Below are 143,254 nucleotides of genomic sequence, written 5' to 3' on the forward strand. Positions count from 1 at the left end.
ATCTGTGTTTGATTGTGTTAGTCTGTTCACTGATCAATGTTCACTGTGCTTAATTTCTTAAGCCTGTGGGTGGAGCTTAAGAGTTAAGGAACTGAAACCTTACAAGAAAATTCTGGTATAAATCGACATGAGCTCTGTTGAGACAATGTGTAGAAATCTTGTATGTGCTGAGATATTTTAAAGTACTGTATATAAACCTAAGTTGTTGACTTAGAACAAGTGTCATCTCTGCATTGCTCTGAGATATATCAGATATATAAAATATCCAGCAAACTGGTGAATACATACTACAATGTTTCTTACATTACAATAGTGGCTACATCTCAGAAAGTATTTAATTTGGAGCATCCTGAGGTCCTAAAAGAATTGATACAAATGTAGGTTTTTTCCCCATTGTTTAGAGCTTTAAGCTTCTTTGTTCTTCATTCAGACTTAAAGGGAAACACATCTCACATCACCTGTGAAATACTCCATTTGGTGAAGTGTTGGAAATGTCAGAGGGCGATCTGTTGAATACAGAGGCTGGGGGTGGTGGAAGGTGCAGACAAGGGGAAGCTTAGCGTGGTTTGAGAGGGAGGGGAAGGGGGAAGAGCAGAAGTGCGTGAAACGGATCAGACATGGTTGAGGACCCTGTCAACCACAAGCAGAGAGTTTTTACTCCCCTTGCCCAGTCTCTTCCATGACTCTTACGATGCCCTCCGTCACTTCAACAGTTTCCAATTTCCCTTCCCTCACCGTCTCCTATTTAGCATGGAAGTCCAATCCCTCTGCACCTCCATCCCCCACCAGGATGGTATGAGAGCTCTCCACTTCTTCCTAGAACTGAGGCCCAATGTCATCATCCACCACCACCCTCCTCCGCCTGGCTGAACGTGTTCGCACATTGAACAACTTCTTCTTCAACGCCACTCACTTCCTCCAAATAAAAGGTGTCACTATGGGTACCCACATGGGTCCTAGCTATGTCTGCCTTTTTGTAGGATATGTGGAATATTCCATGTTTGCTGTCCTACTCAGGTCCCCTCCCTCACCTCTTCCAATACATGGATGACTGCTGCCTCCTGCTCTCGCCTCAAACTGGAAAATTTCATCAACTTTGCTTCCAATTTCCACCCTTCTCTCACCTTTACATGGTTCGTCTCTAACTATTCCCTTCCCTTCCTTGACTTCTCTGTTTCCATTTCTGGGGCGAGGCTATCAAGCAATAACACTTTAAGCCCATGGACTCCCACAGCTACCTGGACTACACTTCCTCACACCCCACTTCTTGCATGAACCTGATTCCATTCTCCCAGTTTCTCCATCTCCGTCGCATCTGTTCAGACGATGCAACCTTCCATGTTAACGCTTCTAGTATTGTCTTTCTTTTTCCTCAGCCGAGGATTCCTCCCCCACCATGGTTGGCAGGGCCCTCAACCGTGTCCGATCTATTTCACGCACTTCTGCTCTCCCCCCTTCGCCTCCGTCCTAGAACCATGATAAGGTTCCCCTTGTCCTCACCTTCCACTCCATCAGCCTTCATATTCAATGGGATCATCCTCTGCCATATCTGCCACCTCTAGTGTGATACCACCACCAAACACATCGTCCCCTCCCCTTTCAGCATCCCAAAGGGACCATTCCCTCCTCGACATCTTGGTTCACTCTTCAGTTACCCCAAACACCTCCCACCTTTCCTAGGGCACCTTTCCATGCAAGCGCAGGAGATGCAACACCCGCCCTTTTACCTCCCCCCCCTTCCCCAAACACTCCTTCCAAGTGAAACAGTGAGTTATTTGTACTTCTTTCAAGATAGTGTACTGTGTTCACTACTCACAATGTGGTCTCCTCTGTATTCAACATTTTGGGGAAACTAAAAACAGACTGGGTGACCACTTTGTGAAACACCTCCATTCAGCCACAAGCGTGACCCCAAGCTTCCTGTCACTTTAATTCTCCACCTTGCTTCATTCTGACCTTTCTCTCCTTGGCCTGCTGCAGTGTTCCAATGAGGCTCAACACAAGCTCGAGAATCAGCACCTCATCTATTGACTGGACACTTTGCAGCCTTCCGGATTCAACATTGAGTTCAATAATTTTAGTCATAACCTCTGCTCTCATTTTCTTTTCCTTTTCTCGTGTGTTTTTTTTTTTGCTGTTTATCCCCCCCTCCCCATCCCCAACCTTGTTTCTTTCTTAATCCCTTTACTTTGTATCTGGACAGCTGCCATCTACACCTCATCCGGACACATCTTTTGCTTCTTTACTTCGCTTTGTACCATGAAACCTCTTTCATTTAATCTCTCCTGCTCTCCACCCTATCACAGATCTTCCCTTTTGTCCTTCTTCCCTCCTCCCATTTTTCATTTTCTCAAAACCGATGGCATTTCCAACTTTTCCCAGTTCTGATGAAAGGTCACAGACCTGAAACGTTAACTCTGTTTCTCTCTCCACAGATGCTGCCAGACCTGCTGAGTATTTCCAGCACCTTCTGTTTTTGTATCACTTAATGCTAGGCTGCACCTCTTAAAGGGAAGGCACATTCTGGATGAAGCAGATACTGGAAGTGACTGGGGAAGACTTTCTGGGCAGTGGGAAGGGTGATTAATGCCGTAAAAGGGCGGAGAGCATATGCAGCATTAGAAGCCTTAGCGCAGGTGGTGGAGTGAAGGAGAGCTTTCCTCTACCACAGGGGGCCAAGAGGCCCTCCAACCAAACTGTGAGAAGGCAACGGGAGCAGATAGCCTTGGCAGTCAATGCCAGCAGTGTAGCCCTGAGGACCTGGACGCAGTGCCGCAAGAAGTTCAATGACCTCACACAATTGATGAAGGTCAGTGAATTCATCTTCAAATGCTGCATCCTTAGACCTGAATCACTGGCCTCAGACACTGCTCTATTCACCACCCCATCATCACTCACCTACCAACAAGCTCTATCAGTCATGACTCATACCTCACATTGATAGCTTCACCCCACCCTCGCACACTTAGCACTGCTGCAAGCCTCAAACTCACATCTCACAGCTTGCACACACCGCCAACTATTCAACCATGACAGCCACATCAGTCAAACACATTGCACCACATTCACCGACACACTTCCCTCCCTCTTGCACGACAAGGTGGCCCCGACCAGAGGCAGCCGCGCCTAGCCAGAAGTGGGGGGGGTGCGGGCGGACACAGTTCCATATCCTCAGCCCCATGGAGGAGACACTTCTGGCCATGACTGAAGCTGTGGCCAGTGGCAGAGTTGAAACCATCGAAGGTGATGGTGTGCTCATACCTAATCCTCCATCTGACATTCCACTTCCCACTCTTCCCACAATCTCTTCTGATTGACAATCTGCAGATGGCTTCAGGATGCACTTCTTACTCCCCCTCTCACCTCATCACAACTCTACCCTTGTGCCTATCTCCTTTCAGTTACCCAAAAATCTGCAGGAGTCTGGAGTGGTAGAGATGAAGAGGCTGATGATGAAGAAACGCCGTCACTCGCTGTCCCAGCTGCCACCTCCAGCTCTGATACTGACACTGCGTGAACTTTAGAGGCGGGATCTGCACGTGGTGAGGCACTGGGCCCGAGTAGCCTGCAGCCATGGCCAGGGAAAAGGGTAGCGCAGGTGCCAGCTCACCAGAGGGTGAGGTCACACACACAAGTTCTGTTGCAGAGAGCTGAGATGAGGACTTTGATGGGGCGGCCACGGAAAAAGGCTGATGAGTGTGCACACAGAAATGTTTGGTGCATTGGCAGGCCTGCCAGAAGGCCTGCAGTCACTGTCGGGGAGCGTGGAGGAGTCCGGCACTAACCTCGCGCAGGGCTTTGCAAAGAGCTTGAATCCCATTCTTTCCGGCATGTAAGTTGTGGCCAACTCCACGGAAGCACTTGTGGACCCGACTATAATGCAATGGTCTGATGGCCAATGTCTCAGCTTCCATTGTCGCACAAGCAGAAGCCAAGCAACGTCTGCGTGCTGCCAGGCAGGCTCAGACTGCTGCCAACATGGCTGTGGATACCAGTGCTCAAAGGGACATTGCAGGCTCTTACAGCAGTCCGGCAGTCTGTACTCAGCAGCTTTACTAGAACTACTGGGCACAGTTATAGTGACCTGAAGAAGGATGGAAAACTTCTAATCTACTATAGATTTGCTCTGTAAATTGCACAATCTTTATGCTTCACTGTGGAGGTGTTGTCTTTCAGATGAGACGTTAAACTGAGGCCCCATCTGCCATCTCAGATGGATGTAAATGATCCCATGAGACTATTTTGAAGAACAGGGGAGTTCTCCCCTGGATAATATTGGATAATATTGATCCCTCAACCAACATCACTAAAACAGATAATCTGGTCATTATCACATTGCTGTTTGTGGGAGCTTGCTGTGTGCAAATTGGCTGCCGTGTTTCGTTCATTACAGCAGTCGCTACACTTCAAAAATATTCCATTGGCTGTAAAACGCTTTGGAATGATGTGAGGTTGTGCAAAGCGCTATATGATTGCAACTTCCTACCTTGGGCATCAACGTTCCGTGACATGCACAACCGCCTTTTGCACCACACTTTTACCACAAGGTGGAGCTTCAAGCGTGCGAGAGGCTGCAGATTCCCACACAAAGACCAAAGTTCCTTTTGATCTGACTTTCCGTGGGCCAATAAGAATTAAAAAGTAAACAGGCTCATTCTAACAGAGACTGTAAATGTAAACCCCCCTTCCCCCCCCACTATCTGGGTTCAGACTGGCCAAACGATTTTCTTGCCGAGAGAAGCTGAGCAGCATATTCCATTCCTAATTCACAAAACGGTTTCTCCTTCCATCTTTGATCCTTCCCTGTGTCTCCTCTGCCTTTCTGCCTCCTTTCCTAGGCGATCGTTCCAAGCTCTTTATCGCATCTTAATTTCCTTAAATCTAATAGTATGGTCAAGGGTAAGCTTCTCTAATATGATAATGGCAGTCCATGCCTGCATGCAACAAGACCTGGACAACATTCACGTTTGGGCTTATAAGTGGCTAGTAACATTAACGGCAAACAAGTACCAGGCAATGACCATCTCCAATGGAATCACAGTTGCCCTTGTTCACCATCCATAATATCTTGAGGGTCACCAATGACCTGAAACTCAAAAGGATATACTACATAAATACCATGACTATTAGAGCAGGTCAGGGGTTGGCTATTCTGTGGCAAACTCCTGAATCCCAAGCCTCTCAATCACCCACAAGGCACAGGTCAGGAATGTGATGGAATACTCTCCACTTGCCTGGATGAGTGCGGCTCCAACAACACTCAAGAAGCTCGACGCCATCCAGGACAAAGCAGCCCGCTTGATTGGCACTTCATCCACCACCTTTCAACAGGGCGGCACAGTGGCGCAGTGGTTAGCACCGCAGCCTCACAGCTCCAGGGACCTGGGTTCGATTCTGGGTACTGCCTGTGCGGAGTTTGCAAGTTCTCCCTGTGTCTGCGTGGGTTTCCTCCGGGTGCTCCGGTTTCCTCCCACATGCCAAAGACTTGCAGGTTGATAGGTTAATTGGCCATTATAAATTGCCCCTAGTATAGGTAGGTGGTAGGGAAATATATAGGGACAGGTGGGGATGTGATAGGAATATGGGATTAGTGTAGGATTAGTATAAATGGGTGGTTGATGGTCGGCACAGACTCAGTGGGCCGAAGGGCCTGTTTCAGTGCTGTATCTCTAAACTAAAAACTAAACTAAACATTCACTCCCTCTACCACCGGCGCACAGTGGCAGCAGTGTGTACCATCTACAAGATGCACTGCAGCAACGCGCCAAGCCTCCTTTGACAGCACCTTCCAAAACCCGCAACCTCTACCACCTGGAAGGACAAGAGCAGCAGATGCAAAGGAACACCACCACCTGCAAGATGAGCCATTAAACTGAGACCTATGCTGGATTTTATAGGCCCCACTAAGGCGGGGTTGGGGGCGGGAGGGCCCATAGAATCACAACGGGTCGGGGGGGGGGGGGAGGTGGGGGCACGGAGGGCCCTTTGCCGCCCCATCGCCAAGTGATTTTTCTGGGGACAGGCTAGGCTGACAATGGCCCTCCCACCCAGAGGTCAATTGAGGCTCTTAAGTGGACTATTAACAACCAATTTAGGGCCTCTTTCCGCCGCTCAGATTTTACTAGCGGTGGAGGGGCCTCCACTACGTAGGTAGGACGCCTTTTGAAACAAGGCGCCCTTCCTGTGGGCTTGTGGGGAGAATCCGTCCTTTGTGGGCAATCTATGGCCCACGGAGGTCCCCTGCCGGAAACCACTTTACCCCCTCACCCCCCCGGGATCCCCCCTGCCTCCCCCTTACCGGGGCCTTCCAGTTTCACCCTAGTGACCCTACCTCATGTACTTAAGGTCTGAGGTTCCAGCGCTGGGCCTGGGTCCGAGCCTCTGTAATACCGGCAGTGGCCACTGCTCCCAGTGGTGCTGTTGATACTGATGAGCTGCCCGCTGTCTGATTGGTTGGCAGCGCTTGGAGGCGGGATCCCCATCTTTAAAGGGACGAGGATCCCGGCTTGTATAACTTAGAGGTTAAAAGACCAGAGGATCACTCGGGGGTGGGGGGAGGGGTAAAAAAAGGCCAAGGAGGGACTCACCCTGCCTTTTTGGCTCAGCACTGGGAGCTCCGCCTCCTCCACAAAATTCAGCCCCTAGTCTGCCTTCTCAGGTAGACATAAAACATCCCTTGACATTATTTCAAAGAAGAGGAGGGGAATTCTCCCTGGTGTCCTGGCCAATATTTATCCCTCAACGAACAGTTAAAATATAGATTATCTGGTCATTATCACATTACTGTTTGTGGGAGCTTGCTTTGCAGAAATTGGCTTCTGTTTCCTATTATGTAGTTACAACAGTGACTACATAAACCCCTTACCTTCCTTGTTTCATCGCATACATAGAAACATAGAAAAATAGGAGCAGGAGTAGGCCTTTCGGCCCTTCGAGCCTGAACCGCCATTCAATACGATCATGGCTGATCATCCAAACTCAGTACCCTGTTCCCGCTTTCTCCCCATAATCCCTTGATCCCTTTAGCCCTAAGAACTATATCTAACTCTTCCTTGAATATATTTACTGATTTGGCCTCAACTGCTTTCTGTGGTAGAGAATTCCACAGGTTAACCACTGTCTGGGTGAAGAAATCTCTCCTCATCTCAATCCCTTATCCTTAGACTGTGACCCCCTGGTCCTGGACCCCCCCGCCATCAGGAACATCCTTCCTGCATCTAGTCTGTCCAGTCCTGTTAGAATTTTGTAGGTTTCTATGAGATCCCCTCTCATTCTTCTAAACTCTAGCGAATACAAGCCCAATCTCTCTTCATACATCAGTCCTGCCATCCCAGGAATCAGTCTGGTGAACCTTCGCTGCACTCCCTCCATAGCAAGAACATCCTTCCTCAGATAAGGAGACGGAGTATAACTGACTGTGGAACAGAGGTGAATATACACTTCTTTATTTTGTAGCAGCCAAAGGTTACAAACTTTATTCAAATTCTAATCTGATCACAATTTTACGCCTTAATTCTTAAGAACATGAGAATAGACTTTGATTATTTAGTTAGCTGAAGTACATTGGCAGCTTGTATAAAAAAAAATCAACTCATATTGCATAAGAGATAAAAGCTATTCTATACATTTTTAGTTTTAAGTTCAAGTTATATACAATGAATAGAGCAAAGCAAAAATGTTAATCATATACTTTCTACTTCAGCAAGGCTTTACTTAGAAATTCAGCAGTAACTGTTAGTCTTTTACAAGGCAATCATTATTACCTACAAAATCAATTTGTAATGCTAAATTCTGGATGCCTTTAGTTGTATTGCTGAACGTTTGTTGGTTTCCTCTCCCCACACCCGCTGCAGTCAATAGATTGTTCCGATGATGATGTCATGTGCCTTTCTGTACAATTTATAACATTCAATAGGAATATTCTGCCTAAAAGAAGGAGTTTGGTGCCTTATTTGATCCCAACATTAAAGTTTGGTTTCAAGAGATCCATTGATTGGAATTTGGAATTTACATTGCTTAACGTTTGAGGTTTTATTTGTTGAATTACACCAAAATGGTGGAAGATAGTAGGACACCATGTTTCTCACCCTATCATAAGACTCTACTGGGCAAACCCCGGGTAGCTTTGCTTCTCAACCTGAGGAGAACTGTGTGTTGAAAGGTCACACTCGCAATTGAAGAGTGAGGGAGTGAGAGGGAGAAAGAGCGAATGGTTACAAGTGGAGATTCCATGCCAAGCAGCAGATTTTGCCTTAGGAATAAGAATGGTGGTGTGGCTATAGAGCCATAGCAGCTGTGAGTCAATCTGAACCTTACCTTGAGCAGCCTCTTCTCCAACACCTCCCATAAAGCAATCTTATCACATGTGGCTTGGGACGAGGAAGGATAACACTTGTAACCTCTGGCACTTGATAAAAGGATTTCGCTTTAGGATAGGCAAAGCTGGTTATATCGCAATGATTAGAGAGAAATTCTGCTGTGGACCTGGCACGCACTTTCTTCTGGATGTCGGGGCTCAATAGGTGGGACAAGATAAGCCATATGAATTTAACGGGAACTATGACCATGACTGGAAGATGAGCACAATTCAAAAAAGCCTCAAATACAACTAACAATGATCAGAAATATCTGTCCCTATGTTGGAGTAAGTGCGATGTGGACTACGTCACCAGCAAAATGAATACATTCTACATCTTATAAAAAGGAGCTGGATTAATATCTATTTGTGACAGGGACTGAAGGTTAAGAGGAAAAGGGTAGGTTAATATGTTGATATAGTGTCACCTGTGGCTCAGTAAGTAGCATGCTTCTCTCCGGGTTGGAAGGCTGTGGGAGCACAAAACGGATGAGATGTTAAACCGAGACCCTGTCTGCCTTCCCAAGTAGATGTAAAATATCCCGTGGCACTATTTCAAACAAGAGCAAAGGAGTTCTCCCAGGTGTCCCGGTTAATGTTTATCCCTCAATCAACAGCACTAAAACAGATTATCTGGTCATTACCTCACTGAAATTTTTAGGAGCTTGTTGTGAGAAAAGTGGTCGTCACATTTCCTACATTACAACTGTGATCATATTTCATTGGCTGGGGACATACTGAGGTCACGATAGGCGCTGTATCAATGACATTTCTCATTCTTTTCATGATCTAGGGAGCAGCATAGTTCTGGTCCCACTGGGACCATGGAAATTGCATCTTCAACCAGCAATGGTTGAGTAACCTCTGGTCTAATGTTAGAATGAACACTAGAATTATTGCATAACTGACTTCAGGGCTCAAGGAGAGCTTCCACACAATTATCTCTTGGTCATTGCACTAATGGATCCCTCAGGAAGTTAAACAACTGACAGAGACACGAAGGCAGTTCAAACCGTACGCAATGGAAGGAATGGGATTGTACAGGCCAAATGACTAATCCATACGCTCATGTTTAATTTAGAAAAAACAAAACAATTCACAGCAGGGGATATGAGGATAGTGTGGGGGAAAAGGCATTGAAGTGGATGATCAGCCATATTGAATGGCGGGCCAGGCTCGATGGGCTGAATGGCCCACTCCTACTCCTATGTTCTATTTATGAACCTGGAAGCTGACATAACACACAAGACCATGCAAGCCATCAACTGGATTCCGTTAACTATGCAGTGACTATGCTGCAAAATTACTTAATTGGCTGTAAAACGCTTTGGGATGTCCTGAAATCATGAAAGACACTTTATAAACACATGCCTTTCCTTTACACGGTAAATTCAGACACCATCGCGCAATCTAAAACAACATACACTAGATTCCAGTTTACAACAAAAATCACAGTAAAATAAAATAAGTTTTGGTGTTGCTCCATTTGCTTTGTGGAAAACGAGTACAAATTTAAAAAATAAAACAGGCCCTTGAGGGAGCCCTTCAATCTTACATATTGTTTACAACTCCTTCAGTAGTAGAGAAAATATATAAAACATACAATAGGATCATCACAAAAATAGCTAGTTTGTTGTAAGATCATGAGAACATAAGAAACAGGAGCAGAGAGGGGGTAAACCATACAGTCCCTCAATCCTGCTCCACCATTCAGTCCAATTATTGCTGATCCGTTGCCTCAAATCCACCTTCCCGCCTGCTCCCCATAACCCTTGATTCTCTGAGAGACCAAAATCTGTCTGTCTCAGCCTTAAATATACTCGACGATGGGGCAGTTTAAAAGGCAATTTGTGGCGAGGGTCCTGTGGCCACCCAGGAGGAATCCAAGCCGATAATACAGTCTAGGTGCTTTAGCTTAACACACTAAAGTAGTGAACAATTTACTCAGTTTGACCATGGCAACTGTTTCGATTGACGTTGTTCCACATGGGATATTAAATGGCTGTCAGGGCGACCACAGAACCATAGAAAAGTTACGGCACAGAAGGAGGCCATTCAGCCCATCGTGCCTGCGCCGGCATCTTTTATGCCCATTCAGGAGAGAAATAACCAGTACAGGAGAATGGAATATCTGCTTTTGGATCCCAGAGTGGATGTTGAGCACTCCATGTCACCTCAAATGAAGAGTCAAGCTTCTCTCTACTTGGTCCTTGCAATGTTCTTTAACTCTTGACACAGACAAATTGCCCCTTGTTGCAATCTGTGTGGAACTAGAGCCAGTTTGCTGCTGCACTGTCGACCTGCACCTCTTCGATGCTGGCTGAGATTGGAGGAAAGAATCCTTTGCTGTCTATGTTGAGCAATATTCAAAATTTGTGAGTAAAGAACACATGTGAGATTTTGCTACAAGTGACAGAGGAACCTTTCCTCTTAATTCCAGTCTTACAGTTAGACTGGATTGTACATGAAGTGAAGGGCTAGCATTTTTACCAAGACTGACATCATGTCCCCCAAGATGATATTTTAAAACATTTTTTGAATGTTGAAAGATATGATGTATACAAATTTCAGCTCTGATATGTCTGACACACAACATATATCTACTAACAAAGAAACTAATTAAAAAAAAACACCTAAGGCTACATATCACAAATTCTTGTTTATAAGTAAAAGCAGTCCCATTATTTGATGCGGGATTCCCTCCCATTTCTATTCTCTCCCAAGATTTTGGTCGTTGAGTTTCCTTACAAGTCAGTTTGGTTCTTAAGATTCCTCACAATTCAGTTTGGGTCGCAAGTTTCCTGATGATTCAGTTTGGTTCTCAATTGTACCTGCGCCCTGGCCAATATTTATCCCTCAAACATTATCGGCTGTTTGTGGGATTTTGCTGTGTGTAAATTGGCATTTCCTAAATTCCAACTGCGATTCTAGCTGAAAAGTACTTCATTGGCTGTAAAGTGCTTTGGGACAGTTTGAGGTCATGAAAGGCACTAAGACAGGGGTGGGACGGGGTGACGGGTGTGCCAGAAAATGCCTCCTGTAGAGGCCCACCACGGGCCTCGATGCCGAGAAGACCTGGTCCGATATTTATTTATTTTTATTTATTTATTTAGAGATACAGCACTGAAACAGGCCCTTTGGCCCACCGAGTCTGTGCCGACCAAGAACTACCCATTTATACTAACCCTACAGTAATCCCATATTCCCTACCACCTACCTACACTAGGGGCAACTTACAATGGCCAATTTACCTATCAACCTGCAAGTCTTTGGCGGTGGGAGGAAACCGGAGCACCCGGTGAAAACCCACGCGGTCACAGGGAGAACTTGCAAACTCCGCACAGGGCAGTACCCAGAATCGAACCCGGGTCCCTGGAGCTGCGAGGCTGCAGTGCTACCCACTGCGCCACTGTGCCGCCCGACGGTGGTGAGGCCACGTGGCTGCTCCCCGCTACTCGGCAACGGGAGCCATATCTGAATATGTTAATTCATTTAAATTAATGAATAAATGACCTACCCGCTCTGGCCGTGCATTCGGAGCGATGTTGCTGCTGGTGGCCAACACTCTCGCGCCGTCCCTGTCTGGGGATCCGACACAGAACACTGATGGGGAGGGGGGAGCAGATATGTTTTTCAGTTTGGATGGTGGGGGTGGGAGGGGGGGGGCGGGGGGGGTGTGGTTTGGAGCGTTGTTAAAGTGATTTCATTGGTCTAGAGGTTGGTGGGAAAGGGTAAAGTTTAAAGTTTATGAACTTTGGGGTGGGGAATGTCAGGAGCACAAGCTAAGTGCTTTGCAAGGGGAGAGGGCAAGTAATGAATTCTATGGTTATTTGGTGGGTGGGTGGGTGGGAGAGGATCGAGATCACTTTGTTTAATTTTTTAAAGTCAGTATGTTTTAAAATATTTAAATTGAAATGTAGGTCTCTTTAAAAATGGCGTCAGTGCCTGCATAAAGGCTGCTGACGCCATTGCCAGGGATGGACCGCCCGCCCGCCTGCCCGGCCCCTCCACAACATCGGGAGGGGAGGGTGGTCCTCCCTGGCCATTTAAATGAGCCGCCGCATTTAATATTGCGGAGGCTTGTTGACATGCTGTTCGCGTGGGCAGACCACCATTATGTCTGGCGCAGAAAGGGATTAATCCAGCGTGATCCCACAGAATACATAAATTTGTTCCTGCAGTTTATGCAGCTCTCCATGGGATCACCAGATGGGTGAAACCAGACAGCAATGGAATCAATGGACCTCAAAATCTTCACCATAGTTCACTAGTGCAGATACTTGAGCTTCCACTACAGAATCCTTATCGAAACCAACCCTATATTGACTGGTTACTGTATTTACTTTGAACTTCCTTAAGAGAGAGATATGCATCACTAGACATCCCCAGATTTAGTGATGTGGTCTTAATAATACTGGTACTTTCCTGCCTAAACCCATCTTGAGGGCATTGCGTACTCAATACAGTTTCGGTGCTGCTAGGCAGAGGTCCCATTTGACCGTCCCCAAACATTAAGCTATCAGAGCCACATCTACTGACGCCTTCATCTTTCTTTTTAAATGTTATGTCCTCCAAGGAAACAAAGGGGTATCGAGAAGCTTCAAAGATAGGAATTTCGGAAATAGAATTGAGACACCCATGGCCACCTGTGGATGGACAGTCATTTCTTAGCATCTGCCCAATGTTTCCCAACTCGCTTGAGAATTTCAGAGGTTTTACATTACTTGGGTCCTCAGGTTCTCTTGGTGGACTGTCCATTTCTTCGTTAATCCAAGTATTTCTACTGGCATTAGTTTGAGCCGAGAAGCACTCATGATCTAGATCTTTCACAAAGACACTACAGGGAGAATACTGTTGACTGCTTTCATATAGAGATTCATTGGATGAGGAGAGACATCTATATGATCCACTTTTCTCACTTCCTGATCCAAGACCACTGCGGTCATAGCTGAAGTAGACTTTGCAAGAATCCACTTCGTAAGAACTGGGATAGCTGAACCAGAAGTAGCCTTGGTTGGCAAAACTGGACAGGGACGAGTTTCCAATACTCTTGAAGCCACTGCTGTCAGAAACGTAATCCTGCTTGATGAAAGATTCTGAATCTTTTATTTCTGAAATCTCAACCGAAGAGATTTCCGTTCCCAGGTCCTCAATGCTGTTGAACGAAGCTGGGAATGTTGTCCCAAGCCATTTCTGGGGAGGCAAAAGCGAAAACAAATTTTAAGCATAAGGGAGTTGAAGATGCATGCAATTAATATACTAAAGGAATGGCTTGCACCTATAGGGGAAGTGGAGGTATAATGGTAATGACAGTGAGCTGGTAATCCAGTGGCCCAGGCTAATGACTGCGGGCACAAGTTCAAATCCACATGGCAGCTGGTGGAATTTTAATTTCTGTAAATTAAAAGACTGGAATTAAAAGCGAGTCTCAGTAATGGTGCCATGAAACTACCATTGAGTATTGTAAAAAGCCATCTCCTTCACTAATCTCCATGAGGGAAGGAAATCTGCCATGCTTAACTGGCCTACATGTGACTCCAGAACCACAGCGATGTGGTTGACTCTTAACTGCCCTCTGAAATGGCCTAGCAAGTCACTCAGTTTTCAAGGGCCATTTCAGATGGGCAACAAATGCTGGTCTTGCCACATCCCAAGACAGAATTTAAAAAAAGCATCTTTCACGACTCTGTACTATTGTTTGGAAAAGGTGCGAGGGATAGACCAAATAATTAAAGGTGGGTCAGTCTGACCTCTGTGATAGGCAAATTATTAGAATCAATTCTGAGAGATAGGATAAAATATCACTTAGAAAGTCATGGATTAATCAGGGATAGTCAGCATGGATTTGTTAAGGGAGGGTCATGTCTTACTAACTTAATTGAAATTTTTTGACAAGGCGTTTGACAAGGTCCCACATGGCAGACTGGTCAGAAAAGTTAAAGCCCATGGGATACAGGGGAATGTGGCGAGTTGGATCCAAAATTCTCTCAGTGAGAGGAAACAAAGGGTAATGGTTGACGGATGTTTTTGTGAATGGAAGGCGGTTTCCAGTGGCGTTCCACAGGGCTCAGTGTTGGGTCCCTTACTGTTTGTGGCATATATTAATGATTTGGATTTAAATGTGGGAGGCATGATTGGGAAATTTGCAGATGACACAACAATTGGCCGTGTAGTTGATAGTGAAGAGGATAGCTGTAGACTCCAGAATGATATCAATGGTTTGGTTGAGTGGGCGGAAAAATGGCAAATGGAATTCAATCCAGAGAATTGTGAGGTAATGCATTTGGGGAGGGCAAATAAAGCGAGGGAATGCTAAATAAACGGGAGGATATTGAGAGGAGTAGAGGAAGTGAGAGACCTTGGAGTGCATGTCCACATGTCCCTGAAAGTGACAGGACAGGTCGATAGAGTGGTGAAGAAGGCACATGGAATGCTTTCCTTTATTGGCCCAAGTATAGCATACAAAAGCAGGGATGTAATGCTGGAACTGTATAAAATGCTGGTTAGGCCACAGCTGGAGTATTGCGTACAGATCTGGTCACCACATTCCAGGAAGGACATAATTGCTCTGGAGAGAGTACAGTGGAGATTTACAAGAATGTTGCCAGGGCTGGAAAATTGCAGCTATGAGGAAAGATAGGATAGGCCAAGGTTGTTTTCCTTAGAACAGAGGAGGCTGAGGGGTGACTTAATAGAGATGTAAAAAATTACGAGGGGTTTAGAGAGAGTAGACTGTTTCCCCTAACGGAGAGGTCAATTACCAGGGGGCACAGATTTAAGGTGATTGGTAGAAGGATTAGAGGGGACATGTGGAGAAACTTTTTCACCCAGAGAGTGGTGTGTGTCTGGAATTCACTGCCTGGATCGGCAGTGGAAGCAGAAACCCTCAACTCATTTAAAAGGCACCTGGACATGCACCTGAAGTGCTGTAAACTGCAAGGCTACGGACCGGGTGCTGGAAGGTGGGACTAGAATGGGTGGCTAGTTTTTTTCAGCCAGTGCAGACACGATGGGCTGAATGGCCACTTTCTGTGCCGTAACGTTTCTATGCTTCTGTGGGTTCTATGGCCTTAGGACAGCCCAAAGTGCTTTACAGCCAATGAATTGCTTTTTGAACTGTAGTTATTGTTGTACTGTAGAAAGTACGGCAACCAATTTGCACACAGCAAGATCTCACAAACAGAAATGTGATAATGACTAGATATTAGAACAGAACTTCTGCTCTTTTTTCCGATGGTTCTATTTCAGGTCAGTTGACCTGAAACGTTAACTTGGGGCCCGATTTTAACTCACTCAAAACCCATTCACTTACACAGAATTAAAACTGGGACCAATGTTAACTCTGTTTCTTTCTCCAATGATGCTCTCTGACAAGCTGAGTGCTTTCCAGCATTTTCTGCCTTAACAAAGTAACTTTTCATCTTGTGGAAATGTTAAAAAAAAAAAGCTTAATCCTGTACTAGGTTGTATGTCACTGTCTTTTCATTGGAATTAGCCAATCGATGTCCCGCCTATTTTTCAAGGGTGAATCTAGACATTAAAGGGTGAGTTCATGATAACTCTGTGCTCCCATTTCTGTGCTGAGATCAGAACAGGCCTCCTCTAGCTCGACATGGCTCAGCACAATACCAGGCCGCACATTCTCCCACTGAACCACTACTGACCACCTCTGTGCAGCCTGGGCTTGGGAGCACTTCACCTGGTGGAGAGTATGAGGTGAAATACCTTTCAGATGGGATGGAGGAGGTAAGACAAAATATAAAGACAGGACGAAAAGTCCCGGATGCTGAGATCGGAAGAAACAACTTCAAGTGAGCCCTCCGCCCAGCAACATTGGGTAACATTGCTTCTGTTGCATTAATCATTCTACTCACTGAAGTACTGTCATATGCAAGAATGATGCCTTGTTGGTTTAGTCAGCTTGTACAACTCTGTGACTGATGTGCATTCCTTTAAATCTGGTACTTTTAAATATTCTCGCTGCACAATGAATCCGTATGGGGCCGAGGGAGAGGATGGGGGTTGGGGGCGTGGGGGTGGGAGGCGAAGGGCAATTGGTGGGGGGGGGGGGGGGGAGAAAATTGGAAAGCTTGCCCAGAATGTATGAATATATAACAGGGGTTCTCACTTGGGGGTCTGCAGAAACCTTAGGGTTTTGCAAGAAGGTTTCAAGGGGTTTGCCAAAAATAAATGGAGAATGTGTGAAGTGTAGTTCTTGTGCAATCTGCCTATGCTCCTCCTTGTCTCTCTACTGAATTTTTAAACCCACACTTGATTCAGCCAGTGGGTAGTAACTGACCTCCGGCACTCACACAGGCGAAAGCCTGCCACGCATCATTGTACCCCTCGCCCGATCCTCGATCTCATGCCCAGCAGCGAGTTTCACATTAAGTAGGTTCAGCAAAAAATAGTAATAAATATATATGTTTTATTGTATAACTAATTTTTGAACAGAAAAATACTTGTGTTACAGGTGTATTTTTTTATAACATGTGAGGGGGAGCCTCAGAAGCAAAAAAACCTGAGAACCACTGCTCTACACCATCTTTGGTGAGGAACCGAAAGAACTGGACAAGTAGAATGACCTTTGCTTACTCATATCCTCTGTGCTTATGAAACACACAGTTTCATAAAAGGATTGCACTTTGGTTGAAAGCTAGAGGTAGCTAAACGCTCCAAAAGTAGTTGTGGTTTTACTATCTTTCAGCTTACAGAAAGAAAACAGCTTTGAGAGATGATCCTGGGGCTCGGAGGGACAACACCAGAGCGTCAAGTGCCACTGAAGGCAATGGTGAGAAGCACAAAAGGCTAGGCCACAAAAAGAAAGGAAAGCCTGTGTGTTATTTTTGCTCTCCATTCTGTAAAGCGACTGAACAATGGATGTCACAACCGCTGGCTAACTAACAAGACAACCCCTCTGTGGAAGGAGGCAATGCTTATCTAATTTCATAGCGAGGTCTGTCATTTTTTCTATTTTAAAAATGAGCCCCACACCTCACACATGCACGTGACTATGCATAGATTTGAAATAGAGCCACAAAGAAGAAAAAAAAAACACATTAATATTTTGAAGATAGTCCTCATCTACAAGCCCATCAAACTGATATTTCCTTTCTGAAACAAATGTGGTTTTAATCTACTAACGTCTTGTAGTATAACAATGACTCAATATGTTGCTCCATCAGCAGTCTAATTTCAAAGGTTAAAGTAGGATTTCAGTTACATCCTTATTCAGCCTTCATATATAGGCTGTTAATTGATTATCAATTGTGTTTCATTATATGCAGGTGTAGGGTGTTACTTGGGGTCTTACTTGAGCACAGAAAAGGAGCCACTCACTGAGACTGGTGGATGGTTTGAGTCAGGAGCTATATGTTTGTAATCTATTAGGAAAGGCGACAAAAAGCTTGGTCAAAGAGGTACATTTTAGGGAGTGTCTTAATAGTCATAGATTCATAATGGCACAGAAGAGGCGGAAGTGTTGCAAGAGGAAATTTTAGCACTTAGAGCTAATCAGTTGAAGGCAGAGCCACCAATAGTAGAGCAAAGAACATTGGGATGTGCAAGGGATAATTGACAGTAGGGGCAGAAATGATAAAGTTAGCTTTGGAACATGATGATTCGTGAGCTGCAGCAGCCGTGAGACTAGCCTACCATGTCCAGGGAAGGGATAATATGAGACAGAAAGTTAGAAGTTTAGGAGTTTTACGCTTTAGGGAGGGGAAAGAGAACCTTTGCAAAATGTTCCTCAGGGGAATAAGGGTCAGATTTTCCTCTTTTGTGCTTAGCTATTAAATTAGACAGCATCTCATACCTGGGCTCTGGTGAGATGGTGAAATTTGCAAGCATTTTACCGAATTTATCATTTTACAAGTGTTTATAATTCTCTATGTGAGACCATGTGCAATCGCCCTGAAGATAAAGGCCAAGAACCCAACCAAGTATCACAACTGTGTGTCCAACGACCTACTAACATTGGCAATGCCGCAGAAAATACACTAGTATTAAATAACATTGCTGTCTGCTCCTAATATCATGGCCAAAAGAATTACTATAAGTCCGATGCCCAGGAAATATTTAAAGAAAAAAATTCTCCCCTTCAGAAAGTCTGGAGTCATATTTTGAGTGGAGAGGATATGTCAAAGGAGGAATTTCAAGACTTGATCAAAACTATTCTACTGTAGGAAACAATGCAGCCAATTTGCATACAGCAAACTCCCACAATCAGCAATGTGATAACGGTCAGATAATCTGTTTTTGTAATGCTGATTGAGGGATAAGTATTGGCCAGGATACTGGCGATAACTCCCCCACTCTTCACTAATAGAAATAGTACCATGGGACCTTGTAACATGTGGTGACCACAGCAAGTTTGAATGAAGAAGATCCATTGGTCTATTTGATCTCATCCTCCCAGGATACAAATCCTTGTATATTCCCGTTACAGCTTTCGTGTCCGCCTGAACAGGCAGACAGGATCTCAGTCTAACATCAAAGGCAAAAGTGCACATACTGGAATGCTGAACCAAATCTACAAAATGGTTAGAAATACTCAAGACCTTCCTGATCTAGTGCAACCAGCTGGGTCAAGCTGATACGCCAAGGTATTCCAACGATGGAAGATGCACCATCACCTCTGTGCTCGCTGACCTACATTGAGTCCAGGTCTGGCAATGCCTTGATTTTAGAGAATTTTTATCCTTGTTTTCAAATACCTCCATGGCCTCATCCCTCCCTATCCCTGGAATCTCCTCCAACCCCACAACCCTCTAAGATCTCTACACTCCTCCAGTTCTGGCCTCTTGCTCATCCGCAGTTTTTATTGGCCCACCTTTGGCAGTTGTGCCTTCAGCTCCCTAGGCCCGAAGCTCTGGAAATCCCTCCCTAAACTTCTCCGCCTCTCTCTCCTCCTTTAAGACGCTCCTTAAAAACTAACTGACCAAAATTTCGGTCGCTTGACCTAACCTCTCTTTATGTGGCTTGCTGTCAAATTTTGTTTGATCTTGCTCTTATGAAGCACCTTCGGAGGCTTCACTTCATGAAAGGCGCTATAAAAATACAAGTTTCCGTTGTTGCACACTCAAAGGATAATTTATGCTGCATTTCTTTTATCCATAGATTGGGAACTTTAACTGATGTGCCAGTTCATGAGGCAGGGGCTTCTGCTGAAAGGAGATGTGCTGGTCACTATGTGCGAGTGATGGCTTCTACATGGCAAGAACGAACCCGAACGCACATGAATATTATGACACTTCAATTATCTTATCATGAGGCTGAAAGCAGTTGATGTAGTTGACTGATCATTGGACTGTAGGGTGAGAAATCCTAGAATTATTAAAAGATTCCCTTCAAGATCAGAAGAAATATACAGTGAAATAGTTCACCTGGACTAAGTAAGAAATGGGCTAGGAGCTGGATTATAGAGCAATCAGGACAGGATACACAAGGTGGAGTACGAGTGGAGTTAATGTTTCAGGTCAGTGACCTTTCATCAGAGCTACGTGGATTTGTCTCAGTTGCAGGCACCCAAATGTTGAGAGAGAAGCTTGGGGCCATGGAGTTAAAGTAATTGGAAGAAGGATTAGAGGGGAGTTGAGGAGTAATTTTTTCACCCAGAGGGGTGGTGGGGGTCTGGAACTCACTGCCTGAAAGGCTGGTAGAGACAGAAACAGTCATCACACTTACAAAAACGCTTGGATATGCACTTGAGGTGCTGTAATCTCCAGAACTACAGACCAAAAACTGTTGAGTGGGATTAGGCCGGATAGGTCTTTTCCAGACATGATGGGCTGAATGGCCTCCTGCGGTGTGATAAATTTTCAACAATTCTGTGAAGAAAATGAATGGTTGCAGCCTGATGGTATTAGGCTAAAAGTTCTGACTTACCTGAAAATTACCACCATAAGTTGAGTTCAGCTCGTAAAAAAATTTGCCAGGATCTGGTATGGAGAGCCAATGCAATTTCTTCACTCTGGACCTAAGGGACAAAGAAGCCTCTTAGTTAGAACAGTGGTTAGAGGAGTAGTAGTTGAAGTCAGTGATTCTCAAAGTGGGGTCCATGGAGACTTTTCAGGGAGTCTGTGAAATAATGCGAATGGGACCCATCGCTGCAATGGCGCGGGTCAGGCGTGCGCTGTTATATTTTTTATTTTATTTATTCAGAGATACAGCACTGAAACAGGCCCTTCGGCCCACCGAGTCTGTGCCGACCAACAACCACCCATTTTATACTAATCCTACATTAACCCCATATTCTCAACCACATCCCCACCATTCTCCTACCACCTACCTACACTAGGGTCAATTTATAATGGCCAATTTACCTATCAACCTGCAAGTCTTTGGCTGTGGGAGGAACCTGGAGCACCCGGCGAAAACCCACGCAGACACAGGGAGAACTTGCAAACTCCACACAGGCAGTACCCAGAATTGAACCCGGGTCGCTGGAGCTGTGAGGCTGCGGTGCTAACCACTGCGCCACTGTTGGCCGTCCCAGTTACTGCCAGTGTCCCGTTGGCAGAAATGCCACAATCCAGACAGCAGATCAGTGATATTCCAGCCCAAACAGACAGATAAACAGCAGAGGGGGAAGAAAAATCCCTGGAGCACTGAGCAGCTGTGTAGTGAGTAGGTGGGTGGGGGAGGCTCCCTCTGCCAGTTCATGTGTGCACAGTAGCCTCAAATGAACAATATGTACAATGCACAAGGAGAGAAAGAAAAAGACAAAAAGGAGACAGAGTTGTTTTCTAAAAGAAAAAAGATGGAAGTATAAAAATATAGAAGCACATATATTTGGTTATGGCAGGTCTGTGAGATTAGTCTTTGAGTCTGATCCTTATCAAAAAGTAAGCGATTACTCTTGGGTTAGAATGAGAGTTTGAGAGACTTTTTTTACATCCATTTGTTTCTACACTGTCAGGATACTGATCACCAATAATCCACTGCCCGTCTCCACAGTCAGAGCTATAGGAGGCAACGTTAATCTAACCCATGTGGCAAGGAACTGACTGGATGAGATCAGCCTTCCATTTGACACCTCGCCCAGGTCAATGGGAAGTAAAACCGGGCTGTTCAACGAGAAGGGGCCGAGCCAGTCCCTTTGGCCTTTCGTAGAGTTCTGTTCATGTTCAACCAACACCATAACTAACAGGCAGGAGAAATAATTCATGTGGCCGGGTGTCTTCCTTCTGCTATCCATCACCTCGTGTTGAACGGTTTCCTGTTCTGTTGCTCCACGAAGACTAACTGAAAACAGGTGAAACCTACTCAACTAACGTACATAAATTTAAGTGAGGCAACATGGGGTTCAAACCTGTGATGGTATTTATTTCCCTCCAACAAATCTAGATCAAGGGTCAAGGCCCATAGGCTTGGCATCAAAGTTAACTCAAGAAGCTCAACACCATCCAGGATAAAGCCGCTCGCTTGATCAGCTCCCCACCCACCACCTTCAACATTCATTCCCTCCACCACTGACACACACTGGCAGCAGTGTGTGACATCTACAAGATGCACTGCAGCAACTCGCCAAGGCTCCTTCAACAGCACCTTCCAACTTCTTTCACCTAGAAGGACAAGGGCAGCAGACGCATGGGAACACCACCACCTGCAGGTTCCCCTCCAAGTCACACGTTCCTTCACTGTCTTTGGGTCAAAATCCTGGAATTCCCTCCCTAACAGCACTGTGGGTGTACCTACACCAGATGGACTGCAGCGGTTCAAGATGGAAGCTCACCAACACCTTCTCAAGGGAAATTAGGGATGGGTAATAAATGCTGGCGTTGCCAGCAATTCCCATATCCCATAAAGGAATGAAAAAAAGTTATCAAGGAGATGAGGTAAGTCAAGAGGAAGGGATTAGTTGATGCAATTCTAAAGGCTGTATATTATGTGAGAAAGGAAAAACTAATTAATAATTCTCTGCAGTCGGGATTGTCAGACCCTGTATAATATTCTGTGACCACGGCCAACCCACATGACTCAATGAGTCAAGGTTTATCTCATTGGATCTCTTATGGCTTGACAATTGCTGCATAGGCTTCTGACAATGAGATGCTAAGAGGTGTGTAGGTTTGGGATGAAGGGATAATTTAGCGACTGGTCAGGTGAGTTGGACCACCAATCTGTGAGGAGGATTTCCTCCGCTCACTGTTTGTAACAAGACAGAAAATGTGTGAAGAAAGGAAGTGTTTACAATCTTGTTTCAAATGCTAAACAGGAAATCTGCTTCCTGGTATCAAAATAGCTTCAACCGACTTCACTGAGATAACCATTAACATTCCAGAACATTCTTACCTTTTTATGGACAAATGTCTAATGGCCAAAATGGTAGCCACAACCAGGATTCCAGTGAATACCAGAGTAGGAATCAGGATAATTCGAAAGGCACCTGTAAAATATTGAGAAAGGAGATGGATTAATGTTTGATAGTTTATGGTGGGCCGTATGCTGGTGACATCGGGAAAAGAGAGAACTTGCATTTATTTAGCATGTTCTCATGTCCTTAAGACATTGCAAAAACACACTTCCAATCAACATCCAATTTATAGACAGCATAGTCCCAGAAATGGAAAATGAAGTGGATGCTTAGTTAATATGTTTTTTTTAAACAGTTAGGACACCAGCTTAATTCCCTCTTCTTTAAAAAGCGGGATTTCCTTTCGATAACCCCGTCGCCTCCCCCCGCCCCCAACAAACGAGATCACAGTTTGATGCCTCCTGCGACAGTCACAGAAACAGTCAGCCTGGAGCATGTGCTCAAATCTGAGAGCTGAATCTGAGCCTAACACTTTCTGATTCAAAGATGAAAGAGTTACCAACTGACTGAAGCCAACAAGCCGGGAGGAAACACATGAAACTAACTAACAAAATGTGCAAAGTGAGTGACACACATATACAGGTCCATATGGGAATGTTTTACACCATGTTCTTAAGGTTAGTTAATCACTAAAATAATTGATCTCTTAGATTTTATTCCTCAGGTTCTGCTATTCCTCACTGTGTCAGTTATTAAATTCCTCTCTACATTCGATTCCCCATCCTGATTCCCCCGCTCTGTCTCCCCACCTTGATTCCCCCCTCTGCCTCCCCCTCTCTATCTCCCCCTCTCTGTCTCCCCCAACTCTGTCTCCTCCCTCTGTCTACCCCCTTCTGTCTTCCCCCTCTGCCTCCCCCCCACCTCCCCTCTCTGCCTCCCCCCTCTGTTTCCCCCACTTTGTTTGCCCCCCACTCTGTCTGCCCCCCCATTCTGTCTCTCCCCCATTCTGTCTTTCCCCCGAGTCTCCCCACTGTCTCCTCCCTTTGTCTCCCGCCGCATTCTGTCTCCCGCCCCATTCTGTCTCCCCCCACATTCTGTCATCCTCCCCATTCTCCTCCACCCATTCTGTCTCCCCCCCATTCTGTCTTCCCCCCCCATTCTGTCTTCCCCCCCCATTCTGTCTCCCCCCCCATTCTCTCTCCCCCCCCATTCTGTCTCTCTCCCCCCATTCTGTACCCCCCCATTTTGTCTCCCCCCCATTCTGTCTCCCCCCCAATAATTCTGTCTCCCCCCATTCTGTCTCTCCCCCCCATTCTGTCTCTCCCGCCCCCATTCTGTCTCTCTCCCCCCCATTCTGTCTCTCCCCCCCATTCTCTCACCCCAATTCTGTCTCCCCCCCACCCCATATTCTGTCTCCCCCCCATTCTGTCTCCCCCCCCATTCTGTCTCTCTCCCCCCCATTCTGTCTCTCCCCCCATTCTGTCCCCCCCCATTCTGTCTCCCCCCATTCTGTCTCCCCCCCATCATTCTCTCCCCCCATTCTGTCTCTCCCCCCCATTCTGTCTCCCACCCACCCCATATTCTGTCTCCCCCCTATTCTGTCTCCCCCCCCCATTCTGTCTCCCCCCCCATCATTCAGTCTCCCCCCCATTCTGTCCCCCCTCCCCCATTCTGTCTCCCCCCCATCATTCTGTCTCCCCCCCATTCTGTCTCCCCTCCCCCCATTCTGTCTCCCCCCCAACATTCTGTCTCCCCCCCATTCTGTTTCTCCCCCCCCATTCTGTCTCCCCCCACCCCATATTCTGTCTCCCCTCCATTCTGTCTCCCCCCCATTCTGTCTCCCCCCCCCATCATTCTGTCTCCCCCCCATTCTGTCTCCCCCCCCATCATTCTGTCTCCCCCCCCATTCTGTCTCTCCCCCCCCATTCTGTCTCCCCCCACCCCATATTCTGTCTCCCCCCCATTCTGTCTCCCCCCCCATTCTGTCTCCCCTCCCCCCATTCTGTCTCCCCCCCCATCATTCTGTCTCCCCTCGCATTCTGTCTCCCCCCCATTCTGTCTCTCCCCCCCATTCCGTCTCCCCCCCATTCTGTCCCCCCCATTCTGTCTCCCCTCCCCCCCCATTCTGACTCCCCCCCATCATTCTGTCTCTCCCCCCCATTCTGTCTCCCCCTACCCCATATTCTGTCTCCCCCCCATTCTGTACCCCCCCATTCTGTCTCCCCCCCATTCTGTCTCTCCCCCCCCATTCTGTCTCCCCCCCACCCCATATTCTGTCTCCCCCCCATTCCGTACCCCCCCATTCTGTCTCCCCCCCATTCTGTCTCTCCCCCCCATTCCATCTCCCCCCCACCCCATATTCTGTCTCCCCCCATTCTGTTACCCCCCATTCTGTTTCCCCCCCACCCCATATTCTGTCTCCCTCCCATTCTGTTACCCCCATTCTGTCTCCCCATTCTGTCCCCCCCATTCTGTCTCCCCCCCCCATCATTCTGTCCCCTCCCCCCATTCTGTCTCCCCCCCCATCATTCTGTCTCCCCTCCCATTCTGTCTCCCCCCCCCATTCTGTCCCCCCCATTCTGTCTCCCCTCCCCCCCATTCTGACCCCCCCCATCATTCTGTCTCTCCCCCCCATTCTGTCTCCCCCCCACCCCATATTCTGTCTCCCCCCCCATTCTGTACCCCCCATTCTGTCTCCCCCCCATTCTGTCTCTCCCCCCCATTCTGTCTCCCCCCCACCCCATATTCTGTCTCCCCCCCATTCTGTACCCCCCATTCTGTCTCCCCCCCATTCTGTCTCTCCCCCCCCATTCTGTCTCCCCCCCCATTCTGTTACCCCCCATTCTGTCTCCCCCCCATTCTGTCTCCCCCCACCCCATATTCTGTCTCCCCCCCATTCTGTTACCCCCCATTCTGTCCCCCCCCCATTCTGTCTCTCCCCCCCCCATTCTGTCCCCCCCTCCCCCATTCTGTCTCCCCCCTCTCTGTTTCCCCACTCTGTCTCCCCCCCACCCCCCGACTTCCTGCTCTGTTTTAAATCCTGTCTCGGGTCTTATTATTGGTGGGCTGAAGGCAGGCGGGTCTAAAATATAGGCCAGGAATGGATTGTTGGAACTTCACAATAAGAAAGTAAGACTGACCACTTTTAACACATTCCATTCCATTAGCACCCATTCATGGTCTCAAAACCTTTAATTTCTCCCAAACTAGATGTGTAACATCAAGCAAGGTACGACATATCCCATTACTTTAAAAATATGTGGTTTTGATAAATTTGTTGAAACGGAGCTTTCAAAATACAACTACATTTAATAATGTAAAATTTATAAAAATCTGGAACTGGAAAAGGAAGCAAAATATTTTCACTGAAAATAATGGTGCATATCTTGCTGCAGTGGGGTAGCTTTTTTTTAATTCCTTCATGGGATGTGGGTATTGCTGGCAAGGCTAGCATTTTTGCCCATCCCTAATTTACCCTCGAACTAAGTAGTTTGCTAGGCCATCTCAGAGGGCAGTTAAGAATCAACCACATTACTGTAGGTCTGGAGCCACATGTAGGCCAGACCAGGTAAGGACAGCAGATTTCCTTCCCTAAAGGGCATTAGTGAACCATGAAAGCTTCATGGCATCATTACTGAGGCTTGCTTTCAATTCCAGATTTGTATTAATTAATTGATTTTATATACCAGAAGCTGCTGTGGTGGGATTTGAACCCACGTCTCCAGGGCACTAGCTTAGACCTCAGAATTATTATTTTACTGACACCACCATCTCCCCCTAACAGGTTCATAGCCCGTTCAATTACTTAGACTTGATTTCTTACCCTTCAGCTTGCAAATGCTTTTTCCTATAAAACTTGCTGGAGTTCGAGTTGATAACAATGCAGAGGGCAAAGGGTCATCTGGCACCTCAGGGAACGATAGGGCCCAACAGTCTAACTCCTTAACTAATGGGATTGAGAAAGAAACAAGAACAGAGGAGGAAGGGCGAATTTGAGTCAAATCAGGTAGAGAAGAGAAATAAAGAGAGGGAAAGAAAAATTGGATTAAGAGTCAGAAAAGAGACAGCTAAAAGTAAGGAAAAAGTTTTAAAAAGGTAATGTTTATTTTTTTTTAAAATCTCTTAGAATAATAGAATACATGTAGGATTGAGACTGAACAGTTCAAATCATTCCCTTTCTGGACTGCAGAGTTTGTTTGGCATTGCATTAACAATTATCACTTCGTTAAGAAGGTGCTGTTAAGTACCAGCTCTAACTTTCTGCGGCAAGCTTATTTATGCAAATTCAGCAAGTTTGTAATAATGATGGGGAGACTGAGGTCAAAGATAATGGGGCAGTAGCGTAAATCGACCAGCAGTTCACAACTCACAACATATCTTGCCCTCGACCGAACCTGCTGGCTGAGTTGGGCATTAATAATGGCATATATTGTGAACTCGCTGTTAATTTCCCAGCAAGATTTGACCAATGTATTTCAACAGTACACTTCTTATATTATTGTTGCCATGTTACAGCACCAATGGTGGTGAAGACTTAGCAGAGTCTCGCTTTACCATAGGCTTTGGGTCCTTTTGCTTTCCATTTCACCACATGACTCCATTCGCTCCAAGTGCTTTTGTAACCAGAATCAGTATTATTAGATATCTTCACGCGGATTTGCGCCTCATAGAAATGGTCAGACTTTAAATTCGATGATTCGATCGTTAGTCTTCGTTCTAATCGCTTGATTTGAAACGTCTGGAAATAGGAAGTATGATTGGTTACCAAACCTCCATTGAGTGCAGCTCCCTACAGATACTCAGTGGTAAAACTTGATGTAGTGCTGATTTCTATCACTAAAGAATACTGAGAGGTTATGAAAACATTTTCTATCTTCATACAACTTCACAGATATCTGAAATCTACTGTCGTTGAAGCCTTAAAAAAGAATCAATTCACAAGAGTTTAATTTTAGGAGTATTTGGTTCATGCTAACTCTGTGGCCTTTAAAGAGGGAACCAGACCGGTTTCTGACTGGGGCAGAGACTGCATTATACAGATGGTAAGTGTCTTTATAGCTAACACTTGGTCAGTGTGATCTCCTGTACTCGTCTCGATTGCCTGAGGGGATCAGAAAGGACGTTTCCGGAGTTGTTTTCTTCCCCTTTATTGGCCCTGGGTTTTTCTTTGGTGTTTTGCCACTTCCAGGAAGACTGCATGGTGGCAGGGGGAGTGGGAGTAGAGTCTGTGGCGGGGAGTGAATGTGGAGAGGTGAGGTGCAGGTTTAGTCGTGATGCTCCGCCTATCATGGCATTGGGCAGGATTGAGAGACCCGCTGGTCTTTTCCTGCCCTTCAATTTCATATATCCCTACGCTCATAAGAAAAGGTGAATCTTTGGAATTCTCTACCCCAGAGGGCTGTGGATGCTCAGTCATTGAGTATATTCACAGCTGAGATCGAGAGATTTTTGGACTCTTGGGGAATCAAAGGATCTGGCAGGAAAGTGGTGTTGAGATCAAAGATGAGCCATGACCTTATTGAATGGTGCAGTAGCTTCGAGGAGCTGTCCTACTCCTGCTCCTATTTCTTATCTTCTCTTAGTTAATTAAATCTGTCTCTCCACAAACCATGTGCAATCCACTACATTGCAACCTCAATGCGATTAAATCTGATCTTTTTTTCCAGTAACCTAATCACTGTAAATCATTGAATTCTATAAGCATGTTGATGCAGCTTATAACAATGAGACTCTACTGCATGTGCAAATATGGTGGATGAAAATCGAAAGGAGACATAAAATAGGGATCTACTTACATTGGGCTGTTCATCCACAGGGTTGTATTTGAATTCAAATAGAAGTTTATCATCAAAAAGGAGTTCATGGTCTGTCTGCCAGGAAAACTCTGTCCTGATGCTGGAACTATTGACAACATTCAAGTTGTATGGTGGCTTCAACTTAACTATAAGAAAGAACAAGAACTAATACTTTAAACTTTATTTGTGATATTATTCGAGAATATAGTGCAGATTGGCGTGGCCTCTGAGGGCCCTACAGGAATTAGTTTTCTCAATCTCAGCCTAGTTCCTGCTAGATTAAAGTCTATGGCAGTGAATTGTCCCCACAATCTGGTATTAGGCTGACAAGTTTAGTTTAGTTTAGAGATACAGCACTGAAACAGGCCCTTCGGCCCACCGAGTCTGTGCCGACCATCAACCACCCATTTATACTAATCCTACACTAATCCCATATTCCTACCAAACATCCCCACCTGTCCCTATATTTCCCTACCACCTACCTATACTAGTGGCAATTTATAATGGCCAATTTACCTACCAACCTGCAAGTCTTTTGGCTGTGGGAGGAAACCGGAGCACCTGGAGAAAACCCACGCAGACACAGGGAGAACTTGCAAACTCCACACAGGCAGTACTTGGAATTGAACCCGGGTCGCTGGAGCTGTGAGGCTGCAGTGCTAACCACTGCGCCACTGTGCCGCCCCAATTCAATCAGAAAGTTTGAAGAATGGATGGTAAGTTCATTCGTGGAGCTCTTAGAAATTGGAGGTTGAGGCAAATTTTTTTTTAAATCACCAACTCCATTCTTTTCCCTCAAATCTTCTCCATCCTCTCTTGAAGGCAGTGCTCATGCTAGTGCCTGTCTGGTGTATGAGCTGAGGTGAGGCGGTGTTGGCCTAGAAGCATTTTGGGAAACCAGGGGTGTTTGTAAGCAGGAGCGGTCTGGGGTATGAATGCACTCACAAACTGTCAGAGCTGGGCTTTGCACTCTGGCACCGAAAAAACATTCAGAGAAGAGGCCTCAGAGCACTAGGAGTAAGAGAGCAGGGAACATTTAGCAGCTACAACTGATTGTGATAAAGTGGCCACATTTACTAAATTTCCCTTTAACTTTCTCAGCTAATTTGTGCACAGCAAGGTCCCACAAACAACACCAAGATAATCTATTTACTTAGCAATGGTGGACACTGAGGGGAACTCCCATGGTCTTCATTAATATAGCCCTGTGGGATCCTATTGGGCAAACCTGAGAAGGTAGACAAAGACTTCAGCTTAACATCTTACCCGAAGGTGCCACACTCACTCAGTGCTGCACTGAAGTGTCAGCCTGGATTTTGTGCTCAAGTCTGTAGAAAAAATTAAATCCACAACCTCCTGATGCAGCAGTGAGTGTGTTACCCTCTGAACCACAGCTTTAACAGTTAGCAGCCAGAGAGCCAAGAGTTGGGAGTAATTGAATATTAGCAATGATATGTCTTGAGCATCTATGTTGGGATATCTTTTGTTTTCCATTTATATCAATGATTTGGACATAGGTACATGAGGGATGGTGTTAAAGTTTACTGTTGGTGCCAAGTTAGGGAGCACCGAAAACTGTGGGGAAGAACACAGTCAGATATGGGCAAAGAGATGGCAAATGCAGTTCAATGCAGTTAAAATTGAAATGCTACATTTTGGGGGAAAAATCTTTAGTGGGGGTAAATTTCCTCAAAGCTTCACTTGCTTCACCTCCTGAGGTATTAAGAGGTAATTTGGTTGAGGATTTTAGGATTTTGAAAGAAATTCATAAAGTAGATAGAAACTCTTTCTGCTGGTAGGGGGAGTCTAGAACAAGGGGACATAACTTTAAAATCAAAGCCAGGTCATTCAGGAGACAAGCTAGGAAACACATCTTCACGGAAAGGGTGGTTGAAGTGTGGAAATCTCTCCCGCAGAAAGCCGTAGATAAATAGCTCTTAAATTCGAGATTGATAGACATTTGCTAGCCAAAGGTATTAAGGAATATGGAACCAGGGTTGGTGGATGGAGTTCAGAAGGGACGTTTACGCGTAAATGGGGTTTATGCCACACCTGCCGGAATTCTGATGATGGAGCAGGAGGAGCTAGGAACATAGGAACAGGAGGAGGCCATTTATCCCCTCAAGCCTATACCGCCATTCACTGAGCTCATGGCTGATCTGCGACTTAACCTTTGCCCCATATCCCTTAATACCTTTGGTTAACAAAATCTATCAATCGTAGATTTAAAATTAATAATTAATCCAACATCAATTTCTGATTGTGGAAGAGTGTTCCAAGCTTCTACCACCCTTTGTGTGTAGAAGTGTTTCCTAATTTCACTTCTGAAAGGTGTGGCTTTAATCTTTAGACTACACCCCGCTAGTCATAGAACCTACAACCAGCAGAAATAGTTTCTCCCAATCTACCCCATCTGTTCCTTTCAAAATCTTGAAAACTCTGATCAAATAACCCCTTAACTTTGTAAATTCCAGCGAATACAACCCTGGTTTGTGTAATCCCTCCTCATAATTTAACCCTTCGAGTCTAGGTATCTTTCTAGTAAATCTATGCTGCACTCCCTCCAATATTTCTTTCCTCAGCTCTGGGGAAATTCACCCCAGTGAAAGAAAGTAGACCTAAGTTAGTAAAGATGAATAGAGTGGAGAAACAGAGACAGATCTTGATATACATCTACATAGATCTTTAAAAGTAAGGCCATAGATAGAAAAGGCCATTAAAAAGTCAAATGGGTTTCTGTTTTTCTTTACGTTCGTGCATTGAGTCTAAAAGCAAGGAAATGATGTTGAATTTGTACCTGATGGTGGTTGAGCCACAGTTAGAACATTGCATGCCATTCTGAAATGTGGGGCTTTTTTTTTGCCGGAATGGAAAGGTTAAGAGGTTGTTCATGAGGCTTTCAAAGTTCTCAAAGGTTTTGAGTCAGTAAACGGTGACAAATCTTTTCCACCAGTTGGTGAACTGGGCAGAGAGGAGATTAAGCAGCGGAAAAAAAAGGGTTAAATTAAAAGATTGATTTTTTTGCAGAGAGAGTTATTACAAGAGGCAAAGTCCTGGAACCTCATTTGGAATGAAATTGGTGAAGTATTCGAAAGCAAAATTATAAACATAAGGAAAGAGAAGAAAGATGGGCTTACAGTAGCCAGCTCCTGTTGGAGACCTCAGCACCAGCAGAGACATGATGGGCCAAATGGCCTCTTTCTGTGCTATGATATCTATGATGCTTGGAGGCCATCCAGGTACAAAGTAGTAGGGAAGCTTAAGGGGACTGGGAGGAGAGATCTATGTCGGGGCCGATGGGGGGGTGGGGGGGTGGGGGGTGGGAGGGGAGTTGTTTTAGAGGTTTGGAAGCTGGGATGGCAATGCTTCCAGCTGATATTTGTGATTTTTTCCCCCAGCTCTTTTGAATGTTATTGTTTATGTTATTAATTTTGTTTTTATGGCCATATTAATAGCTGATATTGGGGAGCCAACACGATAGGATGATTTCAGAGTTTTTTTTGTGATGCATATTTTTTGCAGATGGTGAGGTCAGTGATTGTTCCATTGCTTGCTTTTCAGTTAATGTGGAATTTAAGGCAAACTAACATGATTAATGTACTATGGTCAATTCAGATCCCTCACTGCAAAGAAAGACTTGCATTCATATAGCACCTTTCCCAACCTCAGGACATCACAAAAGGCTTTACAGCCAATGAAGTACTTTTCAAGTGTAGTCACTGTTGTAATAGAACAAAGAACAAAGAAAATTACAGCACAGGAACAGGCCCTTCGGCCCTCCAAGCCTGTACCGATCCAGATCCTCTATCTAAACCTGTCGCCTATTTTCTAAAGGTCTGTATCTCTTTGCTTCCTGCCCATTCATGTATCTGTCTAGATACATGTTAAAAGACGCTATCGTGCCCGCGTCTACCACCTCCGCTGGCAACGCGTTCCAGGCACCCACCATCCTCTGCGTAAAGAACTTTCCACGCATATCCCCCCTAAACTTTTCCCCTCTCACTTTGTACTCGTGACCCCTAGTAATTGAATCCCCCACTCTGGGAAAAAGCTTCTTGCTATCCACCCTGTCTATACCTCTCATGATTTTGTACACCTCAATCAGGTCCCCCCTCAACCTCTGTCTTTCTAATGAAAATAATCCTAATCTACTCAACCTCTCTTCATAGCTAGCGTCCTCCATACCAGGCAACATCCTGGTGAACCTCCTCTGCACCCTCTCCAAAGCATCTACATCCTTTTGGCAATGTGGTGACCAGAACTGCACGCAGTATTCCAAATGTGGCCGAACCAAAGTCTTATACAACTGTAACATGACCTGCCAACTCTTGTACTCAATACCCCGTCCGATGAAGAAATGTAGGAAACATGGCAGCCACATGTGCACACAGCAAGCTCTCATTAACAGCAATGTGAGAACAACCAGATGATCTGTTTATGATGGTGGTTGAGGGATAAATATTGGCCAGGATATCTGCATCTTCTTCAAAATAGTGTTGTTTAATTTCTCATCTGAAAGATGGCACCTCAGACTGTGCAGCACTATAGTGTCAGCCTGGATTACATTTCTCATGTCTCTGGGGTGGAACTTGAAAGTGCAACCTTCTGACTCAGGTGAGAGTGCTACCCACTGAGCCACAGCTGACACTGCCATGTGGATGCCCATCTGTTATGTACCTTTTAATTATATGGGTCAATAGTTAGGCCAGCACTATACAGTATACAGCCTATAAGGTGTGTCTCGCACAAAGAGAACCAATTGTTTGAATGGAAATATTAAGTATTGCTGAAAATAGAGACATGTTGTTGAAACTTTTTGCCTTACACTCATCAGGGCAATCCACAAGAATACCAATGTAAGGGAAAACAACGACTTTATACTGTATGAGACGAGAATGCTGATTGGTTGACAAGTGAATTCTGATAGGAAAGGCATTGCCATGGAAAATGCACCAGTTTACGGTGACTGCCAATTAACTGCCAAGCTTCGTTCGAAATTTAAACCAGGCAGCTTGGCTCTGATTGGTCAAGGCATTGCCCTGAGGAATGAACCTCTGGAAAGAAATGACGTCCTGCCTATCACACAAATGAGTAATGTGATATATGAATTTCAATGCTAATGTGATGCTAGGTATATAGGCCGTACGTCCCTGTTACGAACAGGTGAGAAAGAGGTCTAGGGGTCCCTTTCAACCTTCAGCTGGTCTTACTGTAACAGGATTGTATTTTAAACATGCTGTGTTCTTAGCTCCCCCTTGGTGAATCCTTGTTCAATTATAAGGCAAAGAAACCAGCACAAACAGTCTTTCTTAGATTTAAAGAAGAAAGGTGAAATTTTATTAAACTTAACTTAAACGCTAATTCGGTTGATGCCTACAGATACATGACGTGCCCACCCTAGCATGCATACAGACATGCAAATAGAGACAGAAAAGAGCAGAAGTAATAAAGTAGAAAAGTTTGAGGCAATATCTGAAGAGTTTTTGGTTATGGGTCTTTGAGCTCACTGTAGAGTCCTTGCTTGTAGGTAGATTTTTTTTTTATTCGTTCATGGGATGTGGGTGTTGCTGGCCAGGCCAGCATTTATTGCTCATCCCTAATTGCCCTTGAGAAGGTGGTGGTGAGCTGCCTTCCTGAACCGCTGCAGTCCATGTGGGGTAGGTACACCTATAGTGCTGTTAGGAAGGGAGTTCCAGGATTTTGACCCAGCGACAGTGAAGGAACGGCGATATAGTTCCAAGTCAGGATGGTGTGTGACTTGGAGGGGAACTTGCAGGTGGTGGTGTTCCCATGCATTTGCTGCCTTTGTCCTTCTAGTTAGTAGAGATCACGGGTTTGGAAGGTGCTGTCTAAGGAGCCTTGGTGCGTTGCTGCAGTGCATCTTGTAGATGGTACACACTGCTGCCAATGTGCGCCAGTGGTGAATGGAGTGAATGTTGTGGATGGGGTGACAATCAAGCGGGCTGCTTTGTCCTAGATGGTGTCGAGCTTCTTGAGTGTTGTTGGAGCTGCACCCATCCAGGCAAGTGGAGAGTATTCCATCACACTCCTGACTTGTGCCTTGTAGATGGTGGACAGGCTTTGAGGAGTCAGGAGATGAGTTACTCGTCTCAGGATTCCTAGCCTCTGATCTGCTCTTGTAACCACGGTATTTATATGACTACTCCAGTTCAGTTTCTGGTCAATGGTAGCCCCTAGGATGGGGGATTCAGCAATTGCAATGACATTGAATGTCAAGGGGAGATGGTAAGATTCTTCTTGTTGGAGATGGTCATTGCCTGGCACTTGTGCGGCACGAATGTTACTTGCCACTTATCAGCCCAAGCCTGGATATTGTCCAGGTCTTGCTGCATTTCTACACGGACTGCTTCAGTATCTGAGGAGTCACGAATGGTGCTGAACATTGTGCAATCATCAACGAACACCCCCACTTCTGACCTTATGATTGAAGGAAGGTCATTGATGAAGCAGCTGAAGATGGTTGGGCCTAGGACACTACCCTGAGGAACTCCTGCAGTGATGTCCTGGAGCTCAGATGGTTGACCTCCAACAACCACAACCATCTTCCTTTTCATTGGGGCCCAGTATTCTTCTTAAACCTTGTTCACTGTAGGAGACTTTTCTCTCTTGGTGTTCATGTGGATTCCAAAGCTGGTGAGAAAGAGATAGGAGCAGACAGGAGAGGGATGTTTTCAGTCCAGGAGCAAAACTGCCTTCTGCCAGTTCAAATACTGTCTCTACAACTTAAAACTCCCAGGTTGGCCATCAGGGTGGTCACGTGATGGACTGGTTTGACCAGGTCTGTTCTGTGTATTGTATGGGAGCAGGGGATAGCTCCTTTGTTCCAACACAGCCTGCTAATATGCAAAAATTAGCATTGCCAGGGGCCTGGCAATTTCTTGTAACAGGCCTTCTGTTCTTCCCAGCAACAATTTGAAATTTAATGTCCATGTGGTGTAATTAATATGCCTCAGTCTTGGCAGGGGGCCTGCACAATAGTCCCAAAGACTGGTGGATCATATTAAACAACATGTCTCTTCCACTGTTTGCAACGGGCAAGGTACAGGCCATACCCAACCAGCCCATGTTTGCAAAACTCAAAACACAGTGTCCAACATTAGATGTGATGCTGCGATTGGACAACATTTGCTAAATAATCCTCAATGTGCTAAGAATTATGCTGACAACCAATTTGAGATTGCCAGTAGGGCTCGCAGTGAGGTGCATTTGCACGTAATGGAAGCTGTATATGTTAATACACAGGGCCCTGTTTTTTGCAGACAGAAAGAACATGTACAAACATTGCACCTGTTCCAGCTAAACAAAATAAGTGACAGCCATTCACTGGTTCATTCCTCAGGGCGATACCTTGATCAATCAGAGTCAAGCTGTCTGGTTTAAATTTTAAACAAAGCTTGGCGGTTAACTGTCACTGTAAACTCCATGGCAATGCCTCTACCAATCAGAGTTCACTTGTCAACCAATCAGCACTCTCTTCTCATACAGTATAAAGTCCTTGTTTTCCCTTACACTGGCATTCTTGCAGATTGTCCTGATGAGTGCAAGACGAAAGGCTTCAACAACATGTCTCTATTTTCAGCAATACTCAAGTTCTGTAAAACCAAACAACTATTTGAAATGTTTAACTTCACTTACTGTTATGCAATGGTTTAAAGTTGGGAATCCATGCAACTTCAGTCTGAGACCCGTGCCTTGGGCACAACAGAGTGACATTGAAGGTCTGTGCAGCAGCGAAGAACATAAAGTTGAGATTGCAGCTTCTGCCTTGCATCTTTGATGAGCCCGGATTACTTTTTGGGCTACACATTTTTGGGAATTCAGCCCTTTTAAGAGACAATAGGGATAAGAATGTAAGAGCAAGGAATTGAAAGTATCCTTCTGAATTGGCACATAACCATGGATTGCCTTAATCCTGCCTCCTGCCTCATTTTCCTGCAGGAGTGTTGGGTGTTTGACCAAATACAGACGCACCTCAAAGAATGGACTTCAGTTCTGTGGGGAGACTGGAGAAGCAGGGATTGTTCTGCTTTGAGGAGAGGAGGTTAAGAGGAGATTTAATAGAGGCATTCAAAATAATGAAGGGTTTTGATAGAGTAAATAAGGAAAAACCGTTTTAATTGGAAATGGGGTTGGTAACCAGAAAGCACAGATTTAAGACAATTGGCAAAAGAACTAGAGGTGACATGAGGAAATATTTTTCTCCGCAGTGCATTATTGTGATCTGGAATATGCTGCCCGCAAGGGCGGTGGAAGCAGATTCAAAAGTATCTTTCAAAAGGAAATTGGATAAATACTTGAAGGGAAAAAAATTCCAGGGCTATGGGGAGAAGAGCGATGGAGTGGGCCTAATTGGAGAGCTCTTTTAGAGAGCTGGCACAGCATGATGGACTGAATGGGCTCCTTCTGTGCTGTGTCGTTCTATGATTCTAAGTCATCCCCACAACTAATCCTCTATTCGAGTTTCCCCTCCTTCTTAGGGCTTGAAAAATGTGATCCGTACCTGTGGTGGTCGCCTACTATTCAACACACACGTGGATTAGACAATAGAGGTGCATGACACAAGCACCAGCACCAGTAACCCATCAGAATGCTGCAGCTTGTAAAGGCCAGGTGCTTGGCAGTTCGGTTTTCAGCCTTCTGCCTCATTGCTCTGCACTGGCTCATATTTTTGAGGGTGACATGAATTCATCTCATTGAGGCCACGTTTATTAGAACACCCTATAATTCAACCCAGAAGGATTGACCAGGCTGAGATGTGCGCACAGCAGTGGGCATCCATGCATGTTCGAGTAGGTGCCCGATCATGCACCCTCCCATATCGGCAATGCCAGGCAAATGTGCATGTATCAAGGCTTTCCTGTTCTGTATTGGCTGAAAGCACCAGCTAGTGTATTTGCCTGCTGAGCTATCAGGAAGCCTATGTACAAACCTTACCCTGGTGTTCACCATCCTCTTCCCCTTTACACCCTCATCTGCCTCAGCTAATCTGTTACTGAAACGCTCATCGCTTTGCTATCTCTAATCTCACCCATTCCAATGCTCTCCTGGCTGACTTCCCACCTCGCGTCCTGCAGAAACTGGAGCTCATCCAAAACTCTGCATCCCATATCTTAACTCGCACTAGGTCCTGTTTTCCCCTTAACCCCCTGTGCTCGCTGACCTACATCAGCACCTGGCATGGCAGTGTCTAGATTTTTAAAATTCTCACCCTTGTTTTCAAATCCCTCCATGGCTTCATTCCTCCCTATCGTCATAACCTTCTCCATTCTTCCAAGGTATTGCCGTTCTTCCAATTCTGGCCTTTTGAGCATCCCTGGTTTTCATCGCTCTACCATTTGTGGCCGGGCCACAGCTTCCTAGTCCCTAAATGCTGGAATTCCCTCCCTAAACCTCTCTAACTCTCTCTCCTCCTTTAAGATGCTCCTTAAAACCTACCTGTTTAATCAAGCTTTTGGCTAGGCGGTGGTGTAGTGGTATTGTCACTGGACTAGTAACCCAGAGACCCAGGGTATTGCTCTGGGGACATGGGTTCAAATCCCACCACAGCAGAAGGTGGAAATTGAATTCAATTAATAAATCTGGAATTTAAAAAAAAAAGCTAGTCTAATGATGGCCATGAAACCATTGTCGATTGCTGTAAAAACCCATCTGGTTCACTAATGTCCATTGGGGAAGGAAATCTGCTGTCCTTACCTGGTCTGGCCTACATGTGAATCCAGACCCACAGCAATGTGGTTGACTCTTACATGCCCTCTGAAATGGCCTAGCTCAAGGGCAATTAGGGATGGGCAATAAATGCTGGCCTTGCCAGCGATGCCCACATCCCATGAATGAATAAAAAAAAAACCTATCCTGATATCTTCTTAGGTGGCTCAACGCCAAACTTTGTTTGATAATCATTCCTGTGAAGAGCCTTGAGACGTTATACTATGTTAAGGATGCTATATAAATACAAGTTGTTATTATTTTAATGCCAATCTTGTGTCAATTTTAATGTTTGCCATGGCAACCACCTTTGGCTGTATTAATCTGGCAAACTCACTACCAGGCTCAATAGGATGTGTAAAAAAAAGATTTCTGGCCTTTAGCCAAAGGTTAGTGTTGTGGAGGTTTAACGACCTTTCGGATTAGAACATTTTGTTGTTTGTCACGTCAGGAAGTGGCTTCACTTATTTTAGCCAGTAAATACATTAAAGAGGCTTTAAATTTATTTATAATTCGAAGGTCATGTCTTGAGGATTGCAAATAAGATTTAGCACTCCAAGGCACGATTGGCCTTCATTGGTGTTCCGTGTCTCAGGAGTGAGGACCCCAGGTGCTGCTTTCCCCATATTTACACACGAGAAATATTCTGCAGGATGCCTCTTGAAACAAAAATACACTGTTTTATACTTCAGTGGGTCGCAGTTGCAGGGACTATGAGCTTTTCAGCACCTCCTGAATGGTCAATGATTTGCCCCCATTCTTTGATGCTGACAAGTTCAGAGAAAGTACAGAGCAAGGAGCAGAGTGCAATGACACAATTGTGCTTTGCAATGCACCCCTGCGTTCACCCAATTTGCTTGAAAATTTATGAACAGGAGGAGGCCATTCAGCCCATTGAGCCTGTTCTGCCATTCAGTTAGATCATGGCTGATCTGTCTCTTAACTCCATCCACCCGCCTTGGTTCCGTAACTCTTAACACCCTTACCTGACAAAAATCTATCCACCCCAGTTTTGAAATTTTCAGTTGATTCCTCCCAGCCTCAATACTTTTATGGGGAGAGTTCCAAATTTCCACGACCCTTTATGTGAAAAGGTGTTTCCTGACAACACCCTGAATGATCCAGCTCTAATTTTAAGATCAGCCCCATGGGCGAGAATGCTTGTGTTCTAAGTGCAAAGTTTTCAGCAAGACGCAAGCGCACTGACATGCTCAGTACATTGACAGTCAACAATAATCGTAAACATCCAGTGAATACAGCTTCCCGGGAGAGTTCTCTGGGCAGTGTATAGATCTATGTGCCTGTCAAAATGTATGTACATGTGCAATATGCATGGAGATTATTCTCCTACCCTCATACCAACCCCCCACTACCAAATTGGCGTTCATCCTCCTTTTCCCCATTTAATGCCAATATTGAGCCAATTTTAATCGGGTGGAGTGCACCCAAACTGTGCCCACCTGCAACCTCCTGTTTTAACGCAGCCCAGGGTGCAAACTTGAATGATAGGGCCTTGCACCTAGAAACAAGGAGCAGAAATACCGTGCTTGCTGAAGGCCAGAGAGACCTTCAGCACTGGCAATGCCCCTCGGCTTTGGGGCATTCTGCTCGCCATCCAAAAACCAGCAGTCAGAGGGTCTCCAGGTCCGAAGATCACTGCAGGATGGAACAAAAAAGTTGCACTCATCTATTTTAGACCTGCCCATGCCCGCTCCAGATCCTTCAACCTTCAGGGTGGCATTGGGGAGGAAACAAGTGCTACTTCTGGTGCCCTGAATCTAGGAGACCTTCCAGCAGACTTGGCGGAAAATGAGACTGTCGGACCTCATTACCAGGTATGCGTTTTGCCTGCATCAACTTCTCTTCCTTCACTTCTGTGGTTGACTAAAGTTGCTGTGCATCTCCAACACATTTTTGATTTCAAGAATTTGCATTTCTGCACTTTATATTTTTGTGTATGAGCGTATATCTGGGTGTCTGTGTGTAAGGTCCCTACATATGTCTGTCGGTCTCTATGTCACAGCCATGTGACATATGAGGTATAGGTGCTTGTGATAGCACCATAACACTGTTGGAGAGCTATGAAGATGTGTGTGAGGTGTTGATGCCTTTTGGAGTATTTCTGTACATGTTAATGTGCCTCAGCCGCAGTGGTTTGTTGTAATAAAAGTGTTCACCAGAAAAACCACCTTCTGTCCTGAAAAACATATTTTTCTTCTTGTTTTTGGAGCTCACGTGGGGTGAGTGGGGCGTGGCAATCCTTTCGCGATTTCAAGTGATCTGTTTATTCAGTGAATAATGAATATATGTCAGTCTGTGTCTCAGTCTTTCTTCAGTTTGCCCCACATCTTAAGTCACAAAGTGACAATGTTCCAACCCAGTTCCCAAATGGCTTGAGCTAAAGCACCAAACTGCACACAATTGCGTTTTGAGACCTGCACCCGTATAAGATTCAAGAAAAATCTCGCCGTCTGGTTGGTCATCCTCCTACCATTTTTTGGCCACCAGTCTTTCTCCCTCCATCGCACTCTTTACATTTTTTGTCAGTATTACTATGTATATTGTTGCGCTCGGCTGTCCTCACTTGCTTCTCTTAAGCTCCAAATGGACAGTTCAAAAGTTCTTCCTTGTCCCTTGCACTCTCGCTGTTTTGAAATAAGTATCCCATGCCACCATCTCCTACAAGCACCTTATATTGAGAAGTCTAATAGGATGTCAGTTAATGAATCACTTGTGAAGGACAGTCAAACACGACAGTCATTCTTCACCAATTGCATCCCACAAACAAGAGGAAGTACCACTTGAGCTGTTTATTTGGTGATACTGTTTAAGCATTCGACTATATCTGGAGTACTGTGAGCAGTTCTGGGCACCACACCTTCGGGAGAATAGACTGGCCTGGTGACTGTGCAGCAAAAGTTTATTTGGACTCCAAAGGCTAAATTATGCAGAGAATTTACACGAACTAGGGTTGTATTCCTTGGAACTTAGAAGGTTAAGGGGCGATTTGATCAACGTTTTCAAGGTATTAAGGGGAACAGATAAGGTAGATTGGGAGAAACTATTTCCACTGGTGGGGGAGTCCAGGATTAGTCTAAAAATTAGAGTCAGTCCTTTTAGGATTGAAATTCCGAAACACTTTCACACACAAAGGGCGGCAGAAGGTTGGAACACTCTTCTACAAATGGTAATTGATGTCAGATCAATTGTTAATTTTACATCTGAAATTCTTAGATTTTTGTTAACCAAAGGTATTAAGGGATATGGGGCAAAGGCAGGTTTATGGAGTTAAGTTACAGATCAGCCATGATCTCATTGAATGGTAGAATGAGCTCGAGGGGCTGAATGGCCTCCTCCTGTTCCTATGTCCCTATGGCCAGAACCTCAGGATTACTCCCTGCTCTTCCTTGAACAGTTTCACGGGATTTTGAACGTCCACCTGTATTGTCTGAGCAGGTGGATGGCGTCTTGTTTTAAATTCTCATTCATACCAGACACTAAAGGTGATGCAAGTGCATTAGTTATTACCGTTTTCAATGGATATCCACCATCAGAACGTCAAACATCAGAACTCTAAATCATGATCCCACCTCTGCTCTGCCATTCGCCCAGTTGGAACTTTTCAAAGCCTTACAGTGGGCTTTCAGAGCAAATGTTTCCTGAGTGTTTCAGTAACTGAGTCAGGTCCAACACTCCGCAGCAAGGTGAGACTCACCTTTAAATTGGTAAAACACTGTGTAAATGGTTTAATATGTTTAATAGGGACACTGTAGCATTCACCTCTAAAATGCTACTATAGATAGTGAAGTCTAGACCTGGAAAAGGTTTAGAATCATAGAACCATAGAATGATACAGCACAGAAAGAGGCCATTCAGTCCATCGTGCCTGTGCTGGCTCTTTGAAAGTGCTTTCCAATGAGTCCCACTGCTCTTTCCCTATAGCCCTGCAAAATGTTCCACTTTGTGTATTTATCGTTCCTTTTTGAAAGTTATTATTGAATCTGCTTCCACTGCCCATTCAGGTAGTGTTATGAACATAATGAGCTGGATTTTATGGGCCCCCTGAGGCAGGGCCTGGGGTGGGGGGCATGGAGAATCATGAAGCGTGGCAGGGGCGGAGGGCCCATTGCTAAGCGGTCTTACTGGGGGTGGGATAGGCTGATAGCCTTCCCACTAGGGGCCAGTTGAGGCCCTTGAGGCCTATTAATGGTCAATTAGGAGCCTTTGCCCACTGCTACTGGGATCTTACCAACGGTGGGGGGTGGGGGTGGGGTGGTGGTGCCTCCGCCATGCAGGGAGGGCGGGTTGTAAAACGAGGCTGCCTCCATGTGGGCTTGTGGGGGGTGGGAGTGTCTCTCCTTCATGGGCAATCTTCATGGCCCATAGAGGACCCCTGCTGGGAACCACTTCACCACCACCCCCCGACTGGACCCCCCCCCCCCCTCCCCTTGGACTGCACGACCACCCACCCACACCCCCTCACTGGGGCTTTCCAGACTGGCCCTGGCGACCGCGGTGATCACTTACCTGAGGTCAGGGGTTCCAGTGCTGGGCCTGGGTCCAAGGCCTCTGCAGTACTGGCAGTGGCAACCGCTCCGGGTGGCACTGTCGATACTGCTGAGCTGCCAGCCTTCTGATTGGCCCCGCCTCCTCCACAAAATCCAGCCCAATAAATGGACGAGAGAGTGAAGGAAAGTCTGACAAAGGGTTTCATAAAGATACTATTGCGCATGTGAACCAGTCGTGGTGAGCTATAATTAGTTTACAAAACAAAATGTCACTTACTCATCATCCTCCGAGTCATCAAGCTCCTCAGGGTCATCAACCCACACTTCACACAGAGGATCATTTTGGGAAACCTTTGCTGTCCAGCAGCATGTCATCGACTTGAGATAATCTACAACACACTGCAGATCTTTGTTCTCTGTTACAAAGCAAACATTGAATAAATTATGCAAGGGCTAGAAATTTCACCCTCTGTGCAGGAAAACGAGCCTGCGCAGAGATGGTGTGCTCCGAGGAGCCAAGGAGATTGGGCCTCACACCTCACTTCTGTAGAGACCGTGCTTTGGTAGGAGCCCCGAGCAGCTAAGTGAAGGAAAATCAGGCCTCTGCCAGCTCAATGACTTTGGGATGGGGGAAAGCGATCTCACGGGTCTCGGGGATGGACAGTGTGCGATCACCACAAGGACCGCAGCTGTCCAAGGAACAGGCTTACCACCACCTCCTCAGGGCAACTATGGATGGCCAATAGTTACATAGAATGACACAGAATTTACAGCACAGGAACAGGCCATTCGGTCCAACTGGTCTACGCTGGAGTTTATGCTCCACATGAGCCTCCTCCCACCCTTCTACACTTAACCCTATCAGCATAACCCTCTATTTTCTTTCTCCCATTTGTACTTAGGTAGTTTCCCCTTAAATGCATCTATACTATTTGTGGGTTGCACATTCTAACCACTCTCTGAGTAAAGATATTTCTCCTGAGTTAATTATTGGATTTATTAGTGACTAGCTTAGAGTGATGACCCCTGGATTTGGTCTCACCCACAAGCAGAAACATCTTCTCCATGACAACCCTGTCATAATCTTAAACACCTCGATTAGAAATAATAATTATTAAATAATAATGATGTGGGTCTAATAATTTCACCCACAGCCTGAGAAAAAAATAACAATGCATTTCCTGGGGAACGAACCTACAAAGCATACAATTCATAAATTGATAAGAAAAACATTTGTTTACACACCATTGTGACATCCGAGACCTGATGCGCACAAGGAAGCTATGAGGACAATGAGCCCGAATTGCAGTCTAAATCCTTTCATCCTTCGGCAATGCTGCAGAAACACAAAGCAAGGCAAAACCAATTATCTTTCCTTTTCATTTACCCACGCAGTCCAAGCAATATGGAAAATATAATCATGTTTCTTGCATAGGTTGTCACATACACAGGCCTAGGCCAGCGTGAGATCAACATGGTCCCAACCAGATTAAGACATGGTAGGATAATAGAGAAATTAGATGGGAATTCACGCTTACTTGTGTCACGAGCAGGTACAAACAGTGAAATGGTTATGCAACAGTAAATAGTCATTAAATGAACCGAAGATACAGCGATTCAGGGCAACAAATGAGTGCCAGAAAAAAAGGGTGGTAAGCCTGTTTTGTTGCAATGGATAGGCTCGTGATTTGGAGCTACAGGAGTCCAAAAATCATAAGATCGTGGAGTAGCCCAGAAATTAGAGAGGCATGGGTGGGAAATACTTAGCTGCTGAAATGAGACTAAAGTTGAGAAGTTGAACTCAATAAATCTGGTCATTTGCGGGCTTGCGCCAGAAAAAGAAACATGACAGTGGCCGATTGTTATGTATGTAGAAATGTAGAAGGCGCACAGGAGGAGACCATTCGGCCCATTGTATCCATGTCAGATTAATAAGAACAGTCCAGTCTAATCCCACCTTCCAGCTCTTGGTCCATTGCCCTGTAGGTTGCATTACTTCAAGTGCATATCCAAGTGTTTTTCAAATGCGATAAGGGTTTCTGTCTCTACCACCCTTTCAGACAATGAGTTCTGGATCCCCACCACCCTTTGCATAAAAAAATTACTCCTCATCTCCCCTCTAATCCTTCCACCAATTACTTTAAATCTCACGACACAAATAAGCATGAATTCCCATCTAATTTCTCTCTATTAAAGTTTTGGAGGATAGCCAGAACTAAAGTGCGAAGGTGGGAACTTTGAACATCAAATGCGTGTGTTGTCCTTACCCAGTTACTCACGGGCAAGAGTCTACAGCACAACACTGGAAATCGCATTCTCTGACAACCTAAAAAGAGTGGCTTAGAGCTGGAAATGTAAGTGCGGAGTGAGATCCTTAGACTGGGTTTAGGGCAGATGGATGGGACATCATAGAAAGAATTTTTCTCTGGGCCTAACTCTGTTATACCTGACCAAAAGTGTGGAAGCAAAGAGTGAATGGCCTAGTACTTACATTGAAATTACTCCTCAAATTAGCCCTCCATCTTGCCACGACCCTCCCTAAATCTTCCCTACCTCCCTCTCTAAATCCTTCATCTGTCACATCGGAGTTCCAAATTACATTCTCTGTGACTGTGAGGCATTTTCCCTCTTCATCTTCCTTGACCTTTCTGAAACCTTTGACATGGTTGGCTACACCATCCTCTTCCCTTGTCTCTCCTCCATTGCTCAATGGGTCTGACCTACTGGCCCTTGCTTGGTTCCACGCTTAGCTACCCACTTGTAGTCAGAGCATAGTCAGGAGTGGTTTCTCTTCCTAACCCAACACCTTGTGAGCCTCCCGAAGATTTATCCTTGGCCCTCCTCCTCTTCTTCACCTGGGCGCTGCCCTTTGGCAACATCAGTTACACTGATGGCACCCAGCTCTACATTGCCACCATCTCTCTCTTGACTCAATGCCCCTATGCCATCACATTGCTTGTGCATCATCCATTGGCTATATCACAAATTTCTTCAGCTGAGCACTTTGTGGATCACCTTTGGCCCCCGCTGAAGACTTCATACCCTTGCCACTGACTGTATCTCCCGCTCTTTAGCCACTGTCTCAGGCCAAACCACCTCAATGTCCTACTCGCCCTCAAGCTGAGCTTCTGAATTCATTTCCTCTCTATTACAAAGCTCACCGACCTCCACCTCTGTAACATTGCACACCTCAGAGCCCTACTTAAACTCATCTGCTGCTCATTAGTCACTTGGCAACTCAACTATTTTAATACTCTGGGGCTTGCTTCTGTCCTCCTCCCTCCATAAACCGCAACCCACCCAAAACCCCATACCTCATCCCACACCAAGTCCATTCGCCCATCAGTACATTGGCTGCTGTTTCCTCAGCATCTCAAACACAAAATGTTTATCCTTGTGCTCAAATCATTACATGGCCTTGCCCCTCCTATGTTAAAGCTGCTATATAAATGCAAGTTGGTGCCATATTCCTTCCTCCTCCACCTTGCCATCACCCTCCCTAAATCCCTCCTCCATCTTGCCACTTTCCTCCTTGCTTTCCAAAGCTTCCAGGAGCCCTCCTTGTCAAACATTTATTTAGCTCCAGATCAAGTTCTTATTTGGTTTCCTCTTTGACTCTTCTGCCAGCACCAACACCTTTTCCTTCACTCAACTGTATGATTTGAAACAGGCTGTAGAAATGTAAATGGTTGCTGAAAAAAGACGAAACTTTACTTCAGTAGACAAATCTTCGTTCATTTATTTTGCACCTCTCTCACTGACACCTTGTCCAGCAGAACATGGCAAACAGGAATAGACTGGTCATTTGAATTTTAAAAGAGGTACTTTAATCAAAGCATCTAACATTTAACACAGGAAACTAAACCTTGGTGTCGGTGTAGTGAGCAAACACGATAAAGAATACTTTCTCAGCTTGGTCTGAACTGAATAAGCTTCATCCAGTTCTTAATTTGGCAGAGATCAACTTAGCGTCTGAATACATTGTAACCTCAGCTGAAGCCAAAGATACACCTTTAAGCTGATCCATTACACCCAGCATCTCATCCTTGTTCTCAAATACCTCCATGGCCTCATCATTCTCTATCTCTGTAACCTCCTCCAGCCCTACAACCCTCTGAGATCTCTGTGCTCCTCCAATTCTGGCCTCTTACGCATCCCTGATTTTATCGCTTTGCCATTGGAGTCTGTCTTCAGCTGCCTGGGCCCGAAGCTCTGAAATTCCCTCCCTAAACCTCTCCACCCCTCTCTCCTCCTTGAAGACACTCCTTCAAAATCAGCCTCTCTTGGTCTCCTGTACTTATATGGCTCGGTGTCAAATTTTGTTTGATAATGCTCTTTTGAAGCACCTTGGACTGTTTTAGTACATTAAAGGTACTATATAAATTTAAGTTTTTGTTGTTGTAGGTGGATCATACTTCATGAGTAAAATCAATTCTTGTTAAAATGCACACACACCCACAGATTGGTCATCTTGTTTTGTTGCTCAGTGATTTAGTCAGACTTCCTGACCATTGACAGCGAGTCTGGTCTTTACCAGGGTCTCTCCTTTTTTCTTTTCTAGCCTTTTCCTCCCTGCAACAAGAAGCACAGCTCCAGGCTACCACCAAGATGTCATCAACTATTCAAACTATATCGCGAGTAAGACATTGAGGAGGAGCCCTGAGCATAATTCTGGCTGTAATTTGGTATCAACTGGTATTACATTATTCTGAAAGCCCAAAGAATGTGGAGTGGTTGAGGCGAATAGCATAGCTGCATTTAAGGGGAAGCTAGATGAACACTTGATGGAGGAAGGAACAGAATATATGTTATTAGGGGGAAATGAAGTAAATAGAGTAAGAATGGACCACTTTCCAAACCCGTGACTTCTACCACCCAGCAGGCACATGGGAACACCACCACTTCCAAAGTCCCCTCCAAGTCACACACCATTTGGACTTGGAAATATATCACATTCATCGTGGCTGGGCCAAATCTTGGCACTCCCTTCTAACCACACTGCTAGCTTCATCTCAAGGACTGCAGCAGTTGCAGAAGGCAATTAGGGATGGGCAACAAATGCTGGCCTTTCCAGTGATGGCCACATCCAGTAAATGCTGAATGACCGAATGGCCTGTTCTGTAAATCCTATGAAGGATGGTGGTCGGCTATGGTGAGTGAGATCGGATACTGAAAGGCGATCATCATTTGGACTGAATGGGTTTTCCTAATTGCTGAATTTTCTTCTGTTCTGATGAAGCTTGGTGTGGGGAATGGGAAGGCTGTACTGGTGCAGTCGAGGGAGCTTTTCTGAGGCTAAGCTGTATTGTAATCGTAGAGCAGGAGATTTATCCTGGATTTGATGATCATTGCAATAAACCATGTGCTCGATGAAGGGTGAAAAAGTACAAATTCTGATATTCTTTGTGTTACGAGTTCATGTTCTATAGTTCTCCTCAAGCCTCACCATTCACTGGTTGCAAGAACATGTAGAATCTAGTCCCATACATCTGCCTACATTGCCTGGAGATGCCCATTAGATATTCAGTAGCAGAGCGAATCTCCCACCAACTTCCTTCTCTACCCTTTGCGAAAAGATCCCACATGATCCATTCCCATATTACAGCCAAGATAAGGGGCTGAACATGTGGTCCGATCATTTCCTGGTACATCCCATTGAAGCATCAACACCAGATTAATTTTATTTAACTTAGATTAGATCTTACTGTCATTTTCGCTAAGCAAAAAGCAAGAGGTCACATTTTTTACTAGCCGTTTGTTTACAAAATAAAGAAAGTGAAAGCCAACCCATGACCCCTTTATCTGACGATCAATGTTTTCTCCCCACCTACAATGCCGTATGTCTCTTGCAAAGACTCAACTGAACAAAACTTGATAACTCGATAGTGTTTAGTGGGCGTCAGCCCACAACACAAAGCTACCAAAATTTAGCACCAAAATGGAGATTTCAATCAGCGTCTGGCTATGTAGTTAACAGAAATATACTGCAGCAGTGGGGGAGGGCAAGTCATTTTTTGAGTTTGAGGTTAAAATGTATTTTTGGTGCCGTTACAGAGGCAATTTTAACCTGTATCGAATCCTGCAATACCTGACCAATAGAACTGGACAACGGGGTTCAAACTCTTCAAATAAATTTGATGAAAAAAGAGAAATCTTAATGGGACTTTCCTGTCCCGTGACTTGTTGTGCATTGTTTGCAATACAATTATTGCAAATTTAGTGTAACTTGAGGAGTAAATGCTTTACACTTATATGATAACTCCATGAGAGCTCCCAGTAGAGAGCTGTGCTCATAGGGGGAATGTTGGAGAATTGGGCCGACTTTATTGTCAGTCCTAGTTGTGATCCGCACACCCTGCTAGTGGTTGCTCCTGGTAAACCACATTGGAGCACCAATAGCGAAGTATGCAATCATGTTTATTTACTGTAGGATAGATCTTGCTAATAGAGTTGAATTATGAGGACAGGTCACGTAGACTAAGTTTGTATTCCCTCGAGTACAGAAGATTAAGGGACGATCTAAGTGAGGTGTTTAAGATAATTAAAGGATTGGATAGATAGAGAGAAACTATTTCCACTGGTGGGGGGAATCCAGGCCAAGGGGGCATAACCTTAAAATTCAAGCTTGGCCATTCAGAGGTGATGTCAGGAAGCACTTCTTCACACAGAGGGTAGTGGAAATCTGGAACTCTCTCCCCTCAAAATGTTGTTGAGACTGGGGGTCAATTGAAAATTTTAAAACTGAGATGAATTAGATTTTTGTTTTGTATTAAGGGTTAGGGAACCCAGGTGGGTTCAGATACAGATAAGTATAAACTAATCGAATGGTGGAGATTGCTCGGGGGGCTGAATGGCCTACTCCTGGTCCTATGTTTTCTGCTGGGAGTGCTGGTTCCCAGAATTACTCCCTCAGATGTAGCAGACAGTATTAGTGAATGTGGATGCAGTTAGAGAACTGATTGTGCAGGAAGTAGAGGTATGGGGAGGGGGGGTGGGGGGCTTGTTGCCAGGGCAGGAGGGAGATGAATTATGGCCTCTATGGGGTCATGTACATGGGCCTAAACAGCAGGCCAAGCTAGGTGACATTTTTTCTATTTTGTTACATTGCCCAGTACAAAACATTTAACAAAACTCCATTTATAGAGCAAAAGAGGTAATATGGGTGATTCCACAAAGAGGAAATCATAGACTCTGTGCATGCAACTTCCTGAAATGCATTCTTTGCAAGGGCCAGATTGCACGGTTACACATATAGTGACTTGGTCTATTGTGCAAAGATCTTCAATGACATTCCCCGCCTAACACTATTATAGGAGCACCTTCACCACAAGGACTGCAGCAGACACTACCAATGTCAGTACTGAGGGAGTGCTGCACTGTCAGACGAGATGTTTAACCGAGGCACTGTCTGTCTTGTCAGGTAGACGTAAGGGATCCCATATTTGAAGAAGTGCAGGGGAGATCTCCCCGGTGTCCTGCACAATATCTATCCCTCAACCACCATCACTAAAAACAGATTATCTGGTCATGATGGCATTGGTATATATGGGAGCTTGTTGTGCACAAATTAGCTGCCATGTTTCTTACATTCCAACAATGACTACACATTAAAAGCACTTCATTGGCTGTAAAGTGCTTTAGAATGTCCTGAGGCTGTGAAAGGTGCTATAAAAATGCAAGTCTTTCTTTCTTTGTAGCAGTTCAAGTATTAGGCCTACCTCCACCTTCTGGGAGATTAGGGATGGTCAATAAATTAAGCCTTACCAGCGTTAAGCACAACACGACAACAAATGCAAGAAATATTGGCCAACTCCATTTGTGGAATTTAGCAGAAGTGTTATGCATTAAAGTTTGATGGAGGCACTGGAATATATTTTAGGTATCTTTTGAATGTCATATTCCTTTTTGTGTATTTTTATCCCTTCCGCTTTAGCCTTCTCTCTGCTAAGGCACTGAAGAGTCCACCATGTGTTTGCATTCTAAGCGCTACAAAGCGTACTCAGCATTGGAAAGATTGTGCTGGCTTTTGCCATTTGGGGTCAAGCCCCTCCGCTGGGGCTGAAAACAGGAGCCGACCCCCCCTCCGGCGGTCGGCGGGACACTGGGGCGGCATTTTGTCTTCGGCGGCCAGTTGACAGGCTGCAGTCAGGGCCACTGGGCAATTGAGCATGGCGGCCTGACGCCCAGAGGTGTTGGCCCAATTAGAGGGTTCGCAGCTCAGCAGCCTTGGTTGCACCACCGCTAGTGGTGGCCACTGCTGGGGCTGCAGCATGAGGGTGAGGCTGCCTCAGTGTCAAGGTTCCCTCACAGACTGGCGAGCGAGTCCCGGCGATTGAGGTGGGGGGGAAAGCGGTCGTGGTGCACCGGTGCTCAGTTAGGTGATGGGGCGGTCATTGCTGCTGGCGGATGCAGCACCCATCAAGGAGGAGCCCGCCCCGATGAACCCACTGGGAGTCCGTCATTGTTTACCTGGCAGTCTCTCCACGTGCTGCTGGCTCTCCTGACACAGGCAAAATGCTCAGGGATGCGGGAAGTGGCCCTTAATTGGGCCCTTAAGCGGCTCAGTTGGCCACCCAGTGGGCAACTGTGCTGCTGAGGTGCCCGCCGCAGACAATATGCCATGCCGGCTGGAAGACATCGGGATCTTCTCCCAACACCTTCCCTCGCCATATTGTCAGCCCTCCCACTTCCCAGCCTACCTCCAAAGCACTGGGAAAATTCAGCCCATTAATTCTGTCATTTTCTGTTATGTGACCGTACTGCAAGTCATCCAATGTGATTGACAGGTTAATTATACCGCAGGTGACGCTCAGTAACTGCTGATGTTGACATATGTCGGTTCTGATACGGTTTGGTATGTACACATTGTATGCATGACTGTTGTGGAGCGCAGGGTGAAAAATTAGTAGCACTTAAAGTGACTGCATCTTTGACAGTACTAACACTGCGTACAAACAGAATTCAGCATGTCCGTTTACTCGAAAACTTTTATTGTGAGTTGAAACCAACTGTGTACACGTGATCATGCACACATATGTACAGTGGTTCAACAACAATAACTTGCAGATGTATATAGTGCCCTTTGGCATAGTTGGTATTGTTTGGTATGGTATCCCCTTGCTGTGTTATATTGTGTGCTCATTATTTTCAATTCAACAACAACTTGCATTTATATAGCGCCTTTATTGGGGTAGACGCATCCCAAGATGTTTCACAGGAAAGTTGTCAAACAAAATTTCACAGCGAGCCACATAAGAAGACATTAGGACAGGTTGGCCACAGCGGTAGGTTTCCATGGAACCACAGAACCGTAGAAAAATTCAAGGAGCGTCTTAAAAGGAGGAGAGAGGTAGTGAGGCAAAGAGGTTTAGGGAGGGACTTCCAGAGCTTAAGGCCCAGGCAGCTGACGGCACGGCTGCCAATGGTGAGGAGAAGGAAATTGGGGATGTGCAAGAGACTAGAATTGGAAGCATGAAGCGATCTGGGAGGGCTGTGGGGTTGGAGGCCGTTGCAGAAATCGGGAGCGGCAAGGGCATGGAGGGTTTTGAATACAAGGATGAGAGTTTTAAATTCGAGGAGTTGCTGGTCTGGCAGCCAATGAGACCAAGGGTAATGGGTGAACAGGACTATGGTGCGAGCTAGGATATGTGATATAGACACACAAAGTCACGTTCATATCTGTAAGTTTCAGGCTGCACATCTTCTGAGAGGTGCCCTTCCATGGTAGCTCATCTGTTCTATTGTCTGAAGGTTATTGGAGGCACTATGTGGTGTGTTTATATGACAGTGAGGGCTGCCTCCACCAGTGACGTTACTACTTAAGGCACTATCACTATTTTCTCATAACTGTTCTCTGAATGTCAGACTGTTTCTTATATCTTGTTATTGGATGATGACCTGTGGGGCTTTATTGTCAGCACTGGGCACAGGTGGAGGACTATCTTGGATGACAAGAGTCTAAATGTGGTGGAGGAGTAAAGGGATCTCGGGGAGTAGATACATAAACCACTGAGCAAGACAGGTTAATAAGACCAGAAAAAAGCAAACAAGCATTAAGGTTCATCCGCAGAGAGATCGGACTGAAAAGCAGAGCTGGTATGCTAAATGTAAAGAAAACCTTGGTCATACCACACTTGCAGTGTCGTGCACCGTTCTGGTCTCCGTATTATAAAAAAGATAAGGAGGCACTGGATGCAGTGTAAAAAAGATTTACAAGGATGATACCGGAACTGTTTGGATATACTTATCAGGAAAGTCTGAGAAAAACTGGGACTCTTTTCTTTAGAAAAGAGAAGGTTGGAGGGTGACCTGATCAAGGTCTTTCAGATTATGAAGGGGTTGATGAGTTAGATGTAGAGAAGATGTTTCAACTTGTTGGGGAAACCAAAACTCAGGTCCATAGTCATCAATAAGCCCAGTAGGGAATTCAGGAGAAACATCTCCACCCAAAGAGTGGTTCAGATGTGGAACTCGCTGCCACAAGCAGTTGAGGTGAATAGCATAGATGCATTTAATGGAAAGCAAGATAAACACACAAGGGAGAACGGAATAGAAGGATATGTTGATTGGGTGAGATGAAAAAAGACAGGAGCAGACTTGCGTAGAGCACTAATGGCAGCATGGGGCAGTTGGGCTGAATGGCCTGTCTCTGTGCTATAGACGCTATGTAACGTGCAATTCTGTGTGACTCCTCGTGTTTAACTTGCTGCAATGGGAGGTCTTAATCAGAGCACTGATCGGTTAACCCACATGTTCATGGGTCTGCAATGCCTCACGCTCTCTGCACATTTAGATTGTTTATACCTGGGAGTTAGCAGATAAGGGGAAGCCGCACGTTTGAATTTAGCTGCAGCTGACTGCTGTAAAAGTGTTCACGATTGCAAAGTTAGAACAGTGACTTAGATAGAAAGTATCTGAGATCAAAGTGAGAAGATAAACAATTGGTGCTATTCTTAGTGGGTAAAATATGTTGTTAAAACAAAGAAAAACATACATTTCTTTAGCACCTTCCACAACCTTGGGATGTTCCAAAGTGCTTGACAGCCAATTAAGTACTTTTGACGTATAGTCACTGTTATAATGTAGGAAACCCAGCAGCCAATTTGTACACCTGAAGCTCCCACAAGCAGCAATGTAATAATGAGCAGATAATCTGCTTTTAGTGATGTTGATTGAGGGATAAATATTAACCAGGACACCAAGGACAACTCCAATGCTTTTTTTTTTTGAATACTGCCATGGGATCTTTTATGTCCACCTGAGAGGGCAGATGGGCCCTCGGTTTAATATTTCATTTGAGAAATCGATTATGGGAACGAGTAGCTGGACAGTTACCTGCCTACATCACTTTGTGGCCTCTCCGTGACCTCCTCACAGCTTACATTCCCTCCTAGCTTAGTATCATCAGCAAACGTAGATATATTACTCTCTGCCTCTCCGTCTAACGTATTAATATAGATTGTAAATAGCTGAGGCCACAGCACCGATCCTTGCGGCAGTCCACTAGTTACAGCCTACCAACTTGTAAAAGCCGCATTTATCCCTACTCTTTGCTTCCTGTCTGTTAAACAATCCTCTGTCCATGCTATTGTATTACCCCCAACTCCATGAGCCCTTATCTTACATATTAACCTTTTGTGCGGCACCTTATCGAACGCTTTTTGTAAATCCAAGTATACCACATCTACTGGTTTATCTACCTACTAGTTACATCCTCAAAAAACTATTTGTCAAACATGATTTCCCTTTCGTAAAACCATGTTAACTTTGTCTGATCATGTTATGATTTTCTAAGTGCACTGTTAAGACTTGCTTAATAATAGATTCCAGCATTTTCCCATGACTGATGTCAGGCTAATTGGCTTGTAGTTCCCTTTTTTTCTCTCTCCCTCCTTTCTTGAATAGCAGTGTTACATTTGCTAACTTCCAATCAGCTGGTGCTGTTCTCGAATCTAGGGAATTTTGGAAATTCATAACCAGTGCATCCACTATCTCTGCAGCTACCTCTTTTAGAACACCACAATATAGGCCATCAGGTGCTGGGCATTTGTTGGCTTTTAGTCTCTTATGTTTCTCTGTTTTATTTTCTACTGACATTAATTACCTTAAGTTCCTCACTCTTATTAGCCCTTTGGTTAGCCTCTATTTCTGGAATGTAATTTGTGTCTTCTACTGTGAAGACAGGTGCAAAATATTTGTTCAACATCTCTGCAATTTCCTCATTCTCCATGATAATTTCTCCTCTGAGGAACCAATGTTTAATTTAGCTACTCTCCTCCATTTTCTATACTGTAAAAGCTCTTAAAATTTGAAGGCCTTTGAAACTTAACTTTTTCACAAAAGGAAAAGGAGTGGAAATGTTTGAGTGGAATATATTCTTATGCTGTTTGCTCCCTTTTTGGGGTCTCTCAATGTTGGTCACGTCAATATGTTGTGTTGGGTGATGGGGCAGGGTGCAGAGATGCCCAAAACTGATTAGGACTGATATCTATGTTTCATCCCCTATCCCCACTACTATAGAAATGGCTTTGGTCCTACCTGCATTTGCTTGTGCAAATTGGGCCACTTTGACCTGACCTAATAGCTTGGCGAAAAGTTGGCAGAGAAGAGCAGTCAAGGATGAGAAAAGGCCATTCAGCCTAAAGTTCATTCTGCTGGTGCCCTAACTATCTTAGTCCAGATTTAACCGCATTCAGTTAACATCTCCAATAACACAACAGAGGAAGGATACATCAAGCATTTGGACTTGAGTATCCCATGGTCTAATTTCTAGGCCGCTGTTTCTACTAAGTGTCTTGGGATATTCTACATTAAAATAGGAACGTAGGAATAGGAGGGGACCATTATGCCCCTTCAGCCTGTTCCAACATTCAATGAGATCATGCTGATCTGCGACCTAACTCCATATATCCACCTTTGCTCCATATCCCTTTACACCTCTGGTGAACAAAAATTTATCAGTCGCAGACTGAAAATTAACAATTGATCCAGCATCAGTTGCCATTTGTGGAAGAGGGTTCCAAACTTCTATCACCTTTCCCATGTAGGAGTGTTTCCTAATTTTGCTCCTGCCTCCAACGTTTGGGCTATGCCCCCTCGTCCTAGACTCCCCAACCAGCAGAAATAGTTTCTCCCTCTCTGTTCCCCTTAATATCTTGAAAAATTGGATCAAATCATCCTTTACCCTTCTAAATTCCGGGGAATACAATGCAGCAAATTGTACTACCTTACCTGTCAAATTATTTCAAATTTTCATGGCCTTTGAATAAAGAAGTTCTTCCTAAAATCTATTTTAAACTTATTTACCACTCATTTAAATTGATGTCAAATGTTTCTGCTATCTTGTTTTAGCGAGCAGGCGAGAGATCTTGTGGTTTCAGTGGACAGATCATTAAAACCATGAGGGTAATGTTCGCAGGCTATTAAAAAAGGAAGCAGAGTATTTGGGTGTATAGAAAGGGGTGTAATCCAGGGGGACCGTTTCAAAACTGTTCCTGACCCTGGTGATGTCATCCTTGGAATACCGTGTGCAGTTTTGTTCTCTCGATTTCGAAAAGGATCTTCATTTATTGATGGGGTTACAGAAAAGGGTTACACATTGAGTATAGTTACTGACGTTGTTGTAGGGCCCTTTAGACAGCAGGCAGAGGAAACCTTCTAAGGGAATGACGTATGATCAAAGATTGACTCCCCTAGGTCTTTTCTCTCTTAAAACAGAAGACTGACTGAGGATATACAATAACAACTTATATTTATATAGCACCTTTACAGTAATAAAATGTCCCAAGATGCTTTACAGGAGCAATATAAAACAAAGTATGACGTCGAGCCACAAAAGGAGATTTTAGGTCAGATGACCAAAAGCATAGTCAAAGAGGTAGGTTTTATGAAGTGTCTTAAAGGAGGAAAGGGAGAGGCAGGGAAGTGTAGGGAGGGTAATTTAGAGCTTGGGGCCTAGGGATCTGAAGGCGTGGCCACCAATGGTGGCGTGATTAAAATTGGGATGCTCAAGAGGCCTGAATTTGAGAAGTGCAGGTTTTTCAGATGGTTTTGGGGCTGGGGCCAGGGATTACAGAGATAGGGAGGGGAGAGGCATGGAGGGACTAGAATTTTAACATCAAGACATTGCTTGACCGGGAGCCAATGTAGGTCAGCGAGCACAGGGGCAATAGTGGAACGGGACTTGGTGCGAGGTAAGACATGGGCATCAAAGTTTAGGATGACCTCAAATTTACATAAATGAAACATTTAAAGTTATGAAAACTTTGAACAAATTGGATTCAAGTAATCTTTTCTACCGGGTACAGAATTTAAGTATGGGGTTGAGGGGCTGGTGATATGTACAAAATAAAGGCAGCGAAAGAAAACAGGAAATGCTGAAGGAGCTTTTTTACTAAAAGGGTGGTATGTATGTGAAACAGCATGCGTGGTGGAACAAGAAACATTAATGGGTTAGTGCAAATGGCTTGAGGGGCTGAATGGTCTACTCCTATGTCCCTAAGAAGCATGTTCTTGTCAACCACTAGGGAATCAAGATTATTAGAAGTGCAGCAAGGGAATACTGTGGATAAATGGGCTAGAATAGATGGACTGAAGGTCTTCTCTCATTTGACACTGTTACTATGTCAATTTATTAAGGTCTGATCCCCAGGTGTCTTCTCCAGTTATTGTATGGTTGGTGTTTCTCTATTCTTCTGTTTCTGCGCTATAAAATAAGCACCATATTTGTTGCTCCCATGCCAAGAATTGCGTATGTCAGGCAACACCGGGATTTGAATTTGTAGCCCTGCTTTCTGAAAGGCTCCTGGTCATCCACCTGCAGAATGTAACTGAGCGATTTTCTGTGAGGAAGACCCACATTTTACATGCCCCAGTCAAACATTAAACGAGAGGTAGGGTAGGGTGCTGGAATGGGGGAGAGAAAAAAAAAATCCCAGCTCTGCTATTTGCGGTCATGTGTGATCAAATACTCTAATTGTTCAGCTTCTCTGCCGATTTTTTCTTGTAAAAGAATTTTTTTTAAAAGGCAGAGAGGTACAAATGAGCTGCTACTGAGGTAAACAGGGCAGTTAATTTACAGACATGCTGCTTCCAATCAACACTTATTATTTCCTGTTTTCTTACCAGCAAGTTACCACAAAACCACAAAATATTCAATTCACCCCATTAAATAATTTTCACTGCGCACTCTGCGTGCATGTGAGCAAAGAAATATTTTTAACCCTTCCGCAGCTCTTGGGCCGTAGAGATATTTTATCACAAAACATGAGATAAACTCCTGTTTAATGTTGTTATATTTATATATGTGTATATATATAGATATATATTTATATATATAAAGTGTTTGAATAGATTGATTGGCTTTGGGTAGCCCCATGCATTGATTTTTAAATTCTCGTTCTTGTTTTCAAATCCCTCCATGGCCTTGTTCCTCACTATCTCTGTAACTTCATCCAGCCCCACAACCCTCCCAGGTCTCTGTGCTCCTCCAATTCTAACCTCTTGAGCATTCCCAATTTCAATCACTCCACCAATGGCAGCTGTGTCTTCAGCTGACCTAAGTTCTGGAATTCTCTCCCCAAATACTTCTGCCTCTCTCTCCCGTTAAGATGCTCTTTAAAATTTACCCCTTTGACCAAGAGTTTGGTCGTCTGTCCTAATATCTCTTGGTGTCAAATTTTGTCTGATTTATGCTGTGAAGCACCTTGGGACATTTTATTATGTTAAAGGTGTTATATAAACACAAGTTGTTGTTGTTAACAACAGCAACTCATTCTAACTTCCTGTTCTTATCTGGCTCTCCATTCTCCTCTGGTTTCTCTACCAGCTTCCACTGATTAGCACCGACTCCCCCTCTATTCACACTCAACATCGCTTCATAGCAACATAGGAAATAGGAGCAGGAGTAGGCCATTCAGCCCCTCAAGCCTGCTCTGCCATTCAAGTAGATCACGGCTGATCTTCTACCTCAACACCATTTTCTCGCACTATCCCCAGATCCCTTGATGCCTTTAATATCTAGAAATCTATCTGTCTTGAGCATACTCAATAGCCTCCACAGCCCTCTGGGATAGAGAATTCCAAAGATTCACCATTCTCTTAGTGAAGAAATTCCTCCGCATCTCAATCCTAAATGGCCTACCTCTTATTCTGAGACTATGTCCCCTGATTCTGGACCCCCACCCAGGGGAAACATCCTTCCTGCATCCACCCTGTTGAACCCTGTAAGAATTTTGTATGCTTCAATAAGATCACCTCTCATTCTTCTAAATTCTAGAGAATATAGGTCCAGTCTCCTCAATCTCTCCTCATGGGACAACCCTGCTATCCCAAGGATCAGTCTGGTGAATCTTCGTTGCACTCCCTCTATGGAAAGTATATCCTTCCTTAGGTAAAGAGACCAAAATTGTATACAATACTCCAGGTGCAGTCTCACCAAAGCTCCATACAATTGCAACAAGACATCTTTACTCCTGTATTCAAATCTTCTTGCAATTAAAGCCAACATACCATTAGCTTTCCTAATTGCTTGCTGCACCTGCATGTTAGCTTTTAGTGATTTATGAACGAGGGCACCAACGTCCCTTGGGACAGCAACACTTCCCAATCTCTCACCATTTAAGAAATACTCTGCATTTCTGTTTTTCCTACCAAAGTGCATAACTTCTCATTTTTCCACATGATATTCCATCTGCTTTGTCTTTTTCTTATGTTGTACAGAACTGCCTATCAACTTATACTCTAATGAGATAACCCTACACTTTCCACCTTCATCCTTCTTTCTTTTCTCTGCATAGCAAGATTTCCAAATCAATCATTTCACCATCCCTTTTATTGCCTTTACTGCACTCCTTAAAACTTACCTTTTTGACCAAGCTTTTAGCCACCTGTTCTAAAATCTCCTTATCTGGCTCAATGTTAAATTTTGTTTGATAACCGCTCCTGTGAATTGTCTTGGGATCTTTTACTATATTAAAAGGTGCTATATAAAGACAAGTTGTTGGTGTCATTCCCTGATGACAGGGAGAGGTATATGCCTGATACCGTAGGGGCTGTGGTTCCTGTATCAGGTTGAGAAAGCAAGGCTTCATGCAGGGTACAGTATGACACAGGAGATTAAGCAAACTAACCTCTCGTATCTGACACATGGGTCTAAGTCCAGGCCAGACTAATGCGATAAAGGTTCCCTCTGCCTGCTGCTGAAAGGGCCCTACATCAGTAACTATGCTCCTCATGATAAACACCTTGTGGGTAACCAAGAGCTACGGACAGGAGGAGGAATTTAGGGGAGACCAAAGATATTAATAGGAGAAATGGGTTTCTCAAAGGTTTTTGAAGGCAGGGAGTAGATCAGCATAGTAAACATGCAACACCAGCCTAGGAAGAATCATCGAACGATACAGCAAAGAAGGAGCCCATTTGGCCTATTGTGCCTGTGCTGGCTCCTTGAAAGAGCTATCCGATTCATCCCACTCCCCCTTGCTCTTTTTCTATAGCCCTGAAAATGTTTCCTTTTCAAGTATTTATCCAACAGTGAGTAAACCCTCACCAGCAGCTTCCAAATAAGCCAACATCGATCTATAATTTGAAGAAACTACTCAACTGCCCCAACTATAAACTTGCAAGTTGTGCAGGAAGCAGTCACAGAGGCCTAGAACATAAGATGTTCCTATCAGGAGTCATTCACGCTCCAACGCTCCGAGTGGGGAGCTAAACAATAACAACTTGTATTTATATAGCACCTTTAAAGTAATAAAACATCCCAAGGTGCTTCACAGGAGTGTTATAAAGTGAAATCTGACACTAAGCCATGTATAAAGATATTAGGACAAGTATTGGTCAAAGAAGTAAGTTTTAGGGATCGTGTTAAAGAAGGAAAGAGAGGCGGAGAGATTTATGCCTTGGCAGGTGAAGGCATGGCCAATGATGAAGCAATTAAAATCAGGGATGCTCAAGAGGCCAGAATTAGAGGAGTGCAGATGTTTTGGAGGGTTGTATCGCTAGAGAAGGTTACAGCGATAGGAAAGGGTGAGGCCATAGAACGTTTTGAAAGCAGAGATGAGAATTGTCATAAAGTTCGGGTCAAAGTCAGAGCTACAACACTATGCTTGTCAACAGGGCGTGTGGAGTTCCCCTTAAACTCTGTTCACTCATACTAACAATGAGGATAGTGTCGGGTGTTTAGGGAAGGATATCAAGACAGCAGGGCCAAAGAACACGGGAAGAGATGGACCGGTCAGGGACAATATGGATGATTTCACTGCCTGTACTGGCTTTCTGTTTACCGCCTGTACTCTGTGGGTGTGAAGAAATTTTACTTTCACACATATACTTTTTAACACATATTAAGTCATTTTGCATTATACATTCAGCGTTACATTTTAAAATACTTTTCTTTCTGCATAATCTTTCTTCCCTGTGTGCTCTTCCGGATGGTGCTCAAGATCACAATCTATGTAGCCTTCCAGCAGCTCATCCAAGTGGCCCTTTTTGAGGTCTGAATAAAGGGGTCAATGTTAACCTAACTTTTCGAGCTGGGAAACCCATGGGATTAGGTGGAATAGCCCGACCAATATTGCTGTCAGTGAGAGTTAAATCAGGTTGGCTGCCAAACCAGACTTGCACCCAATTTCATCAGCTTCACGACAGACTAGTGAGCTTAAAATAGACCTCAAGTATCAGTTGACTACTTTGCTATGGAGGTCTATAAGAAAGCCTGATCTTGTCCTTACCAACATCTGCACTTTCCATTATGGGTTACTGGTTAACGATCAGGACTGGGATCACTAGCTGAAGACAACCATAAAGCCCCAGCGGAGATCAAAGAGAGATTTGCATTTTATATAGTGTCTTGCATGACCTTAGGACATCTGAAAGTGCTTTACAGCCAATGAGATATTTCTGAAATGCAGCAGCCATTTGCGCACAGCAAGCTCCCACAAACAGAAATACGATAATGACCAGAAAATCAGTTTTAGTGCTGTTGGTTGGGTAAGTATTGGTCAGAACACGAGGGATAACTCCTTTTCTTGAAAATCGTCCCATGGGATCTTTTATGTCCACCTGAGAGGGCAGATAGGGCCTCAGTTTAACATCTCATTGGAAACACAGCACCTCCAACAGTGCAGCACTCCCTCAGTACTGCAATGGGATTGTCAGCCTCGATTTTGTGCTCGAGCCTTTGGAGTGGGACTTGAACATACAATCTTCTGAAGCAGAGGCAAGGGTGCACCCCACTGAGTCATGGCTGATGAAGGGGAGCGCAAAGAAAATGAAGGAAAGAAATGCAGAATTTTTTTAATGTCGATTTCTTTAGATGGGCCAAATGGACTCCTTCTGTACTGTAATGACTTTATGACTCTATGGGCTGAATTTTCGCCATGGAGGTGGGAAACAGGAGCCAGATTTGTTTTTGGCTCAGAAGCCCTTCTCCGGTGGGAATCTGATTACAGTTACGATTTTCGCGTGGAGAAGACCTTTAATTGATGTGGAGACGGGTTCCCATTCCACTTAGAGCCAGCGGGAGCAGGAACGGAAGCGGGTCTGATGAAGTGTGGGACTCATTTAGACACCTTACAACAGCCATCACTGAGGATGTTGGTTATCCTGAGGGAGAAATTTGCGGTTTGTGGCAAAGCCTTCCACTGCACCAGATGGAAGTGAAATGTTCAAAGCCCAGGTGCTGACTGCCCACTCTCCCTTTCACCCATGCAGTGCCAAGGGCACTCCCGAACCAAGTGACGCCTTTGCCTCTCGTGGGGTTGGGATGATGCCCTGGGCAGCCATAGCTGGCTCACCCCTTTACCCACCAGTCTTCATTTGGTCAGTTTCTGAAGGCCCTTTAAAAATTTTAAACCAAAACCCTTGACAAGCTCTTAACAAGCTTTTAAACATCTTTAATCGACCTCAAATGGAAGGAGAGGGGGGTTTCTGCCCCGCCCTCGCTCCGCCTTGAGAGTATTGTGGGTGCCGGGATTGGCACCTCGAAATTGACACACTGCTGGTAATTTCGGGGCCCTTGCGCCTCTGTTCCTGGCTTAGGAAGGGCCCTGAAAATTCAGCCCCATGACTTTCTCGCTTGGTTGTTGCGTGCAGCAGTGCCCTGGACCCTAATTCCTGGAAGCTCCAGGACAGTCCTGATGAGTTGGCAACCCTACTGTGCCTGTGCACGAGTGAGTCTATTGGCTGAAGTGTTTCAACGCTGCAGTGGAAGGCCAAAAATAGGGCAGCCACCCATCTGATGGTGTATTTAGATAGCCCCACTCATACGCCTACACACAGGAAGGTGGACAAATGGACAGGACATTGAAGCAGAAAGCCGAGAAAAAAATATCGAGGTGTTACCAGACTTGCTTTGGCTGGTTCAGGCGACCCACCAGCATCGAGCTTTAACTTCGGATTTGCAACATGTAAATTTGCTTTCCCGACCGCAATGTGTGAACCAAGTTGAGTTCATCTTTTTTGTTGCTTGGAGTGTGTGCAACCGCAGAATGTACAATCATCTCTGATAGACTGAAATGTGTTCACCAGCAACTGACTAATAACCCACAGTATCAATATGATCCTTTCAGTGCCCAGGGTCTGATTAGTTGTACCTGCTTATTTGCCAAAGTACATATTATCTCTCTCCTCTCAAATAACTCTGTACGTGATATAAACAACAATAAGGTCTTGCATTTATATAGCGCCTTTAATGTAATAAAACATCCCAAGGCGCTTGGCAGGAGTGCTATCAGGCAACATTTTACAGTGAGCCACATGAGGAGATGTTAGGACAGGTGACCTTATCAAAGACTTAGGTTTCAAGGGTTGTCTTAAAGGATGAGATAGAGGTGGAGAGGTTTAAGGAGGGAATTCCAAAGCTTAGGGCCCAGGCAGCTGAAGACATGGCCACCAACGGTGGAGTGATGAAAATCAGAGATGCACAAGTTAAATTATTAGTCCTGTTCATTTCTTTACACTTCTGTTCTGTTAAATCATAACAGAGCTTAAATCAATAACTCAATTACATCACAAAAAGTGCTGGAAATACTCAGCAGGTCTGGCAGCATCTGTGGAGAGACAAACAGAGTTAACGTTTCAGGTCAGTGACCTTTCATCAGAAAGTTCTGAGTATTTCCAGCACTTTTTGTTTTTATTTCAGATTTCCAGCATCTGCAGTGTTTTGCTTTTATTAACTCAATGACGTCCATCACCGTAGCACAGTGCCCTTCAATTCACATTGGCTGAATAAAATTGGGAGCTTTCATAGGCATAACATTTGCTGATAAGAGCTGATGGATCAATTAAAGGGGTCAGAGGTCAACGATTATTGGCTCAAACTGGGCAGGAGTCTTCTACAATGGCTCGGTTTGTAAATGAAAGGCAAGTTTCACCTTTATCTGGCGTTGCAGAAGAAACTGTTTTACAATCTCGCAACCTCACTGCTTTGTGCTGGCTACAAAAGGAAAAGATCGCAACAGATATTTTTGGAACAATGCACCGAGTACACAAAATGAAACCCTTGCATTGCTGCAGCAAACAGATGGGATCCTGCCACAACACCTCAGAATAACATTGCTGTAAGCAGACAGCACAGAGAGACTCTCCTTCAGTGTTGAAATATTCAGTCAAAAGGCTGATAAATAAACATACGATTGGATGGCCTGTTAACTTCCCATTTTTCTCCTCAAATTCCTTGAGAGGGAAGCAACTTGAGCATTTTGCTATAATTAGTTTAAATTGTACCACTGCTGTCTTGTGACAATAACCTGTTTTTTTTTATAACGTTAAGGCTCTTAGTAGCTGTGGTTGACAAGAGTTAACGCCACGATAAAAAAGCAGAATACTGCGGATGCTGAAACTCTGAAATAAAAGCAGAAAATGCTGGAAATACTCAGCAGGTCAGGCAGCATCTGTGGAGAGAGAAACGGAGCTGCCTGGTCAAGGAATAATAGTCACCAAAGTGATTTCAGGCCTCAAATGCTGATATCACCACAAGCAGCTTACTTTATTAGTCATCTCTAATTGATATGTACAATACAAATGACATTAAACGTCAGTATGGTCAAACTTGACCAAAAGATGCAAAACGTAAAAGGGAACCCAATAGGGCCCAGTGAAAGAAGTAAAACCAAAGCAGGAGTACCAAAAAAACATCGGTTGGAGGCTACTTAATACTTGCAATGAGAATGTGGGATTTCCTGCTGTTCTTGAAGCTGAGTCAAGACATTGCTTTGCAAGGCGATTAGCTGCTTGAAAAGAGTACGGGGGGTGAGCGGGAGAGTGGGATTATACTAAGCCGCTCTAAAAATCGTGGGTGGCCGGTTCAAAGTTAAAATCCACCCACATATTTACGAGATGCTAGGGAGCTTAAAGGTCAGTGCTCTGGGAGTTGCAAAGTTGCACATTAGACTACGTCAGTTCAGCATCATGAATCCAAAAAAAAGGATAAAGCTATTGCCTTGAATACAGAAGATTAAAGGCTGATCTAATTGAAGTGTTTAAGACGATTAAAGGATTTGATTGGATAGATAGAGAGAAACTATTTCCTCTGGTGGGGGGAGTCCAGAATAAGGGGGGCATAACCTTAAAATTAGAGCTAGGGATGGTGTCAGGAAGCACTTCTTCACACAAAGGAGAGTGGAAATCTGGAATTCTCTCCCCCCCCCCCCACCCCAAAAAAAAGCTGTTGAGGCTGGGGGTCAATTGAAATGGGGTGGGTTGGTGTGGGGGAGGGGTGTGAATTCCTCTCTGGCCCCTCCAAGGTGACCGAAACTAGTGCAGGAGACCACCGTGGTCCTGATAATTCCATCCTGTATCTACCTCTTGTAACAGATGTTCTCTGCCCAAGCCAGAAACAGGTTGAAGGAATTCAGTGAAGTGGTCTCCACTGCGTAAACAGGCGGCCTGTTCTAGTGATCCACCATTTTCTGTGGAAAGAACCATCTCCTGACATTTAACCTAGACGTGGCTTTGAACAACTTAAAATTGTGACTCCCCTCCCACCCCCGCAAGATCCACCCAACCTAATAAATTGGAACAAGGCATCAACTCGAACACTAGCTATTGCCTTCACCATTGGGTAATGTTTATCTGTTGAGTTAGGTGCCAGGCTTTGGAACAGAACATGAGCGTAGAGGCTGCTTTTCATGTCGGCACCACTGTGTTGTAACCTGACAGCTTTTCTGAAGCAGTAAATATGAACACGGCTCATCGGTCTCTTGCTTTTCATTGTTTGGTTAATGCAGCGAACATCCTCGATCACTGAACCTGTGCATCTGTTGTACCTACCTCTTGCATGTAGTGCGTGGAGCTAACTTAAAAACTGGTTAGCAACAGTGTTTTGAAGTGAGCAGGTATAAATGATTCGACGCTGATTGCTTCTGATGCTCGTCTGTGCTATGTATAGACCTAGAGTAGAGAGGACAAGAGATGAAAGACCACATCTGTAGTATAGGGTGAGCTGATATAAATACTAAGTGTTATCTGATGCCTCCATGTTGAGGTGTTGGTTCTTCTACAAACTGATACGAAAGCTTGATATCACCAAATATGGTCATACTAAACAGGTTGGAAGTGGTTGCTCTTTATCGGTTTTGACTTGAATGTAGTTTACAGACCCACAGGATAACTCACATTGATTTTATTTAACCATTTCACCAAGATGGCATGACACAGTTAGCCAAGTGGCAGTGTATATAGAGGGCGCATGCCATTGCTATTCCTTCTGCCCACTTACCAAGCCTGCCATCACCACATCCCCAGCCCAAATACTCCCCTTTCCTCTTCTGAAGGTGGCATACAGTTATTTCCACAGGCATAGGCCAGACTTTGGTCCCATGTCTACTTGACCATTACGCGTTGGTCAGGGTCTAGAAATGGGGTCGTCAGCCTCACCACCCTGCTAACCCCAACAGTCGGCCTGTTGCACCTTTCACAGGGGCCTACTGCTAGTTGAAGGCTTTGTCTGAAACAAATGGTTGGCCTCCTCCCCACATAAGTCGAGGTCCTAATCATCAGTGGAGTGGAAGAATGCTCCTCCTAGCTCCACAAAAATACAGGGGCTGCTACAGACCCAACCTTGTCCAGCCTCAGTTTCGTGTCACCCCCTCCGCCCTGCTCTGAGCAGCTGCCTGTAGGCTTCTGCCATCCTTGTCCCCCCACTCTCCCTCCAAGCCTCCGCCCACGCTCCAGCTGACTGAGGTCAAAGAGTGGCAAGCTGCATCAGGACCCCTGTTTGGTGTCCTGTAGCTTGCCTGCCAAATTCAAAGGAGGTCAGGCCTCAAAATAGCTGGGGGTGGGGATGGCGGGCGACGGGGGTTGTAGGGGTGGGGGCTTGAGGGGGTCTTTGCCACTGGAATGGTCAGCCAGCCAAAAATAAGATCAACTCCCATAACTTTCTGGTACATCAGCAGTGCAAATTACTTCAAGGCAATCTAGGGTCATAATTGGACTCTAAAATATTTTGCTGCTTTTTACATGGTCTATCGACGTGACAAGCAAGAGTTGTTCAGTTTTATTTAAAGCATCCAGGCTACAATTAAATGCTTCTATTTTCAATAGTCCCAGAACGTGCATCGCAGACACAATCCGTTTAAGAAAGGTAATTTCTGCCGGATGTCCGAGCTCCAATGCTATATTTTCTTCACCAGTAATTTTCCCAGACAAGGCACTGATCTCAATGACATTTGTAATCAGTGCGATTTACCCTGAGGTCTATGCTGATGCTGGAAGTAAAACAGAGCTCAGTGATGCTTCAGTGGCCTGCCTGGTGTCAGACTGAACCACCAGGACGAGGAAGCTTCCCAGATTCAGGATTTGCTCTGTCCTCAATTAGCTGATCGCAGCTAGGGTACTGAATGAGGAACTGCAATTTGCCTCATCATCTCTGCGCCAGTGAGAAGGACAATCAGGCAAGGTCCCGCTTCTGAACATTATCAGAGCCTCCTGACAGTAAGAGTAGCAGCAATACTAGGAGTAGTAATAGTGTACGAACCGAAGGGAGAAATTGCCTGTATTTAGCACCTTTCACATCCACAGGCCTTCTCAAAGTCCTTCACAGCCAATGAGGTGCAGTCACTGTTGTCTTGAAAGCAAATATGGCAGCCAACTTTGCGCATAGCAAGGTCCCACAGACAGCAATGAGATAAATGTCCTCAGCAACCTGGGAGGGGAAGAATTAGCCAGGGTCCCATCTCCTGCCCACTTTGGTCAGAATTGGCTTTGTCTCTGTTGCTGTGCTTGCTGAATGGCCAGCCAATTCTGGATGTCTAGTCTTGTATGTTTGTGGAGGATGACCATTTGAATTTGCACTCTGTTGCAGGCTTGTGGTAAGCTGTAAGAATAGAACCTGCGGTCATGGGCATTGCGCAAGTACACAAAAAAATATAAAAGGTCACCTACCCACATCAGGATGGAAATGTCAATATGAGCTCAGCTTCGTCAAGGTACAAATTCAATATAGCCAATTTCTATGCAGTAAATGTTTCACAACACTCTGTTGAATTTCTTAGTCAAATGCTAGCAAGTTCTTTTGTCTTGCCCTCTCCTACAGACAATGATCTAAGCTGGGCTATGGTTTCGCAAGTGCTAACTCTCCCCTGAAATCTCACCAAAGTGACCATAATGCCAGCCGTGGCTCAGTAGGTAGCACTCTTACCTCTGAGTCATAGGGGTTGTGGGTTCTTAGTCTCACTCCAGAGACCTGAGTACAAAATCTAGACTGGCAGTGGGAGGTGCCATCTTTCAGATGAGACATTAAACCGAGGGCCCCTCTGTCCTCTTGGGTGGATGTAAAAGATCCCATGGCACTATTTTGAAAAACAGCAGGGGAGTTATCCCTGGTGTCCTGACCAATATTTATCTATCAACTAACATCACCAAAAACAGATAATCGGGCCATTATCACATTTCTGTTTGTGGGAGCTTGCTGTGCACAAATTCCTACATTGCAACAGTGAGTACAATCCAAAAGTACTTCATTGTACTCACAATGGACATCCTGATGTTGTGAAAGGCGCTATATAAATGCAAGTCCTTTTTTTTTATGGATGATACTGAGAGGCGATGGGGTGGGGAGACGATGACAGCTCAGCCTGAAATTGTCCTCACCCCAATGACCCACAACACATCCATTTTCTGGGAGAAATTTGAGGTGGAATTCTTGGCTGATTCTTCCCACCTCCCTTGCCCAGGGATACCAACGCCACGTGCAGTTCTCTCACTGAGATCAGGTCATTCCATCAGACCAGGGATCCAGTAGCGTCTTCATGTGGTACAATTATTTGTTGGCTTTGTCCAATGGGAGACTGTTGGAGATGCATTTCTGATAGTTACTCCTATTCACATTTGTAGACTGTCGATGTAAAAGAGGACAAGCAATGGGGACTGTCTGCAATTTAACTAAAGTTCAATAGTTCACATGATAATTGTCACACTAGGCATGATACTGAGCCATAGAGACCAGAAATCTCTGGTTGCATTCCCAGTCTTTTTCTATATACGTTCATGGGAAGTGCGCGCTGCTGGCTGGGCCAGCATTTATTGCCCATCCCTTGAGAAGGTGCTGGCGGTATTGGGCTACAAGAATGGCATTTGGGATGTGACAATTTGACGAGGCAACTGAGGAATATAGGGACAGGAGGAGGCCATTCAGCCACTCAATCCTGTTCTGCCATTCAATGAGATCATGGCCGATCTGTATCTTAACTCCATTTACCCGCCTTGTTTCCATAATGTTTAATTCCCTTTGTGTCACAAAAATCTATCAATCTCAGTTTTGAAATGTTCAGTTAACCCCCCCCCCCCAATGCCCACAGCTTTTCTTGGGGAGAGAGTTCCAGGTTTGTATTATTTGTGTGAAGAAGTAAGCTAACCTGGGCTACAGAGGGGAAGAATTAGCCAGGGTTGGTTCTCCTGATTACTATTTTTGGTCTGACTCTGGCACCCCCTCCCCCCTCTCCCAACATTTTTGAATAGCCTCCTTACACTGGGGGCATGGGTTTCATTTTTACTCCTGGGTGGTAATGCGGCCTAGCAAACCTCCAAGCCTGGGAGTGGTAGTAAGGAGGCTTGACCAATTTTGATGGCTCCACGACAGACCAAGCGTTGGGAGTTGGCTGCCTGGTTGTTGAAATTGAGTGGTTCGCCGGCCGCTTCCAGGAACCCCTTGTTGCCCAGCACAGAATAAGTGGCCAGAGGGGAATCGGAGGTGAGTTGCTACATTGGAGGCTCGAGGTTTCTTTTGGCTTGAGTAGCACTTCCACTCCACCTATCAAACGAAGCAAAAGGGAGACGAGGAGAAATTTTCCTTCTAAATGCAGAAAATTGTTGTGATCTGGAATGTGCTGCCTGAAAGGCGGCTGGAAACATTCAAAAGGAAATTTGACAATTACTAGGAAAGGAAAAGTCTACGGGGCTATGGGGAAAGAGCGGATGAGTGAGAGTAAATCTCTTTCCAAGAGCCAGCGCTGGCATGATGGGCCGAATGGCCTCCTTCTGTGCTGTAAGATGCAATGACTAGCTGTTCTGAGTCCGCGGCTACAGAATAATACAGCACGGAAGGAGGCCATTTGGTCCTTGGTGTTGATGCTAGATGATCCTATGAAGAGTATAAACATGTGGGAAGGTATGCAACGGTTGGAAAATGCTGGAACGTTTTAATCAAGCCGTAAAGGATAAGTCAGAGAAAAATAGCATCAAGTAAACAAATCGCATCTGTTTTGTCTGAAGTGTGTGAGGTGACCGAAACTAGTCTAATATTCAGTCAAGTCACAACAACTAATTAGATAGCAGATTATCTGATAGACCATGACTAAAGCTGAGGTCAGATACAAGTCAAATACGTTTCTGTGTGTGTGATTGACTGGAGAGATGCTCAACTATTCAAAGGATCGTCAAACCCCACAGAGATAGTGGCCTGCCTAGAAACCCAAGCGGAATGTTATGGTCTGTTCCACTTTCATAAACTGACATGAAGTTTCGAGGAGATCAGTCAATGGACATTGCGATCTCAGCTATAAACTGGGACCTGCTGCAGTGTTCCAGTGAGCACCAACACAAGCTCGAGGAGCAGCACCTGTTTGTTCAATTAAGCATGCTCCAGCCTAGCGGACTCAACATTGAGTTCAGCAATTTCAGAACACGACTAGCCTTTTTAAAATATTTTTCTATTTTAAAAATTATTTTCTTTTATTTTTTAACCATGTGCCTGTTTTTTTCATGTAGTCAGAGCTGCTCATTATTCCGCCATTAACACTCTCTCTGGACTAATGCTTTGTCTTTCACCACAAGCATTAACACGCTCTTTTCCTTTGTCTCATGACAGCTTTGTTATTTAATATCTCCTGCCCTCCACTCTCTTACATATCTTCCCTTTTGTTCTCTTCCCCATCAAACTCCGCTCCCCCGCACCCCCCCCCCCCACCCCACTTCACTTGCTTGAAGCAGTTCTGATGAAAGGTCACAGACCTGAAACGTTAACCCTGCTTCCCTCTCCACAGATGCTGCCTGACCGGCTGACTATTTCCAGCACTTTCTGTTTTTATTTCAGATTTCCAGCATCTGCAGTATTTTGCTTTTATTATAGACTAGGAGCAAGTAGGTTCAACACTTTCCCTACCTGTCCTCTCGCCTCGCTTAATTTCTTATAGAATCTAAGAAAGATCGATCAGAGTATTTTCTGCATGGGGAGAAGCGAGGAACTGTGGAGGAGTAGAGAGATTTCGGGGGTCTGAGTACAGAAATTAAAAGAACTAAGGATCAATAAATGTTCCGAAGAAGGGTCACTGACCCGAAACGTTAACTCTGCTTCTCTTTCCACAGATGCTGCCAGACCTGCTGAGTGACTCCAGCATTTTTTGTTTTTGTATCAATAAATGTCAGCCTGGCCAGTGATGCTCACATCCCAAAAGAGGATGTGTATGAAAAAAGTGATAATAAACAAAAATGCTCAAGGATATTGGGAAGAAAAGCACAATTTCTGTTAATGTGCCCATGATGTTTCTGCCTGGTTACTCACAGCAGCGCCCGGGGGATCAATCTCTTATTTCTGGGGTCTCTAGTGCAATCCTGGAGGGCTTAGCAACCCAACTTACATCGAGGGATTGTTACAGCAAAGAAATTGCTCTTTAAGGGAACCAGCCTGCTGGCTGTGTCCTTACTGACGCCAAGTCATGTTCACCTATGACCCCTGTGCTTGTTGACCTACATTGGCATCTGGTTGAGCAACGCCTTTGCTTTTAAAATTCTCATCCTTGCTTTCAAAGGCCTCACCACTCCCTATCTCTGCAATCTCCTCAAGCCTCACACCCCTCCGAGATATTGGTGGTCATCAAATGCTGGCCTCTTGATTATCCCCAATTTTAATTTCTTCGCCATTAGCAGTGGTGCCTTCAGCTGCCTGTGCCCTTAGCTCTGGAATTCCCTCCCTAAACCTCTCTGACTCTCCGACTCTCCACCTCTCTTTCTTCCTTTAAGACCTACTTCTTTGACCAAGCTTTTGGTCATCTGCCCTAATATCTCTTTATGTGGCTCGGTGTCTAATTTTTCTTTGTAATGCTCCTGTGAAGTGCCTTGGGACGTTTTATTGCTATAAAGGTGCTACACAAATACAAATCATTGTTACAAGGTACAGGACATTGCTCATGTTTTGAGTCACCTTCAGCCTTTTTCCTATGATCAGATTCCTTCACACTGACTGACAACCAACTCATTTCCCTTCTAAGCACGTGTTCCGAGCTGTGAGCTGCTCGGGGTACAGGTGTGATTCCATTTTCATGGAATCTGTTCAGTTCAAATAGTGAGTATTTCACACTTATTATTGACCGTCAAGTGAGACAAAAAGGCAGAAATTATTTGCGTCAGAACTTATGCAACTCAGGGAAGGAAGTGGCTAACGTTGTTTGAATGATCTCACAGAATAATTTCCACTAAAAAAGGTCATTTGCAAAATCTGAATTTTTACCTGATTTGTGGGTGCCGTGTGTTGGAGCACTTTGCATTCAACTCTGTGATCTATTCTTAAGCATCTAAATCCAGATCACATGGGCCAGTGCCAGCTTCAGAGAATGGCAAACTGGGCAGCACACATATGAGTCGGTGGCTCGGTGAATTTATCCAGTGAATAACTGAGTCAGTCGGAACAGGATAATTGTGGGTACACAGCGTGCAGTCTATGCTACTGGGTTCAGGCAAGATTCTGACCCTTAACGTGGAAATGAGGCCCAGGAACGATAATCGCACTGGGTTTGGGATTGTAACTTGCCCTGACACCTGTATGCACCGATACCACCCCTGAGTTAGAGTCAAGGCCGCAGCATCAGTTGGCTATTTTACAACCCATCCGATAAAACTCTCATCCTTGTTTTCAAATACGCCCCATGGTCTCACCCCTCCCTACCTCTGCAGTCTCCTCCAGCTCTACAACCCTCTGAGACCCCGGGCTCCTCCAAATTTGGCCTCCTGCGCATCCCCGAGTTACATCGCTCCACCATTGGCAGCCGTGCTTTCAGTTCCCTCCCTAAACCTCTCTACGTCTCTACATCCATCTCCTCCTTTAGGATGCTCCTTAAAATCGATGTCTTCGATCAAGCCTTTGGCCACCTGCCCTAATACCACTTCTGTGGCTCGGTATCAAATTCCGTGAAGCACCCTGTGGTGTTTTACTAGGTTGATGGTGCTCTACAATTGCAAATTGTTGCTGCATGATATCCCAGTCAAACCTGGCCTTGCCCAACATGCACACAGGCTTGTTTACATGTGATGGAGCCGGCAGCCTGGCTGATTTTGCTGCACCCTCTCTATTGCATTGAACTCAGTTGTGGAATCCTTGTCTTGAGATCAGCCAACACAGCACAGACTGGGGGCAGTGGGTGGGGTCGGTACCTGTGATTGTCCTGCATTGAGTGGCTGAGTTACTCACTGACAAATGAATCGGGGAGCTGCTTGGTGTGGGTGTCTTTGACACAGACAATCTAAAATGGCAATCGGCCGGATTGGGGTGAGTAGGGAGTGGATAAGTACCCCCCAACCACCCTTCCCCACTTCATAACTGCCCCCCAAGCTCAATAAAATCAAGGTCTTCCTCTTTAGGCTCACACATAAAGAAGGTCTAACTATAAAAGTTACTTGAGGCAGCCAATACCCGTGGCCCTTTGCCTCAGCATAGCCACCCCTCCAGAATTGATTCAGAGTCTCCAAGAATTGAGTCATCTCCAGGGAAATGCAGTGAGCAATATCCAACAGAAAAAAAAATCATAATGGTACTTTAAGAGCTGGGAATATGGTAGCATAGTGGTCATATTACCAGACGAGTGATCTCGGGACCTGGACAAATAATTCAGAGACATGAGTTCAAATCCCAACATGACAGTTAGACTTTTATAGTTAGACCTTCTTTATGTGTGAGCCTAAAGACCTTGATTTAGTCAGTTAATTAAGTAAACCTGGAATTGAAAAGCTCATGTGAGTAATGGTGAGAATGAAACTGCTGGATTGTTGTAAAAACTCACCTGTCTCACTAAAGTCCTTTAGTGAAGGAAATCTGCTGTCCTTACTGCTCTGACCTATATATGACCCCAGACTCCACAGTAGTATGGCTGCCCTCTGAAATAGGCGAGCAAGCCATCAGTTGCACGGGGACGTTTAATAAATTTTGGCCTTGCCAGCAATGGCCACATTCTGTGAATGAATAATAAAAAAAATTGTGTGTTTGTAATTAATTTTCTCGCAATAGCTTTGGCAATGGGAATAGAGGGCTGTTTGACTGAAGTTCAGAAGCATTCAGTCAGATATGGAGAGTCTGTTTGCTTCTCAACTAGCTGTGGGAAAATGGGACATTGCGAGGTTTACTTGTTGATAGACTGGGTGGGACAGTTTCATGTGATGAATCCTCCAAGGAATACGTCCAACCAGAGATGGCAACATTACCCCAACATGAGTCAATACCATCAAGAGAGAAGATTAAAAAAAAATGTGGGAAAGGAAATTATTAGCATGTCCCGTCCCTAACAGAGAATGTGGGACACACAGTTATAACATGCAGGTAATAGTTTAATTCACAAATCTTGTGGCCTGGGTTTTAATAATTACACCCAAATGAAATAGTTTGTTGTTTAATGTTTCATATCACCATGTAGAAATAAGAGGGAAACACACTCACCATTTCGCCTATCTGCTGCTCAAATCAAAACCTGTAAAATAAATCAAAACAAACTTGTGTTACCTACTAAAATGACCTAAATGAAATTCTGTGATTGTATTTCCGGCGCTAATCAGAACTTTGTACTGTTTGGTCAGGATTTTGCATTTTGGGTCGGGACCCTGACATCAGGCTCAAATGCAGGTGACAACCCTGGACTTTGTCAGGAACAGTCACCCGACAGTGATTTTGTATTGATTGGCCAAATAGTTGCCAGAGGGCGCACTTGCTGTCCGAGTAAGGACATGGGTGGGCTCCTGAAGCTGCCGGGCCAATAGGAGGCCCTCCAGCTCGGAAGTAACTGAAGCCTGTCGTTGCAGATAAAGGAGAGCGAGGGCGTCTCCATCTTGAGGTGTCCTCTCAGCAAGTTTAAAAAATTTAAAATTAAAAATGGCAACAGCTGCCGGGGCCACCATTATGGAGGGCAGCCTACGGCTGCACCGGTAGCCAAATAGATGGGGAGGGGGCCTCAGAGTCTGCCTGGAGCGCTGGCCCTACCCTGGTCATCTGCCTCTAGGCTGACTGGAAAATTCCAGGTGGCCTCTGATCCATGGCATATTAATGGCCTTAACCAGTTACCGCCCTGATCCGGCCTCCAGCAGAATGACCTGGGGGTGGGATGGTGCCAGTAAACTGTCACAACAGCCAGTGGTGTGCAATCATGCGCCCACCCATCTCCATTCTCAGCCCCATACTGGGGCGAAAATCCTGCCATTTATTTTCATTCAAAGAATATCGTAAATATCAGCTTGGCTTGGTCGATCACACTCTTGTCCCAGAGTGAGAAGATTGTGGATGTGAAGCTCCGCTTCAGAGTCTTGAGCACGCCATCTTATCTAGGCTGGCACTCAGGTGGATAGGGTGCTGCATGGCTGGACATGCCATGCTCCAGATGAACTACCATCACAAGCATTAACCTGTTCCATTCGATTTAACAAAAAAAATAAATCATGGCACTATTGAGGAGGAGCAGGATGTTTCTCCCTCAATCATTATGAGCAGAAGAAGGAGATTCATCAATCATTCATCTTTAGCGGCTTAGGAATCTTGGACAGCCTATATTGACTGCCATTGTGTTCGCCTACATACTGTCAGAGTAATTAGTTGGTAGGATATCCTGAGGAACTTACTAAATGCAAATTCTCTCTTTTTGTTGCCCAAACCATATGATAGATGCACTTTGCAGACATTGAGATTCCTGCTGTAGTTCATGGGTAACTGAGTAGTAAGTTCGTGGTTTAGAGGTCCCAGCAATTTGGGTGGAATACCTGGTGCCAATGTTCTATTTGGTGATTGCCGTATTGGTTGAGCTAGATGAGCTGGAATTTTATTGTGATTCTGACTTCTGTGGAGGGATTAGCCTAACTCTTTTGCATTGCTGTTGAGAATTTGCCTTCAGGAATTATCTCTGAGTTCCCTGCTTCCTTGTGGTTTAGAGAAGGGCTAACATGTGAATGAGGCATCTTCAGACAGACACAGATTTCCTTCAGTCGAGAGAGCAAGAGAAATAAAGTGTTTGCTTTTATATAGCACCTTTCATGACCTCAAGATCTCTCAGAATGCGTAACAGTCAATGAAGTATTTTTGAAGTGTAACTTTTGTAATGTTGGACACATAGCTCTCAGTTTGTGCACAGCAAGCTTCCACAAACAGCAATTGGACAAAGAACCAGATGATCGATTTTAAGGATAAATATTGCCCCGGACACTGCGGAGAATTCCCCTACTCTTTGATATCATCATTGGATCTTTTACGTCCACCTGAGAAGGCAGATGGGGCCTCGGTTTAATGTTGCATTGTAAAGACAACACCTACAACAGTGCAGCATTCCCTCAGCACTGTTAGAAGTTGCACAGGTGTGGACCGCAGTTGAGAAGAAGCTGGTCAACCCTGCTGGCCAGTCTTGTATAATGGCTAGTTGAGTGAGGTGGCTGACAATCAGCTCCTTCAGCACAATGGGGGGTGGGGGGTGGGGAGAGGTGGTGGGATATAAGGAGTGATGCCAGTTCTTACAATGACCGAGTGCAGAGTAACTCCTACAAAGATCACAGTAGTTACAGGATGTGAACTTGAGCTCATCCAAAACTCTGCTGCTCGTATCTTAACTCGCACCAAGTCCCGTTCACCCATCACCCCCTCTGCTCTCCTTCAAGTCTGACCTCTTGCACATTTCTGATTTACATCGCTCCACCATTGGCGGCTGTGCCTTCAGCTGCCTGGGTCCTAAGCTCTGCAATTCCCTTCCTAAACCTCGCCACCTCTCTCTCCTCCTTCAAGACACTCCTTAAAGCATACCTCTTTTTCCAAGCTTTTGGTCACCTGTCTGAATATCTCCCTACATGACTCGGTGTTGAGTTTTGACTGGTTAAGCTCCCCTGAAGCGCCTTGGGATGTTTTGCTATGTTAAAGGTGCTATACAAATGTAAGTTCTTTTTGTTGTTCAATATGAAAACAACAAACTGAGTGATGTGAGAATGCATGAAGTAGTTAGCTTACAACAGGAGAGGGAATATTAGGCAATGTTAATGAGGGATAAGGGCCTGGCATTTCTGATTGCAGAACTTTAAGTGCAAATTACGTTCAGCGCAAATCGAGTTGTGGGATCTTTAGCGCTCGTTTGAAAAACATCGCACTAGAAACTCTGTCCACAAAACTAGCCGTGCTCCAAGGATAAACTAATCACCATTGGAGATTTCTGCTAATTGCAGCCGTTCGCAGGCCTTCGAAGAGCTATAATTTTGTTTTGATTTAATAAGAAGTCAACTACTGTACACCAATATAATTCCAACATGATTCAGCATACTTTTTTAAAATTGGGTTACTCACAGGTGGGTGGATTGACACCGTAATAAAAAAAAATCTTTTTTTTTTTTTGATAAACCCATTTCAGGCTGTATCAATCAAAATGCACCAAGTTACCACTCTTAAATAAATCAAGGAGCATTTTTTAAAGCAAATTTAATGAAAATATTACGTTATAAAGCACTGCCCGATTGTGCTGATTCACGAGACAGGTTTTGTGTTCAGCAATATGCAAATAGGTTTGAGCAGAAAGTCGAGAAAAAAAATTCTCAGAACGCAATTTTGGGCGGCAATTGATCACCAATTGCGCACGAAGCAGAAACTCTACCCCAAGGTCTTTAGTGCAGTCCAGTGTCAACTCTCACGCTTTCTAAAATGAATATGTGCCTATTTATCAGATGTAATGACATCCAGACTATGGGGGAGATTTCCTTTGATTTCTATGGATTAACAATATCATATTAGACCATACTTAGAACATCGGGCGCTGGAGAAGGTACAAAAAAAAAGATTTACAAGGATGACACCAGAACTGAGAGGTTATACCTATCAGAAAAGATTTAATAGGCTGGCACCTCTTTTCTCTATAAAAGAGGAAGCTGAGGGATGACCTGATAGATGTCTTTAAAATTATAAAAGGGTTTGATAGGATACACATAGAGAAGATGTTTCCACTTGTGGGGGAGTCCAGAACTAGGGCTCATAAATATATGATAGCCACTAACAAATCCAATAAGGGATTCAGGAGAAACCTCTTCACCCAGAGAATGGTGAGAATGTGGAACTCACTACCACTGGGAATAGCTGAGGCGAAGAGCATAGATTCATTTGAGAAGCTAGAGAAGTCCCTGAAGGAGAAAGGAATAGTGGGAGATGCTGATAGGCTTAGTCCAAGAGAAATGGGAGGGGTCTCGTGTGGAGCATGAACACCAGCACAGAGCAGATGGTACGAATGGCCCATTTCTGTGCTGGATATACTATGTAATCCTGCGTAATATGCACAGTGGGAAGATTTCTTACGCTCACTATTTCTAGAACAAAGGCTACTCCCTTCTGAAGAAACCTACACTTTTGTGATCATAATGGAGAAGATGCAGAAGGGCCTGTTTCAGTGCTGTATCTCTCTATGACTCTATGCTTAAACAGCATTTAAGCTCAGCTAATATGATGCATCGAGTTAATGGCAGGAGCCGGTTTTCGAGTTGTGCCTGTGAAATGACACGGAAGAAGGAGCCAAAAGTGGGTCAGAGTGACATTCAATCAATAAAACTGTTGAAAAAAAAATACAAACTGCCTTCACTTAATTTAGAAAAAAAACTAATTTACCGGATCTGCTAGTGCAGACTTTGCAGTTAGTAAAGACCATGTGTTGTGGTTTCACTTACTCTCCTTGGGGCTTTTTCAACGATTCCTTTTATTTCAAATATTTTGCAAGACTGTCGATTCCTGTGTCAGTTTCAGTTTGCTTTGTCAGCCGAGAAAAGGTTGGCAATTTAGCATGAACAGGTTGTTAGAGTGTTACTCTCAGAATAATCTGAAATTATTAGGCCAGAGTTTGCTGAAGTAGATGCCCTCTTAGTTCGGCCCTTTTTCTGCACCTTTTAGTTCAAAAGTACATTGCAGCCTAATTTGCTGGAGGTGTGAGCTGATAGAGGTGCAAAGAGGGCAACAGGGCATCCAGGACCTTGATGAATGATGGAGCCAGCAACCTATTGCCTTGTGGCTCAGTGAGTAGCACTCTTGCCTCTGAATCACAAAGTTGTGTGTTCAAGTCCCATGCAAGGCTGACCCTCCAGTGTAGTACTGAGAGAGTGCTGTATTGTCGGAGATGCTGACTATTGGATAGGACTGAGGCGCCTTCAGGTGGATGTAAAAGATTCCATGGCACTCTTGGAAAGAAAAAGCAGTGGAATTCTACCTGGTGTCCTATCAACACCAACTAAAAACAGATTATCTGGTCATTATCACATTGCTGTTTGTGGGAGCTTGCTGTGCGCAAATTAGCTGCCACGTTACCAGCATTACAATAGTGGCTACATTTCAAATGTCCTCCATTGACTGTGAAGCACTTAGGGACGTCTGGTGGCCATGAATGGTATAAATGCAAATCTTTCTTTTTGTAAGCAACAAGATTCAAGGAATGACAGAAGGAAGGAATTGGATTCAAATTGGGTATAGAAAGAGAAATAAAGAGAGGGAAAGAAAGATTGGATTAGAAGAGAGAAAAAAAAGAGACAGAAAGGAAAAATAAGAGAAGCTTTTTAAAATTTAAAATGTGAAAATGCTGTTAGGGAGGGAGTTCCAGGATTTTGACTCAGCGACAGTGAAGGAACGGTGATATAGTTCCAAGTCAGGATGGTGTGTGACTTGGAGGGGAACTTGCAGGTGGTGGTGTTTCCGTGTGTCTGCTCCCCTTGTTCTTCTAGGTGTTAGAGGTCATGGGTTTGGAAGGTGCTGTCGAAGGAAGTTTGGTGAGTTGCTGCAGTGCATCTTGTAGATGGTACACACTGCTGCCACTGTGCGTTGGTGATGGACGGAGTGAATGTTTATGGTTGTGGATGGGGTGCAGATCAAGTGGGCTGCTTTGTCTTGGATGCTGTCAAGATTCTTGAGTGTTGGAGCTGCACTCATCCAGGCAAGTGGAGAGTATTCCATCACACTCCTGACTTGTGCCTTGTAGATGGTGGCAGGCATTGGGGAGTCAGGATGTGAGTTTCTGGCTGCAGAATTCCCAGCCTCTGACCTGTTGTTGTAGCCACAGGTTTATATGGCTGGTCCAGTTAACTTTCTGGTCAATGGGACCACCCCCTCCCCCCACCCCCCCCCACCACCCCCTCACCCCCAACCCAGGCTGTTGATGGTGGGGGATTCAGCAATGGTAATGCCATTGAACATCAAGGGAAAATGGTTAGATTCTCTCTTGTTCGTGATGGTCATTGCCTAGCACTTGTGTGGTGTGAATGTTAGTTGCCATTTATCAGGCCAAGTCTGAACATTGTCCAGGTCTTGCTGCATATGGACACAGACTGCTTCAGTATCTGAGGAGTTGCAAATGGAACTGAACACAGTGCAATCATCAGCAGTTCTGACCTTATGACAGAGAGAAGGTCATTGATGAAATAGCTGAAGATAGTTGGGCTTAGGACACTACGCTGAGGAACTCCTGCAACAATGTCCTGGAACTGAGATGATTCAGGCTTCCAAAACCACAACTATTTTCCTTTGAGCTAGGTATGACACCAACTAGTGGAGAGTTTTCCCTCTGATTCCCATTCACTTCAATTTTGCTAGGGGCTCCTTGAGAACACACCCAGTCAAATGCTGCCTTGACATCAAGGGCAGTCACTTGTACCTCACCTCTGGAATTTAGCGCTTTTGTCCATGTGTGGACCAAGGCTTTAATGAGGTCATGTCCTGACGGAACCCAAACTGAGCACTGATGAGCAAATGCCACTTAATTGGGCTGTTAATGACACCTTTCTTCACTTTGCTGATGATTGAGAGGAGACTGATGGGGCAGTATTTGGCTGGATTGGATTTGTCCTGCTTTTTGTGGACATACCTGGGCAATTTTTCACATTGTCGGGTAGATGCCAGAGTTGTAGCTGTACTGGACCAGCTTGGCTAGAGGCATGACTAGTTCTGGAGTACGTCTTCAGCACTACAGCTGGGATGCTATCAGGGCCCATAGCCTTTGCTGCATCTGATCATTATCAACTGGCTGTCATTGGGACCTTGCTGCACATAGATTGCTACGTGTCCAATAGTGTAACAGTGACTACACTGGAAAAGTACTTAATTGGTTGTCAAGCACATCCTGATGTTATGAAAGACAAATCGTTCTTACTTCTGCATTGAAACTTATCCCAAATATGAAAAACAAATATTTGCCATTCTGTACTGCATGCAACAAGCTTAGTCACGTGCAATGATCTTACAATCTTCAGCATAAACTCCAAATGGACCACCTTGCAGTACTTTCTTGCATCCTCAGTGTTCAGATCAAGACTCAACCCGCTATCTCTGACTCTCTCATTCTTCGTCAGATTGCCAAAACTGTCCAACTCCTTATCTCCCTCGGACTTTCCTTCTACCTTCAATCAAAAGGCCTTATAAACTCACAATTGGTATCACCTTACTTAATCTAACTCATCTTCTCTGCTACTTATTTGGATGGCCTGAGCTCTGAGGCTTACCCCTTTGCCTGTGTACTCTGATTTCTCAGCAGTAAAGAAGTACTCTGATATATTTCAACATGTTTTACAGGGGTAGATATTTTTGGCAAGATATGTTAGGGATTGGGCAGCGTGGTGAATTAGCTCTGCTTTGCTTCCTTCCTCTCTTCAAAGTACTGACTCATGATGTGGTACATGATCACCTGAATACAAAGCATGCGAAACGTCATCCAAACTGTCCTGGTTTAAAGATTAAAGTTTAGATTATCAGTTATATCCTAATTTGAGGGATGCCAATGCAGATGTTTGAAGAATTATGATAGATTCACTCTCTGGCCTGTGTTGAGTTGGTTGGTCTCAGTTGCCCTTTGACCTTCCTGCTCCCATAGGAACAGGAGGAGGCCATTCAGCCCCTCGAACCTGTCCTGTCATTCAATGAGATCATGACTGATCTGCGACCTAACTCCATATACCCAACATTGCCCAATATCCCTTAATACCTTTGGGTAGCAAAAATCTATTAATCCTAGATTGAAAATTAACAATAGATCCAGTATTAATTGCTGTTTATGGAAGAGAGTTCCAAACTTCTACCACCTTTTGTGTGTAGAAGTGTTTTCTAATTTCACTTCTGAAAGGTCTGGCTCTAATCTTTAGACTTTGCCCCCTAGTCCTAGACTTTCTAACCAACAGAAATAGTTTCTCTCTACTCTATCTGTTCCCCTTAATATCTTGAAAAATTTGAGCAAATCATTTCAGGGAATACAACCCTAGTATGTGTAATCTCTCCTCATATTTCAACCCTTCCTGTCCAGGTATCATTCTGGTAAATCTACGCTGCACTCCCTCCAAGACCTTCCCAAGGTGCCGTGTCCAGAACTGCTCACAGTAACTCCAGCTGTGGTCTAACCAGGGCTTTGTATAGCTGAAGCATGACTTCTACCCCCTTGTATTCTGGTCTCTAGTTATAAAGGTCAGCATTCCATTAGCCTTTTTGATCATTTTGCCATACCTGTCCATGACATTTTAATGATCTATGTACCTGGGCCCTCAAGTCTCTTTGGATCTCCACTGCTTCCAGATTTTGACCACTCGGGCTATACGCTGTTCTATCCATTTTAGGCCCTTGCGAATGACCACACATTTGCCTACATTGAAATCCATTTGCCACAGTTTTGCCTAATCTTTTAATCTATTAAAATCTCTTTGTAATGTTATGCTTCCATCTACACTGCTTACAATACTGCTTATCTTTGTGCCATTGGCAAATCTGGATATGTGGCTTTCTACCCCTTCATCTAAGTCATTAATAAATACAGTAAATAGTTGAGGCCCCAACACAGATCCTTGCAGGACACCACGAGTCGCATCATGACAATTAGAGTACCTGCCCATTGTCCCTACTCTGTCTCCTTCTGCTCCGCCAATTTCAATCATTTACCAACATTAGGAAATGAAAAATCAGCCCTGGTTTCTGTTTCCATTGACTATTGCGGGAATAGGAGGTCAATGGAGCCAGTGGAACAGTGCAGAAGAGGGAGGCCAGGTGGCAAATTGGTGGAAGAATGGAACTTTTTTTTAAAAAAAGTACTTTTCTGGTAGAAAATAGTAGGAAATGTTAAGGAAATTATTGATTTACAATTGCCTGATGAGATGGCCCAGTGAGCAAAGCATTGTGCAGTGTGACACAATGCTGGTCAGGTTCCGTACTGAGTTGAGCGCCTTCAGCAAGTGATGTGCTGGAGGGCGTGGTAGTCGGTCTCATTGATGCAAACATCAGTCAGGTTGACTGTGACCTTCAATGTTGTGCCTTCTTCAAAGTATTGCTGACTCCCTTAGCTTATATTTGCACTGTAGTTTAGTGTACTGTGCACAGAGACCTACTGGAATTGGAGGTTCACAGTGATCATTAACTACTCGGGGTTGGTAGTAGGAGGGAGTGGAGGTGGTGGGGGTGGGGGAGGTGAGATCTAATGGGGGATAGTAGAGGCTGTTGGGGGGTGGTAACGTGCGATGGGGGTCAGTAGGGGTGGTGGGGAGACAGCTGGGGGTGGGGGGGTGGGGGGTGCCTGGGGTGTGTGGGCTGGTGTGGGAGATGAGGTACACTCCGGTTCAGCAACACCTCGATTTAAAAATTCTCACCTTCGTTTTCAAATTCCTCCATGGCCTCACCCCTCCCTATCTCTGTCATCTGCCCCAGCCCCACAACCCTCCGAGGTATCTGCGCTCATTGAATCCTGGATTCTTGAGCATCTCCTTACCTAAGGAAGGATATACTCGCCATCTAGGGAGTGCAACGAAGGTTCACCAGACTAATTTCTGGGATGGCGGGATTGTCTTATGAGCAGATTGAGGAGATTCGGCCTGTTTAGACGAATGAGAGGTGATCTCATTGAAACATACAAAATTCTTACAGGGCTCGACAGGGTAGATGCAGGAAGGATGTTTCCCCAGGCTGGAGGGTCTAGAACCAGGAGACACAGTCTCAGAATAAGAGGTGGACCATTTAGGACTGAGATGAGGAGGAATTTCTTCACTCAGAGGACTGTGAATCTTTGGAATTCTCTACCCCAGAGGGCTGTGGAGGCTCAGTCATTGAGTATATTCAAGACAAAGATCGATAGATTTGTAGATATTAAAGGCATCAAGGGATATGGGGATTGTGTGGGGAAAATGGCGTTGAGGTAGAAGATCAGCCATGATCTAGTTGAATGGTGGAGCAGGCTCGAGGGGCTGAGTAGCCTTTTCCTGCTCCTATTTCCTATGTTCCTGATTTTAATTGCTCCACCATTAGCAGCCATGCCTCCAGCTGTCTAGGATCTAAGCTCTGGAATTCCCTCCCTAAACCTCTTCGACTCTGCAACTCTCTTTCTTCCTTGAGGACGCTCCTTAAAACCTACCTCTTTGACCAAGCTTTTGGTCATCTGCCCTATTATCGCCTGAAGTGGCTCGGTATCAAATTTTGTTTTATAAAGCTCCTGCGAAGCGCCTTGGGATGTTTTATTAAGTTAAAGTTGCAATATAAATACAAGTTGTTCTTGAGGTGAGATGGGATTCGGTGGGGGGCTGTTGTGATGTGGGGGAGGTGAGGGGCGATGCGGTTGGGGGTATTGGGGAGTAGGCAGTGGGTGGGGAGACAGTGGTGGCTGGGGGGGCAGGTGAAGTACGATGGGGCGTTGGTGCAGAAGCTTTCACTGTAGCTCTCTTGGCCAGCTGTGCCAGGCAACCATGACCTCCTGACAATACTAGAACAACAACAACAACAACAACAACAACAACAACTTATATTTATATAGTGCCTGGGGAAAGAACGTCAATGAAATGAAAGGATGAATGCTTTTGAATTCCTAGGAAAAACTGAAAGAAACTGAAACAGAAACTGCTGGAAATGCATAAAAGGAACTCTAACATCCATCAAAACTTTCCCTTTCTCAGAGCTGAAAGATTGACTGCGTACTCGCAGCCTTTTTTGGGTTGGGTTTCTGGTAATCCTGACTTGTGAGCCTGCGTAGCTGTAAGAGAGTGCATCAGCAACTTGTCACTTGTCAGTAAAACTCAAACCCACTTCCCTTTGACAGCTGGTAACTGGGGAAGTGGTCTTTCACCAGTACCCTGGGAAGCGTGGTGGGAGGGCACAGTTTGAAAGACACAGTTAGAAAGTATGTAGAGGGTAGGGTTGCCAACTCTGCTTGGACGTATTCCTGGAGATTCCGTCCTAGGACCCACCTCCACCTCCAACCACCCCCACGGCAACACTCCAGCCACTGGTTGCCCAAATGGTCCATCCTCTCGGCTCCCAATTGGAGAGCGAGCAGACTCCTCGGGCTGAATTCTATGGGCCCCCCCCCCCCTAGGGCTTGGCCTTAAAGTGAGAGTCAGGCCGGTCAGGGGTGACGTCAGGAAGCACCTCTTCACACAACAGGCAGAGGAAATCTGGAACCCTCTCCCCCAATTACACTGTTGAGGCTGGGGTGCAATTGAACAGGTCAAAACTGAGTTTGGTCGATTTTTATTAGGCAAAGGACTATGACACCAAGTTGGGTAGATGTAATTAAGATATAGATCAGCCATTATTTAATTGAATGGCGGAGCACCTTCGAGGGGCTGGATGGTCTCCCCCCTGTCCCTATGTCCCTATGATTGAAGCTTCCTCTCTTTCTGTTGGTTGCAATGGGTTTTGGCAATTGTAACTCGGTTCTTAGTGGGGCATGGACATTAAAGAGGCACAGTGTGCCCTTGCCCACTTAGGTCTCCAGAAGAGCTGCCAGATTCCACACCCCCTCTTCGGTGGGAAAGAAAACCGCTAATATTCGTTAAACGCGAGATTAGCCCTCGTTATGATAATGAGGCCCGATGGGCTAAAATTCAGGTTTACAAGTGGCCAACATCAGGAGGGAATATGCCATCTCTCCGCCCACTATCGGATGTTTACCCAAATTGGGACTGGTTTCCTGAGTACTGCTGAGATTTCTGCTCAGTCCAAAACTGATATGTTTGGGAACGCGGAGGTGTCCCTTCGAGGGCCATGTGCACTAAATGCTTGCTTTCGCAATGCTGAAGCACCTGACAAGACCCCATGCCCAATGCAAGTGGGGAATATTTTTTCTTCATCTGCTGAGTAACACTCAAAGCTTCTTTGAAGTGGCTCCCTGAGAATTGGAGGAATCCTGCTTCACAGACCAGGCTATAGAGATGTTGGTGGATAATGTGTAATTGTCTGAGGAGGGAGCTGACCAGACAAGTATTGGCAGCAAAGAGTGATGGATTTGGGAAGGGTTGGAGGTGGGGCATGTTGGGGTTACCGCTCTTATGACTGTCTCTACCCAAGCAGTAAAAGCCCAACTGTCTCCAGCCTGACTGGACTGTCACTGCCAGCCAGGTCTCAGTTTGGTCTCCACTGGCATCTGAAATACTCAAACTAAAGAGCCTATGGGTGACGTTAGCCACTCAGGACAGGCATATACCATAGAAACTTCTAACACAGGAGGCCATTTGGCCTATCGTGCCTGTGCTATCTCTTTGAAACAGTTGTTGTACTTAGGGGGTAGGCGGTGGCGTAGTGGTATTATCACTGGACTAGTAACCCAGAGACCCAGGGTATTGCTCTGGGGACATGGGTTTGAATCCCACCACAGCAGAAGGTGGAATTTGAACTTAATAAAAATCTGGAATTAAAAACTAGTCTAATGATGGCCATGAAACCATTGTCGATTGTTGTAAAAACCCATCTGGTTCACTAATGTCCTTTAGGGAAGGAAATCTGCTGTCCTTACCTGGTCTGGCCTACATGTGACTCCAGACCCACAGCATGCCCTCTGAAATGGCCTAGCAAGCCACTCAGTTGTATCTAACCACTAGAGCCCTACACCCCGGTTTTTTTGTCCATAACACATCCTTACCCTCAAGTACCTGTCCAACTCCCATTTAAAATTATTTATGGAATCAACTTTCACCATCTTTTCAGGTCAACTGTTCCAGATCCTGACAACTCTCAGTGAAAAGAAAATCTCGAAATTTCCCCTTTAGATCTTTTGCCAATGATTTTCTTACGTATGATGTTCTAAGTGCTAGCATTTTTAAAAAAAACATGCAATTAAATAATCAAACAACCTTCAACAGAAGTGATTCTACAAAGCAAGGACTATTCCATCACTGTCAATGCAGATAGTGGACCCCGCCCCCCCCCCCCCCCCCCCAGTATCTTTACAATATGGTACTGTCTGTAGGCCTACAGTACTGGGCTGACTCAGACAATGTCCAAGTACAGAGAAAACTCCTCCACAGGAGTTAACTGCACCAATAGCACTGAAAAACATACTCCTGATAGCAAAGACGGTTATGAATTCCAGGACTTCCAACATAAAAAGCGTAAGAAAGTTACAAACCCTGTGCTACTCTTACAAAGCTCTAAACATTAGCAGTCGAGGTAAATAAATCTTGGTGGAATGAAAGTAATAAACTTGTGGTTGACTTGCCATCCTTTGCAACGTGGCAGACTTACTAGCTGCAAGCTTATTCATTTCAGCAGGAGATGGGTTGAGTTGAATTACACTACCAGCAGGAGATGGACTGAGTTCAGCTGACATCCCAGCAGGAGTTGGATTGAGTTGGGTTGCCCTCCCAGCAGGAGTTGGGTTGAGCTGGGTTGCCCTCCCAGCAGGAGTTGGCTATGGACCCAGTTATTGCTGCCACACCTTGACATAAATCGCTCTGATTTTGAGGGAGACTGTTCTGCTTTATTCAAATGGGACCTGGGAGTTAAAATAACCTCAATCTCACCGAGTGCCCCCCATTGGGGTTTCCTTCCCGTCCCACGGCACCACCTGTCTCAAATAGACTCACAGTGAAAATCGACCCGTGTGTGTGTGTGTGTGTGAGAGAGAAAGAGAGGGAACTATAGGAGTTTCCATGTAGGAGGTAGATAAATGTTGTAGTATTTGTGTGTGCATGTGTATATGTGTGTGTGCGTGCATCTGTGCAATAGTTAATGTCAATATTGCACTGTGCAAGATTCTGGGACTCTATACCAGTTGTGAGTTACACTATTGCTATCAATGTTAACAGTACTCTCTCAAATCAATTCTCTCTATTTATTGCACCTTAACTTGTATTAATGCAGGCCACTGATGACTGAACAAACGACCGGTTTAACTGCAGGAGAGTGTACATTTAAGACTGTAAAAGTGAGGATCTACTTGCACCCTTGAAATATTGCAACCAGGTTTCAGAGATAAGAGTAAAGTAAAATAGAGAGAAAAACAACAAATGTATAGTCACCTTTTGATTTCTAGCAGCTGGATCCAAAAGAGCTTCTCTGAGGAGTATAAGACTAAAGTGGTTTGATATGAGTCACTGGAGTCTGAGACTAAGCCTGGCATGACAAAGACTGATCTGCTGGTTTGATAGGATGACAAGCACTGCACAGGATCTCAGTGTGCGGCGTGCTCTGTGGCTTTTTTCTGACAATGATACGCTGCTGAGGTGGTTGGTCAGAGAGGAAATGGAAAATTAAGCAGATCAAACGGTCCATGTTTCAGCAACAGTAAGGTTTGTTAAAGGGATACTGTGCTGTCACAGAAGGGGCCATAGGTGACTCCAATTCTTCACTATTATCCAGCTAAAGCTTTTGCCATGACTGTTTTTTACAGCATCATGCTGCAGTGTTCAGCAAATGAGTTTCCAAAATAAGGCATTGTGCCTTTAAATAGCCTAATCCATTGAAAACACACTCTTCTCAGAACAGACATCTGTCCTGATGCTGGGTATATCCTAAATTCTAAGAAAGTGCTAGTTTGCAACTCATGGCGGGACATTGAGTCACAGCGAGAATCTCCTCGGGGCCGCCAGATTTTATATTTTCCCACGTATATGACTGACAAATTCATTCAGCACAGATGGAGGCCTTTCAGCCTATCGTGCCTGTGCTGGCCCTTGGAAACTGCTATCCAATTAATCCCACTCCCCTGCTCTTTCCGCCATAGCCCTGCAATTCTTTTCTGAGTCTCTATCCCATTTCCTTTTGAAAGTTACTAGTAAATCAGCCTCTGCCAGCCTTTCAGGCAGTTCGTTCTCGATGATCTCCGCTGAACAGCCTAGCTCTGATTTTAAGGTTATGCACCCTTGTTCCGAACTCTCCAGCAGAGGAAATAGTTTCTCCCTATCTACCCTCTCAAATCTTTTAATTATCTTAAACACCTCAATTAGATCACCCATTAATCTTCACTATTGAGGGGAATGCAAGCTTGTCCTTGTAATTTAATCCTATTAATGTTAATAGATCTCTGTTAAAATAGAACTGGAACTAAAATCGGGCATTAAACCTGGAAGCTCCTTTTGGCTTAACTCTGTAGGAATGTTGAGAGTTGGCATATTTGCATATTTTCTGCTCGCTGAGTGCAGGAGCTAGAATTAAGGCATGTGTGCTTTCTTACATAGACTGAGGTTGATACTAACTCACCAAAACCTATGGTAAAGGCGGTCGGGTGATTTACCGTGCAGTTAGCGCCAACACTCCGTCTGCCGCCATTTTGAATGGGGCCTACACTTGGGCGGCACAAGTCCTGTCTGAAAGCTCTTGGAGCTGAAAGGAGCAGGAGCAATCTTGCACCACCACCGCACACCATGCCTGCCAGCCTCATCCCTCATTCTTCCTGCTCAACCTCACTCCCTTAGCCTCACCCCCTTCAGTCTTGCCCTCCTCAGTCTTGACCTCCACAACCTCGTTCCCTCCCAATTCACTCCCAGCCTCAACCCCTCAGCCGTGCACACCCCCTGAGCCTCGCTCCCCCTACAACCACACTCCCTCAGCCTCACCACCCCTTCAGTGTCTCTCCTCGACCTCGCCGTCTCCTCAGCTTCACCTCCCACCCCCTCAGTCTCATCCCCTCAACCTCACCCCCCCCTCCCTCGGCCATGCCTCCCCCACAGTCTTGCACCCTCGCCCCAAACAGCCTCCCTCCTCTCAGCCTCACCTCTCCTCAACCTCACTCCCCTTTCAACCTCACTGCCCTTTATCCTCACCCTTCCCAATCTCTCCTCTCCCAATCTCACCCCCCCCCCCTCCCCCAGCCTCACTTCTCCCTCAGTCTCATCCCACAGACGCACCCCCTTAACCTCACCTCCCTCAGCCTGGGTCCCCCTACTCAGCCTCGCCTCCTACTCAGCTTCACACTCCAATCTTGGTCGCTCAGCCTCTTCTCCTTCAGCCTTGCTACCTCAGCCTTGAATCCCACTATATGCAAGATGCTCCCTTGTTGTCAGGCTTTTTACTAATTCTGGTTCGCAAGTGAGTGTGAGTGCCTGATCTGTCCTGCAGCGTCATGATTGGAGGTCAGAGGTCATAGGAGAGGGTAGTGGAGGGTGATTGGGGGTTGGGGCCTGGTGTCTGCAATTGGGGGTTTGGGGTCAGTGAGGCAGGGTAGAGTTGTCAGTAAAGGGAGATCTAGAGCAGTGATAATGTCCTTTAACATAAGGTCCGGCAGTACACTGCTGCTCCTCTCTGCTCCACATTCAGCTAAGCTATTCAGGTGTCAGTAGCCCATTCAGTAATGGGCTGAGTATTGCCCGCAATGGTGATCGTCCTGGGGGTCCAGAAGTAGGCGTTAAGCTTCATTATTTGCATCTAAAAAGGGGGATAATGCCTGCTTCAGGCATTGGTACAAGACACCTTTTGGTTGTCCTCATTCAATATGGCGGTAGGCACTCTTCTGGCTCAAAATGTGCGTGCACGCCCTGACCACCTTTTTGCGTAGCATCCAGTGGAGCAGCTTAATTTTCAGAACCAAATTCCCAAATATTGGCTTTAACAGAACTAATGGAGGGACCAGATCAAGAAAACCAACCTTTCTTTTAAAAATGAATGCTACGTCATTTTTTTCAGATAGGGTCTCGGCGAAAAATCATTCATGATTGTAATTATATATATCTCCTTTAATCGCTTCATGTAATTCGATATAACAAGAAAGTGTAGAATGAGAGGTTAATTGCCTCATCTATTCCACTACTTCCATGTAAATAGTCTGTGTCCCTCTTTCTTCACCTTCTGAGAAACCCATAAAATGTTAATCGTCTCCAAAGATAACTGAAACAAAACTTCATAAATATCTATCTAAGCATGTATCGATATATACACCCTTGTCCTACAGGACATGATGATCAAATGGCACATAAAGGGGCCATTTGGCCCATCATGTCCATTGCCTTTCTTAGCATAACATTTCCATGGTACCATGGTTGGGTAGCACTTGTCACCTCTAAGGCAGAAGATTGTGGGCTCCAGTCCCACTCCATGAGTTTTGAGCACAGGACCCAGGCTGGCACTCCTAGTGCAGTACTGAGGGAGTGCTGCACTACTGGATATGCCTTCTTTCGGATGAGATGTTAAACCGAGGCCCCGCCTGCCCTGTCAGACAAATGTAAAAGGTCTCATGGCACTATTTTGAAGAAGAGCAGGGGAGTTCTTCCCGGTGTCCTGGCAAATATTCATCCATCAACCACCATCATTAAATCTGGTCATTGTCATATTGCTGTTTGTGGGAGCTTGCTGTGCGCAAGTTGGCTGCTGTGTTTCCTGCTTTACGGCAGTGACTACACTTCAAAACAGTACTTCATTGGCTGTAAAATGCTTTGGTATGTTGTGAGAAGGGCTGTATCGATGCAATCCTTTCTTTAGCCCGTGCCCCACACATTGTGACCCAGTAATTATTTAGGGGTAAGCTATATTTCAGCAGAACGTACCCTTTTCTGGTAATATGGTGGAAAAATTTCTTTATTCTGATCTTTCTCATTTCCACATCATTCTGATTCCAGAAGTACCACAGACAGGATATAACGTGAACTATTGCTGCTACAATGAATTTGAAGGTGAACCTAATTTCCTAATCTGCCGATCTGAAATATGCTTTTATCAGTTTGTTTTCTGACTGGCTAACCACAAGTGCCAGAACACGGCTCGATCACACAAACGTCTCTTTTACTTCCATTCTGGGTAATTCAAAGAAGACTTACATTTATAGATCACCTCTCAAGACCTCTGGATGCTCCAGAGCAAGCAGTGGGTAGCCAGTTGAGGCCAATTATTGTTAATAATGGGGTCTATAAAGGCCCCGTTCCTGCCCCAACTGGAGTTTCCAGTTGTCAATGCAGGCAGCCATGTTGGCCTGGCCCACCCCAGGACCCATAACGGCCGCTGGGCCACAGTTGCGGCTGCTGGCCGTACCCTTGAGCAGTTGCCCCTTCGGGATCGTGGCCAGGCAGCTGTGACTTCTAAAAAAATAAAAATAACTTAACTCCACTTGTTCCTCACTGTCTCCAAGTTCACATCGGCAGTTCCCACCCCAGTCGCTGGGGCTGCTGACCTCTGAGTCCTGGAAGGTCTCCCATTGGCCCTCCAACTTTGGATGGTCAGCCTGCACCCCCCCCCCCACCCCCCACCACCAACCACCACCACCCCCCCGACTGCCACCCTCCCCCACCATCCCTCCCCCTCCCCCGCCACCTATAATTGGCTGGAGCATTGAAGATAGCGATGGGTGTGCTTAAAGCATGTCGTGTGGTGTCGGCACCCGGAACTGGGCCTCATTTCTGGTTCCTGACCCCTGATTGAAAATCTAGCCCTATATCTCTTTGCAGCCTCTTTTGTGCCCTTCGCACAGCTTACATTCCCACCTAGCTTTGTATCATCAGCAAACTTAGATTTATCACTCTTGGTCTCTTTGTCTAAGTCATTAATATAGATTATAAATACTTGAGGCCCCAGCACTGATCCTTGCGGTACTCCACCAGTTACAACCTGCCAACTTGAAAAAGCCTTGTTTATCCCTACTCTCTGTTTCCTGTCCATTAACTAGTCCTCTTTCCATGCTAATATATTACCCTCAACTCCGTGAGTCCTTATTTTGCATTTAAAACTTTTGTGTGGCACTTATAAAATGCCTTTTGGAAAACTAAGTGTACGACATCTACCAGTTCCCCTTTATCTATCCTACAAGTCACATCCTCAAAAACCTCAAATAAATTTGTCAAACACGGTTGCCCTTTCGTAAAACCATGTTGACTTGGTCTGATCATACTATGACTTTCTAAGTGCATTTTTAAGACTTCCTTAATAATAGATTCCAGCATTTGCCCGATGACTGATAGGCAGGCTAACTGGCCCGCAGTTCCCTGTTTTCTCTCTCCCTCTTTTCTTGAATAGAGGTGTTACATTTGCTAATTTCCAATCTGCTAGGGCCATTCTAGAATCTAGGGAATTTTGGAAGATTATAACCAGTATCTCCGCAGCTACCTCTTTTAGAACCCAATGATGTAGGACATCAGGTCCTGGGATTTGTCGGCCTTTAGTCCCTTCAGTTTCTCCAATATTTTTTCTCTGCTGATAATAATCACCTTTGGTTCCTTATTAACCCTTGGTTAGCCTCTATCTTTGGTATGTAATCCATATCTTCTATTGTGAAGGCAGACACAAAATAAAGTCTCTGCCATTCGCTCATTCCCCATGATAATTTTTCCTGTCTCTACCTCTAAGAGACCAGGATTTATTTTAGCTACTCTCCTTTTTATATACTTATAAAAGCTCTTACAATCTGTTTTTTTATATATTCCTGGCTAGTTTACTGTCAAATTCAATGGGCTGAATTTTACAGACCCCCGACGTCAGGGATCGGGGCGGGGGTGGGGCCCGGAAAATGCCTCTGGGAGAGGGCCGGCACGCACCCCGACGCCAGGAGGGCCCGGCCCGATATTGTTGACAGCGGTGAGGTCTCGTGGCAGCCCCCCTGCCGCTCAGCAACGGGACTGCCATTTAAATATTTAAATCAATTAAAATCAGTGAGTTATTGAGACCTATGTTCCTGCCATCTGTCCCTGAGCGATCCTCGTGCCGCTGGCCAGCACTCTCGCGCCTTTGGATCTCCGTCCGGGGAAACGAGGCGGAACACAGTTGGGGAGGGGGGAGGAGGTAAGTTTCTCAGTGCGGGGGTGGGGGGAGCGGGGTCAAAGTAATTGGTATAGGGGATGGTGGGAAGGGTTATAGTTTAAAGTTTATGCACTTTGTGGGGGGGGGGGCGAAGGTCAGGTGGACAAGGTTTTGGAGGGGGACAGGGTAAGTAATTCATTTAATTGTTATGGGGGGGGGGGGGTGGGAGAGGGACAGAATAAATGTATTAAATTTTTTTATTAAATGTCTCTTTAAATATTTAAATGGAGCTCGAAGCCCTTTAAAAATGGCGTCTGCGTCTGCACACAGGCAGCTGACGGCATTGCCAGGACCGGACAGCACCCCCCACTCCACGGCATCAGCTGGGGGAGGGGAGGCGCGGCCCGCGCAGGCTATTTAAATAAGACGCCGCGCTTAATATTGCGGCAGCACCATGATGGGCCACCATTGTTTTCGCCTGCCGCCGATTTCAGCGGTCGGAGTATGAATTTCAGCCCATTGTTTTTCCTTTCTATCAAATATTTGGTCTCCCTTTGCTGGTTTCTAGAACCCTCCCAATCCTCTGGCTTATGACTATTCTTTGCAACATTATAAACCTCTTCTTTTAACCTAATACTGTCCTTAACTTCTGGATCATTCTCGTCGAGTTTTTGTTTTTTAATGGAATGTGTTTTTGTTGTAAGTTTTGAATCATTTCTTCAAATGTTTCCCACTGTTTATTTACTGCCATATCTTTGAATCTATTTACCCAATTCACCTTAGCTAGCACTTCCCTCAATCCTGTGTAAATGGCTTTTTTTAGGTTGATGATTCTTGTTAGGGACAGGAGTGTGTCATGATCAAACTTAATATGGAATTCAATTGTATTATGGTCACTTTTTACCAGAGGGTCTTTTACTATGAGGTTCCTAATTGACACTGCTTTATTGAACAATACTAGATCTAAAATAACTTTATCATGGGATTTGGGCATCGCTGGCAAGGATAGCATTTATTGCCCATCTCTAGTTGCCCTTGACAGGTGGTGGTGAGCCACATTCCTGAACTGCAGCAGTCCATGTGATGTGGGTATACTCGCAGTGCTGTTAGGGAGGGGGTTTCAGGATTTGACAAGCGATAGTGGAGAAACGGCGATATAGTTCCAAGTCAGGATGGTGTATGACTTGGAGGGGAACTGCAGGTAGTGGTGTTCCCATGCTTCTGCTGCCCTTGTCCTTCTAGGTGGTAGAGGTCGCAGGTTTGGAAGGCACTGTTGATGGAGTCTTGGCGAGTTGCTGCAGTGCATCTTATAGATGCTACAAACTGCAGCCACTGTGTGGTGGTGGTGGAGGAAGTGAATGTTGAAGGTGGTGGATGGGGTGCCAGTCAAGTGGGCTGCTCTGTCTTGGATGGTGTCAAGCTTCTTGAGTGTTGTTGGAGCTGCACTCATCCAGGCAAGTGGAGAGTATTCCATCACACTCCTGACTTGTGCCTTGTCGATGGTGGACAGGCTTTGGGAGTCAGGAGATGATTTACTCACTGTAGAATTCCCAGCCTCTGACCTGCTCTTGTAGCCACAGTATTTATATGGCTGGTCAGTTAAGTTTCTGGTCAATGGTAACGCCCAGGATGTTGATGGTTGGGTATTCAGTGAACGTCAAGGGGAGATGGTTAGATTCTCACCATTGGAAATGGTCGTTGCCTGACACTTGTGTGACATGAATGTTACTTGCCACTTATCAGCCCAAGCCTGAATGTTGTCCAGGTCTTGTTCCATGCTGTCAAGGACCACTTTAGTATTTGCGGAGTTACAAGTGGTACTGAAAACGGTGCAATCATCCATGAACATCCCTACTTCTGACCTTTTGTTGGGGGTAACATCATTGATGAAGCAGTTGAAGATGGTTGGGCCTAGGATACTATTCTGAGGAATTCCTGCAGTGATGTCCTGGACACGAGATGATTGGCCTCCAACAAGCACAACCATCTTTGTGCTAGGTATGACTTCGACCAGTGGAGAATTTTCTCCCAGGTTCCTATTGACTTCGATTTTGCGAGGGCACCTTGATGCCAAACTCTGTCAAATGCTGGCTTGTTATCAATGGCGGTCACTCTCACCTCACCTCTGGAGTTTAGCTCTTTTGGCCATGTTTGGACCAAGGCTGGAATGAGATCTGGAGCCGAGTGCTCTTGGCAGAACCCAGGCAGAGCATCGGTGAGCAGGTTATTGCTGAACGAGTGCTGCTTAATAATGCTGTCAATGACAACTTCCATCACTTTGCTGATGATTGAGAGTAGACTGATTTTTAGATTTAGAGATACAGCACTGAAACAGGCCCTTCGGCCCACCGAGTCTGTGCCGACCATTAACCACCCACTTATACTAATCCTACACTAATCCCATATTCCTACCACATCCTCACCTGTCCCTCTATTCCCCTACCACCTACCTATACTAGGGGCAATTTATAATGGCCAATTTACCTATCAACCTGCAAATCGTTTGGCTGTGGGAGGAAACCGGAGCACCCGGAGGAAACCCACGCGGACACAGGGAGAACTTGCAAACTCCACACAGGCAGCACCCAGAATTGAACCCGGGTCGCTGGAGCAGTGAGGCTGCGGTGTTAACCACTGCGCCACTGTGCCGTCCTTACTGATGGAGCAGTAATTGGCCGGATTGGATTTGTCCTGTTTTTTGTGGACAGGACATACATGGGCAATTTCTCACATTTTCAGAGAGACGCCAGTGTTGTAGCTGTACTGGATCATCCTTGGCTCAGGACGTGGCTAGTTCTGGAGCACAGGTCTTCAGTACTGCAGCTGGAATGTTGTCAGCACCGATAGCCTTTGCAGTTTCCAGTGCCTTCAGCCGTTTCTTGATATCACATGGAGTGAATCAAACTGGCTGAAGACTGGCATCTGTGATGCTGGGGACTTCAGAAGGAGACTGAGATGGATCATCCACCCAGCCCTTCTGGATGATGGTTGCAAATGCTTCAGCCTTGTCTTTTGCACTGATGTGCTGGGCTGCCCCATCGTTGAGGATGGGGATGTTTGTGAAGCCTCTTCCTCCACCACGATTCACGATTGGATGTGGTAGGACTGAAGAGCTTTGATCTGATTTGCTGGTTGTGAGATCACTTAGCTCTGTGCATAGCAAGCTGCGTCCGCTGTTTGGCACGCAAGTAGTCCTGTTGTAGATTCACCAGGTTCAGCACCTCATTTTTAGGTATGCCTGCTGCTGATCCTGGAATGCTCTCCTGCACTCCTCAATGACCCAGGGTTGGTCCCCTGGCTTGTTGGTAATGGTAGAGTGAGGGATATGCTGGGCCATGAGGTTATAGATTGTGGTTGAATATAATTCTGCTGTTGCTGATGGGCCACAGTGCCTCATTGATGCCCAATTTTGAGCTGCTAGATCTGAACTGAATCTATCCCATTTACCACAGTGGTAGTGCCACACAACACGATGCAGCATGTCCTCATTGTGGGACTTTGTCTCCACAAGGACTGTGTGGTGGTCACTCCTACCAATATCGTCATGGACAGATGCATCTGCGATAGGTAGATTGTTGAGGATGAGGTCAAGTAGGTTTTTCCCTTTTGTTGGTTCTCACACCAACTGCCACAAGCCCGGTCTGGCAGATATCTCCTTCAGAACTGGGCCAGCTCGATGGTAATCATCAGGAGGCTTCCTTGCCCATGTTTGACCTGATGCCATCAGACTTCATGGGGTCCAGAGTCAAAGTTGAAGACTCCCAGGGCCACTTTTTCCGATTGTATACCACTGTGCCGCCACCTCTGTGGGTCTGTCTTGCTGGTGGGATAGGACTTACCCAGTGATGGTGACGGTGGTGTCTGGGATATTGGCTGTAAGGCATGATTCAGTGAGTATGACTACGTCAGGATGTTGCTTGACTAGTCTGTGGGACAGCTCTCCCAATTTTGGCACAAGCCCCCAGATATTAGTGAAGAGGACTTTGCAGGATTGACTGGACAAGGTGTGTCTTTGTCGTTTTCAGTGCTCAGGTCAATGCCTGGTGATCCATCCAGTGTTATTCTTATTTAACTTCTCTGTAGCGGTTTGATACAACTGACTCACTACTGCGATATTTCACAGTTACACACCCATCCTGCTGAACTGTTTATTTAGTTCATCTCTCTTGGCCCATTTGTTGGGTGGATGCAACACTAAATCCACAGAAACAACAAAATAATTGGTAACTGGAGGACATATGTTTCAGGTGATTGGCTAAAGGACCAGAGGTGGAATGAGGAAACAATATGTTTACACAGTGAGTTGTTCCATGTGGATTGCTCTGAAAGGGCGGTGGAAGCAGATTCAATTGTAACTTTCAAAAGGGAATTGGATGAATACGTGAAGGAAAAAGCTTTTTACAGAGCTATGGGGAAAGAGGAGGGGAGTGAGATTATTTGGATAGCTCTACCAAAGAGCTAGCTCAGGCACGATGGGCTGAATGGCCTCCTTGTGTGCTGGTTTATTCTATGATACTATGAAGTGGGGGTGAGTAAGGCCATTGAGGGGCTTCTAACTTCTGGTCAGTGGTTTGAGGCCAACTCTTGGAAGCATATCCTTGCAAATCCTAGCAAAGGATTAGAGCAAGGTCCCAGGTGGCAAACAGGTCAGAAAAGTAAGAGCCCACGGGATCCAAGGGAAAATGGCAAGTTGGATCCAAAATTAACTCAGTGGCAGGAGCAAAGGTCGATGGGTGTTTTGTGAGTGGAAAACTGTTTCCACTGAGATTCCGCAGGGCTTTGTACTGAGACCCTTGCTGTTGGTGGTATATATTAATGATTTAGATTTAAATGTAGGCAGAATGATTAATAAGTTTGCAGATATATGAAAATTGGCCGTGTGGTTGATAGTGAGGAAGAAAGCCGTAGACTGCAGGAAGATATCAATGAACTGGTCAGCTGGGAAGAAAAGTGGTAAATGAAATTCAATCCAGAGAAGTGTGCAATAGTGTATTTGGGGAAGGCTAACAAGACAAGGGAATGCACAGTTAACGATTGAATACTGAGGAATCCCGGAGTGCCTTTGTGCAGATCCATGAAGGTAGCAGGACAGTTGGATAAGGTGGATAAGAAGGCGTATGGGATACTTTCGTTTATGAGCCGAGGCATAGAATAGAAGAACAGGGAGGTTATGCTCAAACAATTTAAAACACTAGATAGGCCACAGCTAGAGTAGTGTGTCTTCCTTAAGCAGTCCCTCGGGAATGAGGATGACTTTCTTCCACTCCAGGGTTGTGAGTTCTTCGGTGACTGAATAGTCCAATTCTGAATCCGCACAGTGGGGGCAGGTGGTGTTTGATGAGGCGAGTGAACGGGATGCACGAGTTTCCAGACGCTCCTTGCGCTGTTTGTACCTGGTCGCTGCCTGGGCATGTCGACGTTGTTCGAACTGGCTGGCAGCTTCGCGGGTGCTTCTTCTCCATTTTGGGCAGTCTCGGACAAGAGAGTTACATGAATCAGTGGAGCTGTCACAATTTTTCAGGGAGGCTTTAAGGACATCCTTGTAGTGTTTCCTCTGCCCTCCTGGTAGCCTGTTGCCATGACAGAGCTCAGAGTAGAAAGCTTGTTTTGGGAGTCTTGTATCAAGCATGCGATGTGGCCCGCCCAGCGTAACTGACTAGCCATGACCAGTGTCTCAATACTGGGGGATGTTGGCCTGAGAGAGGACACTGATATTGGGGCACTTGTCCTGCCACTGAATTTGCAGGATCTTGCGGAGGCACCGCTGGTGATATCTCTCCAGAGCTGTACATTGTCCGTGTTTCCCACGCATACAGGAGGCAGGTAACACTGCGGCCCTGTAGACCATGAGCTTGGTGCCAGGTTTGAGGTCTTTGTCGTAAAATACTGTTTTCCTCAGATGACCGAAGGCTGCTCTGGCACACGAGAGGCAATGCTGAGTTTCATCATCGATGTTTGCTCTTACTGAGGGGAGGCTCCCAAGGTATGAGAAGTGATCAACATTGTCCAGTGGTTTGCCGTGGATCTTGATAGTTTGGGGGGGTGCAGTGTTGCACTGTGGGAGAAGGCTGTTGGGGACCTTTATCTTCTGGATATTTAGCTTAAGACCCATTCTTTCATACGCTTCCGTGAATGCATCGACGAGGATTTGAAGCTCGGCCTCTGAGTGTGCGCATACACAAGTGTCGTCAGTATACTGCAGCTCGATGACAGAGGTTGGAGTGTCCTTGGTTCTGGACTGAGAGTACTGTTTACCCTTCTGGTCACCATATTGCACTAGAGTGAGTGCAAAAGGAGATTTACAAAGATGTTCCTAGGAATGGAGCATTTTTACTACGAGGATATTGGATAGGCTGGGATTGTTTTCTTTGGAACAGAGGAGGCTGAGGGGGAATTTAATTGAATAAAATGATGAGGAATGCAGATAGAATTGATCAGAAGGACCTATTTCCCATAGCATAGTGGTCAATAACCAGGGGGCATAGATTTAAAGTAATTTGTAGAAGGATTAGAGGGGAGTTGAGAGTATTTTCACCCAGAGGGTGATGGGGGTCTGGTACTCACTGTCTGAAAGGGTGGCAGAGGTAGAAACCCTCACCACATTTATAAAGTACTTGGATATGCACTTGAAGTGTCGTAACCTACAAGGTTACAGACCAAGAGCTGGAAGGTGGGATTAGACTGAATAGCTCTTCTTCGGTCAGCACAGACACAATGGGCCAAATGGCCTCCTTCTGAGCTGTAAATTTCTATAATTCAAACTTTATAAAAGATTTAAACGTTCCCATGTGATTCCAGGACAGAATCCAAACTAACTGTGACACTGGATTCTTCGTTGGGCGTTAGATCTGGTAAAGGGCGAATAGAATATGAGAGCAAACTAGCTAGAAACATAAAAATGGACTGTAAAAGCTTCTATAGGTTTGTAAAAAGGAAAAGATTAGCAAAAACAAATGTGGGTCCATTACAAGTGGAGTCAGGAGAATTTGCAATGGGGAATAAGGAAATGGCAGGGAAACTAAACAAATACTTTGTGTCTGCCTTCATGGAGGAAAATATTAAAAACCTCCCAGAAGTAATGGAGAACTAAGGGACTAGTGTAAACGAGGAATTGCAAGATATTAATATTAGTAAAATAAAAGTACGAGAGAAATTAAGGACTTAAATCCCCTGGACCTGATGATCTCTATCACAGAGTGTTGAAGCAGGTGGCTGTAGAGATAGTAGATGCATTGGTGGTCATCTTTCAAAATTCTGTAGACTCTGGAATGGTTCCTGTAGACTGGAAGGTGGCAATTGTAACCCCATTATTTAAGAAAGGACTACAGATCTGTTAGTCTGATATCAGTCGTAAGGAAAATGTAGAATCTATAATAAAGAAATTGATAACAGGACACAGAAAATAATGGTCGGATTGGGCAGAGTCAACTTGGATTTATAAAAGGGAAATAATGTTTAACAAACCTGTTGGAGTTTTTTGAGGATATAACTAGCAGAATAGATAAGGGGGAACGGCAGATGTAGTATATTTAGATTTTCAGAAAGCTTTTGATAAGGTCCCGCACAAGTAGGTTAGTAAACAAAATTAGAGCACATGGGATTGGGGGAAATATACTGGCATGGATTGAGAACTGGTTAACGGACAGAAAACAGAGAGTAGGAATAAATGGGTCATTTTCAGGTTGGCAGGCTGTGTCTAGTGGGGTACCACAAGGATCAGTGTATGGGCCCCAGCTATTCACAATCTATATCAACGATGTGGGGATTAAATGAAATATTAAATGAGCACAAACACGCTTTCTTAGTTTTAAAGAAGGGAAATTTATTAAAGTTAAACTAAAAACTCTAATTCGGTTAACACCTACAGATACACGCTGCACCCCACGCTAGCATACATACGCAATACGCACATGCAGATAGAGACAGAAAAGAGCAGAAGAAAAATAAAGTAGAGAGGTTTGAGGCAATATCTTGTTACTGTGGTTCGAGCTCACTGTATAGTCCTTTTGTAAGTAGTTCTTGCTTGTAGGTAATTCTTGCTTTTCGTTGGGGCCCAGTATTCTTCTTAAACTTTGTTCACTGTAGGAGACTTTTCTCTCTTGGAGTGCGTATATCTTCAATAGTTTTCAGTTCCATGAGAAAAAGATGAGAGCAGGCAGGAGAGAGATGTTCTCATCCAGGAGCAAAGAGCTTTCTGAGTTTCAAACACTCTAATCCTTCCGGCATGACAGAGGTGGAGGTAAGAGAGGAGGGGGAGTTGCACTATTGATTAGGGAGGACATCACGGCAGTACTTAGAGAGGATGTCCCGGGGGGAATGTCCAGTGAGGCCATATGGGTAGAACTTAGAAATAAGGAAGGGGTGATCACTTTGATGGGATTATACTATAGGCCCCCCAATAGTCAGAGGGAAATGGAGGAGCATATATGTAGGGAAATCACAGATAGGTTCGGAATTATAGGGTTGTAATAGTAGGTGATTTTAACTTCCCTAATATTGACTGGGACTGCCTTAGTGCTAAGGGATCAGATGGGGAAGAATTTGTTAAGTGTGTCCAGGATAGTTTTCTGAAGCAGTATGTGGATGGCCCTACTAGAGAAGGGGCTGCACTCGACCTCCTCTTAGGAAATGAGGATGGACATGTGGTTGATGTGTCAGTGAGAGAGCACTTTGGGACCAGTGACCATAACTCTATTAGCTTCAAGATAGTTATGGAAAAGGATAGGACTGGTCCTCAGGTTGAAGTCCTAAATTGGGGGAAGGCTAATTTCTATGGCATCAGACAGGACCTCTCAAAAGTTGAATAGGAGAGGCTGTTTACAGGTAAAGGGACGTCTGGCAAGTGGGAGGCTTTTAAAAGTGAGATAGGAAGAGTTCAAGGCCGGCATGTTCCTGTTGGATGGAAGGGCAAGGCTGGCAAGATTAGGGAACCTTGGTTGACGAGGGATATTGAGGGTCTGGTCAGGACAAAGAAGGAGGCAGGTATAGGCAGCTAGGATCGAGTGAGTCCCTCGAGGAGTATAGGGGATGTAGGACTACACTTAAGAAGGAAATTAGGAGGGCGAAAAGGGGCCATGAGATTTCCCTGGCAGATAAGATAAAGGAGAATCCTAAAAGATTCTGTAAGTATATTAAGAGTAAAAGGGTAGCTAGGGAGAGAGAGTAGGTCCTCTTAAGGATCAGTGTGGCAATCTATGTGTGGAGCCACAGGAAATGGGCGCAGTCTTAAATGAATATTTCTCGACCGTATTTACTGTGGAGAAGGTCATGGAAGCTAGTGAGTTCAAGGGAGGGAACACAGATATCCTGGAGCATATCAACATTACAAAGGAGGAGGTGTTGGAGGTCTTGAAGTGCATTAAGGTGGATAAATCCCCAGGGCCTGACCAGGTGTATCCTAGAATGCTCTGGGAAGCAAGGGAGGAGATTGCTGGGGCCCTGGCAGAGATTTTTGTATCATGGTTAGGCATGGGTGAGGTACTGGAAGACCAGAGGATAGCTAATGTTGTGCCTTTATTTAAGAAGGGCAGCAGGGATAAGCCAGGAAACTACAGGCTGGTGAGCCTTACATCAGTGGTAGGAAAGTTATTAGAAGGGATTCTGAGAGACAGGATTTATATGCATCTGGAAAGGCATGGTCTGATTAGAGATAGTCAGCATGGTTTTGTGTGTGGGAAATCATGTCTCACGAATTTGATTGAGCTTTTTGAGGAGGTGACCAAGAGGATTGATGAGGGCAGGGAGATGGATGTTGTCTACATGGACTTTAGCAAGGCCTTTGACAAGGTCCCGCATGGTAGACTGGTCCAGAAGATTCAAACACATGGGATCCAGGGTGAGCTAGCAAATTGGATACAAAATTGGCTTGGTGATAGGAGGCAGAGAGTGGTAGTGAAGGGTTGTTTTTCAGATTGGAGGCCGGTGATCAGTGGTGTGCCACAGGGATCGGTGCTGGGCCCTCTGTTGTTTGTCATATATATTAATGACTTGGATGTGAATGTAAGGGGTATGATTAGTAAGTTTGCAGATGACACCAAAATTGGTGGTCTAGTGGACAGTGAAGAAGGTTGTCTAAGGTTACAACAGGATATAGGTCAACTGGGAAAGTGGGCAAGGGAGTGGCAAATGGAATTTAACGCAGACAAGTGTGAAGTGATGCATTTTGGGAAGTTAAACCAGGGCAGGACATATACAGTGAATGACAGGGCCCTGGGGAGTGTTGTTGAACAGAGAGACCTTGGGGTGCAAGTACATAGTTCCCTGAAAGTGGCAACACAGGTAGACAGGGTGGTGAAGAAGGCGTATGGCATGCTTGCCTTCATCGGCCGAGGCATTGAGTACAAAAGTTGGGATGTCATGTTACAGTTGTACATATCGATGGTTAGGCTGCATTTGGAGTACTGTGTGCAGTTCTGGTCGCCGCACTACAGGAAAGGTGTGATTAAGCTAGAGAGGGTGCAGAAAGGATTCACAAGGATGATGTCTGGTTTGGAGGGCTTGAGTTATAAAGAGAGATTGGATAGGCTGGGTCTGTTTTCCCTGGAGCGAAGGAGGCTGAGAGGGGACATGATAGAGGTATATAAAATTATGAGAGGCATAGATAGGGTAGATAGCCAAACTCTGTTTCCCATGGTAGGGGTGAGTAAAACTAGAGGGCATAGATTTAAGGTGAGAGGGAGGAGGTTTAAAGGGGATCAAAGGGGTAAATTTTTCAGACAAAGAATAGTGGGTATCTGGAATGAGCTGCCTGAGGAGGTGGTGGAGGCAGGAACAGTAGCAACATTTAAGAGGCATCTGGACAGGTACTTGAATGAGCAAGGCATAGAGGGATATGGAATTAATGCAGGCAGGTGGGATTAGTATAGATAGGCATTATGGTCGGCATGGACACGGTGGGCTGAAGTTTCTATACTGTACGACTTTATGACTCTATGACTCGATGACTCTGTGGCAAGTGCAAATTCAAAAAACTCAGGTTGCCCAGCAGGTTAGTCATGTGACTAGGGAGGGTGTGACCATGTCCACTTGTGTATTTGGCCACCTTAACAGTCAACCTGGAATGCAATCTCCGCCATCCTCAATGTCTGGTAATCAAAAGTCCATTGTGGATTGAATGTGTCAAGAAGTGGCCCCTTTGTCTTTTCCAAGTACTGTCTGTTACTATGCAAATATCTTTCCAGTCAAGGGTCTATTTTTTTTTTTAAAGCAAGTTCTTTCTTTACTCTAGCAAAATTTTTAAAAATTTAACATCCACGTGGCGAAATCTATGTGCCTTATTCTTGGCAGGTGGGGCCCTACATGACACTAATGCTTCACATATTTCACTAGCCACTTCTTTTAACACCCTAGGATGAAGCCCGTCAGGACCCGGGGACTTGTCACCCCGCAGCTCCAACAATTTGTTCAGTACTACTTCCCTGGTGATTGTAATTTTCTTGAGTTCCTCCCTCCCATTTCCTGACTTACAGCTAATACTGGGATGTTACTTGTATCCTCAATGATGAAGACCGATGCAAAGTATCTGTTCAATTCATCTGCCATCTTCTTATTATTCATTATTTATTCCCCAGACTCACTTTCTATAAGACCAACGCTCACTTTGTTAACTCTTTTCTTTTTAAAATATCTATAGAAACTCTTACTATCTGTCTTTATATTTCTAGCGAGCTTTCTCTTGTACCATAATTTTACCTTCCGTATCAATCTTTTAGTCATTCTTTGCTGTTTTTTATATTCTGTCCAATCTTCTGACCTGCCTCCCATCTTTGTGCAATTATAGGCTTCTTCTTTAAGTTTGACACTATCTTTAGCTGTTTTAGTTAACCACGGATGGTGTGTCCCACCCTTGGAATTTTTCTTTCTTGTTGAAATGCATCTATTCTGTGTATTCTGAAATATCCCCTTAAATGTCTGCCACTGCATCTCTATTGACCTATCCCTTAACCTAATTTGCCATTTCACTTTAGCTAGCTCTGCTTTCATGCCCCCATAATTGCCCTTATTTAAGTATAAAATACTAGTCTTGGACCCACTCTTCTCTCCCTCAAACTGAATGTAAAATTCAATCATATTATGGTCACTGCTACCTAGGGGCACCTTAACTATGAGGTCATTAATTATTCCTAACTCGTTGCACAATACCAGGTCTAGAAAAGCATGCTGTCTGGTTTGCTCCAGAACGTACTGTTCCAAGAAATTATCCTGAAAACATTCTATGTACTCCTCATCTAGGCTACCTCTGCCCATCTGATTTTTCCAGTCTATATGTAGGTTAAAATCCCCCAAAATTATCACTGTACCTTTCTGACAAGCTGACATTATTTCATCCTTTATACCCGGTCCTACAGTATGCTTAATGTTAGGTGGCCTGTACACCACTCCCACAAGTGACTTCTTCCCTTTATGATTTCTCATCTCTACCCAAACTGCTTCTACATTCTCAGGTCATCCCTCTCCAGTGCGTTAAAACCATCATTAATTAACAGAGCTACCTCTCCACCTTTTCCTAGCTTCCTGTCCTTCTAAAATGCCATGTTCCCTTCAATATTCAGGTCCCAATCTATGTTGTCCTGCAGCCATGTCTCTGTAATGGCTATCAGATCATACTTATTTATTTGTATTTGCGCTCTCAGGTCATCTGTTTTGTTTCGAATGCTACGTGCATTCATTTACAGAGCCTTTAGTTTTGTCCATTGGTTGTTTTTGTAACCTCTAGCCTTATCTGTTGATTTACTCTTGAATTTCTACACTCTGTCCCTTTCTGTCACAGTCTGTTTATCATTTCCCATATTAATACCTTTCTCTCTTGCCTTGTCTCTACTCCTTGATTTACCATATCTTCCCAAATTTGTTCCCTTGCCCCCGCTATTCAGTTTAAAACCCTCTCTACTTCCCAAGTTATGCGGCTCACTAGAACACCGGCCCTAGCACGGTTCAGGTGTAGATTGTCCCAACGGTACAGCCACCACTTTCCCCAGTACAGGTGCCAGTGCCCCAAGAAATGGAACCCACTTCTCCCACACCAGTCTTTGAGCCACGCATTAATTTCTCTAATCTTATTTGCCCTATGCCAATTTGCATGTGGCTCAGGTAATAATCCAGAGATTATTACCTTTGAGGTTCTGCTTCTTAATTTGGTGCCTAGTTCCTCATACTGACTATGCAGAACCTCTTTCCTTGTCCTGCCTATGTCATTGGTACCTACACGGATCACGACGACTGGATCCTCCCCCTCCCACTGTAAGTTCCTCTCCAGCCCTGAGCAGATGTCCCGAACCCTGGCACTGGGCAGGCAACACAGCCTCTTGCTTTTGGCTGCAGAGAACATTGTCAATCCCCCTAATTATACTATCTCGTACTACCACTTGGTGCCATGGTCAGGTTGCTCATCCACCCCGCAGCCCCCACTCTCATCCAAACAAGCTGAAAGAACCTCAAACCTGTTGGACAATCACAAAGGCTGAGGCTCCTGCACTCCTGCCCTCTAGGTCCCCTTACCTGCCTCAGCTCCAGCCACACTCTCTTGTCCCTGCCCACTGACCAAACCAGAAGACCGTATCCTAAGGGGTGTGACCACCTCCTGGTACAAAATGTCCAGGTAACTTTCCCCCTCCCTGATGTGTTGCAGTGTCTGCCGCTCGACCTCCAGTTCAATGACTGAACTGGAGCTCTTCGAGCCACAAACACTTACTGCAATAAATAAAAGCAAAATATTGCGGATGCTGGAAATCTGAAATGAAAACAAGAAATGCTGGAAATACTCAGCAGGTCTGGCAGCATCTGTGGAAAGAGAAGCAGAGTTAACGTTTCGGGTCAGTGATCCTTCTTAACACTTACTGCAGACATGTTTGCCCTGGATCACACTGGCATCCAGGAGCTCCCACATGCTGCAGCCGTGACACATCACCTGTCCTGCCATCCTTAATGTGTTTTAATTAACTACTTAATTATTTTATTCAGTTATTTATTTTATTTTCCTTTTTTTATATATATTTTATTAAGCTTACCACTAGTTCCTTTACTATTTTAAACATTAGGATTAGAATAGACCTTAACCACTTACCAGATACTCACCAAACAGGTAGCTCCTTCCCCAAACAATCACCTACCTGCTTGCCTGTGATATCACACTTGATTTTCTTGTACGAGCTCGTTCCACTGAAAGAGGATCCGACAGGATAGAGAATAAATAATAGAAGATAGAGGATAGAAGATAGAAGATCGCCACTCCCTGCTCTCTGCGCTCTTTTCAGCAAAAAAATCCTTTACCAAAGGAGCACTAGTAGCAAGTGTCCCATTATCTTTCTAGAATATTTACGTGTTTTAGATCAATACAGTTCCTTCAGTGAAGCCAGATGCAGGACCTAATGTTCGAACCTGGGTTTTAACAGCTCAACATCACCACCATCAGGAATGCAGTGGTACTTCAACCAGCCACTGACCCAAATTAACCCAGATACTGAGAACAAACTCCTTGTTTTAAACTTGCATTGCGCCCAACACAGGAATAACCAATGCCAAAATACCTCAGTGCAGGAAATCGATCTTTCTGCAAGTATAATGCAATTAAATGAATCATGGCTTCATGAAATAATGAGGAATTCAGTAAGAAAAGGGCAACTTTGATTCTGAATGTTTTAAAACATAGAGAACCAAACTTGCTGCTATCCCTCAGAAGAACTAGAGGATCAAGTAGTATCATTTTAGATAGGAGCAGACTAAGAGGGATTGCAAGGAATACAAAGTCAGGTTCACAATGCATATATGTAAATGCACAAAGCATGGTGAATAAAGTTGGTGAGCTGCGAGCACAGATACCCATGTGGGGATATGATGTTTTTATTCATTCATGGGATGTGGGCATCGTTTCCTGGCCAGCATTTATTGCCCATCCCTAATTGCCCTTGAGCTGAGAATAGAATGGTGGTTAACATAAAAGCGAACCCAAAAATCTTCTACCAGCATGTAGATAGTAAGCAGGTAGTAAGAGGTGGAGTAGGGCCTATTAGGGAAAAAGAGGGTGATATATGCTTAGAGGCACAGGGCGAGGCTAGAAAACTTAATGACTACTTTGTATAGGTGTTTATTAAGGAAGAGGATGCGGACAAAATATCAGTAGAAGTGAAGATGGTAGAGGTAATGGATGGGGTGAAAATTGGTAGGAAGGAAAGCTGGCTATGCTTAAGAGTGGATAAGTCGCCTGGTCCAGATGGCTTGCATCCTAGCTTGCTAAAGAAGTGGGGGTAGAGATAGCAGAAGGGCATGCCATAATCTTCCAATCGTTCCTGGATACGGGGGGCGTGGTGCGAGAGGATTGGAGATTGGCAAATGTGACACCCTTATTCAAAAAAGGGTGTAAGGACATTCCTAGTAACTACAGGCCGGTTAATTTAACATCAGTAGTGCGTAAGGTTTTAGAAACAATGATCAGGGAAAAAATCAACAGGCACTTGGAAAGGTTTGAGTTAATTAAGGAGAGCCAACACAGATTTGTAAAAGGCTTGACTAATCTAATTGAATTTTTTGATGAACTAACAGGGCAGGTTGATGAAGGGAATGCAATGGATGTTGTCTATATGGATTTTAAGAAAGCATTTGACAAAGTACCTCATAAAAGGCTGGCAAACAAAACTGAGGCTCATGGGATAGGAGGGTCTCTGTCAGCTTGGAGAAAGAAATGGCTTAAGGACAGAAAACAGCGAGTTGTGGTAAATGGTTGTTTTTCTGACTGGGGGGTGGTAGACAGTGGTGTTCCCTAAGAGTCAGTGCTCGGATCACTGTTTTTTTGATATATTTTAATGACTTGGATTTTGGAATACAGAGTAAAATCTCAAAATTTGCCAATGATACCAAACTTGGAGGTGTGGTAGACAGTGAGGATGATACAAATTGACTGCAACATGACATAGATAGGCTGGCAGAATGGGCAGACAAGTGGCAGATGGAATTTAATACAGAGAAGTGTGAGGTAATGCATTTTGGCAGAAGGAATAGGGAAAGGCAATATAGACATAATGGCGCAGTTCTAAAGAGTGTGCAGGAACAGAGGGACCTGGGGGTGCATTTGCATCGATCTTTGAAGGTGGCAGGACATATTAAGAGAGTAATCAGCAACGCATTTGGGATCTTAGACTTCATAAATAGAGGTATTGAGTACAAAAGTAGCGAAGTTATAACGGAACCTTTATAAAGCTCCGGTTAGGCCCCAACCAGAGTATTGTGTCCAGTTCTGGTCTTGGGAAGGATGTGAGGGACCTTGAGAGGATGCAAAGGAGAATAACCAGAATGGTTCCAGACATGGGGGATTTTATCTACAAGGTTATGTTGGAGAAGCTGGGATTGTTCTCCGTGGAGCAAAGGATATAGAGGGATGATTTGATAGAGTTGTACAAGATTCTGACAGGTTTGGATAGGATAGACAAAGAAAAGTTGATTCCATTAGCTGATGGTGCAAGGACGAGGGGACACAGATTAAAGGCTTTGGACAAGAAATACAGGAGGGATATGAGGAAGAGCTTTTTGTGCGCAGCGAGTGTTAATGACCTGGAACTCGCTGTCCATGAGGGTGGTGGAAGTGGAGACGATAGGTGATTTCAAAAGGAAATTGGATGGTGACTGAAGAGAAATGAACTTGGAGGGCTCCGGGAATAAACTGGGGGAATGGGACTGATTGATTGCTCTACAGAGAGACGGCATGGACTCAATGGGCCAAATGGTCTCCTTCTGGGCCATAATGATTCTATGGGCTGAATTTTCAATTGCCCGGGGGAGCAGTTCCGGTGCGGGATGGGCCCGGAAAATCGCGCACTCGGAAGACGCCGCTGGTTCCCGAAGCCTCAGTGACGCGACTCGATTTTCAAAGGGAATTCTGGAAGGGGTGAGCCTGCAAGCGGCACGCCCTCCGATTCATTGCTTGTTAAGCTTGTCATGGAGCTTGTTAGGAGTATGGGGAGCAACAGTTCGCAACTTTCAAATGGCAAGCAGGGGGAAGACGTAGAGTCTGGGACGCGTTTGAGCATAGCTATCGCGAACACAGCGGGGAGCCCTTAATGCTCATGACTGCAGTGTGAGAAAGTTATAGTAAAGGGGAGATTTAAACTCAGTTGCTCATGCAGTGGTACAGAGTTGCCGTTGCTAGAGCTGAGAGGCTTGATTTTGTGAGGAGAGAGTGTTTGGACTCTTGAGAGGGACATGATGTTGCTGGCATCCATGGCCACCTCCAGTCATGCCTGCTTGATCTGGCTCGCTGGAGCTCTCCTTCCAGTTGTAGGGGAGAGTCCAGCTCTCCTGTCCGCTGCAGCCTCAATCAGGGCATCAAGGGAGGCATCAGAAAAATGTGGGGCTGCCCAGGGACGGCTGCCCTAACTATCGCTTACCCTGCTCATCCATTTCCAAAGGCAACGACAAGCCCAGCCATGGCTGCTGTTTGCCTTTTAAATTATCCCTCCATGCTTAGCTCCTGCCTCCTGTCTGTACTGATGCCCCAATTGGCTGCCGAGCTTGGCTCCGGCCCAATTAGTGTCTGACCCTTTGAAAATTGCGTTGCATCACTGATGCTGACGTAGTGCAGGGTCGGGACCTGGAAATGTTTCGGGCATCGGGTTCCCGACCCTGAATGAATGACTCTATGACTCCTCCACAGTGTCACAGATGGAGACAACACATTTATATAGAACTCTCTTCCTGCAGTGGCTAAGAAACAGAAAGCAGAGAGTTGTGGGAATGATAGCATTTTTAGACGGGAGTGGCGTAGTATACAGTGATGTCCCTCGGAAGGGCGCAATTAGGACCAAAGTTCTTTTAGATATATTTCAATGACCTGGAATTGTGTATAAAGGGCATAATATCATAATTTGGAGATGCAAAAGTACATTTAGATTAATAATTTGCAGCAGTGCTGAAACTGTGATTAAATACAACAAGATAAGAATGAATATAGTGAGGTACCTTTCCATATAACTTGTAATATTGTGAAAGTGTCATTTGTCATGCACCAGGGGTGAGAGAAAGGCATAATAGTGATAAATTGCAACGAGAATTTGGAACTAAAGATTTAATCAACCTTCAAACTGAGCTCAGAGCTAGATTCCCCTTCTTTCATCTGCTGATGTCGTTTCCAGTACTCTTTTAATTATATGTTTAAGTATTGTGCCATGCACTGTATAAACACATGAGGGAGAAAGCTATGGAAGGATATACTGATCGGGTGAGATGAAGTAGGATGATAGGAGGGTTGTGTCGAGTGCGGACCAGCTGGGTTTGATTCTGTACGTTCTGTGTAACTCTACATAATACTTAATAATTCTGTGAACACCTGACTCTAACATTTCAAAAACCTTATAAGTTATGATCGAAAGAATATCAAATTATAAATAAAACGCCTTCCCGTCAAGAATTAAAGGAGAGTCCCGTCGAGAGACCAGGTCAGTTTGGGGGTGGGGGGAGAATGAGTTGTCAGAAAGAGTAGTTGGTTGGTGAGTAACTGCTGTTAGGGAATAGCTCTAAAAAGCTGGCTTAGTAACTAAGCTAAGAAAGGTCTACAGTTTATTTTCATATATAGTAAGTAGTGTTTTTTAGGGAGTTCTGTAGTAACGAGGACCAGGGAAGAAGGGCCCCCGAGTAATTGATATTATTTGATATTAAGCATCTTCCAAAAGGTTTAATTTAAAGGGTTATGTCATGGCAGGAGAGCTCAAAGCCGCAGTGTGCTCCTCATGCTCTATGTGGGAAGCCGGGAACAATTCCAGTGCCTGGGACCAGCATCTGTGCAGGAAGTGTCTCCAGCTGCAGCTCCTGGAAGCCCGGGTTTCAGAGCTGGAGCGGCGGCTGGGGACACTGTGGAGCATCCGTGAGGTGGAGAGTATCAGGGATAGCACGTATAGAGACGTGGTCACACCATAAGCTCAGACTCCACAGGCAGGAAGGGAATGGGTGACCACCAGGCAGAGCAAGAGGACAAGGCAGGCAGTTCAGGAATCTCCTATGGCTATTCCCCTGCAAAACAGATATACTGCTTTGAATACTGTTGGGGAGAATGGCCTCTCAGGGGAAAGCAGCAACAGCCCAATTCGTTGCACCACAGTTGGCTCTGCTGCACAGGGGAGGAGTAAAAAGTGTGGAATGCAATAGTTAAAGGGGATTCAATTGTAAGGGGAATAGATAGGTGTTTCTGTGGCCGCAAACGAGAATCCAGGATGGTATGTTGCCTCCCTGGTGCAAGGGTCAAGGATGTCTCAGAGCGGATACAGGACATTCCGAAGGGGGAGGGTGAACAGCCAGTGGTCGTGGTACACATTGGTACAAACGACATAGGTAAAAAAAGGGATGAGGTCGTAAAAGCAGAATATAGGGAGTTAGGAAGTAAGTTAAAAAGCAGGACCTCAAAGGTAGTGATCTCAGGATTACTACCAGTGCCACGTGCTAGTCAGAGTAGAAATAGCAGGATATATCGGATGAATACGTGGCTGAAGAGATGGTGTGAGGGGGAGGGTTTTGGATTCCTGAGACATTGGGACCGATTCTGGGGGAGGTGGGACCAGTACAAACTGGAATGGGTTACACCTGGGCAGGACTGGGACTGATGTCCTAGGGGGAGTATCTGCTAGAGTGGTTGGGGAGGGTTTAAACTAAAATGGCAGGGGGATGGGAACCTTTGCAAGGAGTCAGACGAGGGGGATCAAAGACAAGAACAAAAGACAGTAAGGGGAATAAGAAAAGTGATAGGCAGAGAAATCAAGGGCCAGAATCAAACAGGACCACAGTGAAAAATAGTGGGAAGGGGACAGGTAATGTTAAAAAGATAAGCCTTAGGGCTTTGCGCCTTAACGTGGGTAGCATTCGCAATAAAGTGGACAAATTAATCGCACAAATAGATGTAAATGGGTATGATATAGGCGGGATTACGGAGACATTGCTGCAGGGTGACCAGGGATGGAAATGAACATCCAGGGGTACTCAGTATTTAGGAAGGACAGACAAAAAATAAAAGGTGGTGGAGTTGCATTGCTGGTTAAAGAGGAAATTAACACAATAGTGAGGGAGGATATTAGTTCCACGATGTGGAATCTGTAGGGGTAGAGCTGAGAAACACTAAGGGGCAATAAATGTTAGTTTGGGGTGTATATCAACCCCCAAACTGTAGTGGTGATGTTGGGAATGGCATTAAACAGGAAATTAGAGATGTATGTGATAAAGGAACATTTGTAATTATGGGTGACTTTAATCTGCATATAGATTGGGCAAATCAAATTAGTCACAATACCATAGAGGAGGAATTCCTGGAGTGTATACGGGATGGTTTTCTGGACAAATACATTGAGGAACTAACTAGAGAACAGGCCATCCTAGACTGGGTATTGTGTAATGAGAGAGGAATAATTGACAATCTAGTTGTGCGAGACCCCTTGAGGATGAGCGACCATAATATGATAAAATTCTTCATCAAGATGAAGAGTGACGTAGTTGATTCTGAGACTACGGTCCTGAATCTTAATAAAGGAAACTACGACGGTATGAGGCACAAGTTGGATATGATGGATTGGGAAACATTACTTAAAGGGATGATGGTGGATAGGCAATGGCAAACATTCAAAGAGCGCATGGATGAACTGCAATAATTGTTTATTCCTGTCTGGCGCAAAAGTAAAACGGGAAAGGTAGCCAAACCATGGCTTACAAGGGAAATTAGAGATAGCATTAGATCCAAGGAAGAGGCATACAAATTCGCTAGAAAAAACAACAGACCTGAGGATTGGGAGCAGTTTAGAATTCAGCAAAGGAGGGCAAGAGATTAATTAAGAAGGGGAAAATAGAGTACGAGAGTAAGCTTGCGGGGAACATAAAAACTGACTGTAAAAGTTTCTATAAGTATGTGAAGAGAAAAAGATTGGTGAAGACAAATGTAGGTCCCTTACAATCAGAAACAGGGGAATTTATTATGGGGAATAAAGAAATGGCTGACCAAATAAATGCATACTTTGGTTCTGTCTTCACAAAGGAGGTCACAGAACTGTTGGGGAACACAGGGCTTAGTGAGAGGGAGGACTGAAGGAAATCAGTATTAATAGAGAAATGGTGTTGGGGAAATTGATGGGATTGAGGCTGATAAATCCCCAGGGCCTGATGGTCTGCATCCCAGAGTACTTAAGGAAGTGGCCCTAGAAATAATGGATGCATTGGTGGTCATCTTTCAAAATTCTATAGACTCTGGAACAGTTTCTACAGATTGGAGGGTAGCTAATGTAACCCCACTATTTAAAAAGGTAGGTAGAGAGAAGACAGGGAATTATAGACCAGTCAGCCTGACTTCGGTAGTGATGAAAATTCTAGAGTCCATTATCAAAGATTTTATAGCAGAGCACTTGGAGAACAGTGGGAGAATCGGGCAGAGTCAGCATGGATTTGCAAAAGGGAAATCATACTTGACAAAGCTACTAGAATTCTTTGAGGATGTAACTAGTAGAGTTGATGAAGGGGAGCCAGCCGATGTGGTTTATTTGGACTTTCAGAAGGCTTTCGATAAAGTCCCACGTAAGAGGTTAGCGTGTAAGATTAAAGCGCATGGGATTGGGGATAGTGTATTGCGATGGATAGAAAATTTGTTGGCAGACAAGAAACAAAGAGCAGGAATAAACAAGTCTTTTTCTGAATGGCAGGCAGTGACTAGTGGGGTGCCGCAGGGATCAGTGCTAGGGCCCCAGCTATTCACAATATATATTAATGATTTAGATTAGGGAACTAAATGTAATATCTCCAAATTTGCAGATGACACAAAACTGGGTGGGAGGGTGAGTTGTGAGGCGGATGCAGAGAGGCTTCAGGGTGATTTGGACAAGTTGAGTGAGTGGGCTAATGCATGGCAGATGCAGATATAATGTGAATAAATGTGAGGTTATCCACTTTGGTAACAAAAACAGGAAGACAGATTGTTATCTGAACGGCTATAAACTGAGAGAGGGGAATATGCAACGAGACCTGGGTGTTCTCGTACACAAGTCACTGAAGGTAAGCATGCAGGTGCAACAGATGGTAAAAAGGGCAAATGGTATGTTGGCCTTCATAGCGAGAGGATTCCACAGGAGCAGGGATGTCTTGTTGCAATTATACAGGGCCTTGGTGAGGCCACACCTGGAATATTGTGTGCAGTTTTGGTCTCCTTACCTGAGGAAGGATGTTCTTGCTATGGAGGGAGTGCAGCGAAGGTTTACTTGACTGATTCCTGGGATGGCAGGACTAACGTATGAGGAGAGATTGAGTCGGTTAGGATTATATTCGCTGGAGTTCAGAAGAGTGAGGGGGGGATCTCATAGAAACCTCTATAATTCTAACAGGACTTGACAGGGTAGATGCAGGAAGGATGTTCCCGATGGTGGGGGAGTCCAGAACCAGGGATCATAGTCTAAGGATACGGGGTAAACCTTTCAGAACTGAGATGAGGAGAAATTTCTTCACCCAGAGAGTGGTGAGCCTATGGAATTCGCTACCACAGAAAGCAATTGAGGTCAAAACATTGTATGTTTTTAAGAACAAAGAACAGTACAGCACAGGAACAGGCCATTCGGCCCTCCAAGCCTGTGCCGATCTTGATGCCTGTCTAAACTAAAACCTTCTGCACTTCCGGGGACCTTATCCCTCTATTCCCATCCTATTCATGCATTTGTCAAGATGCCTCTTAAATGTCGCTATCGTACCTGCTTCCATCACCTCCCCCGGCAGCAAGTTCCAGGCACTCACCACCCTCTGTGTAAAGAACTTGCCTCGCACATGCCCTCTAAACTTTGCCTCTCGCAACTTAAACCTATGTCCCCTAGAAACTGACTCTTCCACCCTGGGAAAAAGCTTCTGACTAACCACTCTGTCCATGCCACTCATAACTTTGTAAACCTCTATCATGTCACCCCTCCACCTCCGTCAGCCCAGTGAAAACAATCCGAGTTTATCCAACCTCTCCTCATAGCTAATGCCCTCCAGAGCAGGCAACATCCTGGTAAACCTCTTCTGTACCCTCTCCAAAGCCTCCACGTCCTTCTGGTAGTGTGGCGACCAGAATGGCTCGCAATATTCTAAGTGTGGCCTAACTAAAGTTCTGTACAGCTGCAGCATGACTTGCCTATTTTTATACTCTATGCCCCGACCGATGAAGACAAGCATGCCGAATGCCTTCTTGACTACCTTATCCACCTGCGTTGCCACTTTCAGTGACCTGTGGACCTGTACGCCCAGATCTCTCTGCCTGTCAATACTCCTAAGGATTCTGCCATTTTCTGTATATTCCCACCTGTATTAGATCTTCTAAAATGCATGACCTGACATTTGTCCGGATTAAACTCCATCTGCCATTTCTCCTCCCAAGTCTCCAACCGATCTATATCCTGCTGTATCCTCTGACAATCCTCATCACTATCCGCAACTCCACCAACCTTTGTGTCGTCCGCAAACCTGCTAATCAGACCAGCTACATTTTCCTCCAAATCATTTTTCATACTACAAACAGCAGAGGTCCCAGCACTGACCCCTGCGGCACACCACTAGTCATAGCCCTCCATTCAGAAAAGCACCTCTGATTCCGTGTGACTTCACCTTTTCTACCATTCTGCCATGAGGGACCTTGTCAAAGGCTTTACTGTTGTCCGTGTTGACAACATCCACTGCCCTTCCTTCGTCAATCATCTTCGTCACTTCCTCAAAAAACTCAATCAAGTTAGTGAGACACGACATCCCCTTCACCAAACCATGCAATCTCTCGCTAATAAGAAGGTGTTAGATATAGCTCTTGGGGCGAAAGGGATCAAAGGATATAGGCGGAAAGCGGGAACAATTTACTGACTTGGATGATCAGCCATGATCATAATGAATGGCCTACTCCTGCTCCTATTTTCTATGGTTCTATGAAAGGGTCTCATGTGGAGGGGAGACGATCACTGCCACAAAAGCTCCCTTGTCACTTCAAGGATGTTCCGATGATGGAACGGTATATAAAGGGAGGGATGTGAAGTACTGCAGGAATAATTACGTACAGGATGCTTGAAAAGTTCTAGAAAGTGCTTATAAATGGGTGACGTCTACAGTCAAAGTTCAATTCGAATATGGTTGCTGCGTGTGTGATTTTACTGCTTGTCACAGTTACAAAATAACTCCTTGCCAGCGTTTGATTACTCCAGCATTACAGAATTAAACTAATTAGGTACATGCTCTTAACATAACATTTGGCAATCTCTAGCCATAAAGCACTGGGCGTATAATTCCAGTTATCATGCTGGCTGTGAACATTGTCCTCACCAACTCCCACTCCCTCTCTGTTCCCTGGTGTCTCAAATTCAAGCTCCTCAGCCTTTTTTTTCAAGTCCAATTCCATTTTTGAATCACCTCAGGAATCTTCTCCAGCCACATTCTCTGCTTCTCGGACGGCTGAGCACTGCTCAGTCTTCTGAAAAGTCTTCGACAAATTTATCTCTTCATTCATCTCTTTTGTACCCCGCTTTAACCATTTGTAAGCATCCCTGTAAAGTGCTTGGAGATATTTTTCTGCAGTGGGTGCTATATGAATGCGAGTTGCACTTGTGATAGAGGCATATAATGGGTGAGCCATGAGGAATCCTTGATTTAGCTCCATGGAGCTTCAGTGGGCCAGATATTCAGCTCAGCACCAGGGAATGCTCCAATAAGGGAGCCCTCATTCCCTATGACCTTACATGTACAATAGCTGGTTAAGTAGCAGTGTGTTGGATAGTAATTAATTGTAATTATTTTAATGCAAATGAATGCAGTGTTTAATATTCAGTCAGGGTATTCAGGAAGCTAGTGTGCAAACTGAATGTTGTTTTCACCTGAAGAGAAGCAAATTCAGTCTTGTGAGTGGACTCCAAATGGGCTCCAGCCATTCGCATCACTCCCAGAGCAGTTCAGGAGTTGAGCTCAGTAAACTGGGGTTGGGGCCATCCGTGCCAGCTTGGACAAATTTAATTTGAAAAGGACCAAAACTAACTCAAGGATGTGCTACAGACCGAGTCACATAAGAAAGAAGACAGCTTGCTTTACAAACAGGCAATCATTTTGGGGCGGCACAGTGGCGCAGTGGTTAGCACTGCAGCCTCACAGCTCCAGGGACCCGGGTTCGATTCTGGGCACTGCCTGTGTGGAGTTTGCAAGTTCTCCCTGTGTCTGCGTGGGTTTCCTCCGGGTGCTCCGGTTTCCTCCCACAAGCCAAAAGACTTGCAGGTTGGTAGGTAAATTGGCCATTATAAATTGTCACTAGTATAGGTAGGTCGTAGGGAAATATAGGGACAGATGGGGATGTTTGGTAGGAATATGGGATTAGTGTAGGATTAGTATAAATGGGTGGTTGATGGCCGGCACAGACTCGGTGGGCCGAAGGGCCTGTTTCAGTGCTGTATCTCTAATCTAATCTAATCTAATTTAAACAAATTTCCTGCAACATTGCTCATTGAGTTTGATATATTTATAAGAACAGTGATATTATGCAAAGTAATATTACAAAGAACACTAGTCGATACATATTGGGGTGTAATTGAGTCTGGCAATAATGGGATTGTGTCTGTAAGAGATTCCAAAGGAGATTGAGGCAATATGGTGTGTAGCTGCTGTACTTTATCAATACATTTAGTCGCAGAGTCAACAAGCTGACTCCCGAGCAAAACTCAAATTACAGCAATTAATACAAGAGACACAACACTACCAGGTTCCACTGGGAGGACAGTTGTCATCAGGACTGTTTTCCTTCTCTGCCTTTCTATGCCTTGCACTGTTTTATATCTTGCCTTGTTCGTATTCCCGTTTAGTCGAGCTATAGTGGGAGATTGATAGCTTGCTAGATCCAGTCAAGGAATTCCCCCCTCATCCTGTTATTTGCAGCCCGCTTGTCTGGCTTTTGTGGGAGAGAGATTGATAGCTGCTCATTGTGGGAGATTGATAGCTTGCTGGATCTCATCAAGGGCTTCTTGGGACAACATGCTGGTAGACTTACCTTTTCCAAAATGTAAAAATATCAAAATAAAGTTGTTCTTGGCCATATTCTACAGGCCTTAGTCCCTTTCAAACCATTGGGTCTCAACCCCCACTGTTTTCTCTGTCAACTGGTACCCATCTTTGCAATCTATTGTTGGGGAGAGATATTTAGGCCGAGATCATGGCCTGGACCCAAAGATGGAGGATTTTTTTTATTTGTGAAAAGGTGACCCTTTACAAAGAGGACTGCTAAGGGCTCATTTTTGTGATTATTTTTGGGAGGGGTGGGGTGGGGGGGGGAGGGGAGGGTCCTGATTCTCCCATGCTAATTAGTTGCCCTTTTCCTAATGCTCAGGTGGGGTCAGTGCTGGGGCACTGGTGGGTAGGATCCCGGTACATGCCAGGATTGAAGCCTGTTTGAATTTTGAGGGCAAGGTCTTCTATAAAGACAAATTTCTCGGGACATCCAGACACTATCTCATAAAACACTCGTTGATGTGCCTGGGCAATCAGCGTCACAGCACGGGAAAGACGAGTTGTCATTTTGATATCCCACTATTCCGATTAAGCAATTCCAAATTACTTGGAAGCAAGCTAAACTATCCAACACCATCAAGCGGATTGCCTCTGAGATCACAGTTCATCATCTGGCGCCTTTCTGCATCTTATCCCCAACTTGTACGGCTGTGGTGCTAACATCAATTTATATTCACCTTGCAGGTTTGGAGTAGAGGTTTTATCAGGCCAGTAGAACTCAAAATTCTGAAGGAGAGAAGTGAAAAACAGAAAGAGCTCCATTTTTGCCAGTTTTTCTCCTGGGCATGCTCGCAGACCTAGAAAATTCAATGTAACACGTTAATGAGACAAGATGATAAATAACGCTAACTTGAACCAATTTGGAGTGGTTTATGTGTTAAGACTACATTGAAATCATGCTGTTAGCAGCTAGTAAAACACTATGCAGTATACGGTACTCGATTCATAGTCACAGCTTTGGCATCCTGTTTGATCCTAAGCTGTGTTTCATATCCCATATCCTCTCCATCACCAAGTCCAACTACTTCCACCTCTAACATCGCCCGTCTCCAGCCCTGTCTCAGCTCATCTGCAGCTGAAACCCTCACCCATGCCTTTGTTACCTCCTGATTATCTCAATGCTCTCCTGGTTGGCCTCCAGCAACAACAACAATTTGCATTTATATAGCACCTTTAACATGGTAAATGTCCCAAGGTGCTTCACAGGAGCATTATCAGGCAGAATTTGACACTGAGCCACATAACACGATATTAGGACAGGTGACCAAAACTTGGTCAACGATGAAAGTTTTAAGGAGCATCTTAAAGGAGGAGAGGGAGGTGGAGAAATGGAGATGTTTAGAGAGGAAATCCCAAGCTTTGGGCCGAGGCACCTGAATTCCCGGCTGCCAGTGCTGGGGTGAAGAAGTGGGGATGCAGAGGAGATCAGAATTGGAGGAACACGGTGACCTGAGGAATGTAGGTATGGAAGAGGTCTCAGAGATAGGGAAGGAGCGTGGTTCTGGAGGGATTAGAACACAAGGATGAGAATTTTAAAATTGATACAGTGCTTGTCTGAGAGCCGATGTCAGTGAGTGAGCACAGGGGTGATGGGGTGAATGGGACTTGGTGTGCATTAGGAAATGGGCACTAGAGCTTTGAATAATTTCTAAGATTTCCACAAAGAAATGAGAAATAAAGTCAGAGACTTGCAATTGGCGAAGTCCGCGCACTCCACCTCTGCCTTAAGAAAGAATAAAGTTTAAGTTGTTTTGGATAGCGTTCCTGCTTGTTGATAGATGAAAGATTAAATTAATCTAGAACTGACTGTAAACAAGAAACCTGGCAGCCTGAAGTGTCTACTCACCCATTGAAAATGGAATAAATGCATCCGGTTTAAAGAATTCCCCATTTTCATTCAGGAAATTCTCTGGATTAAATTGTTTCGGATCCTTCCATTGTGTCTCCTCAGACAAAATTGACTGCATGTTGATAAAGAATGAGGTCCCCTGGAAAAACAGAACAAAATATCTGCATTGAGTTACACAATACAAAGGGTTACACTCATCATGCCTTCCACATGACAGTGGTTCTGAAAAGTAGAGGGTACGGTACATGAGGAGAAGACCATCTACAGTATCAATAGCATAGGGACCGGGAAGGGAAGTCGGAGCCTCAACAATTTAGTCAGATTGGGGGTCAGGAAATACTAGGATACTCAGGGAAGTAAAATTGGAAACAGATTTCAATATTGTAACTCTGGCCAAAATCTTTCATTCCTTCTTGGATATGGGACTGCAGGGTTGCAATTGTTACATCCCAGTTCAAAATGGGCGAGACAGATCAAGCTAATAATTATGGCCTGAATAATACCGACACCCAGGAGGCAGGCTGGGAGGCCAGTGGCTGATAATCATGGGGAGCCGCCACAGGACAGCTCCCTGATGTGGTCCCGCTGCCAGGCATTCTACCAGCAGCAGGACTAGACGCGGATCGGCTTCCCACTCCGATGAGGCGAGCAGCCAATTGGGTCTTTAATTATGTCAACTGCGGCAATTTTGCGGGTCCATCGGCATTTTGCCAATGGTGGGGTGACCACCTGCCATGTGGGAAGGCGGCTTCCTTGCAGCAACCTGTTGGGCAATCAGAGCTGGAGGGTCGATGCCCAAAGAGGGGCCTGCGGGCAGGGAAGGGGTCCCTGTGTCACTAACGATCTCCCCACAGGGATTGGCCTCCAACCCTTGACCCCCTGATATTTTTTGTTTTTTTACAATTGACCTGGCCAATCTCCCAAGGTCTCCTGCCTGCCTCAGCGGCAACCATCACTCACAGTGGCACTGCTGAGGCTGTAGAGCTGTCAGCCCTCTGATTTGGCCGGCAGGATCCGGAGCCTTCCTGCCATCCTTCAATGGAGTCTTGACGCCTGCGGCAAAAATTAGGCCTATCGGCCGGTCAGCCAAACGTGAATAGTGGGGAAACTTCTAGAGGCCAAATCTGAGACCAATTGAATTATCACTTGGATAAAAATGAGTTAGTAAAACATGGATTTATCAAAGGCAAATTGAGTCTGATAAACTTGATTGAGTCCTTCGATAAAATAATGAAGAGGGTTGATCCGGGTTGTGCATTTGGCGTTATGTATATGGACTTTCAAAAGGCTTTCTGAAATCTGCATAATAGACTCGATAGCAAAATTAAAACTCCTGGAATTTTATGGGGAATTGAACATGAATACAAGACTGGCTAAGGGACAGAAAGCAGAGAGTAATGATGAACGGTTGTTTATCAGACTGGAGGGAAGTTGGTGTTCCCCAGGGGTTGGTATTATGACCACTGCTCTCTTTGATATATATTAATGACCTGCACTTGGGAGTAGGAGGCAAAATTTCAGAATTCGCAGATGACACAAAACTTAGAAATGTAGTGAACAGTGCCAGAGATAGCAAAAATATGTGGACATGGCAGATGTGATACATTTTGCAAGAAAGAGCGAGGAGATGCAAAATAAACTACGTGCTTCAATTTTGTTGGTTGCTGGAACAGAGAGACCCGGAGTTTACATACACAAATCTTTTAAGGTGGCAGGAGAAATTGATAAGGCTGTTAAGGCTTTATAAAAAGAGCCAGAGAGTACAAAAGCAAAAACGTTATTCTAAACCTTTATAAATCACTGGTCTGACGGCAGCTGGAATATTGTGTTAATTTGCTGGCACCTTGCTTTAGGAAGGATGTTAAGGCCTTGGAGAGGGTGCAGTGGAAAATTAATAGAATGTTACCAGGGATGAGAGACTTACTTCGAGCAGAGAAGGTTAAAGGAAGATTTAATGGTGGTGTTCTGAAATTATGAGGGGTTTTTGTAGAGCAGTTAGGGAGAAACTGTTTCTTTTGGTAGGCAGGTTGGAAACTAGAGGGCACAGATTTAAGATAATTAGCAAAAGAAACAGAAGGAAAATGAAAAGATTGTTTTCCCACAGTGAGTGGTTGTGATCTGGAATGCACTGCCTGAAAGGGCAGTGGAAGCAGATTCAATAGTAACTTCCAAAAGGGAATTGGATAAATACTGGAAAAGGAAATATTTGCAGGGTAATAGGCAAAGGGCAGGGTAGTAGGACTAATTGAATAGTTCTGTCTTCTCAGGTAATGTCTGATCTAAGGAAATAATATTACCAAATGCGACCTTTATGTGCTTTAGCTATTCACTGATAGCGTTGCTTAGATCCAAGCAGTCGATCAGTGGCAGTTCTCTCAGCTGAGGGATGGAGTGAGGCTCTGAGGGGGAAATAGAAAAACACTCTGACAGAAAAGAATGAGCCACCTTTTTGATTGTGTATCCCTTGAAGTTTGTGTCCTGTATTGTTGCGTGTACTGCTCCAAGTGGTGCTACATTCCCACATCTTTGAATCTCGTGAACAATAGCATTGACATACGGCATGTTGGGTACATCCTCCATGGATGGGGCACGGGACCAGCCAATCACCTTGTCGATCTCCTTCTGGCACTTTTCTGGAAAGCAAAGGAGACAAATTTAAAAGAGTAACTGTTAAATTCAGGCCCACAACATGGCTTTGAAATTGGTAATTACATCTTCTGTCAAGTCATTTTACAAATTGGAATTCTCCACATATGCATTAATGGTTTGTGAAGTCAAATCCTTGGGAAAGTTGGGATTGTTAAGAAGGGAAATTGAATAATTTCCTTTATTAGCCGAGGTAAAGAATATAAGAGCAGGGAGGTTATGCTGGAACTGTATTACTCATTGGTTAAGCCTCAACTTGAGTACTGTGTGCAATTCTGGTCCCCTCAATACAGAAAGGATGTAATTGTACTGGAGAGGGTGCAGAATATATTTATGAGGATGTTGCCGGGACTGGAAAAACTGCTTGGATCTAACCAATGCTATCAGCTATGAGAAAAGATTGGATAGGCTGAGGTTGTTTTCCTTGGAACAGAGAAGGCTGAGGGGAGATCTGATTGAAATGTACAAAATTGAACAATTCTGTGATTCTCTGAAAATTTTGAGGGGCCTGGATAGAGTGGAGGTGAGGGCCTAATCACCTTAGCAGAGAGGTCAGTGACGAGTGGGCATAGATTTAAAGTGATTGGTAGAAAAATTAGAGGGGAGATCTAAAGAATAAAAGAGAGCAACATGTGGTCATTGAGAATTCAGAAATGTCTTCCTTTCTTATGCCTATTATCAGGGGCAAAACATGCTATGCTGAATGAGAACTTTTTAATCCATCAGTTGGAAACTTGTATTAATCTTTTAAAGACAGGACAGAAAGAAACTGATAAAAGCCACTGCTAAACAGCTAAAAATGGCCACTGCCATTTGCATGTGAATACGTTACACATCAAGGTATCAAAGAAGAGACAGATGTCTGAGCTAGCCAACACTAGAACTATGCCTCATGAATTTGGAATCTGCTAACAGCTTCACTTCTAATGGCAAAACATTCAAAGCCATCTTGGACCATTAACAGTTGAAGATCAATCCCCCCAGGGTAAACATTGAAACAATGAGACCTGAGAGAGGTTGGAAATTCCTAGACTTGAATCTAATTAAATTGCAAACAAAGACACTGGACAATCATGTGATCACCTTCCCATCTGTGGAAAACTCACAGTCTTTTTGTTACCAAGGGACAAGCTGCAGAACCCATAGGGGTGTCTCTCTCTCTCTCTTTGTCTCTCCCCTCTCTCTCTCTCTCCCTCTCTCCAGGTGAACTTGGGGCATTCAAAGCTTGCCTGCTGGCTGGAAAAGATCCAAGACAAACACCCCTGGGAAGAAGACAACCTGCTCTCCACTATCTCCAAGAACATCACTTAACCATGAACTTCAGGACTCCAGAGTCAGCCGGAAGACAACTGAATTAACAGACACCGCAGCCTGTATATTCTTTTTATTTGATTCCAAACTCTATTCCAACCACCATTCCTCCACTCCGTAATCTATTTGTGTGTTGGATTCTTATGTCTGTGTGTGTGCAAACACTCACTGAAGTGGTAAGCACATCCATTGTTTAAAAAGGAATACAACCTATTACAGTCAAACCAGGAGGAGGACAAGAGGGGAGCCTTCCGAACCCTTCTCAACTGATCGTAACATGAGTACAGGCACCCATTTAAGTTGGAGGCCTGGCTTTACCTTGTATATCTGGATAAGCCATCATGTATAGAATGCCCCATTGCAGAGTAGTTGTTGTGGTTTCAGTACCAGCGACAAAGAGATCGTTAACATTATGGAGCAGGTTTCCCTCTGTCAAGCAAGAGTCAGGAGAGTTCTGTTCCTGCAAAATGAAGATTAACCTTCTTTCAAATACTTAACATCACCGGTCCTCTAGCAGTGAACACTCACACCCAGGTGAACTGGCTGCACATCAAAGGGAGACACCGATGCAGTGGGTTACAATGTAAGAATACACCCAGGATAATTCAGCCTATTGAAGCTTGTCCTACCAGTGTGAGGATTTCAAATTCCCCTTAGTCATAGAATCATAGAATAATACAGCACAGAAGGAGGCCATTGAGCCCATGAAAGAGCTATCCAATTAATCCCTCTCCCCATTGCTCTTTCCCCATAGCCCTGTGAAGTTTTCCTTTTCAAGTATTTATCCAATTCCCTTTTGAAAGTTGTGACTGAATCTGCCTCTTGTTGCCCTTTCAGATGGTGCATTCCAGATCATAACTCACTGTAAAGGTTTTTTTTCCCTCATGTCATCTCTGGTTCTTTTGCCAATTACCTAAAAGCTCTGTCTTTGGTTACAGACCCTTCTGTCACTAATCTCTTTGACTACACTGCCTTATCTGCTAAATTATTTGGTTTATGTACAAAATGATTCCAAGATCCGTTTTGCCAACAGGTGTAATTCACCCTCTATAATGGGAACACCTTGTACTCATGCGATAGCAGCCCCGCTGTGGGCCGGCCTCCGACCCCGGGTCCTCTAGAATGTCTGCCTCACCTATTCATTGTCTTGTTGAGCTCCTTATATATTGCAGGGGTGGTCGGAGGGGTTGGAGACGACGACCGACTTCCCGTTGACCTGCTCTGCGTTGTCTGCCAGCTCCATGAGCTCAGGTTATCAGTTACGGTACTCTTATAGAATAGGCTTCACGGTGGCTGCTGTCACATTGGAGCTGGTGTGAACTCAAAGTAATTTCAGGCTATGTCCTGCCCAGAGTTGGGTCTCACAACAGCTTGTCTAAATACGAATTGGCCCTTTGCCCTGACGCTTTTCACATGGGCCAGCGAAAACAGAGTCTCTTTAAATTTCTTGTTTACTGCAGCCAATGGGCTCACCCGCTGCCAGGAGCGTCAGGGTGAAGAAATGGCAGCCCGCACGCATGGGCCACACACCACCACGTCGCTGTGATCTAGCGCGCGGCCACTCATTTAAATACACAGGGTGGGCTGCCCCCCCCCCCGCCCAATTCTGTGGCAAGGGCAGGCTCAGTGACACCGTGAACAGCATCAGCTGCCTTTGCGCAGGCACTGGTGCCATTTTTAAAGGGCTGCCAGACCAGCACAGAAAAAACAGAGATGAACTGCATAGACCCCGAATACACTGTAAATAAATCTCTGACCCAAATCCCTCCACTAAATGCAATGAAAATAAATGGCTACTCACTTCCCCACCAAAACACATACATCGAAGGTTCGACCTCTCCCCCCACCAATATACAAAGTTCAGAGGTCACCCCTTCCCCTCCCCTCCCCCTACACTAGAAATACAGAGTTGACCCCGTTTCCCTCCGCCCACTTCACTAAAAATTCTAAGTTCCCGCCATCCCCACCTCGGTGGCGCCAGCTTTCCCTGAATGGGAAAATGAAGGCGCATGAGTACCACCCGTCGCGTGGAAGATCCCAGACAGCCAGTAAGTCCGCAGGGAATTGTAGGTAAATGTATTCATGAGGTTTATTTAAATATTCAAAGTCGGGTCTCACTGCCGAACAATGGAGGGGCCGTTATGGAGCCTTGCCACTGCCGGCAAGATCGGGCCTGGCAATCCCGGCGTTGGGGGCCGTGACAGGCTGCTGCCACTGCGTCTTCTGGCCGCCCCTCTCCCCGCCACGGAGCCCGACGTCGGGAGCTGAACAAAATTCAGCCCAACGTGTGTATCGGGCAAATTGGATTGACCCCAATGTGCCTGCTGTAAGTGGGGGGAATGAAATTCTATCTAAGGGAAATACACTGAAGTGAAGCTTATCAGAAATGCACAGTGGGCTACCAGTTGGGTTTGCAAAGCCGAAAGGGAGACACCAATGTGAAGAACAGAATATCAAAGGTACTGCAGCTACCAGAAAAGTTGGCAGAATACGATCAAGGGGCAGAAGTGCTCTGAAGGTCAGGGGTGATCCCCACTGAAGCCTTCAGCCAAGACCCTCAGCACCTGGAGCAGGTAGGTGTTCAGGGCCAGAACAGAGGCAATGGAGACCACCGCAAAGCCAGCTCCCTCCACAAGCACAACTCAGGAACCTTACTGTCGTTCTGAGGGTTTATCACCACCTAGGGGCAATTCACAATGGCCAATTTACCAATCAACCTGCAAGTCTTGAGCTGTGGGAGGAAACTGGCAGAAACCCACACATTCACAGGGAGAACTTGCAAATTCCGCACAGGCAGTACCCTGAATCGAACCCGGGTTGCTGGAGCTGTGAGGTTGCGGTGCTAATCACTGTGCCACTACAGACTACATCAACAGCTTTAGCCTCATCTACACATTTCGTCACTGCCTCAAAAAATTCAATCAATTTAGTCAGACACAATCTCCCCCGACAAAGCCATGCTGACTATCCCTGATTAATCCCTGCCTCTCCGAGTGGAGACTAATCCTGTCCCTCAGAATTTTTTCCAATAGTTTCCCAACCACTGATGTTAGACCCACTGGCCTATAATTACCTGGTTTATCCTTGCTACCCTTCTTAAATAATGGTACCACATTCGCTGTCTTCCAATCCTCTGGTACCTCTCCTGTGGCCAGAGAGGATTTGAAAATTTGTATCAGAGCCCCTGCTATCTTCTCCCTTGCCTCGCATAACAGCCTAGGATACATCTTATCTGGGCCTGGGGTTTTATCCACTCTTCAGCCTGATAAAACAGCTATTACTTCCTCCCTTTCAATGTTAATATGTTCAAGTATATCACAATCCCCCTCCCTGATCTCTACACCTACATCATCCTTCTCCATAGGGAGACAGGGTGGATGTTTCCACTTGTGGGAGAATCTATAACTAGGGGTCACTGTTTAAAAATAAGGGGTCACCCATTTAAGACAGAGATAAGGAGAAATGTTTTCTCCCAGGGGTCATGTATCTTTGGAACTCTCTTCCTTAAAAGGCAATGGAAGCAGAGTCTTTGAATATTTTTAAGGCAGAGGTAGATAGATAGCAAGGGGGTGAAAGGTGGGAAAGTGGAGTAATCAGTTCAGCCATGAACTTATTGAATGGCGGAGCAGGCACGAGGACTTCTGCTCCTAATTCATATGTTCGAAGTGACAACAATACAGATGGATGGAAATCTGTCAGGAAATGATTCCTCCACCCCCCCAAATTAGTTTTTATTTGAATGCAGGGGACATGGCTGCAAAGTTTAAGGGAGCGAAACAGGGGTTGAGGTTAAGCATTTCCTCATTCTCCACCGCTATCCCTCTATATCACAGACAGTTTGTGCTTTATTTCTCACCCTATATTAACTGGGCTGAGGCTCTGTTACTAAAGGGAGACAAGCATTTTAGGCCATTTGTCTGATCTGGGCTCAAACCAGACTTTGAGGTGAAAGGTCAAATAACAGTGCTCCAGCATATTGCAATGCAGAGACCCACCAAGAAAATGAAATATTTCATTAAGCACTGTGCTCACCTTTTCCATTTCTAGTAAATAGGCATCGATAAAATCGCGGATCTTTTCACCGTTCAGAGTGTCTTTGTGCTGGTTGATGAATTCCTGAAGCATAGTTTCAATTAAAGCCTGGTTTTCAAATATCCTCCAAGCAGGCCCTGGGAAATAGCGAATGAAGGGAGCTATGGAATACACCTAGCAGAAAGCACAAGATAATTACCATGTATGATTTTGGTTCTCCAATACACAGTCAGTCACAAAGCTTTCCAGCATAGAAACATAATTTTAAGACAATGTCACCTATTGGTCAGTTGGTCACACTCCTGTTACTAGTATTAGAAAAGTGTGGGTTCAAGTCCCACTCCAGGAACTTCAGCACATAATCCAAGTTAACACTTCAGTGCAGAACTGAGAGAGTGCTGCACTGTCAGAGGCACCTTCTTTAAGATTAGATGTGAAACAAAGACTCCATCTAGTCTCTCAGGTTTATGTAAAACATCCTGTGACAATATCTGCAGGATGTCAATATTCATCCCTCTACCAACATCACTAAAACAGATTTTCTGGTTATTATCACATTGCTGTTTGTGGGATCTTGCTGTGTGCAAATTGACTGCTACATTTTGTAAATTACTACCATGACTACACATCAAAATACTTTGCTAGCTGTAAAGTGCTTTGGGACACCCTGAAGAGGTGAAAAATGCTTTATAAATACAAGTCTTTCTTTCTCATCAATTTTGCATTTTGTTGCCTCAAGACAGTCTGGTATTGGTCATTTAAGACTCACCCTCGTTAGGGCCATGCTGGCTGTCATTCATTGGGTTATTTCTATACCCGTAGTCTTCTGTTTTATTTCTTGTCATTTTGGTCAAATTAATGGGTCTGTTTTAGCCAGTGAAGGCTCTATTGCCCTTTTTAAATATGGACCATCATGTCACAGTACACCTGTGTGTTTGCAAATAATATTACACATTGGTAAATATATTTAACACAGAAATTGGACGGTTGTGAGTCTTAGTTCAGTATTTTTTAAGTCCATCCATAATATATCTTTCCAATGCGCAGGTACACAGGAGTGTTTATAGTCATCGATACCCTAGACACTGGGGAGAGAAAAAGAATTGGCTTTAGTCTTTAATAAACCTTTTACTACACACTCTTGCCTCCTCCCTTCTCCAGACTCTAAGCAGTTATCAAGGTATGTGAGCAGTGATTTATTAATGAGGTGCCAGGCTAGGTCAATTGAAAATTTCAAAACTGAGATTGAGAGATTTTTTAAGGGTTGCGGAACACAAGCAAGTTGATGGAGTTAAAATAAAGATCAGCCGTAATCCTATTGTTTGGCTGAACAGGCCTGAAGGGCTGAATGGCCTAATCCTGTTCCTATGTTCCAGTCCCTGTGAACCAAATTTTTGACATCTGTATCTCTGTTTTAATAAGGATATTCTCTTGTCCCGAACGAAAGGAATTCCTTTTTTATTCTACCTGTGGCCATATTGTTGTCTGAATCTTCATGTTCTCATCAATCAGTTCTGTCAGTCGTGTGAAGGTCTTGTCTTCGTAATGGAAACGCTTCCCCAAAACTACTGAACAAATCACGTTGGACACAGCACTGGTGATTTTAGAATTAGGATTAAAGGGTTGACCTGTGCAAAAGGAAAAGAAGTTTTGTGAATGTGAAGGCTCAGTGGAGCAGTGGTTAGCACCGCAGCCTCACAGCTCCAGTGACCCGGGTTCAATTCCAAGTACTGCCTGTGTGGAGTTTGCGGGTTCTCCCTGTGTCTGTGTGGGTTTCCTCCGGGTGCTCCTGTTTCCTCCCACAAGCCAAAAGACTAGCAGGTTGGTAGGTAAATTGGCCATTATAAATTGTCCCCAGTATAGGTAGGTGGTAGGGAAATATAGGGACAGGTGGGGATGTGGTAGGAATATGGGATTAGTGTAGGATTAGTATAAATGGGTGGTTGATGGTCGGCACAGACTCGGTGGGCCGAAGGGCCTGTTTCAGTGCTGTATCACTAAACTAAACAAAGCAAGACTCCATCATTCTGAAGAGGTGGCCTGGGTGAAATAGGGGTTTTGACATTTGTTGCTTTAATCTCACAATCATTTAGGAGCAGTTTCTAACTCATAACCAGCAGGTGTTTAGAATGGCACACACTTTAAAGAAGAGCTCATTGGTTGCTGAACAGGTGACCTCGCTCTTAACAATATTTATTCCTCAACCAACATCACTAAAACAGATGATCTGGTCATTTTCACATTTCTGTTTGTGTGAGCTTGCTGTGCGCAAATTAGCTGCTGCCTTTCCTCCATTGCAACAGTGACTGCACTTCAAACATACTTCATTGGCTGCAAAGTGCTCGAGGTTGTGAAAGGCGCTATCTAAATGTAAACCCTTTTTTCTGTTCTCGCCTCTGGCCTGTCCAGTTCTTTGATGTTAACGGAATTGGGGTTAATTGCTGTTCCATCCCCTAACTTTTCATTCCTGTATAACAAAGTGAGGAAGAGCCTCTTGGAGGCTTAGTTATCTCAGTTATCCACACAGGAAGTGGGAGATCCCCAACCAAACTAGTCCTGTGGATTTTTCTCCTCCTTTGAGTGGCTGCCATTGACTTGCCAACAGCGCATAGTGGAGTAAGTGAAATCAGAACTTCACCATGACGACAGAATCACAGGTATAGTCCTCTATCTCATGATTCACATCGAAACATGTTGTAATCCTGAGTGTAGACCTCAAGCAAGTCATTAGTTGGGAACAAAAGGTTAGTGAGTACCACATTGTGCTAGTTTAACAATTCATCCAGATTTAATCCAAATTTAGGATACAATGCAATTGTTGGAGGACACTATTTGTTCTCCCTGACACGATCATTGATTCGCACCTTCTGGCCCATTCATGAAGCAGGAGAGAATGGTCGTGAAAATTGGATTCTTTCCTGCCCTGTAGAGCTTGCCTCTGGAGACTGGGAATGCAGCAAAGCATCCACTTCCATCAGAGATGGAAGATATATCTGGCATCTGCCAGATATTTACTGATCAAGCAATCCCATAAATATGGACAGTTATCCCGAGAGGTCGTAACACATCCCAAGGTGCTTTACAGGAGTGTTCTAAAAAATGATTTGACACTGAGTAAAGTAAAGGGATATTGGGACAGGTGAAAAAAGCTTGGCCAATGATCTGTTTTTAAGATCTTTTTAAAGTTTCAAAAAGTGTCCTAAAGGTGGCGAGCCAAGGGATTTGGGGAGGGAAATCCAGAGCTTAGGGCCTTGGCAACTGAAGGTGCAGCCGCCAATGGGGGAGCGTTGAGGATTGGGATGTGCAAAAAGCCAGAGTTGGAAGAACGCAGAGATCTCAAAGGGTTGTGCGGTTGGAGAAGTTACAGAGATAGGGAGGGGCAAGGCTATAAAGTGATTTTAAAATCATGAGAATTTTAAAATCGAGTTGTTGGTGGACCAGAAGCCAATGTATGTCAGTGAGCATAAGGGGTGATGGGTGAAAGGGACTTGGTCCGTATTAGGACACGGGCAGCAGAGTTTTGAATGAGCTCAAGTTTACAGAAGGTGTAAAGTGGGAGGCTTCTCTCTCTTATCCAGGAGATAAAGCTCTTCACCCACAAAGCAGAGGCTGAGAAAGGTTTGAAGGTTCTGCTGGTTCTGTTTGCAAAGTTCCAGCATTTCTTCAAAACATTCACCAGAGACCATTTCCTTTGAAAATGGAAAATTCTTTAACTGTGGGAAGAACTAATCACTGAAAATGCTGGAAATTCACAACAGAATCAGAATCACCATCAGAAAGAAGAAAAGATTAGTTCATGTTTCAAGAGTAACTCTTGATTAGGATTATATGAAGATCCTTGATGCCCAGCGAGGCTTCAGGAGGAAACACGTAGGAAATTCAACAGAAGAATCCCAAAGCAGAGTTCTGTCATATCTTTGTGACGCAGTGTTGCCAACTCTAACTGGGTGTATTCCTGGAGATTTCATTACATGACCTCCCACCTCAAACTACTTTTTCCCCAAACGCCCACCACAGGCTCATCCTCCAGGCGTGCGGCCTTCCCACGTCAATTGGAAAGGGATCAAACTCTTTTGTTACCCAGTTGGATTAATCTTGGCTGTTAGTGAAACATATTTCTAACAAACAAATGACAGTTTGAAGGAAATGAAAAAGAAACACAATTGATGTCAATACAACAATGACATTTTCTATCCTCCTGAGTTGCTTTGCAGTAGTGTCCTAGTTATTAAACTTCAATTCCTGGGGATTTGAGGACACTCCTGGAGGTTTGGTAACCCTATTGCAACAGTGTCATCACAAATTACGCAGAGAACACACAGAACTTACCAATTGATGCTCTGAAGACTTCAGACAAATATCGGGCTTCTTCCAGAATTTTCTCCTCAAAGGCGATTTTGCCTAAACCAAAGTTTCTGAGAACAGTCAATGTAAATCTCCGTTGCTGTTTCCAGGACCTTCCATAGGGGGCCATGATAATGCCTAACAGAAAGGGGGAAAACAGTGGATAAATAATAATAACCAGCTTTTATTTTGAGGTCTATGAGAAAGTTCAAAGCACAATTTTGACCTAATAGCGAAGCTGTTTAATCTATGGGAACATAGGAAAAGGAGGAGGCCATTTATCCCCTTGAGTTTGTTCTTCTGCTCAATGAGATCAGGGCTGATCTGTGACCTAATTCCATATAATAAAAGCAAAATACTGCGGATGCTGGAAATCTGAAATAAGAAAAAGAAATGCTGGAAATACTCAGCAGGTCTGGCAGCATCTGAGGAGAGAGAAGCAGAGTTAACGTTTCAGGGCAATGACCCCTCATCGGAACTAGCAAATATTCGAAATGTAACAGGTTTTAAGCAAATAAAATGGGGGGTGGGGCAAGAGATAACCAAAGAGAAGGTGTTGATAGGACAAGGTCACAGAGAATAACTGACCAGAAGGTCATGCGGCAAAGGCAAACAGTATGTTAATGGTGTGCTGAAAGACAAAGCATTAGTGCAGAGAAGGTGTGTACTGACAGAAAAATGAACAGCCCTGGCCCAAAGCACAAACATGAAAAAAACAGTGGGTATGCACAGTAGAAACAAATTAAAGAAACTAAAATAAAATAAACAAATAAAAAAGAAAAAAAATCACTAAAAATAAAAATGGAGGGGTCGTCATGCTCTGAAATGATTGAACACAATTTTCAGTCCGGCAGGCTGTAGCGTGTCCAATCGGTAAATGAAATACTGTTCCTCGAACTTGCATTAATGTTCACTGGAACACTGCAGCAATCCCAGGACAGAGAGGTGGGCATGAGAGCAGGGGGCATGCGTTGAAATGGCGAGCAATCGGAAGCTCGGGCTCATGCTCAGCGGGAATAACTGACCAGAAGTTCATGGAGCAAAGGCAAACGGTTTGTTAATGGTGTGGTGAATGACAAAGCGTTAGTGGAGGGAGGGTGTTAATTGACAGAAAAATGAATAGCCTGGTTCCAACCACAAACATGAAAAAATACAGTAATTAGGCACAGTAGAAACCTAATGTATCCATACCTAATTCCATATACCTGCCTTTGTCTCATATCCCTTAAGACTTGATCAATAAAAAATTTATCAATCAGAGATTTAAAATTAACAATCGATCTAGCATCAATTGCTGTTTGCTTTAGGCCATTTAAGGGCCTCTTCCTGCCACTGCTGGGAAGTCGAGGCGACCTCCTTGCAGGGGCCCTCTGTGGGAAATCTGTAGCCCACGAAGGACACTGGCTGAAGCGGGATTTCCCTGCCTTTCTGGACCACCGTTGAGAGCGCCGATGTGGGCACAAAATCCAGCCCAAATTTGTGTGTAGAAGTGTTTCCCAATTTCATTCCTGATAGGTCTGGCTCTAATTTTTAGACAATGCCTCCTATCCCTAGACTGCAAATACTTTCTCCCCTTCTAACCTGTCTGTTCCCTTTAAATACTTGAAAGCTTTGATCAACTCACTCCTTGTCTTCTAAATTCCAGAGATCACAACCCTATTTTATTTAATGTCTCCTCATAGCCTCTTCCTTAGAGTCCAGGTATCATTCTGGTAAATCTATGCTGTACTCCCTCTGAGGCCAATACATCCACCTGAAGGTGTGGTGCTTGCAGTACTCCAGGTGTGGTCTAGCCCGGGCTTTGTTCAGCTGAAGCATGATTTCTACCCCCTTGTATTCTTGTCCTCTGGATATAATGACCAGCATTCCATCAGTCTTTTTGATTATTTTCAGAACATGTTTGTGAAATTTTAACCCTCCGCCCCCACAGCTCTCTTTGGACCTCCAGTGTTTCTAGCTTTTCACCATTCAGAAAGTGCCCTGTCCCATCCTTTTTAGATTCAAAGTGGGTGACCTCAAATTTGCCAACATCAAAATCCATTTGCCACAGTTTTGCCCATTCACTTCACCATATCACAATCTCTTTCTAATGTTATACTATTCTAAAGGTGCTATATAAATGCTGCAAATTGTTGTTGTTCCGGTAGCTTTCCAGGACATTGCAGGAAAATGAAATAAACTGATAAAAACTTAATACCTTGATATTTTGTCAGTTCATCAACTATCGGAATATATGGTCGTCCGGCAAATTCCCGACCATGTTGGACGAGGGCCTCTTGAACGAGCTGAAATCCATTGATGATAATGAAAGGCATCCCGAATGCATACAACGTAAAAAGGTCCCCGTACTTCTTGGAAAGCTTTTTTTAGGGCAAATGCGGGAAAGGAAAACAAAAAGATGATAAACACTTCTGTCCCACTCTCTGCAAATGACCAAAACAGAAACGGTTTGAAAACAAAAGTTGCTACATGATGAACTAAATCAGACTGCTTTAGGGTCTGACTTATTCTAAAATTACATGGAGTTACACAACACAGAAACAGGGTAATTCGGACCATCTCATTGGGGGCAGTGTTTATGCTCCACATGATTCTCCTCCGAATTACTTCATCGAACCCAATCAAAATATACTTCTATTGCTTTCTCCCTATAAATGCATCTATGCAACTGGGCACTATATTATAGGAAGGATGTGATTGCACTGGAAAGGGTGCAGAGGAGATTCACCAGGATGTTGCCTGGGCTGGAGCATTTCAGCTATGAAGAGAGACTGAAAAGGCTAGGGTTGTTTTCCTTAGAGCAGAGAAGGCTGAGGGGAGACATGATTGAGGTTTACAAAATTATGAGGGGCATTGAAAGGTTGGATAGGAAGATTTTTTTCCCTTAGCGGAGGTGTGAATAACCAGGGGGCATAGATTTAAGGTAAGGTAAGGTGCAGGAGGTTTAGAGGGGATTTGAGGAAAAACATTTTCACCCAGAGGGTGGTTGGAATTTGGCACGCACTGCCTGAAGAGGTGGTGGAGGCAGGGACCCTTACAACATTTAAGAAGTATCTAGATGAGCACTTGAAATGCCATGGAATACAAGGCTATGGGCCAAGTGCTGGAAAATGGGATTAGAATAGTTAGGTGCTTGATGGCCGGCACAGACACGATGGGCTGAAGGGCCTGTTTCTGTGCTGTTTCACTCCATGATGTTAATCTCAATGTGCTAAGGAATTCCATGTTCCCATCAGTCTCTGAGTAAAGGAGTTTCTCCTGAATTCCTTATTGGATTTATGAGACACTATCTCATATTTATGGCCCCAGTTTTAGTCTCCCTCACATTTGAAGAATCTTCTCTACATCTACCCTATCAAACCCCCTCATAGTTGTAAAGATCTCTGTTCAAAGAACCAAACATTCTTTTATATATTTCTTGCGTGTCCTGGTTGATTCATCGTTTTATGCCATGTTAGGTAGTTGGAAGGTTAATTACCGGATAGACACATTCCAATTTCCATTGGAATACTCAACCAAAGGGCTAAGGTCTGTGGTGCAAAAACTCTGCCCAGATTGAAGAGAAGATATTGTTAGTCCTGGGAGGATGAGGTGGGGATTGGGTGGGGGGTTGTGGTTGCTCTGCAAACTGCTGCTGGCATTGGGAGTGAAAGGGATTGCCGGGTCTGGAATGGCCCAAGGATTTTCCCTGTGGCATCCGGAGAACTCCCGCCTCCTGTCCCAGAAACGATCCTCACAAGAAACGTAAGTGGCCCTGAGATGCAAACCCTCTTTGCCAGTGAGCTGTCTGGTGATGTCCAACAGGCACCTGCTGCTCGCTGGCCTCCTTTAAATGAGGCCCAGGTCCAATATCAGTTGAGACTCCGGCCTACTATTTCCAAACAGGAATCAATTTCTAAGTCTCTGTGGTTAACAAATGATAGAGGAGTTCCAAATTATGAAGAGTTTTGATTAAGTAAATGAAGAGAAACTGTTTCCAGTGGTGGGAGGGTCAGTAATAAGAGTACACAGATTTAAGGAAATTGGCAAATGAACCAATGGTAACATGAGGAAAAAAATTTACCCGGGGAGTTGTTCTGATCTGGAATTCACTGCCTGAAGGGGGGTGGAAGAGGATTCAACAGTAACTTTTAAATGAGATTTGGATAAATACTTGAAGGAGAAAGATTTACCATGGGAAAAGTGCGGGGGGAGTGGGACTAATTGGATAAGTCTTCCAAAGAGCCAGCACAGGCACGATGGGCTGAATGGTGGCCTTCTGTGCTGTGTTATGATACAATGAACTCTCCCTTTGCTCCTCAATGATGATCTTAATTTATGCATTTACGTCACTTTTCACCACTTATCAAAAACCCATCATATCACCTCTGTCAAAATTCCTCTTAGCCTACACTGTTGAGATGGGAAAAAATACCCCAGTTCCTCTCATCTTTGCTCATGATTAAAGTCCTTCATCTAATACTGTGTGTATATTCCCTGTGAAAATAGTAAATCACTAACACCCCCCACTAAACCAAGCAATGAGAAGCAGCAACAAAGATGCGTAACATTTATCTTTGCCAAGGACATGTCTTAGAAATCCATTTTATTCACCTTTATTTATTCAAGAAATGAGAGTGTCACTGGCAAAGCTAACATTTATCTTCCATCCCTAATTGGCCTTGAGAAGGTGGTGGTGAGCCGCCTTCTCTAGCTGCTGCATTTCTTGAAGTGTAGGTACACCCACAGTGCTGTTAGGGACGGAGTTCCAGGATTTTCATCCCATGACAGTGAAGGAATGGCAGTATAGTTCCAAGTCAGTGTGTGACTTGGAGGGGAGCTTGTAGGTGGTGGGGTTCCCATGCATCTGCTGTCCTTGTCCTTCCAGGTAGCAGAGGTCGCGGGTTTGGAAGGTGCTGTTGAAGGAGCCTTGACAAGTTGCTGCAGTGCATCTTGTAGATGGTACACACTGCTGCCACTGTGCGTCACTGGTGCAAACAGCGAATGTTAAGTTGGTCGATGGGATCAAGCAGGATACTTTGTTCTGGATGGTGCCGAGCTTCTTGAATGTTGTTGGAGCTCAAATCATCCAGGCAAGTGGAGAATATTCCATCACACTCCTGACTTGTGCCTTGTTGATGTTGGACAGGCTTTGGGGAGTCAGGAGATGAGTTTCTGGCTGCAGAATTTCCAGCCTCTGACCTGTGACAGTATTTATCTGGCTGGTCCAGATCAGTTTCTGCTCAAAGCTTAAAGCAGAATTCAACCAAAACAATAATAAATCAAGACTTGGGCAACAAATTCGTCTGGGACGGCAGCGCAGAGTGTCTGATATGGGATCAGCTGTTTGTTGTTTACCATGCCCGACTGGGTTGCGGTCAATGGAATTAAATATTAGGCGTTGTGTGTAAAAAGCAGCTAATCCCACATCGACAATGCTACACCTCTGTCCCAGATGGATTTCTGCTCCTTCGGCAATTCACAGAGGGAGGAATTTTGGAGCTGTTGTAGTCATTACCTCAGTTAGAGCAAGGTGGGGTGCTTGTTTCCCGATGAAGATATTCCCAAACATTGACCACATGGGTGGTCCCGGGGGAAGCCCACTCGGTCTCCTCACTTTAATCACAAATGTCAGCATTAAAAACACGGCCAAGAAAATCAGGAGGGTTTGTAGATCGAGGTACCGGAGCCAACGAAAAGGTGCCATCTCCAACAATAGTTCCACGCTTTTCATTCTCAACCTTTCAGAAGCTCCAGCAGTTAATGCTTTCACTTTAGCTTATGGTTTGTAAATAAATGACTGGTTATCAACTTTTTAAAGTAACTTCTTCGACAAAATGGCAGGAGCAGACTTGTTTTTCTACTTTCCCTGCCTGTATCCAGAGGACTCCAGTGTCTGACCTTGTCTTGTTGACAGAGTCCTCAGTGAGGAGTGGCTGAAAAATCGCCGGAAGCAGAGCAGGGAAATATTTTGCTTATGCTGTATTTATTTGTAGAAGGGTTGGCATTGTTTCCCAGTAGCCTTCGTTTGAGTTCCCAAGCTGCAGTCTCTCTTTCATACCTCCTTTATATTTCAGAATGTGTACACAACAGGTTTGGTTACTTGAGACCTGAACTGGTTCCATTTAAAAGCCTGGAGTGAACTTGGAGTCCGATGGCAACTCTGGGATGAGCGCTTGTGACTTTGTCCATTCTGGCTACAGATATTCCCTGCTGAACTCTGACCTCTTGCCCATTGGCATCTGTGCCTTCAGCTGCATACTCCCTAAGCTCTGAAATTCCTGCTCTAAACATCTCCATTTTAACTCTTTCTTCTCCTTTAAGAGCTCATTAAAACCTAGCTCTTTGTCCAAGCTTTTGGTCGCCTGTCCTATTACTTCCTTAAGTGGCTCAGTGTCACATTTTGGTTGATAATGCTCCTGACAGGTGAATTGGATGTTTCACGATGTTAATGGCACTATTTTAATGCAAGTTGTTGTTATTGAATGTCAGTGTAACAGCTGCACAGGCTGAGGTAGAAACTACACTGCTGGCCTGTTGGCAGATGCTAAGAGACAGGCTAATGCAACACTTTGACCTCAAGGTAATAGTCTCTGCCTAATTATATATTGCTTCACTGCCTTTGAAGGTATTTAACATCTAAATCGTCTCGTTGCACAACAGCAAATAGTATTTCCATCGCAACTTTCACATAGAAAGATTGCTCGAAACACTTTGCAGGAGTGTCATCAAAAACAAGGTGCATTGAGCCAAAGAAGGAGACAGTAGGAGGGGTGAATAGGAATATGGTCAATGGGATGGGCATTAAAGAGGTCTTGAAGGGTAAGAGGAAGGGGTGAGAGAAATGAATTCTGACATCAGGGGCTGCCAATAGTGGGAGAAAAGGGGGAGAAAGGCATAAGTGGAAAGAATGTAGTTGGGGGTGTGGGGTACTGTAGGGCTGGAGGAGGTGACAGAGGTAGAGATGGGCAATTCCATGAAGGAGTTTCAGCATTACAATGAGAATGTTAAGTTTGAGGCTCTGTGAAACCTTGGAGTCAACAGGGCTGATGGGTAAAAGGGAGGCTGTGGTCACACTAGAGAGGGTACAGAGGAGGTTCACGATGATGGTGCCAGGAATGGAGAAATGGTGCTATGAGGAAAGATTGGATAGGCTGGGATTATTTTCTTTGCTCAAAGGAGGTTGAGGGGATATTTAATTGAGGTGTATAAAATTATGAGGGTCCTAGATAGAGTGGCGAGGAAGGACCTATTTACCTTAGCAAAGAGGTCAAAAACAAGGGGGTATAGATTTAAAGTAATTGGCAGAAGGATTAGAGGGGAGTTGAGGTGTAATGTCTTTCACCAAGACAGTGGGAGGGTCTGGAGCTCACTGCCTGAAAGAATTGTAGAGATAGAAACCCTCAGTGCCTATGTGTATGCATATTGGTTCTGTGCTACAGGGCTTGGACCAAGAGCTGGAAAGTGTGACTAGGCTGGATAACACTTTTTCAGTTGGCCCAGACATAGTAGACCAAATGTCCTCCTTCTATGCCATAAATATTCCATGTTCTATGTTTCTAGGTGAGCGGGACTTGATGTGAACATGAGAACATGAGGGACAGTGTTTCAGATGAGCTGAAGGTGATGGAGAGCGGAGGATGTGAGACCACCCAGGAGACCATTGGTGTAATTAAGCCTGGAGCTGACAGAGGCCGAGGCAGGAGTGGAGGTGGGCGATGTTACAGAGGTGGAAATACATGGTCTCTACAATGAAGAGAATATGGGATTTGTAAGCTCAACTCAATAGAGCGCTGAGGTTGTGAAGTCTTTCTCAACCAGAAATGGGGTATGGAATTGTTGTAGAGTGCAGAATTACAGTGGAGCCAAAAGTTGACAGTTTTGGTCTTCCATGCTTAGCTGGAGGAAATTCCAGAATAACAGAACGGTCTTTACTTCTAGGCAGGAATCTACCACAAGCAACCGCACGATCAACCAAATTCAAAAGCTCAGTCAGATTGGTCAAGCCTTTCATATGCTTTTTCCAGCTTCTCATTGACATCCTATCTCTTCTTCATTACGTCTTCCATCCAGGTCCTTCTAATCACTAAGAACAACTGAAGAAGCCTCCTTCCAGAAATCCACCCCTCCTGAACATCAGCAGTCTTTCCACTACCTCCCTCTCAGGCACCAATGCAGAGACTGGAACTCCACCTGGCAATGGAGTAGCAGGAACGTCTAAGGAGAGATTTGGTGATGTGCCACATTACCAACAACGGTGTTTTAGGTGGGGCAGTTGGTGGGTAGATTTTCCAGGTGGAGAGGCTGCAGTAAGAGGCAATAAATGTGTTTCCACCTGTAGGTCAAGTCTCAGGCAAAACCAGGTGGCCAATGTGATGAGCCACAATCAGGCCATAGATGGAAGGACCTTCGCCGTGAGTAAGGGAGGGAAATGTAGAGTGGGGCAGATTGTTAATCTCCTGATAGAGTCTGAGGAGGCAGTAGTGGGTGGAGTGGGATTGGGAGGGAAGTTGGCTTGTTAGCCCCACCCCCTGAGTGTACGGGAAAGGATAATAAGAGAGGAAGATGGGCAGCTTGGAGCTGCAGCTTATATGGAGGCAGAAACAAGTGAGAGGGGCATAGAGGGTAACCGTGGGATTGAAAGAGCACAGTAACGCCAAAGAACAAGCCAGGGTGGGGGATAGACAATATACTCCACATAGGTGGCTTTTAAATGTGTACCTTGAACCTGTAGATCCACCAACTGACTCCTCGGGCAGGGCATGTTAAGAGGTTGAGGAGAGGAGATAGGTGGAAAAGGGCAAAAGAATGTCCCTGGATAGACTTACAAGGAAGAGGAGTGCAGCAGGGAGTTGCACACTATGGCAAGCACTAAACTAGAG

General features: G+C 44.9%; 2 protein-coding genes across 5 annotated transcripts; both read right to left on the reverse strand.

Annotated features, from left to right (window-relative positions):
• Nucleotides 1–7,429: 7,429 nt before the first annotated feature.
• Nucleotides 7,430–88,729, reverse strand: LOC137353358 (interleukin-2 receptor subunit beta-like). Of its 4 annotated transcripts, XM_068019528.1 has the most exons (12): nt 88,576–88,729; nt 74,783–74,813; nt 74,133–74,301; nt 65,914–66,033; nt 43,888–43,978; nt 42,920–43,058; nt 36,065–36,252; nt 28,409–28,554; nt 27,168–27,351; nt 22,652–22,745; nt 20,243–20,333; nt 7,430–13,549 (listed from the first exon to the last, which is right to left on the reverse strand). In XM_068019528.1, exons 4-12 carry the CDS (start codon nt 65,920–65,922, stop codon nt 12,674–12,676), a joined length of 1,818 nt encoding a protein of 605 aa, XP_067875629.1. In that variant the 5' UTR covers nt 65,923–66,033; nt 74,133–74,301; nt 74,783–74,813; nt 88,576–88,729; the 3' UTR covers nt 7,430–12,673. The 4 variants fall into 4 exon arrangements, with proteins under 4 accessions (XP_067875629.1, XP_067875630.1, XP_067875632.1 ...); XM_068019529.1 differs by lacking the exon at nt 74,133–74,301; XM_068019531.1 differs by lacking the exon at nt 65,914–66,033.
• Nucleotides 88,730–119,654: 30,925 nt separating this feature from the next.
• Nucleotides 119,655–141,051, reverse strand: LOC137353359 (cytochrome P450 2J2-like). Its single transcript, XM_068019532.1, has 9 exons — nt 139,891–141,051; nt 136,591–136,753; nt 134,379–134,531; nt 131,517–131,677; nt 130,050–130,223; nt 126,336–126,477; nt 124,506–124,693; nt 122,058–122,199; nt 119,655–121,008 (listed from the first exon to the last, which is right to left on the reverse strand). Exons 1-9 carry the CDS (start codon nt 140,104–140,106, stop codon nt 120,809–120,811), a joined length of 1,539 nt encoding a protein of 512 aa, XP_067875633.1. The 5' UTR covers nt 140,107–141,051; the 3' UTR covers nt 119,655–120,808.
• Nucleotides 141,052–143,254: the final 2,203 nt, after the last annotated feature.

This window comes from Heterodontus francisci, chromosome 41, assembly GCF_036365525.1.
Source record: "Heterodontus francisci isolate sHetFra1 chromosome 41, sHetFra1.hap1, whole genome shotgun sequence".
NCBI lineage: Eukaryota > Metazoa > Chordata > Chondrichthyes > Heterodontiformes > Heterodontidae > Heterodontus > Heterodontus francisci.

Excerpts from the sequence above, each read along its gene's own strand:
- LOC137353359 (XM_068019532.1), bottom strand. The coding sequence starts at position 140,106 with ATGAAAAGCGTGGAACTATTGTTGGAGATGGCACCTTTTCGTTGGCTC. Across the intron at positions 131,678-134,378 it reads AGTCTTCAGAGCATCAATTG|GTCAACCCTTTAATCCTAAT; the intron begins GTAAGTTCTGTG and ends CCTTTTGCACAG. Across the intron at positions 122,200-124,505 it reads AGGGATACACAATCAAAAAG|GGGACCTCATTCTTTATCAA; the intron begins GTGGCTCATTCT and ends CTGTTTTTCCAG.
- LOC137353358 (XM_068019529.1), bottom strand. Across the intron at positions 36,253-42,919 it reads GATGACTCGGAGGATGATGA|GGCTGAATTCCCAAAAATGT; the intron begins GTAAGTGACATT and ends GTCTCTTAAAAG. Across the intron at positions 28,555-36,064 it reads CTTTAAACCATTGCATAACA|TTAAGTTGAAGCCACCATAC; the intron begins GTAAGTGAAGTT and ends TCTTTCTTATAG.